Below are 144,179 nucleotides of genomic sequence, written 5' to 3'. Positions count from 1 at the left end.
GAAAATCAATAATGTCTTTGTTCCAATAGATTAACTCCATGGGTAGATCAGGAAGAGAATCTAATGGACAGCTTTTCTCCTGCTGTTCCCCCCTCGGTAAAATGATGCCGTTAGGCCAGAGAGAGGGGTTGGAGGAGACAGAAGGTTCGAAGGCTAAGAACATTGTCTACTGCAGGAACAAAGATCTGGAAATAAGGTCAGATTCTCCCTGACTCATCAAGTTGGTGGATAGATGGAGGTTGTCTGCCCTTCAAACTATCTTTGGCATTCAAATAAAAACCTTCAAAGATATCTGTCAGCAGCCCCCTTACCCTCAGACGAAGGCCCCCAGACACAGGATCTCACCCCTGGACAAGAGTTGATTGGAACCAGGCTGAGAGATTCTGTCCCCTGGAATTTAGTTAGGATCAAGCCACCTGTCGGTCTGTTAGGCATTTCGAACATGATGTGAAGGCAGGTTGGGTTAACGGTGCCTGTTTTGGCCACAGGCACAAAGAACCAGAGAGAGCCAGCCTTCAGGCAGAGAAGAGAAGAATGACAGGAGAGGAGAGGCCAAGTATCACAAACAAGAGAGCCACCTTACTCCCAACTTTCTAGGTTCTGGTCCTTGTTCTTTATGAAGCCAGCCCGAACTTCCTGTCCTTGGAACCCACGATAGCCCCGGTGTGGTCCTGGAAGATGCCCTCTCTCCACGTTTCCTGTTGCCAAAGTTAGTCCGAATGCATTTCCGCATTTCTGTTCTCTGTGCGTTAGTTTTCTGTGGCTGCTGCAACAAATTACCACAAAGTGGGTGGCTTAGTACAACAGAAATCTATTCTCACGGGCCTGGGAGCCGCCAGAAGGCCAAAATCAAGGTATCAGCAGGGCCGCATTCTCACCAAGCGTCTAGAGGAGAATCTTTGCTTCTCCCAGCTTCCAGTGGCTCCTGATATTCTTCGGCTTGTGGCTGCAGGCCTCCAACCTCTGCCTCCACCTTCCCATGGCCTTCTCCCCTTCTCCCTGTGTCTTCTCCCCTTCTGTTTCTCTTAAGGACAGTTGCCATTGGATTTAGGGCACACCTGTTTATTCCAGGATGAACTCATCCCAAGATCCTTAATTATATCTGCAAAGACCCTTTTTCCCAAATGTGGCCATATTTGTAGGCCCCTGGGGTTAGGGCTTGGACCTATCTTTCAGGAGGGCCACCATTCACCTCACTATACCTTGCAGCCCCATGAGCCCTAAGGTGAGTTTACCAGACATTCCTGACGAGCCTTGCAGAGTGTGAGTGACCAGCTGACGCGTGGCCCACAACACAAACTATTTGTAGAGGGTTATCGAGTGTTTATTATAGAGGACAGATGCATGAAGGAAAAGCCATTTACTTTTTGCGTGTGTAAAAAGTGTTTCATGGCATTTTGGTTTCTAATATTCTGGGATGGGATGGAGTTAAGCCTTGGTCCGTCACATCTGAAGTCACTGTCTTCTCTAGCCTCTTTTGGACTTTTATCAACGATGATAGAATTAAATGGTTACTGTAACGTATTGAGCACTCATTAGGCACCAGGCCCGGTACTCGGCTCTTTATGGGGAAATCACACTGAATCTTAACAACAGTGTTCTGAGGGTAGAATTGTTATCCCCAGGACTCATACCCAAGTGGGTCTGGCCCCGGGTCGATGTCTTTTCACCATTAGGATGACATTTTTGGTGATCTGACACATTTGAGGGCTGCAGACACGAGAAAGAGAGGATGAGCATCTACGCTGTGCCAAGCAGCATGTTTGGTGCTTCGCATTTGTTATCTCATTCGATCTTTCTAGCTCCTCTGTGAGACACGTGGTGCAGAAATTAGCAGAAGGCCGCTCACACTGGCCGGGGTTTCCCGTGGACGTAACCTGCCGAGTCAGTGGGACAAGATGTTCCCTGATGTTCCTACTTGTCGGGGCCAAGGGGGATCAGGCCCACTCATAATAACTTCAGGATATATGACTCAGGTAGACACCAGAAGGGCAGGTGTAAACATAAGGTCAAAAAGTACCTCCTGAATTAGAATCTCTTCTTGCTCGCAAAGCAGCTTAACATCACTTCCCAGGCCCTGGGCCTGGATGGGAACTTGCCCTCCAAGGGCAAGACCCAAAGACGAGGCTTCTCTTGGCCCATGTTTTGTCTTTGTAATTTCCCACCCCAACCCCAGGAAAGGATTTCCCTTCCAAAGCCTCACCCTAGTCTCCTAATCTCCCTCTTCCTCCTTACTGTCCATGGCTTCTTTCCTTTCTCTACCCCTCAGAGTTGAGGACACGCAGCTCAGGTAAAGATCGCAGCCAACCTTCCCCCAATTACTACTCTTCAATCAGTTCCACCCACATAGTCACCCAAGGCGGCCACCATGATGTCATCTGCAGCTACTTGAAGAGAGCCACCAGAGCCACCAGCCACTGAGTCCTATCTGCCTTTCTACACCCTCCGTGACTTCCTGTCTCCCCTAACCATCCCTGCCCTGGATCAGGTCCCCAGCATCTCCTTCCTGGGCTCAGGCAGGTCCCCCTGCCTCCATCAGCTCTTGATTTGATCTTGTCATTCTTTTGCTTCCGACTCTGCGACAGTCCCCCATTAACACACAGTAATGGTTTTCCAAATGTGTCTGGGGGGACCCCAGGTTGATGGGTGTTGGTGGAGTTTTAGTGAGCCCAGTAAATGAAATTCTGCCAGGGTTTTGAACAGATCTACAGGTGCAAGATTCCAACAGATGGAAATGAAACGATCACCTTTATTACCAGTAAAGCTACGTTGAAGGATATGGCTTAGCTCTGGGCCAAATAGCATGGCAACACTTCTCTGAATTAAACCACAGATGCCCTGAGCAGCACAAACATCTCTCCTTCTTGAGAAGTGATTTTTCTTTGAGAAGAGGGTTCTCTCGCACAGGGACAAAGGAGTATGAATTAATGTGCCGACCCCGAATTACACTCTTGTAAAAATTGTCAGGGAGCATTTCCCTAAGTGTGCCCGTGGAACGCTAATCTTGAAAAGAGATGATCTGGAAAGAAAGCATTCCATGGTCAAATGCCTTTAGAGAAATCTTCTTGTTCTCCATTGAGAATCAAGTCCACATGAGCATATTAGAGGTTTCCAGATCTGCAGTGAGGAAATCAGACTGATTTTGCTCATCAGAGGTTAGCCTACTGTTTCCCGAAATTATCTGATGAAAAAACCCCTTTAAGAGTGGTGACTCTTTTTATATTTCCATGTGAAAGAAACTCCAACAGAGTTTCTTTGCTGCTGGTCTCTCCCCCTTGGGAGGAGAAAGAGGTGACTTTCTGATTAAAGAATGGAGGGGGAGGGAGTGTAACTCAGGTCTTTCTCCCCTCTCTCCAAGTAGGGTTTTCCTAAGTGAACCTTTTTGTTCATTCTCGTGGCTTCTATCAGATTGTGGCTCTAAAGTCTTTTCTGAAACTTTGTGGTTTTGATAGTAGAATGAGCAGTTAGGAATGTTTCATTAAAAAGTTTATGGCAGAAATAGAGGGTATGAGAATTCTCAACTTCACAAACTGAGTGCAGTTTGTTCAAGCTTTATGTATGACCTCCGAACTTGGAAACAAAGAAGGCAATGTAAGGCCATTTGGAGTGGCTTCGCGGCTAAAAGAAATATGAAATCCTTGGAAGGGTCCTTTGCAAAGTAGAGATGTGTGGCACAGTTTCAAAGTAGAAGATTCCTAACCTCCATGTTACTTTGGAAATAAGTGCTGGTTTTGTTCATTAGAATACATGAATGGAGAATGAAATGTTGTGGCAGGAAACTGTTCTTGGTCAAAGACAAATTGGCTTCTCTTCTTTAAGAAAGGGATCTACCCTGGGCCCCCACCCCCATAAACCTTTGAGATAACCAAAGAACATGGGAGAAGAAAGATCTGCCTAGCTAAGCGATTTTATGGGAAGAGCCAGACACTCATCAGTCTAGAGTCTTAATTACTCTCACTCTGATGGGAATAACTATAAAAAAAGCACGTGATCTATACTGGGCAGGATTGATGTTCTCAGCCAGCTCATGAATTGTCTTCAGTCCAAAGGTATTTTGGTCTGAGACAGGAAATGAGACAGTAAGGGTAAAAACATCTGAAACACATGAAGATCTTCAACCTATTGATCCGAACGTATTAGAGGATGTAATGAACCCAAGTGTGGTTTGAAGAAAGTAGCTTTAGCACAAATGAGAAGAGAATTTCCTGGGGTTTGAATGAGCGTCTAGATCAATTCCTACAGAGTTCCAGGAAAAGAGGAGTTTTGACAACCATTGGTTTATTTGATCAATACATTCAGGCTCTCAAATGGATTTCTTTTAAATTTGCATGTATAAACTTGACAAGGCTGTTAATAAACCAATACTTGTCAATGAAACCAATAATTGTCAAAGCTCGTCTTTAGTTTGTATAAGAAAAACATGCCCACGTATGTACCTTTCAGGATTAATGGTTGTAAAATTGGAGGCTACCCTTTTACCCACAAGAGTTCACATATGCTAAATGTATGCAAATCATTCATTCAACACAACTTTGAATTCCTGTGTCTGGAGTCATAAAGACAGATAGGATAGAGTCCCTGCCCTCAAGAAGTACAGACTAGTTGGAATGACCAGCGTATCAGCAAATTAAAGGACTCTGTGGAATGACAGAACCAAGAACAGAAGTATGTACTAAAAACAGTGAGGCCCAAAGGAAGGGGTGTCAGAATGCCTGGGGAGGGGATAGAGAGTCTTTAAGAATAAGGGGGGAGTCTGGCAGGAAGGCAAGGGCATTCCATTATGAGAGAATGGCTTATGCAAAGGCCCTGAGGTATGAAGTCTTAGTATTCAGGGAACTGCCAATGGTTAGATATGATGAGTATAGGAACAGAGAGGGAAGATAAAGAACACGAAGGTGAAGAAATACAGGGAGTGCTCAGATCATTCACTCATTGATTCAGATAATATTACTGAGTACCTATTATGTATCTGGTAGATACTGTTTGTTACAACAATGAACGAGACAGAGATAGTTCTTGCATTCTAGTGGAAAACACAGAGAATAGATAAGTTAATAAACCACCTCAGAAAGTGATGAGTGTTTATGAAGGAAACAATCAGGGAGATCAGACAGAGTGATGGGGTCAGGGTCTTTGCAGCTTGGAAAGCATGGTCTTTCTTGGAAGACCATTTAGAGACAATGGCTTTTAAAGATTTAAAGGATGTTGGGGCGCCTGGGTGGCGCAGTCGGTTGGGCGTCCGACTTCAGCCAGGTCACGATCTCGCGGTCCCTGAGTTCGAGCCCTGCGTCGGGCTCTGGGCTGATGGCTCAGAGCCTGGATCCTGTTTCCGATTCTGTGTCTCCCTCTCTCTCTGCCCCTCCCCCGTTCATGCTCTGTCTCTCTCTGTCCCAAAAATAAATAAACGTTGAAAAAAAAATAAAAAAAAAATAAAGGATGTAAAGTACTCACAGAGGTGAGTACTGAGGACCAAATCTGGAGGTCCCTATAATTTAGAGGACAGAGAGAGGAAGAGGGGGCTGCAAAGAAAGCCAAGAATAAAGATTTAAGACATAAGTTGGGAGGCAAGTGAAATGAAATCCAAGGAGAAAAAGGAGTATTAAGAGACGATAATGTTCCACTACATTTATTCACTTTTCACTTGGTATTTTTAAAGCTTATTTATTTATTTTGAAAGAGAGGGAGATAGTGAGGGGGAGGAGAGAGAGAGAGAGGGAGGGGAGAGAGAGAGAGAGAGAGAGAGAGAGAGAGAGAGAGACAGACTGGAGGTATCATCCTTGGAAAGAGTGGAAAACAACAGGGGCGCCTGGGTGGCGCAGTCGGTTAAGCGTCCGACTTCAGCCAGGTCACGATCTTGCGGTCCGTGAGTTCGAGCCCCGCGTCAGGCTCTGGGCTGATGGCTCAGAGCCTGGAGCCTGTTTCCGATTCTGTGTCTCCCTCTCTCTCTGCCCCTCCCCCGTTCATGCTCTGTCTCTCTCTGTCCCAAAAATGAATAAACGTTGAAAAAAAAAATTAAAAAAAAAAAAAAAAGAGTGGAAAACAACAGAGGGTAGGGGTGCTGGAGTAAAAACATGGAACATCAACAAATGCATACATACCGGTTTATGAGATTCCTCCTGATTTCTACCCTCATTCAGCTCCCAGAACCCTGACATTCTGGTCTTACCTTCAAGGCAAGAGAATCAAAGGGCATTCTCTGAGGAATTTGACGTGTCCAAGAGGAAATGTCTAAAGAAACAACATAAGCAATTGCCCTAAGAATGGCTGACTCAGATCACCCTACAGCAAAGTTCAAATTCTAGAAGCCCACCCACATACTCAAAGGTCCCATCAGCTTTTTTGCCCACTTCTCTTAAACATGTGCCGACAACCAAGGATTACCTGACTGCTGAGAAAAAGCTTCAACATAAAACTAGAGCCTAAAACCAACCGTAAAAACACAACCTAGAGGAAACTATGAAGACAGAAGACAACTTCAAAAATGACCCTAACTCAGAGAGTGAGAAGATATTGCATCCGTGATACAAAAGCTGGATTCTGTTAAAATGGAGGAGGAGAAGCATTCAGAGAACACTGGAAAAAAAATCTCTGAGAAATTAAAAGCATCGAGTCAGAAATTTAAAACTCAGCAAAAGGATGGAAGATAAAGTTGAGAGACATTCCTAGGGAGAAGAAGTGAAAAGAATTGAAAACTTACAGAGAAAGGGGGAGAAAATTAGTAGACCAAACAAGGAGCTCCCATCTCTGAAAAACTCGGGTTCCACCAAGAAACTTAAAGGAAGGAAGCCATCATCTGAAGGATATGCTTTGGTTGAAAGCCTATGAGTACTGAGCACAAAGGTGAAATACACTCTTACTGAGACACATCAGTGTAACATTTGAGAACTCCAGGAACAAAGAGAAGATCCTGTGGGCTCTCAGGGGGCAAAAACAGGTCCCATGCAAAGAAACAGAATAAAGATAGCCTCAGACTTCACAACACCATAAGGCAGGGGAACAGTCTTCAAAATTCTGAAGAAAAAAATTATTTATCTACCCAGTCAAAATAGTAATCAAGGATAAGGACAAAATAGAGACATTTTCATATATGGAAGTTCTCAAAATTTTATCTCCCACAGTTACCGTGGAAGGGCCTAGAGAATGCGTTTCATCAAAATGAGGGAGGAGAGAAAGACACGAGAGATGAGAAAAAGAAGATCCAAAGTAGGAGAGAGGTGGAGGGAGTCCAAGAAGGTGATCAAGGAAGATCCTGGGTGACATGACTGCATATAGAGGATGCGTTCAGATCAGAGCGCATCAGAAGGCTCTGGGAGGGATACTTTCAAGATGATGTGAATGAAAGTACTGAGAGGCAGTGGCGAGAACCGGCAGAGAGATAACGGTTGAATTAGTATCACACTTAGAAGACTAAGGATATGGTAAAAACAGTTGCCTCCAATGAATATAAAAAGTTACACAAGAGGTGCCTGGGTGGCACCGTCGGTTGAGCGTCCGACTTCAGCTCAGGTCATGATCTCGCAGTTGACGAGTTCGAGCCCCGACTTCAGCTCAGGTCACGATGTCGCAGTTGACGAGTTCGAGCCCCGCGTCGGGCTTTGTGCTGACAGCTCAGAATGTGGAGCCTGCTTCTGATTCTGTCTCTCCCTCTCTCTCTCTGCCCCTCCCCCACTCCTGCTCTGTCTTTCTCTGTCTCAAAAATAAAGATAAACGTTAAAAAAAATGTTTTTAAGTTACGCACACAAAAAAGAAAAATACTTATATTATTACAGGAGTCGACTACAAACAATTGTATATGATCATAATAATATTAAAGCTGAATATTGACCTAACCCAAGTGGATTGTAATTTTAATGTGTGAATAGGACTGTGGGAGAAGAGTGAAATCTTCTACATGAAGACCCTAACAGATAGTGCCTAAAACTGAAAAAAAAAAAAAAAAACCACATAAAGTAGCAGTGCAAACACATTCTTAGAGAGATGGAAGTAAATACTAAAAGTATCAACACGCTAAGAATAGAAAAGAACTTCATTAGTCTGATAAAGGATGTCTACCAAAGACCCACAACTAATATCATACTTAATGAGGAAAGACTAAATGCTTTCCCCCTACAGTCAGGAAGAAGAAAAAGGTGTCTGCTCTTGCCAGGCCCATTCAACACTGTCCTAGATATTTCAGCCTAGCCAATTAGGTAACAAAAAGAAATAAAAGAAATTGAGATTAGAAAGTAAAAAGTAAAACCGTATCTACAGAGGACATGCTTGTGTACATAGAAAATAAGGAATCCACTAAAAAAAAAAAAACATTTGAATTAATGAACAAGTTCAGCAACTTGGACATAAGGTCAATATACAGAACTTAGTTGGATCTCTATACGCTAGCAATGAATAACTTAAAAACGAGATAAAGAAAACAATCTCATTTATAACAACACCAAAAGAATAAGATACTTAGGGGTAAACTGAACAAAAAAGTACAAGACAGCAACACTCAAAAGTACAAAGCTTTATTGAAAGAAATCAAAGAAAATCTAAATAAATGGGAAGACAAGCCATAAGAGACTCTTAAAAACAGAATAAACTGAGGGTTGATGGGGGATGGGAGGGAGGGGAGGGTGGGTGATGGGCACTGAGGAGGGCACCTGTTGGGATGAGCACTGGGTGTTGTATGGAAACCAATCTGACAATAAATTTCATATTAAAAATAAATAAATAAATAAATAAATAAATGGGAAGACAGCCCATCTCCATGGAACAATAGTTTTAACATTTTTAAGGTGGCAATTCTCCCAAAATTGATCTACAAACTCAATGCAATCCCTACCAAAATCCCAGTTGCTTTGGGGCAGAAAATTGACAAGTTGATCCTAAAATTCATACGAAAATGCAAGGGACGTGGAATGGCCAAAATGATCTTGAAAGAGATCAGTTGGAGAACTCATATCTTCTGATTTCAAAATCAGGAAAACTACAGTCAAGATAGCGTGGTACTTGCATAAGGATAGACATATAGATCAATGGACTAGAACTGAGTGTCCAGAAATAAACCCCCACATTTATGGTCAACTGACTTTTTTAAAAAGAATATGAGACAATTCAGTGGGCAAAGAACAGTCTTTTCAAAAAATAGTCTGGGACGACTGGATATCTGCATGCAAAAAAAATGAAGCTGCACCTTATGCAACTCACACCTTATGCAAAAATCAATTTGAGATGGATTATAGACCTAAATATAAGAGCTAAAACTATAAAATTCCTAGAAGAAAACATAGAAGTCAATCTTCATAACCGTGGGTGAGGCAGTGATTTTTTCGATATGACACCAAAAGCCCAAGCACCAAAGAAAACATGGATAAATAGGACTTCATCAGAATTTAAAACTTCTGTGCTTCAAAGGACACCATCAAGAAAGCAAAAAGATGGGTGCCTAGGTGGCTCAGTCGGTTGAGTGTCTGACTTCGACTCAGGTCATGATCTCACAGTTCGTGAGTTCAAGTCCTATGTTGGGCTCTGTGGTGACAGCTCAGAGCCTGGAACCTGCTTCAGATTCTGTGTTTCCCTCTCTCTCTGCCCCTCTCCCGCCTGTGCTCCCTCTCAAAAGTAAATAAACATTAAAGAAAAAAAAATTTTAAGTGAAAAGAAAACTCATGGAATGAGAGAAAATATTTGCAAATCATATATCTGGGAAAAGACTGGTATCCAGAATATATATATATAGAACTCCTATAACTTAATAAAAAAAAAAGACAAGTAGCCCAATTTAAAAATAGGCAAAAAAAAATTGTATTGACATTTCTCCAAAGAAGGTCATCATTATACATTAAGGAAATGCACATAAAAACCATAATGAGATACTACGTTATACCCATTAAAAGGGCTGAAATCAAGACAAGTAATAGTGAACAGGTAGAGAAATTGGAACCCTCATACACTGCTGTTGGGAATGTAAAAATGGAACAACTTCCTTAAAAGAGTCTAGCACTTCCTCAAAAGGTTAAACATAGAGCTACCGTATGACCCAGCTATTGGACTCATAGGCATATATCTAAGAGAAATGAAAACATATGTTCACACAAATGTTCATAGCAGCATTATTCATCATACCCAAAAGTGGAAATGATCTAAATGTCTAACAGCTGAACAATGCATTAAACAAACTGTATATCCATACAATGGAATGTTATTTGGCCATAAAAAAGAATGAAATACTGATACATGCTATAACTTAGATGAACCTTGAAGACATTATGCCAAATGCAGGAAGCCAGTAACAAAACACACACACACACACATTTTACATGAAATGCTCAGATTAAGCAAACAGAGACAGAAAGGGCTGAGTGGTTGCCTGGGGCAAAGGTGGGAGGAAATGGAGAGTGATTGCTAGTGGGTATGGGGTTTCTTTTCAGGATATTGAAATGTCCCAAAATTATATTATTGCTATGGTAACACAACTCTGAATACATTAAAAACTCATCAGCCGTACACTTTCAACAGGTGAATCTTAGAGTATGTGAAAAACATGGCAATAAAGCCATTAAAATCCCATTAAAGATACTGACAAAACATAAACATTCTGTAAATATCTTCACAGCACTACAACATGTTTCCCCATCTTACTACTCAAGGCTCTGTTAGTACTTTTTCAACTTGCAGTGACCTTGTACATTTCACTGGTCTTCAACAGTGAGATAAAATAAGTCAACATTCTGTAATCTGAGGGAAGACGTACTCCAGAGTTCAGTGGTCAGGTTTTACCTAATAGGAAAGGGTAGGTCAGCAAGTTTCACATCTTACAAGCTAACACTTTAACACGTGCTTAACTGCATCGTCATGACAAGACTTGTCTTTGTGGGGAAACTGAAGAGTAAGCAGAAGATGTTTAGCCAGGGGTCCTACTGAAGTTTTTTCTGCTAAGGTTGATTATTTGATTCTTCTGGATGTGAGGTGAAAGGGAGCAGAGAGCCAATATGCCGTGGTGGTCACCAGATCAGAATCTGGACATAGATGAACCTGGCTTGGAATACCGTCCCTGCCCCTTAGTAGCTGTGCGACCTTATGCAAGACGCTTAGCCTCTCTGTGCCTCCATTTCCTCCCTTGTAAAATGGGAATTCTATATTTACCTCTGTTTTTATTTGAAGGCTTATCCTATTGTAAGGTACCCAGTAACAGTACCATTATTTTATTTTATTTTATTTTATTTTATTTTAATTTAATTTATTTTATTTTATTTTATTTTAATTTATTTTATTTATTTATTTTTAAGTTTATTTTTTTAATGTTTATTTATTTTCAAGAGACACAGTATGGGGCAGGGGCAGAGAGTGAGAGAGATAGAGACAGACAGAATCGGAAGCAGGCTCCAGGCTCTGAGCTGTCAGCACAGAGCCCAATGCAGGGTTCAAACTCACAAGCTGTGAGATCATGACCTGAGCCACAGTCAGACACTCAACCGTCAGAGGCATCCAGGCACCCCTTTAAGTTTAATTTCTGAGAGAGAGAGAGAGAGAGAGAGAGGACGTGCGTAAGCATAGAAGGCGCAGACAGAGGGGGAGAGAGAGAATGCCAAGCAGGTTCCACGCTATCAGCACAGAGCCTGATGTGGGGTTTGATCCCCTGGGAACCATGAGATCATGACCTGAGCTGAAACCAAGAGTTGAATGCTTAACGAACTGAGCCACCGAGGCATCCCTTAGTACCTTTATTTTAAAAAGCTCTTAGTAGGCACTTACGAGCAATACTTCTTGGCAATTTTTTCCTGAATAATACAAAAAAAAAGTGTCATTTTTTTTGTAGATCAGCATCTTATCCATTCATTAGTTCTGTTTTATTCTGATGTGTTTATTATTATGTAGGCAAGAAAAAATTCTTCCTCTGCCCTTCAAGGTCTTCTTGCTGAACTGAGAATTAAATTTACATGAAACATTAACAGGAGAAAAAAAACCAGTTTTATTACAAGTGCACAGAAGTCCAATAATGAAATTGAGACATAAAGAAATGACTAAGACAGGCAGTTTTTCTGTTTTTTAGACAGATAATATATCTGTGAGAAATTGACAGGGCAAAAAACAAACAAAACACTTAACTTGGGGAACTTCAGTTAGTAAGGAACTTTAAGCAGAATTTGGGCTGAGGGAGTAAATTAGTAAACAGTAACAAGGTTTTTTTCTACAGCCTTCTCAGCTCTAAATTCCCTATCACTATTCCCTATTCCCTATCCCTGTTCCCTAGTCCCTATTCCCTATTCGCTATTCCCTATCCCATATCACCTTGTATGGGGAGGGTAACTTTCACATGAGAGATTTATTTCTCACTTTCAGAGGGACAGATGTGGGTCCGAGAGTCTTTCTTGCACAGACTGCCTCTTAATTTTTATTTAAAATAGTCAGCATGCCAAAGTGGCACATTTTGCGTCAGTCTGCCCTTGACTCCTCTAGTTACTTGGAAAAGTATTTGCCTGAAACTCAACTATCAATCAGGAAATAAAGAACTGAAACATTTGATTTCTAAGCATTTTGTTACTCAACTGTTAAGGCTGCACTACTATTTAGCAAGAGCATATAGAGTGCAGAGACAGATTGAGCATGCCTAAGAACCCCATTCTTCTCACGTGTGGCAGGTAGTAAAGGGTCAGTGTAGGCAAGAGGTGCTATACCTGTCCTTGGCTCAAAATTGCCTTCTAAGGCACCATTCATCCCAGGGATTCTTTGGTGGTTAAGCAAAGTCTTTGTTACAATGCAAATACCCCCCAAATGACCTATCAGTCAACCATCCAGGGAATTCCTTTCCATACTGCTCTTAGATCTGGACAGGAGAAGAAAGGTCACCGACCTAGAAGACCCCACATTATCACACACACACACACACACACACACACACACACACACACACTTAAAGAGCATACGTGTGCCTCTATCACTTGGAATCTGGTGCTCAACACAAGCCTATCACTACCTCTAATTCTAAATATCTACTCTTGGGACAAACACTGCTCAGGTCCCAGGGAAAAATTTTTTACATTTTTTGCCTTTGTCCTCAAAACAAAAGCTACTGGGTCTGAATGCCACAAAGGTCTGTAAGTGGCTGCTGCCGGCTTTAGAAATGGACACTGCTTCAGCATGTGGACAGGATTAAAATGGTATGAGCCTTCAGTAATAGAAAAGGCAAATTAATGAATTTGTCAATTTCTTCCTCTCAGCATGAATTAAGTAGATTTTTATATAGCACAGTGTCATTCCTCTTAATGGTGGGCATCTCTTTTTCTTTTGTTTGTGTCTTGTTTGCTGTCCCTAAACTACTCATGAATTAGCATAATCACAACAAAAGCACACATGGGCAGCTGAGAAACATACTATAATATTAATTTATATTACTCCTAATTTTTTTTTAATGTTTATTTTTGAGAGAGACCGAGAGACAGAGCACGACCAGGGAAGAGGCAAGAGAGGGAGACACAGAATCCAAAGCAGGCTCCAGGCTCTGAGCTGTCAGCACAGAACCTGATGCAGGGCTTGAACCCACAAACCGTGAGATCATGACCTGAGCCAAAATCGGACGCTTAACTGACTGAGCCACCCAGGCGCCCCTAATTTATATTAGTCTTAAATATATTTCTAAGTCTAGGCATAACATGAAAGAAGTGTGATAATGATTACTTACATCAGCAACTAAATTAGGAGAATAAATATTAGAATTGTGAATAGTTTTATTTTTGTAAAAATATTTATTAAGATTTTATTCCATTTTTGAAATTTCAAATAAAAACTGCGACTTTATTTAAACAATTTTATTTATAATTCTTTGTTATTATAATTTCTACTTTGCCTTTTAATGTTATTATGTTTGTGTTTTAAGAAATAAATTTTCTTGGGGCACCTGGGTGGCTCAGTCAGTGAAGTGTCCAACTCTTGGTTTCAGCACAGGTCATGATCTCACGGTTGGTGAGTTTCAGCCCCATGTCAAGCTCTCAGCTGACAGCGTGGAGCCTGCTTGGGATTCTCTCTCTCCCTCTCTCTCTGCCCCTCCCTCACGCACTCTGTCTCCCTCTCAAAATAAATAAACAAACAAACTTCAAAAAAAAAAAAGAAAGAAATTTTCTTTTAAAATATTCAATTCTGGGGTGCCTGGGAGGCTCGGTCAGTTAAGTGTCTGACTTTGGCCCAGGTCATGATCACGTGCAGTTTGTGAGTTTGAGCCCCACGTCGGGCTCTATACTGACGACTCCGTGTGGAGCCTGCTTTTGATTCTGTGTCTCCCTCTCTCTCTGCCCCTCCCCTACTTGTGCTCTGTCTCTCTCTCTCTCAAAAATAAATAAACAGTAAAAAAATTTTTAAATAAAAAATTATTCAATTCTTATTTTTACACTTATTTTCATTTACATTTTTAATGGAAATATATTCAAGTTTGATACTCTTGGAAAATAATGACGTGTTCTTTTTAATCCCTTAGATTATTATTATCAATGGCATATGAATTATGTGTATATTTTTTGATACAATTATTTATGTAACTAGTGATTTTTTTTCTGTCATGAAAACACAAAAATAGGTTTTACGGAATGTACGATAATCCATAAAATAGGGCTTTATTTTATCCCACGTCCAGATGTTTCTGGGCCTTCAAATAGCACATGAACAATATAATAAAATTCAGTTATCTTGATATTTTGCCAACTTTTAGTCATACAAAAGTTTTCCATTTTTTCCTATAGTTTTCCAATTTAAAAACAAATTGCCATTATGAGGCTCTATTTCTCCAGCAAGAGAAAGAAGAGAAATTCTATTTGACAGCATGATTTATAATCTTTAAACATGTAGACCATTTGTGCTCTAGCCCCGACCCCCAATATTTTAAGCTTCGGCAGCACTCGAATTCAGGACTCATCATCCCAAGCACCACCTCTCCGTTTCCTTCCCACCTTTGCTTGGTTATACAAACAACTCTTCTCTACCGGCCAACCCCACATTCACCTTCCTCCGAGGTTAGCCACCCCAACAGGAAAAAAGAATCTACTTTCTACAGTCTGTATATTCTTTGGAATTGGGCTCTATGGGCCTTGCTTAAATTCATGTCCACCCTTCCTAGAACAATCACTGTTGTCAAAGGGATTGGATGCTACTAATTGGCCAGGCGTGGGTCATGGGCCTGTTCTCGAGGCCAGAGGTTAAGAAGTGAGAACTCGAGGAAAAGAAACTAAAAGTGGGAGTTCCCCAAAGACAGGAGTGCTGGGCAGACACAAACAAAACCCCAAACAACATAATTGGCCTGTTATATCTGCCTGCCTGCCTGCCCACAAGCTTTGTAGGGGAAGTTGCATCGCTCTCGTGGTCAGAGCTGCCTAGACCAGACATCAGTCCCACAGCAGCCTGCACACAGGGAACCTAATCAGCTCTGAGGTGACTCAGCACAGCTGGCCAGCGGGGGCCCTTCACTCAGTGGCTGCAACGCGAAACAGTCAAACTTTCTCGTTTAGAAATACACATGCAAAAAAAGAAGGCCATTTTGCTCTCAGACTGAGATTGCCAATAACACTTAACGATTCGTCCAGGTTTCCATCTAGCTCATCCTACATCCCTGGGTATAAACAGGACTCCACACAGTGAACCGAGTTGGCTGGAGGAAAGCCAGGCCTGTCTTTCTGTCCTAAGAAATTTGCCCGCATTGATCAGTACGATCTGATGGCCCGGACCTTTCTTCCTCCGCCTTTTAAAGGGAAATTTTTCTGTCACTGAATTTCACACGGCCAAAAATGAGCCACTCTTCTGGCAAGGAACAATATGGCCAACATAAAGCTTCCCTCGTTGGAAGGGAATTTTAAACACTTTGGTAGGTGGCCAGGGGAGATTTAACCACAAGACTTTCTTGGGGGGAGAGGAAGCCAAAGTGAAAGCTCACACGCCTGCTGGTAGTCGGGCAGGCGTCTGGGTTCAAGTCCCTGCTGGAGTGCCGTGGCCAAGCTCCTCTCCACTTCTTTCTGGAAAGTGAAAAATTTCAAAATCATTCATTCATTCTACAAAGCTGTGTGACTGGAGCCAGAGGGAAGTGTGGCTGAAGAGTGAATCAGGTAGAAAGTAGAAGATGAGGGCTGGCAGGTAACAGGTCATTTGGAGCCTTGGACTTTGGCTTTACCTCGCACAAGGGAGGGAACTGTATTAGTTTCTTATGGCTGCTGTAACAAATTTCCATGGATTTATGTACCAAAACAGCACACATTTCTTGTACTAGAGTTCTGGAGGTCAAAACCTGACTTCCAGATGATCTCATTGGCCTGAAATTAAGCTGTTGGCAGGTCTGTGCTTCTTTCTGGAAACTCTAGGGGAGAACCTTTTTTTTTTTTTTTTTTTTTTTTTTTGGCTTTTCCAGCTTCTAGAGGCTGTCCACATTCCTTGCTCCTATTCCCCCTCCGCCTTCCAAGCCAGTAATGGTGGTGGGGTCTTTCTCATATCACAAGCCTTCAATTTCCCTTCTGCCTCCCTCTTCCACTTTGAAAAACTCTTGTGATTACGCTGGGCACAACTGGATAATCCAGAATAATCTCCCTATTTGAAGGTCAGCTGCTCAGCGATCTTAATTTCAGCTGCAACATGACTTCCTCTTTGCTACGTAACGCAACATACTCACAGGTTCTGGGGATTAGGACATGGACGTCTCGGGTGGGGGTTGTTATTCTGCCACCACTGGAAACACTCGTGGTTTTGAGCAGATGAGTGGCATGATCAGGCTTGGGCTTTACCGCAGTCACTTTGGCGTCGTTGTTTGCAGAGACAGTGGGTTGGCAAGTGGGAGAAAATACACAGGTTGCAGCTGCAAGAGGTTCAAAGATGGCAGAAGCAGAACAGGCCAGTTAAGAGATCACTCCAGGGGCACCTGGGTGGCTCCGTCGGTTAAGCGTCCGACTTGGGCTCAGGTCCTGATCTCATAGTTCGTGGGTTCGAGCCCCGCGTCGGGCTCTGTGCTGACAGGTCAGAGCCTGGAGCCTGTTTCAGATTCTGTGTCTCCCTCTCTCTCTCTCTCTCTACCCCTCCCCTGTTCATGCTCTGTCTCTGTCTCAAAAATAAAAAATGAACAGTAAAATAAAGAAAGAAAGAAAGAAAACAGAGATCACTCCAATAATCCAGGCCCCAGATGGTGCTTGAACCAGGATGGCAAATGTGGTAAGAAGTGGCTAAATTCCAGATATATTTTGAAAGCAGTACGAACGGATTTTGTTAACAGAGCACATGTATATGCAAGAGAAGGAAAGGTGTTGAGGATGACATAGGGCTTTTGGCCTGAGCCACTGGAGGAACGGAGGTGCCATTAGGGAAGATGGGGAGGACCGTCCAAGGAACCAGTGTGGACTGGACATCGGCTTAGTTTTATAGACAGTGAGTCGTTCCACACCCGAGTGGAGATCTCTGCTAAGCTGTTGGATACGTGGGTTTCCTAAAGGAGTTTGATGAGGAGGTCCGGATTGAATCAATACATCTGGAGGCATAAGCATATGGATAATATTTAAAGCTGTGGGGCTCATGAAATCACCTAAGGGATGAATGTAAACAGAAGGGAAGAGGGGAGGGTGCCCTGGGGCCCCAGCAGTCACAATGGTCTCCAAACACTGAATCTGGATCTAATGGCAGATCTCAAGGTCTTACCATCTTTGAACCTCTTGCGGCTGCAACCTGTGTATTTTCTCCCATGGTTACCTTTTCCTGTTTTGGCAGAGAAGCAAGGCCAACAGCTCTCATTGGCAAGGCTGGTTGGGAAATGTCATGTTTTTAAGCTGAACAACTTGCTGCTCTCAGACTCTTCATTTTACTTCTTGGTATTTATTTAAGTAATCTCTACACCCAGCGTGGGGTTCAAACTCATGACCCTGAGATCAAGAGTTGCATGCTTGGGGTGCATGGGCAGCCCAGTCGGTTGAGCGTCCAACTCTTGATTTCGGCTCAGGTCATGATCTCAGGATTGTGAGATCAAGCTCCATGCCAGGCTATACGCTGGGTGTGGAGTCTGCTTGAGATTCCCTCTCTTGTTCTCCCTCAACACCACCCCCCCTCTAAAAAAAAAAAAAAGAAAAAGAAAAGAAAGAAATGCTCTGACTTAGCCAGCCAGGTGCCCCTCAAATTCTTCTTTGAAATGAAAGGAGGGGGGCGCCTGGGTGGCTCAGTCGGTTGAGCGTCCGACTTCAGCCAGGTCACGATCTCGCGGTCCGTGAGTTCGAGCCCCGCGTCAGGCTCTGGGCTGATGGCTCAGAGCCTGGAGTCTGCTTCTGATTCTGTGTCTCCCTCTCTCTCTGCCCCTCCCCCGTCCATGCTCTGTCTCTCTCTGTCTCAAAAATAAATAAACATTAAAAAAAATTAAAAAAAAAAAAGAAATGAAAGGAGGAATGAATGGATATTAGAGGGGCAGCTAGCAGTGTCTGTTCCAAGGATCAGCATAAGGCAAGAACAGGGTGTTATGTGAGCAGACAGCAGGGGGCCCAATCTAGGCTAGAAAGAGGCAGAGAAACTCTCCTCGGAGGAATGTTTAAGTCTAGACTTGAGAGGCAGTGGTGGTCTGCAAAGAGAAGAGGGAGAGAGCTTCAGGTGGAAGAAATGGCATGTGCAAAGGCCGGGAGACAAGAGTCATAGTAAGGCTCAAGGAGGAATCACAAGAAGTGCAGAAAGCCTGGCACACAGCCATGAGCAGGGACACTGTTAGGGATGGAGTGGAATCTCAAAGCAAGGACTAAATCGAGACGGTCTTGAGGGACTGCACTCAGGAATTTAGCACTTTATCCAGAAGCCTATGGAGAGCTGTTGGAAAAATTTTAAGCAGGGAGGAGCTTCACTTGGCTTGGCTGCAGAGTGGTGAATGAAATGAGAGGAAAGTTGAAGGTGGGTAGACCAATTAGGAGGCAGTGGCAGGAATTTAGGTGAGAGATGACAGTGGTCCAGAGTGGAGAAGCATCAGGTGATAGAGAGGAGTGGAATGGCTTAGAGAACAATTCATGGGGGATATAAATGCTGATTAAGGCCTCATTTATCTCATAAGAATCTGATTATAAGTGATCTCTCCATTCTCTGGGTCAATGAGCTTGAGTAGCCTACAGTTTGCTCCTCCTGTATTACCTGTCTATTCATGGAACCCCCCCATATTCCACTCACTCAACTGTATAACCTCAGTTGTTTTTGAGTACTTCCTCATTTACATAATTTCCAACCAAATTCCATTTACTCTTCCTCTAAAATGTCTCTTAAAACCAACTTACTATGATTGCCTTAGTCTAGTCCCTGATCAACTCTTGCTTGGATTCAGACAAAAGGTCCTCATAAGTCTTGCTCTCCTTCAATACAAACCCTCTTGCAGTCTCTTAGCAGTTATGTCTTAAAAAGGACCATATTCACTCATCCATTATTCTATCCCTCCATCCCTCCATGCATCCCTCCCTCCATCCATCCCTCCATCCACCCCTCCCTCCCTCCATCCATCCATCCAATGAACATATTCCCTCATAGGTGCTTTGGGGGCCAGGGATACAGAAACAAAAAAGCTATGGTCTTTGCCCTTGAGAAGCTCACAAGTCGACTTCAATTCAGAGCAAATAACAGGGAATCTCAGAACATGGTGAGAAATGCTGTTTCCATGGTGACCTCCAAGTGCACTGAGGGCAATGGAGGAGCTCCTAACCAGATTTAGACAAGGTCAGGAGGGAAGGGGCATGAACAGCCAGGGAAAGCTTCCTGGTAGAGGTGACACTCCAGTCTAAAAAGAGTCCGAGTAAGAGTTATTCAGGCAATGGGCAGGTGGACCAACGGGTGTCAAGGTCAGAAGGAAAAGCATTCACTTACATATCCACAAATATTTACTGAGTAACTACTATGTGCGAGGCAAGAATGACAAAAATAAAGGAGCCCACAAATGGGATTTCATGTGGCTAATGAGCAGGGCCACAATTAGGGTGAGATGAGCGAGGCACTCCCCTGGGGCACAAAATTTAAGGAGGTGCCAAAAAACCCAATCATGGAGATAAATAACATTTAATACAACATCTAAAAGGTAAAAATTAACACGAAATCTACAATAAGAAAAATATCAAGATTTTAAATAAAGACAGGTTCTGACCGCGCCACCCCAAGAAATATTGGAGCCTAAGACAAAAGGAAAAATGTGAATCCCTGTATGTACATCTGTATGTATGTCGAATGGCTAATTTATCCTAGAACACTTAGTAGTTGAAGATAGGTTGAAAGTTTGGAAAGTAGGTACGTTAAAGTTCACATGAAGTCCAAATATTTCGTACCCCAAACAGAGTTTATCAAAATTTTACTTTCTGGGATTTAATGGCACCAAATTTATCAATAATATTTTTGAAATCTACTTCTGGAGTAATGAGGAAAAAGCTGAAGTGTAAGCAAAGGCCAGGTCACAAAGACCATGGTTTGCCTTCGTAATGAGTTTGGAGGGTCTCCTAAAGGAACGTGGCCCTATAATGCAAGGTGGTGGGTTAGACAGCTTGTCTAAATCTCTGCTCCTCCACTTATGAAGTTAGCGACCTTTGGCACGTTGTTTATCTGCAATTAAGTGTCTGTTTTCTCACCCTTAAACTGGAGATGATAGTACCTACCCCAAAGGGCAATTGAGAGAATGTAAATGCTTCCAAAGTGCTTAGCACAAGGCTTCCCATTTACAATGCTCTTGATGTATGCGAGACATTATTATAAATATGGCTGTGGGGAGCCATTGAAGAAATTTTAGCAATGAAGTGACAGGATCAGATTTGCACTGGAAAAGATCACTCTAGCAACAGTGTGAAGAATGGATATAGGAGGCAAGACAGGCAAAGTGACTAGGGAGGAGGTAACTGAAGAAGTAAAGTCATTGCAAGTGAAAGAGGGTCTGAAATAGACTCTGGTGATAGGGAGAGAGAAGTGGGGACACATTCGAGATGCAGTAAGGAATACAAAGAATGTGGGGGAGTGAGGGGGGCGAGCAAAGTTTGGATAGGTGGGTAGGGAACACAAAGGAAGAGCTGGCTTGAGAAGACTGGTTGTAAGGTGAAACAATTAGGATCAGACTCAACTAAATATAACAGAAAATCCAGGCTGCTATGGTAGCTCCAAGAAGCCATCAAGGACGCAGGCATGTATCTGCTTCGTCATCTTTAGCATATGGCTTCCATCATCAAGGTTACCTCAAGGTCCAAAATAACTGCTGGAGCTCCAAAAAATCTTGACAGCTGGAAGAAGGAACAAGAGGGGAGAGCAAAATGGTGTAGCTTACAGCTGAATCAATTCCCTTTGAGAGACTTTGGGAAGGTCCTACACAATCGTTCATACAGATCAGAAACCAGTCATGTGGACGCATCTAATTCAAGGGAGATAAGAGTCTTTTATTTAGGTGCATTGCCATTTGTGATAAAATGGGAGTTCTTTTGTTGAGGAAGAAGGGGAGAATGGACAGTGGGCAGGCCACCAGCAGTGTCTACCAGAAGGGGGACGTTCAGTTTTGGTCAAGCTTAGTTGAAGATGTCTTGAGACATCTTGAGAATAGGCAGGAGAGAAGTGTAGCTAGAGAGGTGTGAGTTGAAGGCTTTGGATCAAGGTCATCATCCAAGTAAAGGATGTGGAATAAAAAAAGAAGAGGGCCAACTAGAGAATTGTGGAATCAGAATTGTATGGGCGAGTGGGGGAGCCATAAAAACCAAATCCAAACAAACAGAGAAAGGGACACACAAGAAGTCATTTTAGTACTGTTGAGTTACTTGGGGTCCAACATGATGTAGAGATTTTTAGAGGTCAACCAGTAACACTCCTCCTCTTCCCTACCTGAGTTCTAAATCGACAAAGAATGAGCATTGGTAACAAGTAGATACCGGCGAGGGTGATGGAGAAAAATGCCCAGTTGCTTTGAGGGCCCAAACGAGAACAAAGACCATGAATTTATAGACACGGAGGGGAGGAAGTAGATAGCTGAACTGGCTTGGGTTTTGCAGGTAGAGATAATGGAAGGAAAGGGGAAGTGGTCTTGGCTTAAAAACCTTTGGAGACTTTACACACTGCAAAACAGAATCTAAACTTGCCTTGACATTCAAACCCTCCCTAATTCAGCCCAAGCCCACTTTACCATCTTATCTCCATTTCTCCTCCGGCCTCCTCGAGCCAAAGCTATTTATATCACCCTCCAGCCATCCTGGGTCTCAACTTCCCTAAATGGTTGGATTTCCAACTTCTGAGCTTTGGCCTCCTTCTAATTGAATGCCCTTCTAATCATCAAAATCCAACAAAAATTCCATTTTCCCCAAGAAGTTCCTCACCTTCCTCAGCCAACATTAAGTTTTCATCCCCTATTGGATTAGAATCATCCATCTATGCTCATTCTCAACCCTTTCCCCCATCCTTGGCCAAGTTGCTCCATACATCAGCAACCAGAAGCAGCAAGCTCCTTGGGCATAAATGATTAGGTTAGTCGAGCCCATCCTGGGTTTCTCTAACGGCAATCGAAATTGAAATCGTGGGTCACATTAGGCATCAGGAACATAGGACCCTCTGGACTTGTGTGCAGAGTTGGTGCCTTCTAAAGCTGCCCATGGCCTCAGCTGAACGTCTTGCAGCTGAGTCCCTGGAGATGAGCCAGTATCTTTAACATGAATCTAATTTCGGTTCAGTTAGCTTGAAGCAGTTTCTGTTCCTTGCGATCTACCGTCCCTACCCCTGGATAGTACGTCGCGTACTATCTCGTAACATCAGTTATGTAGGTGTGTGTCTGCCTCGCCCGGGCCTGGCAGCCCTGAGGGCAGGAACTCTGTCCTATTCCTGCCTGCAACGCACTGGATGCTGAACAAGTCATTGAACTTGAATTCTGACAGTTCACAAAATCCTGTGATGTATTATCTGCTGGACGATCATTCTAAATTCCTTCATGCTTTCCCCCCTTTTGTGATCCTTGTGTTATTTTAGACCATTTTTATCAAACTGGTTTTCATGCCACTCACAACTCTCCATATTCGCATGCTTTGCTTTTCTCATCCCATTTAGTGGTCACCAGAAAGGATTCAGACTTTAACAGCAAAAGTGGCCCATGCCTCTCTCTAGTTGGGGAGAACGCTGGTCTTATCAGCACCCCACCTTGCCGCAATCCCCTGCCTTTACCCACGAAATGGATACTTCCCTTAAAGGCTGTTGGGGCAGTTTAATTTCAATGATGTCATTTGAAACTCATTAAAAGGTCAGCAGGCAGGCTAAATGCAACTTCTTTGAAAATCATAGGTTTTCAGAGCTGGGGCCAAAGGTTCTTAGACTTTTTGAGTTTCTATGAACTAGGATTGATTTTTTTTTTTAATTTTTTTCAACGTTTTTTTTAAATTTATTTTTGGGACAGAGAGAGACAGAGCATGAACGGGGGAGGGGCAGAGAGAGAGGGAGACACAGAATCGGAAACAGGCTCCAGGCTCCGAGCCATCAGCCCAGAGCCTGACGCGGGGCTCGAACTCACGGACTGAGAGATCGTGACCTGGGTGAAGTCGGACGCTTAACCGATTGCGCCACCCAGGCGCCCCTGATTTTTTTTTTAAGGTTGCTGCATTTACATTCTTCTAAGGAATGCCATTACAAATAATAAGCTCCTATTAACACAACATCACCTCCTGCAAAGCAGGTACCTTAACATAGAACCTTCTAGCTTCAAATGGCAATAGTGCAGAGGTTAAGAAACCTTGTGTTGGCTGAATGACTTAGTGAAAGGCAAAAGAAACAAAGGTCCCAAGTTGGTGAACATCTGCAGGTTGCAACATGGAGTGGGGTGGCCAGGTGGGTTGTAATGGGGTCCGCCAGTCACGGGTTGGACACATTACCCCACAGGCCTGGATGGTATGGAGGGACAGAGCCTACACTTACAGACAGTTTGATTTTTTTTAATTAACAAATTGTTTTAGAGAGAAAGAGAGTGCGGGTGTGGGAGAGGGGCAAAGGGAGGGAGAGAGAATCTCAAGCAGGTTTCATGCTCAGTGTGGAGCTCTACCCGAGGCTTGATCCCACCACCCTGGGATCATGACCTAAGTCAAAATCAAAAGTCAGATGCTCAACCGACTGAGTCACCCAGGTGCCCCAGACATTTTAATTATTTTTTTTATATTAAATATAATTTATTGTCAAATTGGTTTCCATACAACACCCAGTGCTCATCCCAACAGGTGTCCTCCTCAATGCCCAGACATTTTGATTTTTAAATGGAATAAGGCATATAAGATGTTTAACACTGTGCCTGGCACAGTCAGTTGTCTAAAAATATTATTATTTATGATAATATAATGATGAAAAATTATTATAAGTGTTCAATAAATGGTAGCCATATTTATTTGTTTGTTTATTTTTGAGAGAGAGAGAGAGAGAGAGCACAAGGGCCAGAGAAAGGGAGAGAGAGAAAATCCCACAGGAGGCAGGGAGAGTGTGGAGCCTGAAGCGGTTCAAGCTCACCCTACGTGGGGCTCGAACTCATAAACCATGAGATCATGACCTGAGCCAAAGTCAGATGCTTCACCCGCCGAGCCACCCACGTGCCCCAAATGTTAGCCATTTTTGAAGGGGAAAAGCTTATCTCCCCAAAAGGTGTGCTGAGCTCACTCCTTCGTGGGTTTGGAGCATACCCCTCAGGGGACAAGTTTTGCTGGGGAACCCAGTGACTCTAATGGATTGAGAAGGTTCAGGATTCCCAGAGGTAATCGAAGGAGCGAGGAGGAGGTAGGAGGAGGGGAGAAGAGGGAGGAGCTGGTGCGATAGAGTGCGACACTGTGGACTAAGTCACTCCTAGAAGGATCACCAACTTTTCTTGGTGGGGGCGGCCAAGGAATACTTTAAGATGCAGAATGGGTCACGACACAGTTGGAGGATTCTGGATCTCAGTTAACGTATATGAGCTACTCCTTTGCTCCAACCCCACCGCCAGCTTCTGTGACATTCTTACAATAGGGCATGGGTTCTGAGTAAGGTTTTTAGTTGAAACTGAGGAAGGGCCCACGCTTGCCATTTGAGTTGAAACCATGTAGAACTGAGACGGCAGTGCAGAAGCAGAGGCTAGGAGTCAAAGGTGACCACGAGAAAAAAAGTCGCCCGAGTTCCCAGAAATCCTGGCAGGGCTTTGGACTTCCATAGGATGTGGAATATGGGGTTTAAGCCTGGCTTAAACCAGCAGCACCTGTCTTCCGTTCTCCCAGTAAAAGAGCCCTGCTGGTCTCACACCTGGGCATGACTAAGTAAGCTAGGCCTGGAGTTCGGTAGCTGCTCCAGCTGGGTCAAGATGGGGTGGAACTCTGGTTTTGTTCTAGAATCACCCAGATCCAAGACAGTCACTAGGCTGGATATCTTCCAGGGCTAGAGCGAGGCTGTGCCCTGGCCCTTAGGGCCACCCAGAGTCTTCCTGACTTTCAGGTATGGCATATCTGACCCCTGTAGGACTAGGGGGTAGAACTGTTGTGGTATCCATGTGGCTGGAGCCACATAAGCATTTACGATGTAAGGACCAAGCAGCCAGAGGACATATGGAGTGATACTGGTCCGGGTAACCTGGCTTCATTAACTCTATGGCTTTGGTCAAGATGCTACCTTGTGCAAAATTCCAAGTCTTTCCTGCCCCTCCTCCCCACCTCCCTCTTTCTGTGCAGCAGGTAACCAGTAAACCCCCTTACAACTCTAGTAGCAATTTGGTGGTCACGGTGACCGGGGGGTTAGGAATTAATTTTAGGCAAACCAGCCTCTACTGCGTGACCCTAGGCAACTTTCTTTGCCTCTCTGTGCCAGTGTTTGCGTCTGTAAAATGGATGGGTGCTAACAATAACTTCCTCTTGGAAGGGCTAAAGGCGCTAAAACGCACTAGGGCTTAACACACTGCAAGAGTTTGACAGTGAGCCACTATTCGTCTTCCGATCATCCGGCAAACTCCTCTCACTCATCATCCCTGCTCCTCCCGGCTCTTTTACTTCGTTCTCATTTGAATCTCGAACGTCCACCTTGCCGGTAAAGTTAGTTTGCATCTTACGCCGTTTTTTCTCCGTCCCTCCTTCCCAGGCCCACCCTTCGCAGACGCAGAGCGTCCGCTGGTCGCATTGACGGTCAGCGACGGCGGGCTCTGAAGCAGTTCAGTCTTCTGCTCGGCTTGGGAGGTCTCCGAACGGCCAGCTCAGATCCTCTGCGGCGCTGCCCTGCAGGGAAAGCCGCCGCCAGCCCATCTCTCAGGGGCGCGAGTGGAAGAACCACACTGCAGCAGAGGTAACAGGCAGGGACCGCGGCCAAAGAGCGGGGGAGGGGCTCGTCGGGAGGACGGAGATCGAGAACACGCCACGCCACCTACGCCCGGCCTCCTTATCCTTCAACGGGTGGCCCCAGGCATCCCCCCGGATCCCGTCCGCGGCTCCAGAAGTGACAGCCACGTGGCTCGAGGAGGAATGGAATGTTGGCCTGGGGGGGCGGGGCTGGAAGGGCGCCCGGGAGGTGAAGAGGGACCCGAGCACGCGCGCCCGGGCGCCGGCTGCCAGGCGACACCGCCGGGAGCGAGCACGCTCCTGACGACACGCGCCGTTCGGCCAATGAGCGCGGGCCGGAGGGAGTGCCGCGCCGCCCCCTCCGCCCCGCCGCCGCCGCGGCCGCCGCCGCCGCCACAGCAGCTGCCTCCGGGAGCGTTTGAGGAGTCGCGGGCCGCCGCAGGCTCGGGCGCCGCACCGCGCCGACCGGAGCCGCCGGACGAGGCCCGGGGAGCCGCTCGCGCCGACCCCGCCGCCCGATGTCCTCAAGATGGAGGCAGCGGGGGCGGCGACGTGAAGAGAGCGGCGCTGTGGGCGCGGGAGCGGGGGCCCGGGCGGCCCGGGCGGAGGCGGTGCCGGGATGGGGCTGCTGCTCATGATTCTGGCGTCGGCCGTGCTGGGCTCCTTCCTCACGCTCCTCACCCAGTTCTTGCTGCTGTACCGCAAGCAGCCCGAGCCGCCGCCGGACGAGGCGGCCCGCGCGGGCGACGGCTTCCGCTACCTCAAGCCGGTGCCGGGCCTGTCCCTGAGGGAGTACCTTTATGGCGGCGGCGGCGGGGCTGAGGAGCCCTCCGGCGGGCCCCCCGAGGGCGGCGCGACCCCGGCCCCCGAGACCCCCGCCCCGCCGACGCGGGAGACCTGCTACTTCCTCAACGCCACCATCCTGTTCCTGTTCCGGGAGCTGCGGGACACCGCGCTGGCCCGCCGCTGGGTCACCAAGAAGATCAAGGTGGAGTTCGAGGAGCTGCTGCAGACCAAGACGGCCGGGCGCCTGCTGGAGGGGCTGAGCCTGCGGGACGTGTTCCTGGGCGAGACCGTGCCCTTCATCAAGACCATCCGGCTCCTCCGGCCGGTGGTGCCCTCGGCCGGCGGAGAGCCGGACGGCCCCGAGGGGGAGGCGCTGCCCGCCACCTCCCCGGAGGAGCTGGCCTTCGAGGCGGAGGTGGAGTACAACGGCGGCTTCCACCTGGCCATCGACGTGGACTTGGTCTTCGGCAAGTCGGCCTACCTGTTCGTCAAGCTGTCCCGAGTGGTGGGGAGGCTGCGCTTCGTCTTCACTCGCGTGCCCTTCACCCACTGGTTCTTCTCCTTCGTGGAGGACCCGCTGATCGACTTCGAGGTGCGCTCCCAGTTTGAAGGGCGGCCTATGCCCCAGCTCACCTCCATCATCGTCAACCAGCTCAAGAAGATCATCAAGCGCAAGCACACTCTGCCGAGTTACAAGATCAGGTGAGAGGGAGGGGGTGGGGGAAGGACGCCCCGCAGCCAAGTGGGGGGGGGGAGGGGGAGGGGGGATGCCTAGCTGCCGGGGATCCGGGCCTGGGCGGGAGGCTGCCGCCTGCGTGGGAAGGGCAAGGGCAAGGGCTTATCCCCAGCTCCTGCTTTTCCGGGGAGCTCCCCGAGCCTGGCAGGACGGGACCCTAGACGAAGGCGAGTAGGGTGCACATCGCTTGCTCCCAGAGTGCAGGAATGTGAGCCAGAACCCTTTCCGCGTGTCCGTGGGCACTCAGGGTGCTGACGGCGTGGGCAGAAGCAGCATGTTGAAAGTGGAAGGGCAGTCCCCCTGATCCCCAGGAGGCGGCTTTGGGACTGTGGAGAAGCTGTTCCTTTTGTGGCTGCTGCATCGAGGCAGTTTTGCAGCATCACCTTGGCCACGTTGAGAAATTGTTCCTGGACACAAAGTACAGGCAAGAGAAGCGTGCCCATAGCCGGAGGCGCTCACATTTGGCAACTGCAGGCCACTTTTGCAATGGCGCTTTGGCAACTTTCAGGGCAGAGGTGTGGTATCTGCTGTAAAGGATTACTTTCCCGCAGCAACTCGAAAGCCAGTTGGGACCCAGTGCGTAGCGTAATTCGCCGCAGATGTGGCGTTAATGTCTTCTGCCCCTTTGCGGTGGGTTCCCTAACGCAGACCTAGACCCTGCGCCTCTTACGGCAGTTCCGGGCGCAAGTTTCTCAAACGGTACCCGGATCACCCTGCAAAAGGAATTTTAGTGATAGTGATTTTAACTTTTTGAAACTCTCCTGGATCTGGTGGCTTAATTTTACGTAGTATCCTGTTCTGATTAGATGGGCAAGGCGTTTTGTAGGGATAGGGGATTCATCTACTTTGGTCTGGTTTGTTGGAGCCGAAAGGGTCATACATGGCAATTCTGCATCAGCTGAATTTTTTTTATCTCGCTTTCTGTCCTCTGCTTTTCTGTTCATTAAAATGTTTGACTCTTGGATTTTGTCCTTTCTTAGAAAACTACGTCCATCTGGTACTTGCCTTACCCAGGGCCTTTTAGTGGAAGTTGCATATTTCTGGTTCACTGATTTTCTTCCACGATGTCAAGTAACAGCGACCCAGGGAATCCAGAGATATTTTATGTTTCGGTTTGATATGGATTATTGACTTGTGTATGTGGCAGATATACCTCACTAATTATGTTTTGTTTAGCCTTGTGGCACAGAGTGACAGCTTAAAACTGTTGACTGGCAGGAGAAATTTACTTTGTAATGGAAATATTTCCATAGATTTGCAGACGGTGGCGAACTGGATGTTCACTGTGTTTGATTTCCTATTCTGTGAAGTAGAACATACTTTATGAAACCGACTCTTTAACTCTGGAATGTAAGTGACTAAATTATAAATGAGTTCTAGTGTTTAGCCAGTGAGATGTTTATTTATAGCAGTGTGTTGCTAAGAAAGTCTTAAGAAAAAGTCACAGATTTTGGTATTCTGTCTCAACTTCAACTCTGATGGTTTTGGGGTAACTTTCAGATAATAAAATTTGGCTCAGTTATAATTTGGGGTTGTGTGCAGATTAGCCAGTGGCAATAAGGTTGGATATCATTTTGAGGTTTTGTTTTGTTTTGTTTTGTTTTGTTAATGTAGACTTGGAATGCAGTTAAATCTCAAGGAAATTATGAGTAGCATTATGGAGACATTAGTAGGGTTATTGCTTTGAAGACACTTTATCATCTGTATCATTGAATAGAATCACCATCTAAGGTACAGCAAAATTGCTTTCATTTACTGTATCTTACGGGATTTTTAAAAATATGGCATGTGTTTGGTTATATATGACAGTTCCAGTTTTAAACCTTACACGTTAAATGATCACCTCTAGAAATGTACACGTTTGTGCTCTTTACATCAGAAGGCATTTCAGGGGTCAGTCAGTAAATACTGCACAGAACAAATCTCGCACTGCAGATATTCGTTGTACACCTACTATGTGCTTATTATTGCTTAGTGTCAGGGCTTCAATACTGAGCAGCCTCAACTCTGGTGGAGCTTAAAGTTTAATGAGAACTGAATTAGCCATACTTACTATGACTTAACTAGAATGTGATCGGTGGGGGCTGGGGTTTGAAGTAACAAGGCAGCTGATTTTAGTTTAGTAAAAGAAAATAATAGAAGTGTGAGGATGAAAAGGGCTGCTTCAGAAAGTGTTAAGTTCTCTTGTCTGTGTAGCTCTTCTGCCAGAAGTATTTTAAACTACTGAGGTTGTGGAACGGATTCAAATTTCAGTTCAGAGAATGAATTAAAATACATTTAGGATGTATCACAGTTCTCATAACGAGAATTAAAGTAGCTAGTGTTTACCCTTTTATATGGTTGAGGGAGTGGTGCTCAAAGTAGTTAAACTTGCTTAAGGTCACACCGATGTCCTGTAGGGAAATCCAGCCCTGATAAAGCCAGAGCTGCCTTTTTTCCTTCAACTCTGTCATCTTGTTCTTAAGGTTTTGTGTTTTGTGTTTTTTTTTAAGTGTGCTATCAATATGACATGTGGAAGTACATTTACAAATTAACTGAGAACTCTGAGAAGAGTGTAACTACAGAGTTTTTTTCTTAAATTGGAATTTTTTTTTTTAAGTTTAATTTTGAGAGAGAGAGAGAGAGAGAGAGAGACAGAGACAACGCGTGCACATGCTGGTGGGGCAAACAAAGAGGGACAGTGAGAATCCCAAGCAGGCTCCTGGTGATCATGATCTGGGCTGAAATCAAGAGTCAGATGCTGACTGAGCCACCCAGGCACCCCTCTTAAATTGGACATTTGAGAGCAGATCCTTGAAGGGTTAAATCTTTGGGTGCTACCATACATAGTATTTCTATTTTAATCCATTTAAATGTTTAATCTATTTTGTTTCCAAATAGAAGGTCTATTTTATCCTTTAGAGCCATCTAATCTACTTAGAGCTAAAGCGGTAAAGAAAATTGTATGGGTCTTAGGGTCCGTTGGCACTTATATCATATTCATCCTTGACAACATTATAGTCACTTCTCCCCTCCTTTGTTTTCCCATTTCATGTTGCTGAAGTGAAGGTGGCCCATCAGGAATGCCAGTTCCTGATGTCTCAATCTAGAGATTCAAAGTTCAAATGGTTGCTTTCTAAGGATTGCTATGATTAACACTTCATTTTACCCAACTAACACAATTTGTAAAGCATTATAACATTTTTTAAGAAATGAGTTGTAAGATGTATACAGTTTCTACATATTATAATTCTAGTTTTACTGATACAATTCTAAATTCATTTCCCTCAAATGTTCATTTTTTCCTAAAATGTACACTTTAAAATAGTAAATTAAAGTAGTACTTTTTAAAAAATTAGTCTTCAGGAGAGAAAGATTGCCACTAATATTTTGGACTACATGGAGAATCCACCTTCAGTGTGCAATCTGAGTAATAGTCCGGGGGAGTTTAGAATTTGGGAGTCACATACTTGAGATTCTTCACGATGTTTTTGTTCCTAGAGTATCATTGCTGTGTCTTAGCACTAGTTGCATGTAGAAAGACCAGGTTCAGTTTGCAGGTACTTTTTATTCGACCTCACTGTATTTTTTTGTTTCCTAATTGCCAGTATCTAAAAACAGGAGATCTTGGGGGCACCTGGGTGGCTCAGTTGGTTAAGCTTCCAACTTTGGCCCAAGTCATGAGTTCGAGCCCCATGTTGGGCTCTCTGCTGTCCGCACAGCCAGCTTCGGATCCTCTGTCCCCCTCTCTCTCCCTCTTTCTGTCCCTCCCCCGCTCTCAAAAATAAATAAACATTGAATCAAAATCAAATAAAAATGGAATTCTGGGTTCTCTTAGGAAACATTGGAAGGAATGGCCTGCATTCCTTCTAGCAATAACAGGATGGAGAGGGAGGTCTAGTAGCAGCTGCAGGAAGTTCTTAGGCTTAGGTTTTAGTCCCCGCCTACTTAATGGTACTTGTCTGGCCCGGCATTGTATGAATTTGAGACCGTCCCTAAAGGGAGCAGTACTGTTCATAATCCGTGAAAATGGGAAGAGTTAATAGCTGGATAGTAAAAGGTGATTATTTTTACCCTTCTTTAAGCATTATTATCTTTCAAGGGACTTTCATTAAGCAATTTTATTTTACAAAAAGTATTGATATGTTGAATTAAAAAAATCATTCTGCCAGAAATTTTTTAAAAATCTCATGAAACATTTTCCGTTTCTGCAGTACAGTGATAGTAAGTACATAGTGGCTGCTTTTCACTTAAGTTTGGTGACTTTTTGCTTTAGTGTGAAATAAGTCGTTAACTATGTAAGCATATACTTCTCTGATTGACAAATAAGGGGATATCTACTTAATGAGATTTGAATTTAACGAATGCATATGGAACAGTTATTTGGGAGAAAACTTCACTCTTCAAGTTCATAGAATATCTTCTGAACGTGACTGTTTTTGTCCTAACTGTTCTGTTCTTTTATTCCTGAAAAGCATTCTGCTCTGTATTTGTGGAAATTTTTCAAATATTCCTATAGACTAGGGACCAAAAGACCGGGTGTGCTTAGTTAGGTAGAGCTTTTTAGCATGTTGATATTTACCTATATCTTCTCTAAATATACCATTAATTTCAGAGGACTAAATTAGGCTTGCTCTGAAAAGCCTCATACTCTGTAATGTGGTTTGTAATTGAATTCCTTTCTCTTTTGTCTTCTGAGATGATGAAGAAAAACATTTACTCTGATTGTTAATTATAGCATTTTCATTTTACTGATTATTTGAAGTAAACATGGCTTTGAGTTATGTCTTAAAATTTTTCAAAGTAAATTCACTGAAAGCTGTCAAAATCATTTGTAAGGTGTAATGTCCTATATTTACTCACTTTCTCTTTCATACTCTTTCTATATATGGACAACTTTTAAAAGGTGTCTTAGGCTAGAAAATACTTGAAAATACCCTCTAAAATCCTTAGTGATTATAGGAATCATAGTTTTACTTAATAACAGTTAGTAGGAATACAGTCTTTGATTCTTGGGGAAAGTACAGACAAGGACATTATTGTATCACTCTAGCTGTTCTGGAATAAGGATGTAGTAGCTAATTTTTTAATTGTGCTTTTTCTTTTATTGCTGCTCAGATGAATGTTTTTATATAAATAGAATTGAAGGACTATTGTCTTAGATAAATAAAATCATTTCTAAAATACTTATTTTCAGGGATGCCTGGGTGGCTCAGTCGGTTAAGTGTGTGACTTCAGCTCAGGTCATGATCTCGTGGTCCATGAGTTCGAGCCCTGCATGGTGCTCTGTGCTGACAGCTCAGAGCCTGGAGTCAGCTTTGGATTCTGTGTCTCCCTCCCTCTATGCCCCTCCCTCCCTCCCCCGCCCCTCAAAAATAAATAAACATTGGGGCGCCCAGGTGGCTCAGTTGGTTAAGCATCCGACTTTGGCTCAGGTCATGATCTCATGGTTCGTGGGTTCAAGCCCCACGTCAGGCTCTGTGCTGACAGCTTGGAGCCTGCTCTGGATTCTGTCTCCCTCTCTCTCTGCCCCATCCCCACTTGTGCTCTCTCAAAAATGAATAAACATTAAAAAATTTTTTTAACTATATAAACATTAAAAAAATTAAAATACTTATTTTCAATAACTGTTTCCTGAAGACTGTCATACCTAGCTAGTGTTGTGATAGGTATGGCGAAGGATAAAAATGGTTATAACATAGTTAGCTGGTTAGTCTTTCTGGAGAAAACAAAGAACAATGGAAGCTCAACATAATGGCATTTTGGATGTATTTGAAACCTTCAGTTTTGTGAGGAATAGGAAGAGGAGATCAGTATCTCTGCTGATGACTTTGGGCTGTGCAGTATTTTGTAACCTTAGGGTCCCTGGTACATGTAAGTATACTTCAGCTGATGCTGGTTTTACTTCTTGCAAGTTGGGTTTTCTTAAGCTTCTTTGAATTATTATGATCTGGGCACTTATAACTATTTAGATGGAAAATAATGTATTGATAAATTTTTGCTCTAGAAATTTGATTCACACATTGAAGGGAGAAGAGTAATGACGAGGAGACTGTTAGATTCTCATCAGTAACGTGCAGGTTTGCTGGTTGTCCAGGAAAACTCCAGTTTGTTCCTGGAAATAGCCAAAACAGATCATTATAAAGTAGATTGTATGGGAGGAGCATGCCTGCTGATCAGCACTTCATATTGACTTACAAGTACTACTAATGATTATCATATGAGGCAGGGGCAAGAATCATAAAATCAGTTTCCTAAACTATATGCCAGGCATTGTGTGGGTGGTTCAACATACTTGCTGCCTCACTTAATATTTAAAACTACTTTACGGGAGAGTTGAGTATCTCATTTTTAAAGATGTGGAAACTTGAGACTTAAGAGGGGGTTAGTGACTTTCTTGAAATCCTCAGGAAAAAGAAGAAAAAAGAAAAAGAAGTCTGGACTCCCAAAGCCCGTGCTGTGTTGTTTCGGCAGAGATCTCTAAAACAAGCTGGTATTAGGCCCATGAGTTAAGAATGGTTTTTACATTCTAAACTTTACATTTAAAGTTGTTCAGAGAACAATATGAAACAGACCATATGCACCCACAGATTCTAGAATATAAACTATCTGGCTCTTTATAAAAAAAAGTTTGCTCTAAACTCTTAAAAAAAGAAGAAACTAAAAAACAGGACAAAGGCTATGCTTTAAATGTCTACAGAAAAGGAGCAGATGTACATATATGTTGAAAGTACTTTTAAGCCTTTTTTTGAGGGTTTTATCTTTTTGGAAAGCTAATAAGAACTGTGGCTCCCTGCAGAAAAATATATACACAGATTTTTGTTTAATTTCGTGAAATTTATAGTCCCCTCCAAACCTGCCTGGAGTCCTTAGACTCCAGGTTGAGTAGTAAGTACAGACAGACAGGTACAACTTTGTTGCTGTAAGTATAACAAAACTAATGTGCTTAAATATTAAGCACTTTAATAATTTTGTTGGCCTTCTTAGAAGGTATACAGGATTCATATGGCTCAGACATTCCTAAAAAACCTCTATTCAAGAAAGTGTGACCAGTCTCTTTTTTTTTTTCTCCTCTTAGTAAAATTCCATACAGCAGGCTGAGCCTTTTTGAATCAGTTGTTCAGTAAGAATATCTGACATTTCAAGTTAGAGTTTCCACCACCAATACCATGTTTAGAAGTTAAATATTGCCCTTACATTTCTTCCTATCGTATTCTCCATTTTCTCAGAACAATGTCACCAGGAAACAAGTGCAGTTAAATCCCTTTGTTCTGTTTCTGGAGTCCTAGGACCTACCAGCGCTTTTAGCATGGTATCAGAGCACATCATACTTCACTGGAGAGTCATAAGGCAACTACCTAGTTATTAGTAGAAGTTTTACAGAAGTTTAGTTTGAAAATGTTCCTTGCCAGATTGCTAAGACTCGGATAAAACCACATACTTATTGTAGTTGTAGTAGGGAAGCAGGAGGTATAGGTGTTAATTACTTACCTTCAGATGAGTAGAAATGCAGGTGCTAAGTAGAGACTGCCACTACTATGGAATTATTTCATTCTTTTGGGTTGAGGCCAGAGAGAAGTACTTAGTTGTCTGTCTCAGTCCATAGAGCGTTGGGGATAATATGTACCTGACTTCACTCTCCCAAGCAAGAACCCTTGAACACAGGGCTTTCTCTTCCCTAGTTTCAGTTTTCATATCTGTAAAATGGAAACAAATAGTATCTATCTAATTGGAGATATTAAATGTCACATATAGGACACCTACTGAATAAACTCCGTATCTGGTTTAATAACTAAGTGAATACACGTTTATTGATTATCCTGTATCTGTCAGACATTTTACTAGAGATATGTCAGATATTTGCTAGGTGACACATTAAACTTGTTTCCGCTTTCAAAGGTATGTGTCGGTCTAACTCATTCACCACTTTACTTCACTCCTGGCCATGTCTCCAGTTCTGACCTTATCTTCTATAACTCTTCTTTCACTTAGTCTGTTCTGGCCTCCTGGCTGTCCTCACACTCCAAGCATGCGCCCATCACAAGGGCCTTCCTGGTTTTTCTTCAGGAATGTTTTTCCCACAGACAGCCGAAGAGCTCACAACATCATTTTTCTTGTCCCTGCCTAAATAGCGTCTTTTCACCATCCTATAGAAAAAAGCACGTTAGCCCTTTAAATGCAGAACTTTTTTGTGTGTGTACGAACTTACTGACGTGTGTGTGTGTGTGTGTGTGTGTGTGTGTGTGTGTAGATAGAAATTGCCCAGATCCTGAGAGTATGCTTGATAGATTTTCACAAAGTGACCTCAGCTATGTAACTGAAGTGCTGCAATTTTGAGTTCAGTCTAAAGAATTCTGTATCCTTTGAATTTCATAAACAGATGTACAAAACATTTTAACCTTTTTTTAAAAAATGGTGTAAGGTTGTCATTATAAACACAGTTAGGCTGCTAGTTTGTGACCTAAATTCTGATTGTAAAGTCAGTATTGAAGAGGAGCACCTCCTCCCTTTGCGCGCGCGCGCGCGCGCACACACACACACACACACACACACACACACACACACACACACCCCCCCCCCCCCCCCCCCCCAATACTACATCACACCACACATAACACAAATAATGCTGATGAAAATCTCCAGCAGTTCACAGTTCTGAGTTAAGGTCTGTTGGGCACCTTATGGTCACCAGCTCTATTTCCACACGCAAACAAAAACAAAACCTGCATGTGTTGGCAACCTTCTCTGACCCTCCAGAAGCTGTGGCTTTCAATTTCGTATTCTTAGGAAAGGTCAGTATAGATAAACTGTAGATGATCCTTTCCTTGGACTGATAAAGAAAAACAGAACTGATTTTCGCTGGTCTGGTGCATAATTTTTTCATGAAACCAGCAGACTGCTTTAGAACATGTATTTCTTTCTTCTTTAATCAGTACATTGGGTATTTATGCCCATGAATTCTTCGTGTATTGTCTGGAGAATGGAGGTGATGATATGGTGAGTAGAGTATTGAGATGTCTATGCTTTGGTTTGCATATCTTTGAGAAAAGAGCTAGAAAATGGCCCACTGCCCAGCATAATTAGTTCTTGTTGGCATGCACTTAAAAACAAGAATGCTATGATTAGCACAATAAAAATGTTTTGATTGAGTATTTTCCTTTGTATTAAGTACCTGTATGCGTACTTGGTTCACTGGCAAGGTACATGCCAGTGAAACAGGTATCTGTGACCTCAGATGTTTAGAAGCCATTTCTCATAGGATCAGCTCCCACATCCTTCCTAATTGTAATCTGCAATTGTAAGCGATTTTTGCTGTAAAATCTTAAATAGTGATAATGACATATTTTTATTTAGTAGCTGGCTATAAGAATCTATATTTGAAAAAATAACTGTGCTCTGTTCTTAGATACAGCTATTTCATTTAGGCATCAGTATCTACCAAATAGTGCCTCTGGTGTTTGTGTTATGTGCTTACTCTCCTTTTCACGCGATAGTATTTCATGTGTACTGGATTATGCTCATACTCATCACTAAGGATGATTGCGGTTGCTGACTACGCAGTCTCTGCTACCTTAGTTATTTGGTCAAGCAAGTGAATAATTCAGAGCTTTTAGTTCTGTGAAACTTGCTGTGGCTGAAGTAAGAGCCATTCTATTATAGCCAATTTCACTGTATGATAATCATTTTTATAATGCACTAAAAGCCTTATTTTGTTCTTACCATTAAGTATAATCTGTAAGATTTAGGACAGGTGATGTTTGGTCTATTCTAATATTTGGAAAGGTTATTAGTTCTCAGTATTTAACTTTGGGTTTTAGTCAGGACTCCATTGCAAACTTTTGACATAGGAAGAATTGAAATGTTTGTAGCAAACTGTGTGTCCTTCATTTACTAATACTGGAGTGGCAGATAGTACAGATTGAATTTAGTTCAGGTATTTTGAAATTAGTGAGGTATAAGGAGAAAATTCCTGACAGTCTTAGTCTGTAATAAAGCCCATGAATACAATTTATCTAAATTTTAAGCCATTTTTTAGTAAACTATTTTTTTTTAATATTTGAGTAAGTTACTCAAAATGTTTGGAATTCTTAATGGTATCAATTTAAGATTTGGACTCCATTATTCTGAGAATCATGCTAGTCAACAGCATTTATTAGACCACAGTCTGTGCTGTTAACTGTTGGGGTGTCTTGGGGATGCTCTGTGCTCTTACGGTTTCTCTGGAAAGTAGCTTAGCCTCTTTGCCCTGAAACAGTAGGATTAGATGACTGGGAATTACTTTTGTATTTCTGAAATTACTGTTGATTTGCTGATTTAGTGTATCCTTGGGTAAGTCTTGCAACGTGTTATTTTTAAGACTGTATGAAAATTAAAGTTTTTAAAATTTTTAGAAAAAATTATGTAATTATGAGGTGGCATTATTATTCACTTATCTGTTATTTCTGCAGAGGTCTCATGTCTGGATTTCTCTCAAATATACAGGTACAATTCTTAAAAATATTTACTAAGTTAAAGAAATATTTAATAAGTTCCAACTTGAGGTAAGAGAAGCAGAGATACAGATAATATTAAAACCATTTATACTTCAGAATATGCTTTGCTACTTTTATTTGGATAGAGAAAACTTAGGAGAAAGCTGGACAGTTATAACCTTAAAGCATTAACTTTCTCCTCGTTTCTCGTTTAGATCTTTTCCTCCATGTCTTGAATGGAGTTTTTGTCCGTTTGATGCATCTAACTGGCTTAAGAAGATCTGACCTCTGTATTATACACTTCATTTTTCATGTCTTTATCATAGTAGGGAGGTGATAATTTTGCTTTAAGATGTTTTCTCTTCCTCTATCCACTAGAGTTTAGAAGAGATTCAATTTACCCCATAAATGTGTGGTACCATCTTTGTCCAGGGCACCATACATTGCAAAGAGAATTAGTGGTAGGAGGGAATAAATAAAACACTCCTTCCTTAAATTTTTTTTTAATCCAGTAGTGAGAAACAGTGTACTTAAAGTAAGATAACAGGTTAGAACTTAGAATTGAAGAAGAATTGCCATGATAGCTGTTAACTTTTTCTGTTAACTTTTTAACTCTGTAGTTTTCTTTTTTCTTTTCTTAAGTGTATTTCTTTATTTGAGAGAGAGAGGAGAGTGTGAGCTGGTGAGGGGCAGAAAGAAAGGGAGAGAGAGTGAATCCCAAGCAAGCTCTGAGCTGACAGTGAAGGAGCCCAACATGGGTTTGAGCTCACGAACCGTGAGATCATGAGCTGAGCTGAAACCAAGAGTTGGACTCATAACTGACTGAGCCACCCAGGCGCCCCACTCAGTGAGTGGTATTCAAAGTGTGGTTTGAGGACCGCTTTGGATCTCCACGACCCTTACAGGAGGAGTCTACCATGTCAAAACGATTCTCATGGTAATACAGAAATGCTATTTGCCTTTTTCAGTGCCATTCTCTTACAAGGTACAGTGGTGTTTTCCAAGAGTTATATGATGTGTGAGGACATCATCACCCAGACAGTTGATGGAATGTGAGCTTGTGGATTCTTATGTTTAAAAGTGTTATTTTTAATTTCTAATGTGGTAGATGTCTATATAACCCATAAACAATGGGTCTTTGGAGTCCTTAATAATTTTTAAAATGTGTAGGGGTCCTGTGAACCAGGTATTTGAGAACTGCTGGTATAATCTCAAATGTGTTTATTTTTACCATTTATAAAGGAGGAACCTCTGTTGCCTCGCTTCTTGAGTCAGCTTGAATGAACATTTCAAACATACATTTTCATTTGATTTATAGTATTTACATCTTGGTGTTGTGAGGAGCACAGATTTGAGTGGATCTGTTGCAGTTATGATTGTACCATTGTGATCACCGACCGATCACAGAAAGCCACTTGAACTTCCTCATCCTTAATTTCTTCATCTATAAACTAAGACTTACAATGCCGTATGTTGTTATGAATCATGAGAATCACAGATGTATGTGAAGGTATTATATAATTTATAGACATGCTAGAAACCAATAAAATAGTAATTTTTATATTCTCTTACTCTAAAGTGTGTGTTGGGGGAGCTGGCAGAGAGGAGTGGGGATTTGAATTTGAGGACAGCTCTTCTCATGGTTCTGCCTCCCCCCCCCAGCTTTGTGAAAGCTGAGGATTTCAATTTCATTCATCACAGGCTATGGTAAGGGACCCTCACTTTGTGAGTTGCGATGAACACAAAAGCATACGAGATTTATCAGACGTGGTCAAGAGGATGGCTTTGGTTCCCTGAGCGACTCCTCTCATTTGATACTTTGTCTCTCTGGTGCATAGGATATCGGTTAACATTGACTCACCTTTGAGTCACCACCTATTGAGTTCTCTTGTGAGGGACCTGTGGCCTCTGTCACCACTCTTTTTGTTCAGTGTATATGTAAAACTACATCAGAGAGTTGTGAAGCATTTTAGGTCTTGATTCTTCTATGCAGAATTAGGAGTTTGGGATAAAAGTGAACATTTTGTATGAAGTGGAGGGTATATAGATCCTCGGGGGGAAGTTTTGATAACTGGGTTTGTTGTCCTTGTTAGTTTCGTAACTGTTCACCACTACTTTTTTCTCCTTGGGAGTACAGGAATTGCGATCCTTTTCCAAAGTGTAGGTTTGTCAGCGTGGTGCACATGCAGGAATTCCATAAATGGAACAATTCTCCATAGGTTTCCTTAAGTCGGTGTCTGACTATATTCAGTTCTCATATGTGCTTTAGTTATATAAGTTATGAAGTTTAATGATGCAGAGGTAGAAAGGGAACACCCAGGGTAGGGAGGCCCTACTGGCTATTGTTAATTTGTTTCCCTGCGTTTGCAAGTTGGTATCCTCTCAAAGAGCACAATTTTTAAAAAACCAACTGGTATCACGACTGAAGTCATGGCCATGTGGAATCTAAAATCCAAGGAAGACAAACAGCTGTGACTTTGAACATCAGACTTGGTGAACGCACACTCCCGAAATGGTTCTTTGTGGAAGGGAAGGAGTTGGCCCTGTGTTAAGTCTCTAGGAGATCAGCCTTAAAATAGATAAATAGAAAATTTGATAGGAAGTATTTCTAGAGCCCCTCACTGTGCCTACTGCTTTATGTGAACTTTCTCATCTCATCCTTAAAATAACCTTATTAAGATAGGTAATAATTATTATCTTACTTTTGCAGATGAAGAAACTGAGGCTTTGAGAGTTGAAGTAGTTTGTCCAAGGTCTTAAAGCTAGTAAATGTAAGAACCAAAATTCAAAACCAAGCACCGGCTCTAAAACCTGTGTGCCTAACACTGCTTTAAACTGCCTCGTCAAAAAGAAGCTGAGGAGTGAGGGATGAACAATGCTTTTTATTATTTCACGTAGTCCTTGTAACAGCTCTGAGGTAGGTATAATTATTATCCTTTTTCATATGAGGGAACTGAGGCTTAAAGTCACACTGTGCTCAAGGTTATATTACTGGGAAGTGGCAGAACAGAATCCCAAGCCAAGCTGTTCAAGCTCCAGAGTCTGCTCCTGACCCTGTTCTCCAATAGCTGTCGCGTATGTTTCTTTCCTTCAGGCAGCTGGCGATTTAGTTGGGAGGAGGGGGTGGTGTGAGGGAGAACCAGAGAGAAACAGACATGTAAACAGGGTGATTAGGGGCATAATAGAAGCGTGTAGAAAGTGCTTTTGGAACACAGGCGAGGAAGCAACAGCAGGTGGAGCCTGCCCTTTACAGAGAGGAGGTGAGTGGTGGAAAGGGGCTCACTACGCAGGACTACCTCGGGAATCACAGCGCTTAGCAGGCAGTCTCTCGGGAGTCGGTGTGCGAATGGCCTTTGATGTAGTATCGATTGAATTGTCCAAGTAAAATTGGAACTTTGAAATGTAGGTATAGAAAAGTACGAGTATTTTGAGCCACACGTGCTTTGTTTTCCCTCTAGCTTACATGGAGTTTTGTGTTAGTGTGCCATAGTTTGCACAATAATGCGCACCAGGGAAGTTACGGGCAGCTGAGGTTTTGTGATACTTAAATGGTCATTTTTTAAAGGAATACTGTGCTACCTCTGAAGAAGGGTAAGTAGAGAAACGTTTTGAAGATGATCACCCCTGCTTTATCTAGTTTATATATTTGGTTTAGGAGAATTTAAAGCACACTTAGGTGTTCTAGTTCCTAATGCAAGAGAGCCAAGACCGTCAGACTGAAAGGCAAAAAACACTCAATTCCCAGTTGCCTCTTGAGAACTGCTCGTTCTACTCTCTTCCTTAGGCAGGGTGTAGTGTTGTTTATATTCCCAAGCCTGAAACAAGACTGTGGTCTTTTGAGTCTGTAAGCACATTGGTGGAAAGGGATGAGATGACGTTTGGGCTGACCAGTAAAGGATAGTTTATCTTTAGACACGGGTGATGGGATGGAGGTATGGTTTGGTGGAAGAAATAGCAGAAGGAACTGAATCAGGACGTTGGATGGTATCTTTAAGGATTCCCTGAGGAAGCCAGTTTGACGAGACTTGAGCATGGAGAAGGAAGAAAACCAGGCTTTGTGTGCCTCTTACATTGGGAGCCCCACTATTTCACGTGTGAACTCTCTAAGTCTTTGTAATTGTCCTATGAAGTAGCTTTTTACTTAAAGAAGCAGAAGGCTTTCGTTTTGGATTTAAAAATACTTTTTTTAAAGAAGAGGAAACCTGACTTCAGAAATCCTAGCCTTGTAAGTCACTAGTGAAAACCTAAACCAGGCCAATGGGGAACACCGAACAAGAGTGGAAGAGACATCTCACCAGTACATAGAAGGGAATGGAGGTGGAACGGATGGGTGTCGCGAGAAGGGAAAGAGTAAAAGGTAACATCAGGTTTCCAAGTGTCTATGAAGTCGGTGGTGCCAGTAAGAGAAAACAGGAGAGAAGGTGCCAGTTTCAAGAAAGGGTGTCTAATTTACTTTTAGGCATCAATATATAGAACTTATAGAAGCAGTGCGAACAAATGATGTCGCTAAACAAAGTATAGAAGAGAAAGGAGAAAGAAGAGAGAACTGAAATTGTTTTAGTATACTGAACAGACCTCTTCTAATTCTTCATTAGGGAAGATTTAAAACTTATTCAGAAGTTAAGAGAGTAGTTCAGTAAACCCCCATAGTTTGTAGCAGACAGTCATTAACCTATGGCCACTTTGGGGCATCACTGCTCTCCCCTGATTATTTTGAAAAAAATCTCTTGGAGTTGGCCTTGCATGATTCTTATTTTTGTGTTTCTTTTCATGACACCTTCCCTCCTTGACAAAGCCTCGTCCAACCTCTACCTGAGTATTTCTAGAGATAGAAGGTATGCAGTGCATCGAGATAGCTGTGCCTTTTTTTTTTTTTTTTTTTTTTTTACTAGCTCTAATTGTTAGGAAGTTTTCCCTTTTATTGAGTTGAAGACTTGAGCAGATTTATTACTTTGGCAAAGACACAGAGCTCATGTTGAAGTCAAGAGTAGATTTAGACCTCAGACTATTTTTATATTGGGTTTGTAGTAAACCCTTTTTCTCTAAAGATCACAGTGTTTGCAAACAGTTTTATTGCTGCCATGTGACAGAGATGTCACCAGCTGGCATTCAGGGTGCTTATAGAGCATTCTTGAAGAAACATCTTAGAGAAAAAACATATTTTAGACATTAAAAAAGATTCGGATCCACATATGAGAAGAAGGCTTGGCTTCTCTTGTAGGTGTAAAATTTAAATACTGTATATTTTTAAAATGTTACCAAAGTAATGTACATTTTTAAATTAAACATGTTTTTTTTAACTTTTACTAAAATACAACTCACCACTTAAAATGTGCACTATTATAAAATTCATTTCAATGCATTTTTACAAAGTGAACAGAACAGCATTCAGAACAAGCAATAGAATATTACCAGCAACCAGGAAGTCCCTTGAATGCCACCCAGTCACTACCCTCCCCTCTCTCAGCGTAGCTCTCTTGACTTCTGTCACCATTGCTTTTGGGTTGGTTTTCTTTCTTTCTTTTTTTTTTTTTACACCTGTTTTTGAACTTTATATAAATTGAGCCATGCTGGGTGCACTCATCGTTTTTCTAGCTTCTTTATTTAGCGCAACAGTATGTTTGTGAAATTAATCCATGTTACTGTGCACGGATGTAGTTTGTTCATTATACTTGCTGTGGAGTATTCCACTGTGTGATTGTACTCAGTTTATCCCTTCTACTCGTGAGGGACCATTGGATAGCCCTGTTATGAATATTCTTATACATGTCTTGTGGTGACTGTGCACATTTCTGTTGGATGTATCTTGGAGTAGGTTTGCTGGGTCATGGGTTATGCATCTGTTCAGGTTTAGTAAATATTGCCACAGAGTTTTCAAAGTAGTTACGATAGTCTACACTAGCAGTTTCACATCTTCAACATTTGGTATTGTCTTTTCATTTTAGTTAAAGTACATAATTTATTAAAACAATTTTTTTTTATTTTGTATTTATTTTTGAGACACAGAGAGACAGAACATAAGCAGGGGAGAGGCAGAGAGAGAGGGAGACACAGAATCCAAAGCAGGCTCCAGGCTCTGAGCTGTCAGCACAGAGCCCGACGCGGGGCTCGAGCCCACAAACCAGGAGATCATGACCTGAGCCGAAGTCGGACGCTTAACCGACAGAGCCACCCAGGCGCCCCAAGTTAATGTACATAATTTAAAAATCAAATAAAAAAATCACATGTGACAGGACTTAGTATGAAAGTCAGCAGTCACTTCCCTAAATCCTCTACTTTCCTAACAGAAGTCAGACTCTTCAGAATCAATCATTTGTAACTGTTTCTTTAACAAGTGTTAAGAGGTGCTGATTAAGAACACAGATTTGGGAGCCTGACTGCTTTGATTCTTATCTTGATTCTTACTGCTTACTAGCTGTATAACTTCTGTGTCTCCGTTTCCTCATCTACAAAATGAGAATTCATTACATCTCATAGAATTATTAAGAATTAATCATTGTAATGCTTGTTATACAGTAAGCACTTGGTAAAGTTAGCTATGCTAATTAGTCATGGCGTTACCTCTTTATTGCTCAGCAATGTCCCGTTGCTGTTCTTGATTTAACAACGTCAGACACTGTCTGTTGATTGACTTCCTTCTGAGGTAGGTGAGGATTTAGCTAGGTGATGGCCTCTTGCGTCTTCCCTTCTGCCTTTTCCTGATTTAGCTATATCACTGTTTGCAGTTCATGCATTGAACTGCATCCTTATTTGTACATAATCAATAACATTTGTGTTCTGTTCAGAGTTCTCTTCCTTGACCGGTCTATGTATTTACGTTGTTACTACGTCTGCATAATTTTTCTTTATTGTAGAGCTACCTAATATGCAGCTTTATGTTTCCTTCTCTGTATTCCAATTTCAAAATCTTTGTGCCATTCAAAACAATATGTCCCTACAGTCAAGTTTGAATTTTTTTTTTTTTTTTTACCTAATTGCCTTAACCAAATTTTCAAGATTTAACTAAAAAATTAACCTCTCCCTTCTCATTCCTTCTGCCTATCTTATTCATTCCCCTTATTTCCTAGAGATCTTCTCGGAGCCTTCATCACCCATTTCAAACCAGGCTTGTCTCTTGGCTTGCCACACACCTGTCATCTGGGTTTAGGAGATCGTTGCTTTCTGGACTTGGATCGACTCTTTTCTGGATCGCTTCTTTCTTGGTTTATGCCCTCATTTTGCTGGCATTTATTTTCATGTAACTTTTTAATAAAGGATGCAGTCTCCAGCAGTCTCTCTGTTTTCTTCTGTACCTGTTTCCTCATCTGTGTGAAATGCAGAAATGATTTGCAGACTGTGCTTCCCCATGTTACTTTGTGGATCAAGCACAGTAATATACGTGAAACCGTGAGCCGGGTCCTTGCCGGGTACCTTCAGGCCAGGTTTAGTGTGTTATTCCAGCAGAAAACTGGGTGGTGATCAGATCAACCTCAGGGACTACAGATCAGGCTCTGGAGTTAACATTTGCATTCTGTTGTGGACTGAATTGTTTCCCCCAGAATTGGTATGTTGAAGCCCTAACCCTCAGCGCAGCGGTATTTGAGGTGGGGCCCTTAAGGAGGTAATTAAGGTCCTTAAGTGAGGTCATAAGGATGGAACTCTAATCCAGTAGGACCAGTGTCTTTATAAGAAAAGGAATGAACATCAGGAGTGTGTGTGCAGAGAGAAAAGCCATGAGAGATTACAGCAAGAAGGTGCTTGTCTGCAAGCCAAGGAGAGAGGCTCACTAGAAACCAAACCTCCTGTCGCCTTAGTGGTGGACTTCAGCCTCCAGAACTAGGAGAAAATACATTTCTGTTTTTAAGCCACCCAGCGTGTGGTATTCTGTTTGGGCAGCCCTAGCAGGCTAATGCCGGTTTTGCCTTCAGTGTGTAGGATGTATGAGGCCTCTACGACTGTTGCTTTATGTACAGTGTGCTAATGCCTTGTTTGGGGGCTGTTGTAAGTATTAGGTGAACAAATAAATGCTTTGAGTCAGTACCTGATATAGTGACTATTCAATAAATCTTTGTTTTTCATAAGCCTTAAAAGTGGCTCTAAGTTTTTTTTAACAGAGGTGTGTCGTTTATGGTTTTATTTCTTATTTAAACACCAAACATTTACATATCAAAGCAATGACAAAAGAAATTATTTCTGGGTAAACTGGGTTGGGATTTTTCTTTTTCTTTTTTCTTTTTTTAATTTTTTGTTTTATGTTTGTTCATTTTTGAAAGACAGAGACAGAGCACAAGCAGGGGTGGGGCGGAGAGAGAGGGGGACACAGAATCCAAAGCAGGCTCCAGGCTCCGAGCTGTCAGCACAAAGCCCAACACGGGGCTCGAACTCACAAACCACGAGATCATGACCTGAGCCAAAGTCGGACATTCAACCGACTGAGCCACCCAGGCGCCTCCTGGGTTGGGATTTTTCTTAACAGCTTTATTCAGATATAATTCATATTCCATAAACTTATGTTTTTAAAGCTTCCATTCCAGTGACTTTTAGTATATTCACAGATATGTACGACCATCACCACAGTCCATTTTAGAAGTTTTATCACCACAAAAAAGAAAACCCCGTACCCTTCAGCTATCCTTCTCCTAACCCCCCCTACCACCCCAACCCTAAATATGAATGTACGTTCTGCCTCTATAGATTTCCCTATTCTGGATTTTTATATGAATGGAATCCTATAATTTGGGGCTTTGGGGCTTACTGGCTGCCTCTGTTATTTCTTTGTTTTTTCCATTCCCCTCTTCCTTTCCTCCTCTCTTCTCTCTTTCCCTTCCTTTGGCACTCCCATTACGTGTGTTGGTGTGCTTAATGGTCTCCTAGATTTCTCTAAGACTCAGTTCATTGTTTGTTGTTATTTTTCCTGGCTGTTCTTTGGCTTGTGTAACTTCTGTTGCTCTCTCTTCAAATTCATTAAGTCTTTTCTTCTGTCAGTTCATATTTATGGTTGAGAACCCTTTTGGTGGTGAAATCTTTTTCTTTTTCTTTCTTTTTTTTCTTTTCCTTTTTTTTTCTTTTTTTTCTTTTAGTGAGAGAGCAAGAATCTCAAGCAGGCTCCATGCTGTAGGGTTCCATCCCACAGCCCTTGGTTGGGATCATGACCAGAGCCAAAATCAAGAGTCAGATGCTCGACCAACTAGGCCACCCGGGTTAAGTGTGTTATTCCAGCAGAAAACTGGGTGGTAATCAAGTCAACCTCAGGGGCTACAGACCAGGCTCTGCAGTTACATTTCAGGTGCCCTGAAATTTTTTATTTCCATTTTTAGTTTTCAACCCCAGAATTCCCACTTGGTTCTTTTTTTAATGTAACTCCTATATTTTTTATTGATAGTCTCTATTTGGTGTGACATTGTGATAATACCTCCCTTTACTGCTTTAATCATGCTGTTAAAAATGTCTTGTGAACGTATTTCTAATGGCTCTTTTGAAGTCTTTTTCTGTTCAGTCCAGCACCTGGTCATTCTTCCTGGCGGTTTGTGTTGCCTGTTCTGCTTCAGGGGTCATGCTTTCTCGATTCTTTGCAAGCTTCACAATTTTGGTTGGAAATCAGATATTTAGATAATCTATTGTAGCAGCTTTGAGCACGGTCCCCCTCTCCCAGGGCTTATTGTTTATTTGTTTTTTAGTGATTGCCTGGGTTCTTTTAGTGCCATCTACCCCTCACCCTGCCGTTTTCAACAGTGCCCCGGGGGCACATATTGTTCCACCAACGAATCCAGTCGCATTGTGGCTTCTTTCAAGGAATAATTTTTGAGGTCAGCGTTTGGTACTTGTTCTGACCTCAGGAGAGATCCTCCCCCCGTCTTATTTCCTGTGACCAGGGCAGCCTTTATTTAGGCTGCATCTTCGTTAAATCCGTGAATCTCCCGGCTGCCTTTCGTCACCACCTCCCTCGTTCTTCAGAGCACACGTAGGGTTTGAGCTTCTCCATATTCTTTGGTGTATGAAGTTAGCGCCTCGGGAAGAGGTTAGGAGCTTTTTTAAAGCCCGCCTTTCCCTTTCCTACCCCTTAGCAAAATCTTTTGAGCCAGGGCACTGGCGCTGGGGCTGGGGACAACGGCCGGCTTCTCCCTGAGTGAGTGCCACTCCCACTCCAGAAGCTGGGTGCGAGGGGGCTCAGGGGTGGCAGCAGCCTGTCCCCTCTGGGCACAGAACCGTTGTGTCCTGGGGCAGAGCGAGGACGATGAGGGCTCCGGTGCGCTCCGTGCCCAGGGTGAAGTCTCCGGCCCACAGATCGGGGCCTTTCAAGGAAGGGAGCTCCCATCTCTCGACTGGCCTGGCGCTTAGCCTCAATGCTGGGCAGCGGGGGGCTGGATGAGAAACACTGCCGCCCTCCTCTGTCTCTCTCTGTCTCTGTCTCTGTCTCTCCCCCCGGGAGAAAGGCCTCAGGAGTGGAGGTGAGACCACCATGTGCCCAGGTGCAAGCGGTCTGGAGGTCTGGAGACGAATCTCTTCCTTGCTCAGCCTGCTTGGGGGGGGGGGGGGGGGTGGCCCGTCTTGGTTTAGACACCACACACTCTCACTTTTCTTAACCAAATTTTCTAGTCAAGAAAATTGACGAATAGAAGTTCTTCCCTTTGCTGTTTACCATTAGGGCCATTTCCGAGGCTTGAAGTGTTTTGTTTCTGTGTCTATGTTAATGACTTGCATCAGTTTTATTGCAGAGTGGGTCAGTGGATCTCTTTTGCTGTCATTTTATTTTTTTAATTTAATTAATGTAATGTTTGAGAGAGAGCGTGTGTGTGCACACAAGCAGGGAAGGGGCAGAAGGAGAGGGAGAGAGAATCTTAAGCAGGCTCTGGTGGGGGCAGGGGTGGGGGGTGGGCTTGATCTCATGACTGACGCAGAGTGAGATCACCACCTGACTCAAAATCTAGAGGCCTATGCTTAACCGACTGAGTCACCCAGGCACCCCCCCACCCCCACCCCCACCCCCACCCGTGCTGTCATCTTAGAAGTTGATCTTTCTGGGTTGGTTTTTTAAGGCTTCTACAGGAGGAAGTACAGGTAGCTTGTTCAGGGAACTTGAGTGAGAAAACAGTGACATGTTTGATAGGCTAACAGAAGAAAGGCTAATGAATCCTGAGGAAGGATAGTGCGGTTGGATGGGAAGACAAAACTAAGGGGTAGAAGTAGCCTGCTTTGCTGTTTGGATTTCTTTATTGGTTTGAGATACTTAAAGGCTTAGACTTCAAATTTTTGAAAACAGTGTCCTTAGAGGATGCAAATGTGTGGATTCTGTTTATTAGCTTGGTGAACAAATAGCTTTATCCCAGTGTTTAGTGTATTATTTTTATTGTTTTTTTTTTTTCCAACGTTTTTTATTTATTTTTGGGACAGAGAGAGACAGAGCATGAACGGGGGAGGGGCAGAGAGAGAGGGAGACACAGAATCGGAAACAGGCTCCAGGCTCTGAGCCATCAGCCCAGAGCCTGACGCGGGGCTCGAACTCCCGGACCGCGAGATCGTGACCTGGCTGAAGTCGGACGCTTAACCGACTGCGCCACCCAGGCGCCCCTAGTGTATTATTTTTAAATGGAATACATTTTTTCTGATTTTAATGTCCTTTTGTGCATAAACACTTTTAGCAAATGCTGCTAGAAGCATTAATAAACCAAATTAGATTTTATTCCATAGAACATTGAAGTCACACACCTGTGGGAAAATATTCTTGCTGAATTGTAAGTTTATACATGACAAGAAAAGTTGATTCGTAGAGCAGCTTTGATTTAGCTGCATTATTATATTCAAAGTTGGTTGTGTATATAGTATAGTGATCTTCGTAATGTTTCACAGAGTGACAGTCACATGTTCTACAGGAGCCATGAGGTTTGTGTGTTAAAAGCACTCAGCTACAACATTGTATTAGCATGATGAATTTAGTTCCTAATTTTTTTTTTTCCTTTCAAAAATTTGGTGCGAGTTTGAACCAAATGACTTCAAATGCAAATTAAGGAGCTGAAGAGGACTTTCTGTTTCCCATCTAGTTCAGAAGCAGGAGAAAAACTCAGGACATTGTTTGTGTTTCTGTCTGTCCCTAAAAAGATTTTCCTTTAATCCTTTTCACGGGGAAACCATAAAACAGTGTTTCTCCCCCTATGTCAATATCTTCCCGTATGAACTATAGTAGGCTATTATTTTCTAAACGTTTATTTCATTTTTAGCATTGGATTTTTATAAACAAGCTCAACACATACTTGAGTCCTGATGGTGTGCATGAAGGGTACAAACAGTCGTGAGCGTGTCACATTTGAGATTTCAAAGCATAAATGCACAGCAGTTTAAGTGACTGCAAAATAAAGAGTGAAAGCAGCGCGTGTGCTCTGCTGTGATCTAGGACCTAAAGCCGATTATGGAAAGTGTTTAGGATTTGTCTAGGCTTGCAGAAGTAGGGAAAACATCCAGTTGGTTCGAAAGACCTGAGAGCTGGAATATGCATGGTATCTTCTGGGTACTTGAGGCGACTGCACTTCCTAGAAAGGATGGTTTCTAATAGCGAAAAATGCCACTGGGAAAATAAATTGTGGTGGACCCTGAATGTGAGAAACCAAGGACTTTTGACTGTCTTTTTTGTGTGAGGTTAATGAGAAGCACTGAAGTTTGAAGCAGACAAATGCTGGGTCCAGTAACAGTGTATAAGGGGCATTGAAAACTATACGCTCCCGAGCCCAATTTTCTCTCATTTTCTTTGTCCTTTGCTTTAATGGAGGAGTATGAATTGTGTTTCAAATTAAAGATTTTAAAGGCTACAGTTCATAACTCAGCACAAGCTTCTCCGTGAAAACCAAAGTGTTAAACAATAAGCACATAGGACAAGCCTGAATTATTCATAGGTAACCGAAGTGTTATGTAATTTGGGCTTTGATGGAATCATGCTGGCTTGAATCCTGGTACTGCCACCCACCATGTGACATTGAACAAATCCTTTAACCTGTGAGGCTCGCTGTTCTCATCTGGGGAGGGAAGCTAGTCTATCAGCCCTCTCAGTATTGTGAGCTTGGAAAGCTTTAGCACACTGTCTGGCAAATAGTAAACGATTCTGATGCTATCCTTGCCGTCACTGATTGTTGTTGATGTCGTTGTGATGAGTAATCATTATCATGTGCTAATTACTATCAATTGTATTGTTTCCATGAAAAATGCATTCTGAATTTTGATCTTGTACTGTAGGGACACTCTTCCATCTAGTCCAGAAAGAATCGTTCTCCTGGCCCACCCAAGTTTTAGGGCCTAATGGGGATCTTCAGGTTTTCTCGTTCTTTTTTCTAAGTGTCCTGCCTTGTCACCGAGAGCATGCCAAAAACCCAGGGGGGGGGGGGGGGTCTGGGTGCCACAGAGAAGGTACCATCTGCTGCCAGTTGAGTGTGGTAAGCTTTGGATTTATGGGGCACGTGCAGTTTAGGTTTTCGTTTTGTGTTGTTTTCCTACAGATAGGTTTTGTTATTATGCGTTAAGCTGTGGTGTTTCTTGTTCAAAAATTTAGACTTATCTTTGCTTTTCTCAGGTTTAAGCCGTTTTTTCCATTCCAAACCTTGCAAGGATTTGAAGAAGATGAAGAAGAACATATCCATATACAACAGTGGGCACTTACCGAAGGCCGTCTCAAAGTTACATTGTTAGAATGTAGCAGGTATGTTCTTTGTTCCCTCATTGCTACATTATGGGAAAGTGCGTGAAAATTTATGCAAGCACATTTGTGTTTAAGTGCGGTGAAAATTTATGCAAGCACATTTGTGTTTGTTCCCCCATTGTGTTCATTTATGTATGAACTGTAATTCTTTGACCATGAGTTTCATAAAACTAGTCCTTTCCGGCTTGCAAAAAATTTAAACCATATTTTAGAAAGTATTCTAATGGAGAGGATCATTTATTCTTCAGTAAACTTTAGATGCTTGATGCTCTGTTGGCATATTTCTAACTTCCTATTGGAGAGTTGTTATATGTATAACATATATAGTAAATGTTACATAGTATAACATTTTTGAGATTTGTTTGTGATCATTGGAAATACCCTGAAAAGTTGCAAAACCAGACTTAGAAACCCCTGTGATTCTTAAAATTTTAGAGCTGAAAGGCATCTCACAAATAATCTTGCCCAGCCTCCTTTTTTACTTTCCCAGACCCATAAGTCTTAGCTATGTTCATATCCTGCTTAAACTACTTACTACGCTAACATCCTTACTTTTTTCCTCATGCTGGTTACCCGTGTAACCACCAGAATGAGCTTTTTAAAATGCAAATCTTCCTGTCACTTTACTTCAAATTGTTTAAGGGCTTCCCTGTTACTCTTAGAATATAGACGCAAATCCTTGCTATGGCCCACGTGCCCCTCTTGCCTCTCTAGCTTCTTTTTCCTCCCAGCCCCTCACTCCTAGCGCCTCAGCCACATAGGCCTTTCTCAGGAAGGAGTTTGGCAAATGTTTTCTCTCAAGGGCCACATAGTGAATAGTTTAGGCTTTATGATTCACGTGGTCTGTGTGGCATCTACTCAGCTCGGCCTTGTAATATGAAAGAAATCTTAGATAACAGGTAAACAGATGGACGTGGTATGGCTGTGTCTCCATAAAAGTCTACATAGGAATTTCATAATTTTTGTGTATCATGACCTACTCCTCTTTGGATTTTTTTTTTTCCAATCATTTAAAAATGTAAAAACCGTTGGTAGTTTATAGGTAACACAAAAACAAGCAGGGGGCTGGATTTGGCCCATGGATCATAGTTCACTATTCCCTGCCATAGATATTTTAAAGAACCAAGCTTCTTGTGTTCACAGCCCACTCTAGTCCAGGCCGATGGCCTTACCCCATGTTCTGCTCCCGGAAACCAGTCTTCCTTGCTGCATTTCTGTGACACTTGTTTGTACTACTTATTGGGTACTTATCACTTCTATTTTTATTTCCAGCCCATAATAAAAACAAGTGCCTGAGTACACAGTTCTGTTTTGTACCCAGTGTATTTGTGTCCTTGCTGATAGGTTAATTTTTAATATACTAGTAGTATGCTAAACTTTGTTTTTTTTTTACCTTGGAATGATTCAGTATTGTACATCATTATGTCAGAAAGTCTGGCTGCAGAGGATTTTTTTTCATCATAGAAGGACTAAATATGCTGTAGATTTTATGAAAGGGACTGCATCGTGTGGTAAAATGACACGTACATAAAAACACAGCTCTGCACAAGTCTGAGTTTTAAGTGGCTAAACTAATATGGTATGGTAAGCGTGAATATTAAATACCTAATTAAGATTTGGGCTGCTTCTAACATCTGGAAGGACATTTTTCAAGTGGTCTGTGTCTAAGGAAGTTTTGTCCTGATGTTCCTTTTTTTCTTTCAGTGAATTTTCTTGTACATTTACATTTCTTATAGATTCAGAATCATAACATTGGATTACTTTTTCCAAAATAATCACAGCAACTTTCAAACATTTGAAGAGCAGTTTTGGACAAAATTTTGTGCTTCTCCTGTATCTGCCTACTCATCTACCCATCCCCAGACCTGCAAAGATAGCCTTGAAGAAGATTTATTATTCATTTATTCAACATACATTTGTTTAATATGATGTAGATGAGGTGTAATAAAGAGATACTGTGCTAGGAATTTTTATGTATATATTTATTTTTAAAGTTTATTTGTTTTGAGAGAGACAGTGCAAGCCAAGGAGGGGCAGAGAGAGTCCTGTAAATTCTCTTTTTTAATGTTTTTATTGTTGAGAGAGAGAGAGGGCAACGCGCCTGCGTGCGGGGGTTGGGCAGGAGAGAGAGAGAGAATCCCTGACACGGGATTCGAACTCACAAACCAGGAGATTAAGACCTGAGCTGAAGTCAGGAGCCTGATACTTAACTGACTGAGCCACGCTGGCACCCCTGAATTTTATTACTTTAAAAGTTTTAGGTCTCACACTGTAAAGGGAAGTTCTTTTCAAATTATCTGAAATATAGTTTTGAATTTCCCAGGTAAAACGTTGGGGGCAGAAACACAACTTTGTAAAAATTGGTTCTAACACTTTTTGTCAGAGTTTAAAAAAAAAAGTCATTCTGAATTTTTTTTGCACTAACGCTGACTTTCAAAGCACAGATGAACTAAATTGCTGTATCCGTAGCACTATTGGAAGACTAAATTATTTCCAATTAGTGTTGCAGTCATATTACGATGTTTTTTAGGTTTATAATTTATTTTATAAATTCCATCTTAAAGGATTTGAGATATTTTGCAAACAAAATATAGGCCCATGTGCATTTAAATAGAAGATAAATTATATCTAAAACAACTGTATAGAGAAGAAAAGCTCAGGTTTCCGGCAGCAAAGGAAACTTGATGGACTACTTAGCTCTTATTTCGTGGTACACTGTGCGTGGTTTTTGGGGGAAAAGAAATTCTGGCACTCAAGTCTAGAGGGATTTGTCATATACGTCTTTGTGTTAAGACAATGATGTAATGGATACATTTTCTTTTCTTTGGCTGGTTTTATCAACCAGTTAGTCACGTTTTAAACAAACTAAGATTATAGTTGGTGAAGGCAAAACTATGAAGTTTTGTTGTGTGAGAGCTCTGTACTCCAAAGTAGTATATTTAGGATAACCTGTCCCTAATTATAGATCGAAGGAGATTCTAATTAAGGTCAGTTCTTCACTGAGTCACACTGAGTCTGTGTTTTGTCAGCAGCTTCTGAAGTGTTGTTTTGGTTTACTGGGTTCCAAAAATACATCATTTAAAATTTTTTCAAGTGTTAACACAAAGAAAACCACAGCAGTTGACATTCTGCTCTATACCAAGAGTCTTCCCTTATTTCCCAATTAACTATTACCAGCATGGATTCATGGATTCCTGTTTCTTTCTTTACTGTCCTTCATTATTTTGGTGCTTAAATTGTCCTCTGTGGCCTCTAGGAGCCCCTCAGACTGACTGCTGTATGCTGCCTATAGCATAATCCTGTCTTTTTTCTTCTTCCTCTTCTTTTCTTTTTTAAGGCCTTTATCACTTTGTGGTATAACAGCTCTGCTAGGTTCATTTTGTTTCTTCTCTGTCACAGTCCTGGAATCAGCTGTTTTTCCAAAGAGCCCTAGTTTCCTTTAGTAGAAAATGATAACTAAAAAATCAAGATCTGGGTGTTGGATGTATTCATTGCTACTCATATATAACCAGAAGCCCCTTTAGCAGACAGTTAGGAAATACATGTGTGTGTAGACACTTACACGTATATAATACATACAACACATACGTAATTTAGAAGTCATGAATTCACCCAGTTCTAGTACTTCCAATTCCAGTTCATTCTCACAGGGCTTTCCTTGCATTAGTTCTTACCCCTTTCGTATTTTTGTCCCTTGAGCCCTGGCTCCCAATAACATCAACAATTTACTCATTTGCTTAATTCTTTAATACATCTGAGATAGTTTCAGAATTGCTTTGTCCGTACAAAAAGAGAAAGCATACTTACGAAAAAGAATTCAGGATTTATTTGCAGTTCTCCCCTACTTTACCCAAGATTAAGGGCATCTGGTCAAGTACTGTATTCATAAATTAGGTTAGTTTTCCCCCTTCAATGTGTTATGTTATTCATTTGAAATATGGTTGGGCTTATTTTGTTGTTGTTGTTTGCTTTCGGTTTCAGTCTCCCTCCCTCACACCGCTGCCTTTGCATCCTTATTGATTCTCATTTTAATACGTATAGCATTCACATGCTTCCAAAATTCAAAACTATACAAAAACATATACAGATAGTCCTTACTCAGCATGGAACTGTGTTAACCAAAACCTTGCATATCAGAACAGTGGAAAGTGGGGACACTGTTCTCACATGCAGTAACTCAAAGTAAGGACTGCCTGTGTGTATAGTCATTCAGATCTTCTGTATCTTTCCTGATTTTTTTGGTCTAGTTCTATCAATTACTGAGTGAAAAGTGTATTTAAATTTTCAACCATGACTATGAATTTCTCTCTTTTTTCTAGTTTCATTATTGGATGCATATGTCTTCTTGATATATTGACCCTTTTACCATTGTGAAGGGCCCCTTTTTGTCTCACAGTATTTCTTGTCTTGATACTTACTTTGTTTAATATTGATAAACCTGCTACAGTTTTCTTATGTTTATTGTTTGCATGGTTTCTGGTTTTTTCTATAATCTTTTACTTTAAGTTTTTTTGTGTCTTTATATTTAAATATATATTACAGACAGTTCTTTTATGTGTAGTCTGACCATCTCTGCCTTTTCTTTGGAGTATTTAGTTCATTTATGCTTAATGTAATAAGTTGTATTTCGGTCTGTCATTTTGTCCTTTAGTTTTTCTCTCATCTGTTGGTTTGGTTTGTTTCTTTTGGTTTTTTGTTTTTTGGCTTTTTTTTTCTCCTCTGCCCCTTCTTTCTATTTTTCCTGTTTTATGAATCACATATTTTTAGAATTTAGACTTGATGTAGACCTTCAATTGTCAAACAACACAGTATCTATAGAAAGCACAATAAAGTGAAGCATTATTATGAAAGGAGATATGCTTGTATTAGGGGAGGCAGCTTCAAGGTGACATTTTGATGTCCATGTTGTATAGTAAAATGTTTAGTTCTTCTGTAGAGAAGGCTGTTAACATTATGGAATTTGAAATTCAGTCTGTTTGAGAAGTTACAACCACAAAGTATTTCTAGCTTGCATTGATTGTCAATCTTTTCATTTAGGTTAGTATTGTTTGATTCTGTTCACTTGGTTATTTTTTACTCTAGTGTTAACTGGTTTTTGTTTGTTTTAATTTTTAAATATTTGAGAGAGAAAGAGCATGTGAGTGGGGAAGGGGCAGAGAGACAGAGACAAAATCTGAAGTAGGCTCCAGGGTCTGAACTGCCAGCTGTCAGCACAGAGCCTGATGTGGGGCTCGAACTCATGAGCAGTGAGATCATGACCTGAGCCACCCAGGTACGCCAAGTGTTAAAACTGTTTTTTGTTTTTTGTTTTTTTAAAATCTTTCTAGGGCGGGTGGGTGGCTCAGTCAGTTAAGCTTCCTACTTTGGCTCAGGTCATGATCTCATGGTTTGTGGATTCGAGCCTCGTGTCAGGCTCTGTGCTGACAGCTCAGAGTCTGGAGCCTGCTTTGGATTCTCTCTCTCTCTCTCTCTCTCTCTCTCTCTCTCTCTCTCTCTCTGCCTCTGCCCCACTCATGCTCTCTCTTTCTCTCTCTCAAAATAAAGATTCTCTCTTAAAAAAAAATCTTTCTGAAACAAATAAAGCTAAGTGTTAACTTTATTTCCTGAGTAGTTGATAAATGGATGTTGTTATATTATCTGCATTTACTTGTTTGACATTTTATCTCTTTTAAAAAGGGAAAATGTGTAGCTAAATTTGAAGATACTTTTTGGAACATGACTCTGCAAATACTTATATTATTAATAGCATTTATTATCTGTAATATATATAGTAGGCACTTTGCATTCATTATTTCCAACTCTCGGATATCTTTACAGGAGTACTATTATTCTATCTACTTTCTAGATGATTAAGATCTATAGGTTACTTGTCCATCACATCCTGGCTAGAATTGGAATCTAAGTTTGTCTGACTCCAAAATCCCTCATTCTTTCTATTTTCTTCATAACTTAAAAAAAAAAAAATCTTACCAAGGAAAACTGGTTCTGAAATTCTTCATGTTATGTTAGAAGTATACAAAGTTTGGATTTGAGGGCAAGTCATTATTTTTTAAATGTTACCTTTTCAAGAAGATGGTGGGACAGAATTGTGTACTAATAATGAAGTATCATTTAGATGAAGGCTGAAATCTTTTCCTTCATGGGAGGAGAGATCAGAAGAAATTAGCTCAAATATGAGAATTTAAATTTGTGTAAGTGGCTGTTGAAAAATGGAAAGAATTTCTTGGAACTGTTGCTGAATATGATTCCTAGAGGTCTTTAAAGCCGTATACGTCTGTAACTATAAAGGACTGTGAATTTGACATAACCCCACCAAATGAATCCGATTCCTATAGAGATCTTGAGACTATCCCTGTATTTATTAGCTGCTAACATTCCTCTAGGGAGAAAAGAAAAAAAATCGTAGTTTCTGTACATTTCTCTAGGGTAGAGTTAAATAATCCTCCCTATAATTAGGTTGCTTTTAACTAGAAGCAGACTTTCCAGAAGATTCCAGATTTGGAATTTATCTGTCCTGTGTTTCTTTTCTTCCCCCACCTCCTCTTCCCTAAGGTTATTGTGTCAGAAAATAGTACTGTTTCTTTTGTAACTGTATATATTTGCTGCTGTTTCATACAGCAAACATAGCTATTTTATTTCCTCTGATGTCTGAATTATAAAGGAATTTAAGAAAATTAAATAGGAACTAGCTGACCTAAAACCGAAACTCTGGTTTCAAAGGCCAAACTCCAGAATGTTTTAAATGTGATGTTGGCTGTGCTCTTTACTTATATATGATACCGTCAACAAAACTGAAGTGAACTGTAAAATGAACTGTGGTCAGAAAACAGAATTCAAAAGAAGATCATGTCTTTGAATTTTCCCTCTCTTTGTACCATTATGCCATAACTGTCAATCACTGCTTCTAGTGTTTTTTTATTTATAGAAAAACATTTTCCCCCTTTTTTCTGTCAAAATTTCTTGAATTCATTAATCTCACATTTATGTGGCCCAGACTTTCACTCGCTGTGTGATCTCGGGTAAATTACCCAACTTCTCTGTGCCTCAGTTTTTTAATCTGTAAATTAGGGTAATAATAGTGCCTGTTTCATAGAGTAATTGTGAAAACGGAGTGAAATAATAAATGTAGAAGCTTTTAGCCCTGCCCGGCAGTAATCGTTGGCTGCCACCACTGCTCCCAGTTCTTCTGTCGCTGCTGCCTTCACTTTGTGTCCACACTGCGGTGAATACAGAAAAGTGGGAAGTCCAGTGCCCGAACTCTTGAAACTTGAAATGTAGGTGGGGCTAGCAGACAAATACATAAACAAGCCAACTGCACAAGGCTGTCTTACTTGAAAGGAGGCTTAGCGAATAAGTACTATAGAAATTTAGTGCAAGGAGAAAGTATTTTGGAGCTGAAAGTGCTATGGAAAACTTCGTGGATAAGAGGTGTGTCTTCCAAGATGGGCAGACAGACCGGTGGTGGATTTGAGTAGCAGCTAATATGATAATGTAGGCAGTTAGAAAAAGAGCCAATACGACAAAAGTGAGAATTTGTATTTTCAGGACCTGAGTGAAATACAGATGTTTACGTGAAAAATCAGAGCCAGATTCGCTAGCAGAGTAAGTCCAAGGTAGTTATCCTTTAATCAGAGGGCAGTTACGGAAGGTGTCTGAAAGTGACATTAAGAAGTGCTGTGTTAAGAAGATTGCTGTTTATAAGGCAGATTGCAGAGAGAAAGAGGGAGGTTGAAGCCCCAGAGACTAAGTAGTGTTCTAGGTTAAAGGTGATGAGGTACACACTTGAAAGATCTGTATCTGTAGGGACAGAAAGAAAAGCACAAATAGAGTAACTAGGACAGGGTTTCTTGAGTGGCTGAATATGTGGATTCAGGCGGGGGAGGCAAAGGACTGTTAAGGATTATGGTATCATTGACTTTGATTTGGTCATCGAGTATTGATTATTTTTTGGACATCGGAGGTTATAAACAACAAGACATAGCTTCTGCCTTTCAGGACAAGTGGGAGTAATCGATGTGTTTGTTTCAGAGCGTGATGAATGTGACTTTATATATCTTTAGCAGTAGGGCATGGTTAGATTTCCCTGTAGAAAAGTGTCCTGTAAACTTGGAGTTGTAGAAGCAAAACAGGAGAAGAACAAGGACTAGACATTAGATTTGGAAGTCTTTGTCACAGACAGGAGAGTTGAGTTCTAAGTAGGATGGTTTTGTGGGGAAGTGAGGAGGTAGTAAAGGCAGGTAAGCACATATAGGAGGAGGTCAGCTAAGTTTGATTCTTTTCACAACCTGTGAGTTGATATTTGACTCCCTATCAGTGCAAGACTCTTTTCAAATTAAGCTTAATCATTTAAAAAAAAATGGGGGGGGGGGTGCCTGGGTGGCTCAGTCAGTTAAGCGTCTGACTTCAGCTCAGGTCATGATCTCATGGTTTATGAGTTCGAGCCCCACATCAGGCTCTGTGCTGACAGCTCAGAGCCTGGAGCCTGCTGCAGATCCTGTGTCTCCCTTGCTCTCTGCCCCCCCCCCCTCTCTCTCTCTCTCAAAACTGAATCAACGGTAAAATAAAAAAAATTTTTGTTTGTTTTTCACTTTTGCTGTAAAAATGAGGTTCTTACAGAAGGGTGATTAGGAATTACTTTTCTTTTGGTCTTGAGTGCTGTAAATTCTCTTTTTCGATAGGTGGTGTTTGTGTTTATATTTAACGTGAGGTTGCAGTATACCTTTGCCTTTAAAAAAAAAAATAAACATTTTGAACTTGGAAAGAGCTTTCATAGAGCTAATAATAGTTCTTTCAGGGGACAGAGGGGTCTAAAGGCAGTTTCCTTTGCCATTTTGTTCAGCAATATGGACTCTTCCTTCCCCCTTTCCAAGTAGTATAGTAAAAAGTTTTTGTGCCGTTTATTCCTTATTCAGCATCTATTGAGTGTTCATTTGACTGAAAATATGTATTAGCCAGTGATTGTTACTACTTATTTCTGGTGATTATGTAATTTGAATGGAAAGCCTTTGTTTAACTCAAGATTGAATTGTATATGCATAGGGGTGTAGAATGAAAATTGTTTTAGTGTTTTTTAAATGTTCTGCTTAAACGAAAGCAAATGCTTTCTACATTCACCTAACTTGGCTGGTACTTGTGTTTCCAGTAATTTCCAGGAAAATTTCCAGGATTTCTAGGAAATCCTTCCTGGCATTGCTCCAGAAATTTACAAGTTTTTCCAAATCTCAAGAGATACCAGTCAAGAAATCAGGAAAATGGGGGAAAACGTTAAGCTTAACATTCAACATAGAGTCATTACAGATTGAAGGAATCCAGATTACACATCACAAGCAGGCACAGGCAACACTGACGTAGGAACTGTGTCCTGGGGACCAGATACGGAGCTTTAGAGAGGAAACATCATGGTCTAAGCAGGCAGTCTTGGGTGTAGCTTTTGCCTTGTCTTGTAACTGGGAGTGTTCTTGCAAACAAATGTTAATAAATTTGTGTACATACTATACTTTATACAAACTGTAAGAAATAATATCTTTTTTGTTTCAAGAAATAACAAGTTTTCTAAACAAAATAAATCCTTAAATTGACAGTATGACATGTGTTCTGTTAACTTTTCTGGGAGAAACTAAAGTTACTTTGTTAGAGTACTTATGTTTGCCGGCTTTTTCCAATATTTGAATATTGACCATAGGCTACAGTTCTTTGTAAAGTGCTTTAATGGAATAAGACGTGAATGTAGGATGCTCTGACACAGAATCAGAAATTGATCTAAAATCAGGATTAATAAAAGCTGTATCCGTTTCAATGGCAAAACCAGATTCTGGGCAATCAAACTATTTCCATTGTTAGAAAGTTATCTGAAGCAAAATGTACCCTAACATCCAACCTGAAAGTGTTTTTGGAAGTACTTTTAACAGTTGGACCAGTTGACAGCAATGCAAAATGAAAGTTTTCTGTGCCTGGAGTATTTGTCACAAATCAAAGATCAAGGTTATCAGGGCAATTTGGGGTGCCTGAGTGGCTCAGTCAGTTAAGCATCCAGTTCTTGATCTCAGCTCAGGGTGTGATCTGGCAGTTTGTGAGTTCGAGCCTCACAGCAGGCTCTGCACTGACAGCATGGCTGGAGCCTGCCTCCTGCTTTCTCTTTCCTTCTCTCTCCCTCAAAATAAGTGAATGAATGAATGAATGAATGAATGAATGAATGAATGAATACCTTAAAAAAAAAAACATTGTCAGGGCAGTTAATGCTTTGTGTACCTTCAAATGTCATTGTTAAGAAAAACTATTAAATGTTAAATATTTGTGGTATTTCAGTATTTGGAATGATTTTCATTTGGAATATATTTTGTTTCAAGGTACCCTTTTAATATTTTCTGTTCTTGAATATCAGGTAAAAATCATGCTTACATTTTATTGAAATACGTAATCTTGTCACAACATATTGACTCATAGTAATGATAAACCAAGTATTTATTACATCTTTTTGAAACAAATGTGTAAAACTTTTAGTGTAACCCTACTGATTTACTATCGTTATGATCACGCGTTATTCTTTTTTTCTTTAATCAGTTTTATTAAGACATAATTCACATACCATACGATCCATCCATGCAGGGTGTACGATTTGTTGTGTTCTAGTACATTCACAGGGTTGTGCAACCGTCATCATGATCCATGATCCGATTTTAGAATATTTTTGTCCCTCCTACAGAAACCCCATACACAGTAGGAGCCAGTCCCTGTTCCCCACTAGTCCTCCTCCCCCAGCCCCAAGTAACCACTAATTTACTTTGTCTCTTCATTTGCCTACTCCAAACATTCCATATAAATGTGGAATCATGCAGTATATGGTCTTTTGTGACTGGCTTCGTTCACGTAGCATCTTTTCAAGGTTCATGCATATCGGAGCATGTATCATTACTTAATTTCCTCTTATTGCCAAATAATATTTCATTGTGTGTATATGCCACGTTTTATTTACCTCTCCTTAGTTGATGGGCCTGAAGGGTTGTTTTCATGGTTTGATTATTATGAATGATGCTGCTGTGAACATACATGTTAAGTTTTTGTGTGAATGTCTGATTTCATTTCCCAGGAATGGAATTATTGGGTCATATGTTAACTTTTTAAGGAGTTGACGAACTGTTTTTCAAAGTGGCTGCACCATTTTACATTCCCTCCAGCAAAGTATAAAGATTCATTTCTCTACATCCTCACCAGTATTTGTTGTCTCCTTTTTTTATTAGCCATCTATGAGTGCGAAGTGGCATTTCTCCGTGGCTATGATTTGCATTTCCCTGGTGGCTAATGCGGTCGAGCCTATTTTCATGTGCTTATTGGCTCTTTGCATATCTTGTTTGGAGAAATGTCCAATTTTAAATTGGGTTATACTAGACCCATATGAGATACACAGTTTGCAGATATTTTCTCCCATTCTGTGAACTGTCTTCTCACTTACTTGGTCATGTCCTTTGAAGTACAAAAATTTTAATATCATTGAAGTCCCATTTATCTTTTTTTTTTTTTTTTTTGGTGCTTGTGCTTTTGCTGTCCCATCTTAAGAAACCATTGTCCAAATCAAGGTCACAAAGATGTGTTTTTATGTTTTCTTCTCTTACATTTAAGTCCGTAACTCATTTTGAATTAATACGTTTTGTGTTATTTTTTTTAAATGTTAAAAAGGTGTTATGAAAAACATAAAAATAGGAAAAAAGTTCTATGCTTTCAGGGATGGATTCTGAGAATTGCTTTATCATTCCCGAATCCTGAAGATTAGTATCTTTTGGGAATTTGGGAGCATTAGCTGGTGCATAAGCCTTCTCTGCGTGACCAGAAAGGCCCATAGGTAGTTGACTCTTTTGAACAGATGGTGGCAGCAGAGCTGCTTTTTATAAACTCAGTATTTTATAATTATGAATCTTCGTGATGTTTTTGGCAGTAGGTTGTTAAGCACCATTAAATATCCTTTTAAGATTAAAAACTATTTAAGTGTAGAGATTTCTTTTCCCATGAGTGTATTTGGACTTTTTAGTTTATGAAGCCGGTTTGTGAGGTATGGACATGATTTGCTCAAAGTCTCCAGCCTTAGGACACAATTTTCTCCTATTACTCTAATGTGGGTTTTTTGTAAGTTAATTGAAAAAAAAATTTTTAATCTTATTTTTCACACACACACACACACACACACACACACACACACACACACACACACCACACAGAATCCGAATCAGGCTCCAGGCTCTGAGTTGTCAGCACAGAGCCCAACCCGGGGCTCGAACTCACGAGCTGTGAGATCATGACCTGAACTGAGGTCGGATGCTTAACTCACTGAGCCACCCAGGTGCCCCTTTTTAAAGTTTATTTTAAGAGAGAGCACGTGCATGCACATGCACGCATAAGCAGGGCAGGTGTGGAGGTGGGGAGTGGGGGAGAGAAATAGAAAGATAGGGAGGGAGAGAGAATGAATCCCAAGCAGGCTCCGCACTGCCAGCTCAGAGCCTGATGCAGGGCTCGATCTCACGACTGTGAGATCATGACCTGAGGCGAAATCAAGAGTCAGACACTCAACCAACTGAGTGCCCATCTAATGTGTTTTATCTACTTTTAAAAATGATTATCTCACTTCTACCCCCATGATCTTTGTGTGGACATAAAGTAACAGAGTAGCAGTCAAATGTTGATTAATTCTAAAGCTATTCTGAAGCTTACTCCTGAAACACATTGGCAGACTTATGTTCTGCTTTAGAAGATAGGTACTATGGAAGCTAGACATCTGGGTAATATTTTTTTCCTTTAGTGGTAAAACTGCTTTATGTCATCTCAAGATTGGACCTGAGATTTCCTTTTTAGATCTGAATATTAAACAGTAAAATTAGGCGATTCCCTTATTCCTTGACAATTATTTTCAAGTTAATAGAAATAGCAAACACATCATTGAACACTTACTGTTTGCTAGGTGCTGTACTGAATGCTTTGGCATGCGTTGTCTTCTTTTGTTCTCATGACAGCTTTAAGTGGTATTATTTTTGCCCTGAATTTTTCAGAGAAAGCGACGGGTTTTGAGAACGTAAATAATTTGCCTAAAGTCATGTTAGTAGACGGAGAAGTGTGTGGGTATGTTCATAAGCAACTATGTTGTACTATTTTATGTGTGTGTCATTTTTACAGAGGTGGTATCGTACTGTATGAGTCACTCCCTAACTTGTTTTTTAAATTCAACGGTCAGATTTGAAGGTCTGTAGCTTCTGCTACTATGTATAGATGTCTGGTCAGTTTGTTCACCTTGTGAATATCTGCGATTTTTCTATTTGATCTAGCTGCTGAGAAAAGCTTGTCCTGAATTTCACCTAGTTTTAGCTTTACTTCCCTTTTCCACTAGAGGGTGTGCTAAGTGTTTGACTTAATTTTTTTTTTCTGTTACCAAAATTATAAGTAGTAATGGAGTAACTTGCTACTTCTTGGTATAATCAGAAAGAAAATTTTGTCTCCTAGAACTGGTGTAATAGTCTCCTTGTTTTATTTGTATCCTGCAGGTTACTCATTTTTGGATCCTATGACAGAGAGGCAAATATTCACTGTACGCTGGAGTTGAGCAGTGGTGTTTGGGAAGAAAAACAGAGGAGTTCTATTAAGACGGTAAAGTGGATTTGCATAGTTTTACATCTTCATAAAGTTTGTGTTTTCTAAGTATGCTTTTAATGATGTTTCTCTGTCCCTAGAGTTATGTTTGGTTATGTGCAAATAAGTATGAACAGCTCGTACTTGTCTTGTTGCAGTACACACCGGTGATAAAATGAATCACATCAAACTGTAGCACTCAGATCACTTGCTTGCATAAGAAACCTAGGCTGATTTTACTTCTAGAACCTTCAAATTGTTTCACAGGGATGGAATTAGAATAATTCTAAGCCTCTTAGCAGTAAATTTAGAGCATTCTTTCATTCAATAGATGCTCTACTAGGCACTGTGTGCTGAGGAAACAGTTCAAATTAAGAAAAGACCCTGTTTTGTGGTGCTAATATGGAGTAGAGGTTTGGCAGGATGGTTAGAAGAGGGGAGAGGTGAACTACGTGTTTAGGAAGGAGGTAGAAATGACAATAAATGGGTAGACCGAAGACATGAACAAGGTAATTTCCAGAGATGGACAGATACTATGAAGAAAATGGGGTTGTGACAAAGGAGATTCTTTAGGGAAAACCTCTAAAAAGATGACACTGACACAGGATGTTCATCCATTCAGATAGAATTTCGGGTAAACAGTGAATAATTTTTGTTGTTGTTAAAAGTATTCCCCCAGTTTTTATATGCTAAATCTGACAACCCGACACTGGAGATGGGGCCCGAAGCATGAAGAGGAGCAAGCCACGTGGAGTTTGGGGGTTGAGGGAGTGGAAGGCATTTCCAGCAAAGGGAACAGCCAGTGTGTGAAGGCAGGTGGAACACGCTTGGTGTGTGTGAGGACAGAAGCCAGTGTCTCTGGAGCGTGGTACGTGAGGTAAAGAGTCATGCGTCATCTTGTAAGGAGTTTGAATTTCCTTATTTGTGGTGGGAGAGTTTTCAGATGACAAGTGACGTGATCTTGTGTACATTTTGTACAAAATGTTCTGCTTGTGTAGACCAAGGATTGGAGGAGGATAAGAGTGCACCTAAAGAGAGATCCGTTCGGAGGTGTTTAGGGAAGTGATGTTTACTTTAACCAGGTGGTAGCTGAGGAGATAGAAGAGAGTGGAGTTGATATACTTCTGGTGCATGAAGGACTTAGAGTTCTGGTTTGTTTTTTTATTAAAAAAAAAGTTACCTAAATTGCAAGACTGAAAAGGCTTTTAAAATATTTTAAATGTTAGAATTAAAGATAAACAAAAATAGTGCTTTACTCTCAACACGTTTTAATTGGACGTGTTAGATTCTTTGGGTTCTTAAATGAATAAAAATTGTCACTAGTTATTGGTTAATTTGTTTCTAAAATGAGTTGGTATTTTCTGATATTCTGAATAGCAGTTTTAATAGCAATTATTATGTGCTGCTTGCAATTTGCATAAATCTAGTCTATTAAAGATTTAGAGCATTTATCAAAATGTTGTCTACAGAATTTCTTTATTAAGCCCCTGAAGTTACTCAATGGAAACAGAATTCCAGAATGTTATGGCTGTAATCGGGCCAGGGTTGTTGGGGCGGGCGCGTCCCTTCCCTAAGGGAACCACAGCCTTTATTTACGTTTTTTTTTTTTAAGCAGTTTATTTAATTTACTAAGCATATATTGAAATATTATGGGCTTGGTAATAATAAAATTCCAAGAGTGCTGCTTGAAACCCCAAACCTCTCTGGAATTACTTTTAGTGTTTTGAAAGCCAAGATCCATTTAGCACATCAATAGTTTTTTGCAGGAATAAATTATAGTTCTGTTCTTTAAAGGTGTGCGTATATATTTAGTTGTTTCTATTAAATTTAACTTTTGGTGGCAATATAGACAATCCTGTGATTATTTTTTGTAGCCAGTATTTGGGAAAACTATTTCTCTACTACGTCTTCATTATGGTGAAGAAATACTTTTGAACTATGCTACCTAACTTTTATAACAGTAGTAATGGGTTTTGGTTTTCCTAGAATAATGTTATTCTTTGTAGCATTTTAAAAAATAGTCACAGTTCTCAATTTTTTAAATAGATCTATAAGCATATTTTCATGCTCTTGAAGAATGTGGCTTTCAGTGGTAATGTGATATTCTTTGGACATTCTTTTGACCTTAAATTGTTTCTCATTTCTTTCTGTAATAACTGTTGAGAATGTCCTTACATAAAAATTGAGTAGTATGAAATCCTTTTGGAATAACTAGAGTGATTTTGGTCAGGGTGGGAAAATAGGGAGGAGTAAATCTGGAAGAGGAGGATGGGCCACAGAGTGTGAATTTATGAAAGTGGTAGGGAGCTATTGAAGATTCTGAGCCTGGGAATTACATGGTCAAAATAGTGGTTTTGAAGAAAGTCTCCCATTTCTTTGATGGTTGTTCATACCCTAGCTTTCTTCTAAGTTACATCTCAAACAATGTGAAGCAACTCCTCAGAGGAATGAAATAACCAGTTCTGAATTACATGAATACATGGAAAAGCATTATTGTTTTACACAGGTATGAAATGGTCATAATTTGCCATTGCTGTTGGCATTTTCAGTTTCCTTTATTATATTTGCAAAGATATGAGATTAGACATCTTTAATATTTTACAGCAAAGGTTAATGAGACTTTAATCTTGAGTTATAATTTTAGGTCTCTATATATGTCATAGGTAGTTTTGGAGAAAGAATTGCAGGTTACTAATTACATCTGGTGTTGAAAGTGTCAGCAGCAGTTAAGTGTCTCCAGGCATTACATTACATATGTCTGAATTTAATAACTCTGGGGAGGAGAATTTATTGTGTTCTTCATAAAACATTGCAGAAATAGGATTAGATAATTGGCAATATATTGCAAATTGGGATAGAGAAAAGAATATCAGTAAAAAATAAGTATGTGAAAGTATTTGATGAGTTTGGAAGCTATTTTTGTATAAGTACAGTTTTCAGGTTTAAATTAGTTAAAAAAAATTTTTTTAACATTTATTCATTATTTTTGAGAGACAGAGACAACGAGAGCAAGGGAAGGACGGAGAGAGAGGGAGACACAAAATCCCAAGCAGGCTCCAGGCTCCGAGCCGTCAGCACAGAGCCTGACGCGGAGCTTGAACTCAACGAACCGTGAGGTCATGACCTGAGCCGAAGTCAGACGCTTAACCAATTGAGCCACCCACGTACCCCTAAATTCGTTTTTTAAATGTTGAAATGGGTTCAGTGAAGTGATCCAGTAGTTTGAGTGAAAATGTAGAAAGAAAGGAAAACTAATTCTTTCCATATTTTAAACGTGTCTGTGAGTCTTTAAAGCATTATATGTACCTTATCATGTTGCTGATAGTGGCAGATCATTAATAATAATGCTACACGAATTCTTTAGATTTGTGGTGTTTGCACAAGTGTTGGGAGGTACAGATGAACAGTTTTAATGTGTTAGCTGCAAGTATTAGCGAAAGCAAATGAATACTGGCTTAAGCAAGAACAAGACTTGCCTCGTGTGCCAGGCTGTAAGAACAGAGCCCAGCTCTTACCTGGCTTCCTCCCCCATCAGGCTTAGCGTGGGATTTTTGCCCTCATGGCTGTAAGATGTCTAGTGCACCCCTAGGGATCCACCCTTCAAGGAAAAGGGTGAGGCCTAAAGCCTGCCGAAGGTACGGATCAGCCACGTTTTGCCCTTTTTAAATGCTTTCCTGGAAGCTCCTCCCAAGGACTTCCACTTAAATCTCATTGCTAGAACTGAGTCACGTGTTGTCCCCAGCAGCAGGGAAGTATGGCCAATCATTGTTTTTTAGACTTTTAGAAGTAGAAGTCCAGAGTAAAGGGTTATGAATGTATTTTATGTGCCCAGTCCATAGTCTTACCATAAAAAAATATTCACATCTGTCTGAGGACTTTTTTTTTAAGGGAGTTTTTCTTATATTGGGATAGAAGTGCATAATTAAAAAGAATATGGGTTTCTTCCTGTTTTGATAGGGGCAGGGAATTAGAAAAGAATCTTCTGGGTCCCTGAAGGTACAATAGGATGGACAGAAGAGAGATATTGGAATGGTCACGTGTTCAGCATAAATAGAAGCACTTCATGTCTTACATGGCTCAGTATGCAGGTAACAGGGAACTGCGGTTGAAGGCATTAGGAGATGTCATGATATTTTAGATCTGCCTGAAAAATAAGAAGTAAGAAGTCCCTAAAGAGCATTCAGCTGACAGTTGGGGAGAATCCGTAAATGATCATTTGGAACTCTTAATCACAGTGAGTATGTTCCCTTCGGAGCAATGTGGTGTCAACGGGCAGCTTGTATTAGGTGGCTGCTGTGAGGAGGGCCTTAGACCGGGTCAGCCACACCCCAGGTTATGAAAGAGGATTTCGCCTCCTAGATTCTAGGCTTTATCTCTCTGTTTGACTTGGGTGGTACCTTTCCTCTGCTCCACTGCTACTTCCCAATCAAAACCTCATTTTTTTAAAGGATCTGATTTTGAAAGATCGGTCATATCAGGTCCCCTCAATTTTCTTTTTAAACCCACCCTTATAATTAAAGAGACATTTGAGGAAATGATTCCTGCTTTCAAAAAACTGTCAGTCTAAGAAAGGAGACATAGGAACCAAATATGTAACATGAGTCTATGAAATACATTTCTCATACACAAAGAGCCAAAGCTTTTTGCCTGTAGGATCTATACTTGTTGCATTAAATCCCACTGCCCCTAACAAGAACTGAACCGGGTGGTAGTCTAATAACTAGAGGACAGTTTGGGAGTGGCGGTAGTGGAATCAGTTTAGAACAGAGAAGGAGAGCTCTGAAACTGTAGGGAGATGGCATTTGAATGAAAGGACTTTCCTAATAAGATCAGCCATGCTTAGTTGCTGCCTAAGAACTGAACCTGACTCAGAGGCAATCTCTTTTAGAGCCCAGTGAGTCTCCTTATACTTGCAGAGTAAAGGTTAGGGCAACTGAATACAGGAAACACATGGTGGAAGGCAGGTAATCAGTCAGAAGAAAGTGTGATAATATATAAGGAACTCATTCCCTAGAGACAGGGATTAGATTAGAGTCTAATATTACAATGCTAAACAAGCATATAGAAGAAATGGAAACAGTAAATGCATTTCAACTTTCAGAAATTATTTATTTGTTTATTTATTTATTTATTTATTTTGAGAGAGACAGCACAAGTGAGGGAGGGGTGGAGAGAGAGAGAGAAGAAGAAGGAGGAGGAGGAAGAAGAGGAGGAGAGAGAGAATCCCAAGCAGGCTCCATGCTGCCAGTGCAGAGCCCGATGCAGGGCTTGAACACAGGAACTGTGAGATCCTGACCTGTAAGCCAAAACCAAGAGTCGGATGTGTAACCAACCAACTGAGCCACCCAGGGGACCCTTCAGAATTTTTTTGATGAAGAGCCATACAGAAGGTTCCCATATAATTTTATTAGTAGGAGAATATTTTGTCACAGAGCTGCCTTATGAGTAGGGATGACCAGGTGTAATACCCTGAATGGTTGAGTCCAGAACTTATGGTCAGTTTTCACCAATGATCTGAAACCGCGCTATCCAACAGAAATGTACACCATTTAGGTGATTTTAAATTTTCTTATAGCCACATTTTAAAAAGTAAATATAGGGGCACGTGGGTGGCTCTGTTGGTTAAGGGTCCAACTTCAACTCAGGTCATGATTTCATGGTTTGTGAGTTCAAGCCCTGCATTGGGCCCTATGCTGACAGTGCAGAGCCTACTTGGGATTCTCTCTCCCTCCCTCCCTCCCTCCCTCCCCTATCTCTCTCTGCCCCTCCCCCATTTGCATGCATGCTTTCTCTCTAAATAAATAAATAAACGTGAACTTAATTTTAGTAATGTTTTATTTTATCCCATGTCCCCAAAATATTATTTCAACATATGATCAACATAAAAAAAAATGAGGGTTTTTTTGTTTTAATTTAAAAGTATTTGAAATCTGGTGCATATTTTATAATTACAGCACATCACAATTCAGCCTAACCACACTTCAAGTGTCCAGTAGCCACGGATAGCTAGTGTCTACCACATTGGACAGCACAGACCAAGAAGAAGGACGTACGATGTAATACTGAGATTTGCGTATGGCACTAGACTTTTCTAAGATGCTCCAAGCTAAGAGGAACAAAGTGAAGAAAAAGCTCTTAGGACATTTACATAAGAAAGAATTCCAAACTATGCCTAAAATATATGAGATCTAGGATCCTTAAAGAAATACGTATGTCTTTGTGCCTCCAAAACAAATTCAGCCTTTCATAAGACTGGGTGTCACGAAATCAGGACACTTATTTAAAAACCATGAAATTCTCATAGAATTAATTATTTGCACATTTCTGGTTTCTATAATATAAGAAATCTATGAGAGCTAGATAATGTGGGGCGAAAGAAGCAAAATTAATATGGCAGAGCCATAGATAAATGAATGGGAAAAAGTGTTCTTCAGCTGAAAATACAAAGGTGGGTAAACAATTAATAGAAGCATGTAAATACAAACAGTAAGCAGTAGGATGATTGACAGATATACTGAGTAAGGAACTAGGTCTGTGGGGCAGTGAAGATAAATCTGTGTCCCTGATGATGATCAGGTGATATAAGTGCTAAAAGAAAGATACTTAAAAGGTCTTTGACCGTTCTGCACACCACACTTGCCGGTAGACTTCACAGGGACACAAAGATGCTGTATTCTTTTTATGCTGTGTGTACTGCACGTAGTAGAATCCCTGGTACGTTCCAGTTGTTCAGTGTCCTAGGAGGGCGAGGGTAGGGTGAGTGACCATTCTGAAATACAAATCTGATCCTTCAGTTGCCTCCTTGATGTGCCCCCCAAAATAGTCTCTGGTCTGGCCTCTATCTCCAGTCTTCCCTTCTCCTCTCCATCCAGCTCTAGCCGTGCTGCCCACCTTTCACTCCTTCACACTTGCCATTCTCCGTCTACCGCACAGCCTTTGAACATGTGCACGCTTCCGCCAACACCTTTTCCACGTGTACACCTGTGCCTGTCCCCATTCTTCAGATCTCTGTGGCAGCCCTTAGCTTATTGGGGCCTTTCCCTACACCGCGTCGTGACAGGGCTGACCGCTGCTGGCAGTATTTCGAAGGCCTTAGTGTCCATTGACTCTCAGCTGGGTTTGACCAATGGGAAGCTCTGATGGGAGATGGGAGTAGACTGGGGAAGCCACGGTATTCTTCCTCTTCCCGTCTGCCTTGGACAACAGACATGTTTGGCAAGCTGCTGTCTCTCCTCCAGGGCTCCGTGCTCCTCCTAGGACAGCACCGTTATGTTTCCTGCTTATGTGGGGGGTCCTAGCTGCTGGCATCTACTAATACCACTTCCTCCCTCTGTCCTTCCAGCCAAAGGTTGGTAGTGACTTGTGACTTTTGCTAGTATCGCAGTCCCTTGACTGTCTCCTGTTTGGCTTTTGGTTCTGTCACTGAGTAGCCATTGCCCTGTTGTGAAGTCCCTCTGTTTCGAATACTTAGGTGTTTTCTGTTTCCTTTTCAGACCCTGACTGATCTATCAGTCAGTCGTCATTCCTCAGGAAAGAAACGTAGCCTAATGAGCCTGAAAGTCCTTGGGAATATTTCTCATAGTTGGGAACTGATACTTATATTGTATGATCATTTGATTGGTGTTATCTCTGCCAGGATCTTTCTTTACAGCAGACAACATGATTGTTTTTGCTTACAGCATTGCCATTTAGTGGAGTATTCAGTAAATGTTTCTGCGAATACTGAAGATGACTGACCAGCCATGAGAGCCTCCATTTACCCCCAACCCTTTCTCTAGATTCTAGGTTTCAGCATGACTTAGTCACAAAGTCGTTGTGTTGAGTTTACTGCTCAACATTCCTTCTGGGAAAAGCCTGGTTTTTACAGTGAGGGTTTTAGTTTACAAATATGGTACATAATGGTATAACGGTATTATTTAAAACATTAAAAGGACCTCTTACTCTATGTATACAGTTCAGTGTAGCATAGATAAAATGACTGTGTGATCTAAAATTTTACTTGCCTTACTTCCCTTTTGGTTTTGGAGAGCTTCAGAAGTCTTGCTGAATGATAGCTATCCAGATCTATCCACAATTTGTTGAATATATATAGAAAAAGTAAAAAATGAGTTCTGTAAAGAAGTGATTTCAAGTAAGAATATCTGAGACAGACAAATTTGTAAACACATTAGGCTAGAAGCTTCAGAGTTGGCATTTTGGTGTGTTTGCTTAAGGCCAGATGCCTTGCAGATAGCAATTTGGTGTTCCTATTTAACCATTTGCCATTTACAATCTTAATCTTATCAAAAGGAAGAAAAAGATTAAAGCAAATGAAGCTTTTTTGAAAATGCCAGTTTTTATGAAAACTCTGGTTTAGTTCAGTTTGATAGCATTTATGAATACAGTAGGGACTCCGTGGAATTTTAACCATATGTAATGTTCTATAATTTGGCTTCTTAAGTAAACTACCGGCCTTTGAAGCTTTAGTAGTAAATCCTATGTGGCATTTCCACTCTTAAAGTTCATCTCGGTTAAAAATGAGGGATGCGGTTCCCTGTCTCATATTTTCTTAGTGTGTTTAATATGATTGTGAAATGGTGTGAAAAGAGTAGGAACTTGGGTTGCAATATAGAAATATCAACTCTCCAAATGAATGCAAGGCACTGCGTGAATATGAAAAAGAAGCTGAATATGAGGTGTAAGCAGTGAGAGTTTGGTCTTTTCCTTCAAGGAAGATAAGCAGTGAGGAAATGAGACAACAGTTTGGTGAGCATGAGTATTACTATTAGCATTTGAATGCTCTGAGGGCGTTTCAGAGCAAAATACTAGGAGGTTCCACTGGAGGGGAGATAGCGTTCTTCTAGGACAACCAAGAAAGAATTGGAGGTGACATTTGAGCCAAGCCTCCCAGGTACATGTAGTATTTCAAGATGGTAGGGAGGGCATTTCAAGGTGGAGGACATGGGGTAAACCCAGACAAAGAATGCGTGTTGCCCAGGTTGACCAAAGAATATGGTAGTGTAGGTAGATTATACAAGACAGTAAAAGGGTTGGACCGTATTACAGAAGTGCTTTAAATACCAGACTAAGAAGTTTGGTTCTTACTGTGTAAGACAGCAGGAGTTACGGAAGCTTTTCGAACGAAAGTGGTCTCATTGGAATCTTGCTTTAAGGCAGTCTTGGCTCTGAATTTGAGTCTTGGTTGGGTCACTTACTGGCAGCATGATCTTAGTCAAAGTCCCGAAACCCATCTCATCCACAAGTACTTTTTTCCTCTATAAAAGGGACTGAGAGTGCTTCACATGGTTGTAGGAGGGGTAAAGGAAATTCTCTGTAGTGAGATGTCTAGTTTAGTACCTGGCATATAGTATACAGTAAATAATTGCTTTACTAAATCTGGCAGCAAATGGGTAAGTCCAGGATGATCTGACAAAGAAAGATGAGAAATAGTAGAGAGGAGGGGTGATGAAAGTCTGACCAGAATAGTGGCAATAAAAATGGAAAAGAGAATCAATGTGGCTTGGATACCACCGGAAGTAAGGGGTTTTTGGAGAGGGAGGGAGGAAGCCATAAAGACTGGAGCCTTGAGGAGGAAGAGAGAGAAGATCTCATTGAAGTCCAGAGTTTATCAAAGGTCAGTCTAGAGATGGAATTTTTGTCATGTGCCACTTTGATCTACCGTTTGTTCTTTTTATATTTTCAGTGCTGTCACTTAAGGGTTTAACATCTAGTAAGTTGAACACTTTATTTGGAATTGTTTTTAGAGGTCTCTCTTTTTCTTTCTCTTTCTCTTTCTTTTCTTTGTTTTTTTTGTTTTTTGTGTGTGTGTGTTTTTGTGTTTGTTTTTGTTTTTGTTTTTGAGAGAGTGAATGTGAGCCAGGGGAGGGGCAAAGGGAGAGGGAGAGAGAGAATCTTAAGCAGGCTTCATGGCCAGCACAGAGCCCGACGCAGGGCTTGATCTCACAACTATAAGATCTTGACCTGAGCTGAAATCGAGAGTTGGACACTTAATGAACTAAACCACCCAGGCGCCCCTGGATCTCTTTTTCAAATAGGATAAAGAGAACCAGAATCATTTCACACAAAATAGTATGAATCTAAATATTTTTTGGAATAGCTTTTGAGAACAAGTTAAGAAAATAATGAAACTGAAACATTGTTTTTGAAGTCTGTTCCTAGGGACCCTCCAGTCTACTGTGATCCAAATAAAACTGATTGATTCAGTCCATACCTTGTCATGAACTAAAGCATCCTGTTCAAGGCACAGTAGCACCTCCCCATAGAAACCCACTTAGCCAACTAGCTCATTTCCTGAGTCATATACCCAGATACGGGATGCAGAACAAAGAAATAAACAATTAGGAAAGTGTTGGGTGTTACCAGAGATCCTGCATAGTATACATTTCCCTGCCCACACATGTCCAGTCTGGTGGTAGTTAAGAGCAGTAACAAGAGCTGAGCCATTTCTTGTGTCAGTCATTTTAAGACCCTATATGCAGAACCATTTAATTCTCATAGCCACTCCATGAGAATAGGCACCATCATCTCCATTTCATATATGAGGAAACACAGAGAAAGTAGCTTACTGAGATCCCCCAGTTTGCAAGTGGTAAAGATAGTGTGCAGACCCAGGCACTGTGACCCCAGAACTGCTACTCTTAATTACTGCATCATCCCCGCCGGTGGTGGGTGCAGATCGGAGTTCTTTTCACTCTAGTTCTGTGCCTGTGGAACAAGTTCATTCATCTCTAAAAGAGGTAATAGTAACAGTATAAGGGTAAAATACCCGTAAAACACTTGGCACATAATAACTATAATAGCAACTGTTATTGAATTTGACCTAAATGCCACCTGCTTTGCTGCTATAATTTTAGTGCTGATATTTTATATATCCTTTTAAATCCTTCATGTAATAAGATGAGGACATAGCTCATGAGGGATGAGGGAATAGCTTCTTCAGTGATGGCATAGCATCTGTTTGTTTAAGACTTAAGGGCCCAGGGGCGCCTGGGTGGCGCAGTCGGTTAAGCGTCCGACTTCAGCCAGGTCACGATCTCGCGGTCCGTGAGTTCCAGCCCCGCGTCAGGCTCTGGGCTGATGGCTCAGAGCCTGGAGCCTGTTTCCGATTCTGTGTCTCCCTCTCTCTCTGCCCCTCCCCCGTTCATGCTCTGTCTCTCTCTGTCCCAAAAATAAATAAACGTTGAAACAAAATTTAAAAAAAAAAAAAAAAAAAAAAAAAAAAAAAAGACTTAAGGGCCCAGTAGTGACTTTTTAAGAATATCAGCCAGTTGAGGGCGACAGGGTGGCTCAGTCGGTTAAGCTTCTGATTCTTGGTTTCAGCTCGGGTCTTGATCTCGAGGTGTGTGAGTTTGAGCCCCATATCGGGCTCTGGCTGACGGCACAGAGCCTGCTTGGGATTCTCTCTCCCTCTCTCTTGCCCTCCACTGCTTGTGTTCTGTCTCTCTCTGTCTCTCAAAAATAAACAAACATCAGGGGCACCTGGGTGGCTCAGTCGGTTAAGCATCCAACTTCAACTCAGGTCGTGATCTTGCAGTTTGTGGGTTTGAGCCCCGTATCAGGCTCTGCCGACAGCTCAGAGCCTAGAGCCTGCTTCGGATTCTGTCTCCCTCTCTCTCTGCCCCTTCCCCACTCGTGTTCTCTCTCTCTCTCTCTCTCTCTCTCTCTCTCTCTCTCTCTGTCTCTCTCAAAAATAAATAAATGTTAAAAAGGAAGTTTTTTAGGGGGCGTCTGGGTGGCTCAGTCGGTTAAGCATCTGACTTCGGCTCAGGTCATGATCTCACAGTTTGTGAGTTTGAGCCCTGTGTCGGGCTCTGTGCTGACAGCTCAGAGCCTAGAGCCTGCTTTGGATTCTGTGTCTCCCTCTCTCTCTGCCCCTCCCCCACTGTGCTCTGTCTCTATCAAAAATAAATGTAAAAAAAATTAAAAACGTTTTTTAATAAAAATATTTTAAAAAAAAGAAAAAAGAACTTCTTAGGACTAAAGAGTGTGAATGTCATAGCATAGAAAAAAGCCTAGATAGTCTGTAATTAATAATATAGTTTTAGAACATTTAAGGAGTAGTAGTGTAGGGGACTAAACTGAGATCTCTAGCACTCGCTTTTGTATTTTACTATAAATGTGAAGTTCTGTCATTTACTAATTGAAGATACTTTAAAAATGGATAGGCTGAAAGTCAAACTAGGTTGAAATTTTTATCTTACACGGGCCCAGGGGAAAGGACATCAATGACCACACTTAACTCCTATGTCCTATGAAGTCAGTCTTTTTAATATTTCCATAAGGTGCTGTGTATTTCTCCGCATAAATACTGAGCATGACTGGTTCAAAGTGGCTTTGGGACAGCTGTGTTTCTCATTTGTAAGCATGTTAATTTACACTGATATTGAATCATACTAGACAAATAGGTGGTTATATTTGAAAGTTGCTTATATATAAACAGTATGCTCTATACTAGAAGAGATAAGAATGTTTTATTAATCATTGTAAATAAGACTACTTCTGGGTAATTCATTATATTTCTCTAAAGGTTATCAAGTGACTCGTAGCATATGGACAGATGGCTCATTTTCTAAATGAATGATGTGTGAATGATCTTTCATTCATATATAGTATAAACTGATCAACACTGAGAATGTCACATAAGCCTAAGTGGGAAACTGTGGAGCATAAGGAAGTGTAGGTGTCATGAAGTAGAATTTTAATTTCTGTGTGATACACTCATTTGTGAAATTTGAGGAAATGCATATTTAACAATAAAGTCAGCAGTTTCCATAAGATAAAAGTGGTATGTTTGGAAATTGGTAGGAGCTATATATTTTTGCCCCTATAAGAAGACATTCAGAAAGCTATAAAGAAAACTGCAAAAATCAACCATAATCCCACCACCTAGGGAGACTGCTGTTAACTTTTTAGGAGAACTTTATCGAGGCGCATGGGTGGCTCAGCCGGTTGAATGGCCAGTTTTGGCTCAGGTCATGATCTCCCATTTCGTGAGTTTGAGCCCCACATGGGGCTCACCGCTGTCAGTGCAGAGCCCGCTTCCACATCCTCTGTCCCCCTCTCTGCCCCTCCCTCTAGCTCTCTCTCTCAAAAATAAGTAAACATTAAGGAAAAAAAAAAACTTTTATAAACACAAACACACACTGTATTCACAGGTTATGTCTGTGGTATTTCTTTTTTAAGAATAAAAGGAGATCACGTGTTTTATAACCTGCCTTCTTTTCTACTTAACAGTATACTGAGAGCCAATTTTTATTTCCATATACGTGTGTAACTGTTTTTATTTCTGCATGATACTGCACTGTGTGCCAAAATTTATTTAGCCAATTGCTTATTGATGAACATGTAGACTTTTCCAGTTTTTTTTATGTTGTAAAGAAGTCTGTAATGTCTCTGCAAGTATATTCACACACACCCATTCTTTTAAGTTTATTTATTTTTGAGAGAGAGAGAGTGCAGGCCGGAAGGGGGCAGGGAGAGAGAGAGACAGAATCCCGAGTAGGCTCCATGCTATCAGCACAGAGCCCAACATGGGGCTCCAGCTCAAACCCTGAGATCATGACCTGAGCCGAGATCAAGAGTTAGACCCTTAACCAACTGAGCCACCCAGCACCCCTCCAGTAAAACCTCTTTAAAAACAGTCCACAGAACTGGAGAGTGTGATGCTAAGTGAAATAAGCCATACAGAGAAAGACAGATACCATATGTTTTCACTCTTCTGTGGATCCTGAGAAACTTAACAGAAACCCATGGGGGAGGGGAAGGGAAAAAAAAAAAAAAAAGGTTAGAGTAGGAGAGAGCCAAAGCATAAGAGACTCTTAAAAACTGAGAACAAACTGAGGGTTGATGGGGGGTGGGAGGGAGGGGAGGGTGGGTGATGGGTATTGAGGAGGGCACCTTTTGGGATGAGCACTGGGTGTTGTATGGAAACCAATTTGACAATAAATTTCATATATTGAAGAAAAAAAAAAACAGTCCACAGGTTGCAGTTTGCTGAACCCTAATCTAAATAATTCTTTGGTCAGAGACTGCAAAAGTAAAAGGCACATATTTCAAAAATTGCATTCCAGCCAGAATAAAGTCCTTAGATAATAGTATTTTATCAATGTTAATTTTCTGACTTTGGTAATCATGCTGTGGTTTCAATAAAATGTGCTTATTAGGAAATACATTTAGGGAGTAGGGAGTAAAGGAGGCACTATGTGTGCAACTTACTTTCAGATGGTTCAAAAAAAATATGCAGAGAGAGGGAGAACCAAATGTGGCAAAATGTTAACAGTTGGGAAGTCTGGATTCAGGATAAAATGGAAACCCTTTGTCCTATTTTTGCATCTTTACCATAGGTTTGAAATTTCAAGATAAAAGGGTAAAAAAAAAAAGTCTCTGAGACTCTAATAGTCCCTTAGTAAGATGTAAATTCCACCCCCACCCCCCACCCCCCTTGCAGAAGTACAGTGATAGCTTATGAAGCTGAGGGTTGACTTGGTGATTCAGAATCAGAGCTATTTGGCAAAGAAAGTTAAAAGGGTAACAGTGTTCCATTCTGTTGCTTCCATAATAACCTCAGACTTTTCAGAGGTTTTTATTTTACTGGAGTGGTTGTATAAAATGTAAATTCGTTTTGAATCAAAACATTCATTAATGGAGACTTCAGTCAGATTTAAAAGAGAAAAGAAACCTAAGTGTTTTGCAAGGTAGTCATTTGGATGTTATTACTTTCCTAACAGCCTTTGAACGTAGGCAGAAGATCATTTTTTCATTTTTGTTCCTTAGATCTCTTTGGTCAGTTGTATTTGTATGATGGACTTTACTGTTTCAGCGTATTTCTAGATCTTTGTTGTCTTTTAGATGAGATGACCAAAGGATGCCGTCCTGATTTATCGTCTCGTTGCTTTAGAGACCAGGTGATCAGAGAGGTGGCCAAGCTGGCTTTCTGTTTTGAAGATTGAGGGGCCTCACTTACAGTTTTGCTCCAGAAAAGAGTCTTCCTCTTCCACCTGAGGAGAGATCATGGAAGTGCCTGGATTGTGCTAGTCCTTTATTCCTGTAGTTTCATTTAATTTTGACCACAACCGGTGTGGTAGATACTGGTATCCCCTTTATGCACTTAAGACCCACCGAGGCTAAATCAGTTGTCTGAGCTCACAGAACTAGTAAACGTTAGAGCCGAAGTTCAAACCCAATGCTGCCACATTCTGTGCTGAGCATGTTGTACAGAAGTTGCCCTCGCAAACAGCTCAGTGACTTAATATAAAAGTTGTTCTGGTTTTAAAAATCTTGACCTTTCGATTGTAATTCAGAGTTTAGGGATAATTCTTCAATAATCCTAACCGTCTGGGTCCCTGAAACGCAGAATTCAATTGCCAAGCCCCCAGAGCAAGCCACGTAAAAGTGATCTATACAATGGCCTGTCAAAAATGGGGATTTTTAGTCACCCTCTGAGAATCTTAGCATGGAGAGTTGGGGCTACTCTGACCAAAGCATCTGTAGTATAGTCTCAAACACGGTGACTTTAAATTTTGTAAACTCCAGTGGCTTTCTGACAGAAATTATTGCTGCATTAGTAGAAGAGTTTCTGACGACAATTTTTAAAATTTAAATAATCCCGGAATATCTAGGGTATTCAGTTGGCGTAAACAAATAATTCTACTTTCAGGCATGTAATTTCAAAAACTTCAGTGTATAAGCTAATTGTTTTTAGCATCTCTGTACTTGTTATTCTAATTCTATCCCTGCTTAGGATGTGTACCCAAGAGGGTACACGAGGGCCCTTCAAGAAGAATCGTGCACTTTCTGGGGTAATAGGAATGAGGAAGCCAGGCCAAACCGTACGCGGTGGCAGGAGAAAGCTGGTCAAATCTCCGTAACCTGTGAGGAAGTGGGGGAAGCCAGAGAGCTGGCCTGGTGCAGAAAAGGTGTAGACAGAGGAAGACAGGGTAGGGGTGTTGACAGAAATGTGGAGTATCCCACATAAGCTGTGCTGTGGAGGCCCTGAGCCAGTCTGCGGAAACTCACAGTCGAAAGAGTGTATGTCTTCCATTTTTAAAAAATGTGGGCAGCGAAACCACTACAGATCAACGCAGCAGCAGTAGAGTGCGGCAGTGAGTAAAAAATGCCCTTCCAAAGAGCGTTTCATGATGGGAACTGCACTGTGTAGACGGCTCCTTCTTCAAAGGCTTCCTCTTGTAGAGTCAGATGCCCTTTGTCCCCTAGCTGTCTCCCATCGCCATGCTTCTCAAAAAAGAAGGCTCCTGTAGGAAGCCCTTCTGTTGTTTCAGACCATCACCGCCCGAAGCGGGCCACTTCTGCTCTGGCCACCTGAACAGAGCCATATTGAGTCGAGTGTCCCTTCGTTGTTAAACCCTGTGGTCCTGGGTCCTCGGTGGACCTTACCCACTGCACGGGAAGGGGAAGGAAGGGAGACACGGGCAGTAAGTTTCAGTCCGCCCGGATAGGTGGGGAGGAAGTAGTCCACGGAGCTTTCCCGCCGGGGTCGTGGCCCTGCAGCCGGGCGAGCAGCACCGCGAGGCTGAGCCAGCCTGGAGACTTGCAGCTAACACTTGTGTTGCCCACCTCAGACCTGTTTCTGTCCTTCTCACCACGTTGTCCATCATACGTAGGCATCCTCTTTCACAGCCACCCGTTATGGCGCCAGTTGCTCACCTCCACGGCGGATTTCTCTGAGAAAAGCAAGAACTGTACGATTTTATTTTTAGAGCCTCAGTCTTCATTTAGCAACTTACGAAGTGCATCTTTCTCCGCATTCACATTTTGGTTAGGTAAATAAAACGTATCCATGGGAGAATTCTATTTTCAGACTCCTTCAGACTCCGTCGGCCATTTTATGGCCTTGGGTTTTAGGTTTAGAGTACTTGAGCTTTGGAGATTTGGATCATCTACATCAGTGACCTATAAAAAGGCACACCACTTACTGAATGGTTTACAAATATATGATCTTTATGAAACTTTTTTTGTGAATGGTCTGTTTTACAGCAAATAAACATTGAAGCAATTTGAAACATTTTTAAACATTTGACTTTTTAGATTTTTTTTTTTTTTTTACAGGAAAAAACCTTCCTCTTTGGGCTGGTATTCGTGAAACTGGGTGTTTTTTTAAGGGGTTTGAATGGATCAATGTGGATTAAATATTATTCATATTCAAGACTGCAGTCACATTATAGTATTAAGTAGTTCATCCAAATGCTCCTTAAACCATAGTTTACGCTTGTTAACTTTGAGTATCTTGGGCATAAAATTGGTGGTCGAATTGATATTATGCCTCTTTCTTTTGAAAGGTCTTTTAGTTGAATGAACCAAGATTCCTTCCCTCTTTACATAGACTGAACTTGTCAAAGAACTGGAATACTAAACTTTCGTTTCTTCAAACATGCTTGCTAGCTTGCACCTCCTCCCTTCAGACCCGCTGCTCTCCTTGTTAGATACATTCATTGCCTCCAGTCCTGACCCGGCCTGATAAACTACTAATCCTGCAAGTGTCAAATTAAATTTTTTAGGAGTGCCTTCCTTGCTCTCTAAATGTCAGTTAAGTGATTCCTGTTAAATCACACATGTATGATGGTAATTATTTGTTCATACCTACCTATTCTGTTTCCTTGAGGCCAGGGAAGCTCATCTGTGTTGTTCAGGGCTGTACGTCTAGGCCAGGTGCCTAAGCATTTGAATGAGTAAGTGAATCAGTTGGTACGTTTCTTCCCATTACCTTTCTTTCTCAGTAGCTTTGCTATAGGTTTTGTTAAATGTGGTTTTTTTTTAGGTCAACATCGATTTTTCTGGAAATGTTACTTGCATTTCATCTTGCAAAGAGGAGTTACAGAATACACCAATGTGAAGACCATTAGCATCTTTTAAAATTGTAATATGAGAAGAATTCTGATAGAAAAGGTATTGGTTACATTATGGATCAGGAAGACTGAGAATGGTCATTTGCATTTAAAAGCCTGCTGACAGAAGTTTCATTACGTACTGGCGTTGTGTCCATATGTGTGCACATTGTCGTGTCATTTCTCCCATCCCTGCCCCGCTTGCTACTCTACTAAAAAAGCTGGGAAATAGTTCCTACAATGTCTTTTTCGGAAATTTATTTGCTGAAAGAATACCCAAAAGTATACCTGGTCACAGTAAATTAGGGTCTTTCACTTAGAGATCCTTTCTTGTATTTCTGTTTTTGGGGGGTTTTTTGTTTTATTTTTTGGGGGTTTTTTTGCTCAATGTTGAAAGCTTGTGTAGGAGAGAACAGTTTGTAAACGAGCTATATTGATATGTTATTAAAATATATCTTCTTCTTAGCTATTGTATGAAATTATGTGCATGTTAGGAAGGGATTAAAAAATCAATATGTTGTTTTCCCCTCAGGTGAAAATACAGCATCCCAGTTGGGTCCAAGAAAGGCTAGAAGGATGTCAGAGTATGAAAGCTCTTAAAGGCTATCTTGGTGTTTTTACTAAATTGCTCTCCACAAGATAGATGCACATACAGCTAGCATTTTTTAACCTGTGTCTTGACATTATTGGTAAAGTTAAATGCAGGCTCTCTGCAATCTTGTGTGTATTGACTTGTGATTCAGCTCATGTAATTGCTCTTTGGTTAGTATGCATCAGCAGTTCTTGACAGTTGATACACTTATTTTTGTATATAATTCAGAAAATATGAGAAATAATATCTCTACTCCAGATGAAATCTACTTTTTTGGTTTTAACAAAATTCAGGCCGATTGACACAGGCTAAGCCACAGAGAAAACACGATTTCCTACTTTTATGATGTATTTGTAGCTTTCCAGGTTAATAGATACAGCACTTTGAGTTTAATGAGATACTGTCTATGATAGTCTCTAACACAGTGCCTGGGAAGCTAGAACTGGTTTGGAACCGATGCCTACTACAACTAGCTGAAGCAAAAAAGAGGTACTTGTTCTGGGGATACCGTGGTGTTGCATGGGTGACATAGGCAGGTGTGAGGGCCACTGTTCGTGGTTTTGTGGGTTAAGCCCTGCTTAGATTTTAGCAGGAGAGCAGCTCTGCCTTAGAGACAAATTGGAACCAGAAACTAAACCACTGTCAGACTTCCCTCTCCCTCTCCCTCTCCCTCCCTCCCTCCCTCCCTCCCTCCCTCTCTCCCTCTCTTCCTCCCTCTCCCTCTCTCTCTCAAAATAAATAAACATTAAAAAACTTAAAAAAAGAAAAACTTCCCTTCAACTGAGCATTAAATAATTTGTAAACAAATGGATAGATGAATTTAAGAGCTAATCCTAGAAGCCATACTTAACATAAATTCTACATTTAAAGTGAGAGCTGTGTTGTTGAAAAAAAAAAAAAAAACCAGGTAAAAAGTCTATACAAGACAGAAAATGGGATAATGCTCAGCTTTACAATAAACAATATTTATATTGTTATAATAATTGTAAATACCACTAATTTTTAGCTTTTACAATCAAACTTGATAGCTTAATTATAGTTTGAAAATTAATATAATAGCTATTCAATTTTGATGGTAGAGTTTTAGAAGGTAGAAGGTGTAAAGAGGAGAGGTGAGGAGAAAGATAGAAGTCTTAGTATCAGAAAGATGAAATAAATAGAAGTATACTGATTAAAATTATAAAGAAGTTACATAGAACTAAAAATGATGTAACACTACTATAATTTGGGGAAAGGAATATGGGGCTGCATCCTTGTCTGTTACAGGAAGAAGTCAGCAGATTGTCTAAAATTTGATACATTAGGAAATAATGATGTGTTATCTAGAGAACAAAAAGTAATCCCTAAACAACTAAAAGAGTTGGAAGGTGGTTGCTGTGGTGTGGGAGTGAGGGGCTTGGAAAGAGAGGACTGTTGCATTTTGGTAGAAGTTATTTTGTGTGTTTGATTTTTTTAACCATATGCATGTATTTGATAAAAATTAAAAGTTTATTCATATTCTTTTTTGATATAACAGTACATAAAACTAAAATTTGGGTTACTTTTTTTTTTTAATGTTTATTTTTGAGAGAGAGAGAGAGAGACCATGAGTGGGGAAGGGGCAGAGAGACAGAGGGAGACACAGAATCTGAAGCAGGCTCCAGGCTCTGAGCTGTCAGCACAGAACCTGACTCAGGGCTCGAACTCATCATGACCTGAGCCGAAGTTGGACGCCTAACCAACTGAGCCACCCAGGCGCCCGAGTTACATTTTTAAGTGTTTTTTTTTTTTCCAGACACATTTTGTTCTTGCTTCTTACATTTATGTCTGGTTTAATCTTGTATCTACAATGTAGTATTTCCAGCTATCTGTACTTAAGAGTCAGTATTCATTTGATTGACGTAAGTTAAATGGAAAAACTATCTAAATGTTGCTCTCCTTCCTGATTGACTTTAGGACCATCTATATTCATCCCAAGTTGTTCCTATTAAATTTACTAAATTGGAAAACTAAGGGCTATCCGAATGAATTACCAGTAATCTAATAATATCTTTAAAAAGAGATATAAGTATCTTAAGACAAAAATGGTATATTGGTGGGGCGCCTGGGTGGCGCAGTCGGTTAAGCGTCCGACTTCAGCCAGGTCACGATCTTGCGGTCCGTGAGTTCGAGCCCCGCGTCGGGCTCTGGGCTGATGGCTCAGAGCCTGGAGCCTGTTTCTGATTCTGTTGTCTCCCTCTCTCTCTGCCCCTCCCCCGTTCATGCTCTGTCTCTTTCTGTCCCCAAAATAAATAAACGTTGAAAAAAAAAAAATGGTATATTGGTTTTATTCGTTTTTGCTTTATTTTTAATAGCTTTATTAAGGTGTACTTTAAATGCAGTAAATTCACCAGGTATACAGTTGGTGAATTTTGGTCATTGTATGCAGTCATATAACCTCCACCCTAATCAAGATGTAGAATATCCCCATTACCTTGAAAATTTTATTTGTGCTACTGTAGGCCCTCAGTCTGCAGTCTCCAGTCCCCGACAAGTACTAATCTGCTTTCTGTCACTATACTTTTGCCTTCCCTAGAATTTCATACAAATTGAATCATAAGAGCATATGGTTTTTTGGGGTTTGACTCCTTTCACTCCACATCTTTGAGATTTATCTATGTCATGTGTGCTGTATGTAGTAAGCCTTGAAATCAGAGAGTGTACAACCTGCATCCTTGTTCTATTTAAGGACGGGTTTGGTTGATTTAGGTTCTTTACCTCTCTTTGACTTTGCCTTTCCAAAGGCCTGTAGAGATTTCCATTTGAATCTGTAGATAAATTTGGGAAGAGTTGGCATCTTAACAGTAATGAGTTTTCCAGTTTGTGAATGTGGTATCTTTCTCCATTTATTTTGGCCTTCTTTAATTTTCCTTTGCAATGTTTTATAGTTTTTAGTATACAAGTCCTGCACACCTTTCATTAAATTTAACCCTAAATATTTTTTATGCTGTTGTAAACAAATTTGGCCTATTTTTTTTTTATTTTCTAATTGTTTGTTACTAATAGACACTCATTTGTCTTTTCTATATTGACATTGTAGTCTGTGACCTAATTTCACTTACTAGTTCTAATAGTTGTTTTGTAGATTTCTTGGGATTACTCATGTATAAGATCATGTTATCTGCAAATAAAGACCATTTCTTTCTTCTTTCCAATCTTTATGCCTTTCCTTATGTTATCACCTTGCCTGTATCCTCTGGTATAATACAAGCAGAAATCCTTCTTTGTTCCTGATCTTAGGTAGAAAACCTTCAGTATTATGTTACTTGCAGATTTTTGTAGGTACCCACAATCAGGTTTAAGAGTTCCCTTGCTTTTCTAGTTCAGGACTTTTATCATGAGTGGATGTTGGGGGGTTTTTATTGGTTTGTGTTGTTGTTTTTTTTTTGGTTTTTTTTTGGTTTTTTTTTGTTTTATTATTTATAAATAATCCTGTTGAATTATTTATATGGTTTTCTCCTTTGTTTTCTTAATATGTTAAATTATATTGGTTGATTCCTGGCTGTTTAAATCAACCTTAAGTTCCATGTTAAGAACAAAGAGTAAATCACAAAAAAAAAAAAAAAAATACACATTCCAAGTGATAGTTTTTAAAATTTACAGTTCTCAGACTCATACAATTTAGTTTCTTGCCCATTTGGTACTGTTAACTTTCTGATATTAGGAAAAAAAAATTACATTGTAAGCTTTAGCTTCGGCACTCTGTATATTAAAAATATATTTATGTTTGTGGATTTGAAAGAATGCATTCTTAAGGGCTTAAGTGAAAAAACACTATTAACATTATAAGGTAATCATTTATTATATCATAAGGCAAAAATTGGTTGGACAAATGTTTTTTGGAGATTCTAATACATACGTTTTTTGGAAGGGTTGTTTTTTGTTTGTAAACCTTTAGATAATCAAAAACTTCATTTCCCAGTTCTTGAGGATAATGTGATTAAGATTCTCCTTAATCTAAAAGCAACTCCGCAAAATCTGTTAACATCCATATTAAAAAACAATTTCCAGGGCGCCTGGGTGGCTCAGTCGGTTGAGCGTCCGACTTCAGCCAGGTCACGGTCTCGTGGTCCGTGAGTTCGAGCCCCGCGTCAGGCTCTGGGCTGATGGCTCAGAGCCTGGAGCCTGTTTCCGATTCTGTGTCTCCCTCTCTCTCTGCCCCTCCCCCATTCATGCTCTGTCTCTCTCTGTCTCAAAAATAAACATTAAAAAATTAAAAAAAAAAAAAAAAAAAAAAAACAATTTCCAGGGACACCTGGGTGGCTCAATTGGTTAAGTGTCCAGCTTCGGCTCAGGTCAGGATCTCACGGTTCATGAGTTTCAGGAGTTCAAGCCGTGCAGAGGGCTGTCCTCTGTTAGCACAGAACCTGCCCCGGATCCTCTATCCTCCTCTGTCTCTGCCCCTCCCCTGCTTGCACTCACTCTCTCAAAAATAAACAAACAAACCAAAAAACCCAAACAGTTCCAGTAAGGTCTCTCTTATTGGCCAACACCATTAGGTAGGAGAATTAAATTTCTAGCTTTTAAGTGGAATTTATTTATTAAAGCAATACAGACAGTGTTATATTTGGTTATCAGCAGGTTATTTGGCAAAGACCCTCATGAGATAACTTGAAGACCAGAACTGAGAAACACAGGCTAAATAACAATACAATTAGACTGATCTGTAATTTATTTAATAAACACAGATTGAATTCTTGTCATCTTGAAAGGATGCGGCATTCAATTTTTTTTTTTTAAATCAGTAATTTGAATGAGGATAGATAACATGTGGTGTTGTCTTTTTAGTTCACAGATAATGTGAATCTGGGACACACTGATAAATTGGGTGACATTTGTTTAGAAAACAAAATGATCTTGATGAGTTAGAAAAGGATATCTCATTAATAAGATACGTCTTAATAAAACAAATGTAAACTCTTTTCTTTTGCCCTCCCAAAGATAATTTAACAATACATCATAAAAACATCTAATGACATAGAAGATATTTCCCATTATGTTTCACAACAAGATTTAGAGGCGCCTGGCTGGCTCAGTTGGTGGAGCATATGACTCTTGATCTCAGGGTCATCAGTTCGAGCCCCACACTGGGTATGGAGCCTACTTTAAAAAAAATTTTAAAAACACAAGATTTAGAGTTACATTCACAACGGGATCTCAATTTTTTATTAAGATTGAGTACAACATAGGTAGCAGTTCTGGATGGTATCGTTAAGTGTGGGTTAATGTTTTCTCACTCCCCTTCCGTGAGCTCATTGACTGTTTTCATTTTTTTCTCTTTATCAAAGGTTGAATTAATAAAGGGGAATTTACAGAGTGTCGGACTTACGCTTCGTCTTGTCCAGTCAACTGACGGGTATGCTGGGCATGTCATAATTGAGACTGTGGCCCCAAACTCACCTGCTGCACTCGCAGACCTTCAACGGGGAGACCGACTCATTGCTATTGGAGGTAACTGTGCTGATATGCAACACACTTTACATTCACAGAGAAATTAGGAAATGTGGGAGTTTTCCCTATCTTCATTCTATGAGCCTGTTACTTTTATATTGGAAAGAGAAGGACTTTATTCATAAAAATCTGAAGGGAGCACATATGACATTTTAGTCCTAATTAGACATTTTAGTCCTAGTGTATAAATCTTTAAAAGACTTCATCTTTAGACCACTCATCTGTAAACTTCTCTAATTTTCCTTTCTTTCCCACCTTCTACTCCTCTAACGTTTATTGAATGTGAAAGAAAGGGCGGGTCAACAATTACTTCTGTATCGTCTCCACCTTAACTACTGTAGGGCTAAGACTGACAGTATTAGCACTATGACCCTCATCACTTAGGACTAGATAATGAACAGGAGAGAGACTAATAGTCCTTGTCCAAGAGGGCACACTTGAACTATCCTATGGCCCCATTTTGATGGCTCTATATTGTCCCTGATGGGCCAGCCATGGCCAGCCATTTGTTAATGTGCTGTCATTAGAGTACAGCCTAAATCACTATTGCTGGTGGAAGAATGTGTCACCTGCATGCCTTCCTGTCAGTTGGACTGGTCACTGCATAAACTCTGTTGATAGGCAGATTATTTGGGTATTTATATAATACACATTTATGAATAAGTAGTAGGACTCACTGTACAGACCAACGGGGAAAAAGTCCAAACCTTTTCCGACCTTCGTAGTACCTCTCCCCTACCGCCGCCCCATTCGAGGCTTGCCAAGAGATTTCTTAAACACGTGGTTGGTCACAGCCGAGCTTCTAAAGACAATGTGGTATCTTTCTCTGACAGCTAAGATAATAAACAAGGTAGATCGGTTCCTAAAGCAAGTTTTTCTTAGTTACATGTCAACAAAACTCTGCCTTTGATTCAAATCCACCATGACAGTAAAATAATGAAAATCATTTAGTTGCACACCTAGAAGCCCAACTAAGTCAGTGTTTTCACATGGAGATCCTCTGATCGTGTCATAAATAGCACTTCTCAACCTTCTTGTGTATTCCAGTCACCCAGACATGGTGTTAAAATACGGATTCTGCTTCAGTGGACCTGGAGGGGGCCCCAAGATTCTGCATTTCTGACAAGTGCCCAGATGCCACTGCTGGGTCATCGGCACTTAGGATAGCAAAGCCATAAAACAGACCTCCTCTGTTAAATAGTTGTTTAACAGAAACATAGCAGCTTATTCTCCCTCAGCTAAAAACTGTAATTCAGTATAATTTTTTTATATCCACACATAGTTGTTCTGGTTTTACCTACAGGATATCTATTTTTTTCCTCTGTGTCCTTTTATGAAAGGTTTTCAGTTACATACGTAGTAAATATTATCAAAAATAAATAAATCCAAGCAATATAAATGTATACAGAGTGAAAAATAGAGGTCACCCTTTATAGCTAACATTTGTAAAAACAAAATATTTACTGAGGTAAGGGGCAGGTATAATACACATTTATGGTTTATAGTGATACTTTGCTTATATGGGTATATAATTTTTTTAAATATTTAGTAATGGGATTGGCGTAGTTGAAATAAGATTGGCAAAATGCTTATTATATTTGAAGTATGATGGAGTTCATTTTTCTTGTTTCTCTGTTTTTCTTTTTTCTCTGCTTTTGTGTATATTTGAAACATAGCAAAAGAAAAGGAATCCAGATTTGGCCAATTAGTCCTGGAAGAACAGTGGTTGTCTCCACAAAGGTCCCGGTGGTTGGGGCGGAGATGAGGGCAGGTGTTAAGTCACAAAGAACAAGTTTAGATTGAAGTTTTCCCTACTGCAGCTCACCAGGTGGACCTGTGTTTCATTTCCGACTACGATTTTGCTGGCGCGTAGTGTGGTTAGAGGGAAAGAGCAGCCTGGAAGAATCATGAAGAGCCACATTAGAAAGCTTTGGGTTTCAGTGGATGAGTTCACATGCTAAAGATTTTTGAGCCAAAGCTTTAGGAAAACTGGGGAGCACTGTGTTTGGTGACTAAGACAGGGAAGGTCTGTGGGGTGCAAATTGGGTTAATGGGGAGGCTGGCAGCTTGATTCCCATAAGACAGGAGAATGAGAAGGTCATAGAGGGCTTTTATGCTGCAGTTGTCGTGTCAATCAACATCCAGGTGCTGATCTCCAGAAGTAGTGAGGGATGTAGGACTAGAGTGAAGAAGAGGGGAGAGCAACCCGAGAAACCGCTGAGGTGAACGTGATCCAGGAAGACAGCGAGAAGGAAGGGAACTGCGTCAGACGAAACCATGAGGACGTTTGCGCACAAGGAGCAGATACAGGTGGAGAAAAAGAAAGCAGAGATGGTCAGAACCGAATTGGGAAAACCAAGAAAAAGGTTTTGTTTTTTTAATGTTTATTTTTGAGGGAGAGACAGAACACGAGTTGGGGGAGGAGCAGAGAGGGAGGGAGACACAGAACCCGAAGCAGGCTCCGGGCTCAGAGCTGTCAGCACAGAGCCCGATGCGGGGCCCGAACCCACCAGCCGTGAGATCATGACCTGAGCCACCCAGGCGCCCCAAAAAAAGTTTTAAAGGAGAAGGAAAAGAAAACTACGAGCCAGGACAGCTGCTGGAGCAAAGTTCTGAAGGAGATGGGGAGTAGGGTCCAGAGTGCAAGTCTGATCCGTCCTCACAGATGGCTTCTTAGTAAAAATGGGAGCGAGAAAACGTGGCTGCTTGTTGATCTCTTCAGGAAATAAGGAGAGGTCACCTACCAAATAAAAGATCTTGGCGGGGGGCTCGGGGGGGCTGGCTGGTGCTAGGGAGATGGAGCTGGCAAGCTGGCTCAGAACACCAGGTGACAGAAGAGGAAAGGGGCAGGGCAAAAGAATCCGAAATCTTGATGTGAACCTCAGTGAACTCTTGAGACTAGTACTGGGGAGAAGAGCAAGTGGTGTCAGGAGACCAGCTGAATCAGGAGAGCAAAGGAGAAATGACTGGGCCTGGAAGTCACCTCAAAACATTCAGTTAGCAGACAGGATCGTAAGAGGTGGGAAATAGGAGATTGTGCGTAGGGATTAACTGCAAGTGAAAGACCGCTGTGTGGAAGATTCCAAGTGATAACCAGGTCTAAAGCATGGTCTTGCCTGGGCAGCTGAGGTAGGAGAGGATCTAGGTTGAGGAACTCTGTGGTCAGGTTGTTAGATGGGGTGATGTTACTCTGATGTATTTAGGGTGGCCCTCAGACCTTTGGAAAGCAAAGACCCCTTCTCCCCTTTTCTAAGCCCTACAGAAAGGGGTAGCTTGGATGAGTACCGTTTGGGGCAGGGTGGGAAGAGGGCGGGAAACAGAGAGCCTTAAAGATAACCTAGATGAGAAGACTAGAGAAGCTACTAGCTTTGATTGTCTCAGGGATGGGACAGTATGGTTGCAAAATAGAGGCAAAAGGGAGATTTTTCACTCTAAGTCTTTCTATACCTTTTGAATTCCAAACTGTTACTGCGGCACCTGTTAGAACATAATAAAAGGAAAATTTAAGCTCATGCTATTGATGCAGATAGTAACCAGCTTGTTTAACTTTAAAGCAATTTGTGCCTTCCCTGTTCTTTCTGGTCCTGACAAAAAGCTTAGTTTGATGGGTGGGGTTAATAAAAATATGTGAAAGGGCCCGCTGTTCATGATAAAGTATTTTTGCTAAATTTACTTCAAGCATTGGTCTCAGAATTTGATCGTGCGGCACAATTACGTATTGCTTTTCCATAATCCTGAACTGATGGCAGTTCGATTCAGCAGAGTTAGGTGATTTTCCTTGCAGTAATTTACATATTTTCCCTTTTAAAATCTTTCGACAGGTGTGAAAATCACCTCTACCCTGCAAGTGTTGAAGCTGATCAAGCAGGCCGGCGACCGGGTCCTGGTGTATTACGAAAGGCCCGTCGGCCAGAGCGGCCAGGGCACGGCCCTGCAGGATCATTTCGGACAGCTGGAGGAACACTTCCTGTCGGCCTCATGCCCACCGAACTATGAGGAGGAGACACCTGCCTTGGCAGCGGATGCTGAGAACAGAGATTTGGACTCTGAATTTGAAGACCTGGCAGGTGATGTCCGAGCACAAACTGAGCTCAAAGATGAGGCACCGTCATTAAGTCACAGTCCCAAACGTACTCCAACAACACTTTCTGTTAAACCCCTTGGAACGATATCACCGGTTTTAAACCGTAAATTAGCTGTAGGAAGTCATCCTCCCCCACCAAAACCTCCATGCAAAGAAGGAAATAAACCCTCAGCCCTAAAAGCTTCTGAGGTAACAGACCCGACGCAAGTGTCAAAACCCACCCAAGGATCCACTTTCAAACCACCCGTCCCACCACGACCACAGGTGAAAGTTCCTTTGCCTTCTGCCGACGCCCCGAGTCAGACAGAACCAGATGTGCCCACTGAAAAGCCAGAAAAGGTGCTGCCGCCTCCTCCTGCAGATAAACCTGCTGAGAAGCAAGCAAAAACTACAGATCACACGGAAGACGCGGCTGCATCGAAGCAGTTTTTAGCAAAGCAAGACGTGGTGCGAGATTTTCCATCAGAAAGTTCCTGCCCTCCCAAGGACAGTTCAGATGACCCCCAGACATGGGAATCGTCAGAAATCCCTTACCGAAATAAGCTAGGAAAATGGACCAGAAGCAGAGCAACCTGTCTCTTTGACATAGAAGCCTGCCACAGGTACTTAAACGTTGCCCTGTGGTGCAGGGATCCCTTCAAGTTAGGGGGTCTTATCTGTCTGGGGCACGTTAGCTTGAAACTTGAAGACGTGGCTCTAGGATGTCTGGCGACATCAAACATGGAATACTTTTCAAAGTTCCGACTGGAAGCCCCCTCACCTAAGGCGATGGTCACGAGAACCGCCCTGCGCAGTCTGAGTGTGCAGAAGGGATTCAATGACAAATTTTGCTTTGGTGACATTACTATTCACTTCAAATACTTGAAAGAAGGAGAGCCAGACCACCCTGTAGTCCCTAACTTAGAGAAAGAGAAAGACCTCCATTTGATCGAAGAGGTTCCTGCCCTACCCAAAGAGGAGCATCTCGTTGGACAGATGGGCTTGACAGAAAACAAACATAGTTTCCAGGATACTCAGTTCCAGAACCCAACTTGGTGTGATTACTGTAAGAAAAAAGTGTGGACTAAAGCTGCCTCCCAGTGTATGTTCTGTGCTTACGTCTGCCATAAAAAATGTCAGGAAAAGTGTCTAGCCGAGACTCCTCTCTGCGGAGCAGCTGATAGGCGGATAGACCGGACCCTGAAAAACCTCAGGCTGGAAGGACAGGAAAGCTTCTTAGGCCTGCCTCCTCGTGTCGATGCTGAAGCTAGCAAGTCAGTCAACAAAACAACGGGTTTGACAAGACATATTATCAATACGAGCTCCCGTTTGCTAAATCTGCGCCAGGTCTCTAAAACTCGCCTTTCCGAACCAGGGACTGAGCTGGTGGAGCCTTCACCAAAACACACACCCAACACGTCCGACAACGAAGGCAGCGACACAGAGGTGTGTGGCCCGAACAGTCCTTCTAAACGGGGAAACAACACAGGAATAAAGTTGGTGAGAAAGGAGGGTGGTCTGGACGACAGCGTTTTCATTGCAGTTAAAGAAATCGGCCGCGATCTGTACAGGGGTTTGCCTACGGAGGAGAGGATCCAGAAACTTGAGTTCATGCTGGATAAACTGCAGAATGAAATTGACCAGGAGCTGGAACACAATAATTCCCTTGTTAGAGAAGAAAAGGAAACAGCCGATACAAGGAAAAAATCACTGCTTTCTGCCGCTCTGGCGAAATCAGGTGAAAGACTACAAGCCCTGACACTTCTCATGATCCACTACAGAGCAGGCATTGAAGATCTGGAATCTTTAGAAAGTCTGTCTTTAGACCAGCCCTCCAAAAAAATAAGCAAGTACACAGATGATACAGAAGAAGATCTTGATAATGAAATAACCCAGCTGATCGACTCCCAGCCATTCAGCAGCATATCAGAGGGCTTGTTTGGCCCATCCGAGTCTGTTTAACAGACAGCCCGCTTAAATACTCTCAAGTGATTGGGGAAAAGTCGCATCTAAAGTACCACAGATAAACCACGTTTTAAACCCTCTTACAAAGCACTTCGGCCCACTGCTCCACAGTCATTTGCTTGCGTAGGAACAAGAGTGAAAAAGGTGGTTTTCCAGCGAAAACATGACCAGCTCACTAAAATGGTTGTTTCGGATTGCATTTATAGCTATGCTTTTTTGGGTTTATACTGGGAATTTATTTTTACTAATTTATTTTTAACTTTTTCTAATTATGTAATTATGTAAGCTAACTTTTCATGTTTATGTATGTGTGATGTCTCGTGTTATTTTTCTTCATCTTAGTTTCTGAATTAGTGTTATGTAGGATACTGTCCAAATTCTTGAACTGTTTTCATTTCCATCACGGTTCTAACGAGTTTGCTGCCCAGATTGACAACGGCAATCACTGAGGGAACAGGTTTTGAATCTTTGTGTTAGGAGGTTTATCATCTCCACTTGCTCAAGATTTTTGTTGTTTTGGGGCTTGGGGGGCGGGGGGGGGGGTTGTTTTTGCCAAATGTAACAAAAGCCGATGCTGTGGCTTTAAGTCAGTTACACTGATTTAGTATTAAAAAAAGAAAAAAAGAAAAAACAATTACATATATTGCTTGCTTTCTATCCTGTGAATTTTTTTCTAGTTTTTGTGCAGTTTTAGTGAGAATATAGTTATTAATTTGAAGAGGTTGCATTGCAAAACAAAATGTAATAGGGAATAAAGAATGCAGTTGGGCAAGAATTTTTTAGACAAGATCACTAAACAGTAACTGGTAGGATTTTGAAATCTAATCTTTTAAAAGGTTGATTGATGCTTTCTCCTTTTAAATGGAAGTTCTGAACATTTATGATTTTTTTTTCCATCTTTAGTTCTCCCATGGGAAATAAAGCATGTCAAGGATGAAGTTTCAGAGGCCTGTTCTTAAAATGACCGTGTTGATAACTGACTTTGGCTGTTTTGTTTTAGAAACCTTTTCGTGCGGGAGGATGTTGTGAAGGAGAGGAATCATGCAAGATAGATTTATTTATCGCTTCTCTGACCTGCTGCAGGTTAAAGGAGTAGTGATTCCTCCAGGTGCTTCTGCAGTGCTGTCTTCATTTAAAAAATGAAAACAAAAGTTAACAGTACAGTACATAGGACTTGGGGTCAGTTCTCTGATGACAAGGATCTATTTGGATACTCGGTCCGTCGTGTAGACCCCAGTAACGCGTGGCCACTATCGGTTATACCATAGAAGTTCTGGCCTTTTGTAGGTCTATTTTCCTTCTGTAGGGAACTACTCTGATAATTGATCCATAGTAGAAACTGGCATGATAATTTTGAATCTAGATGGGACAGTTTTGATGGCATAGTAAATTAGTAAGGGTTCTGGTCCAGGTCCCCAGCCTAGGACTCCAGATGAAAGTTTAAGTTCAAACTCTTCCAGTGGCCACGAGTGAACTAAGCACAAGAGTGTTCTGTGCCAGTCTCCCCCGCTCCGAAGTAGGAACCGACAATACTAACTACCTCACAGGATCATCGTGAGGAGAACAGAACGGCAAAAGTGCTCCGAACAGTAAAAAGCTATTCAAAAAGAGTACGACTCTTACGGAGCACAGAAACATGTTTGAGGGTAGAAAAGTCATTCCACTTTTAGAATCAATGGCCAGTTCTCCTTCTTGCTGTTTTTTATGAAGTGAAATATTAGGAAACACGTTTATTGGCCAAGTTTATAGAACAAAAGTCTGTGTATCCCGTTTTGTTTAGTTAAGCATGCTTGCATTTTAAACGAACGCTGCTGTAGAAGTCTTTATACACCAACTTCTCTGAAAGCTAAAAATGGTTCTGTAACATATGCTTGAAACAGTGTGCCCAACGTAATAACCAACTTTTATCTTATAAAGAAATAACTTACCGGTGATAATCTGGAAGGTCAGTGTCTGTAAGTGGCTGGTGTTGATGGACGGATGACACCACAGAAGCTTTAGTGACAGCCAGGCATGCTGCTGAAGCTGGTGCGTTTGAAAAGAGCTGCAGGAATAACGCAAAATCTTGGTTTCCTAAAAATCTGTTTCAAAAGTATTTAACTCTGTAGAACCACAATTACGAAAAGCTCGGTAATGCTGCTGATTATATTTGTAAAATCTACCTTTACTGTAGTGCAATATTTTTATATCTACTGAGGTAGTGGCATCACGGCTGTACTGGAGTGCAGGGGAGGGGGGGGTCACTACAAGCAGCCTAGGGGTAGTGAGGGGTAAGGCTTCTGAAATAATTGTATTCTATTACATTCCTGATGTAATCTTGCTGCCATGCTATGTTATCAATAGCTAAAAATAATAAAAAGAACTACCACAGAAAACAAGAATATCTTCATTTGCTAACCTCTGAACGAGGGGATTGGCTACATCTCTCTGGAATCATCGCCGGGTAGAATTCGGCCACGCAAACAATGTCTTCCAAGTCCTCTCTTGCTGAACAAAATTGCTAGTTTGAAATCAGCCTAAAAGCATTAAGTTCCGGTGTTTTGGTTTTTTTTTTTTTCTTAACCCTATTAGGAATTAGACTGTTTTCTGCATTTCTGATATTTAGACGGAGGATTAGGTTAGACAAGCTGAACAACATGTTAGCATTATTTGGGAATCAGAATTATGCTGTGAATTATAGTTTCATCAGATGTACTTGTTCACAGCAGTCAGGAAAACAATCAAACCTTAGAAATGCAGGGATAACTTACTGGGCTTTTCCACAAGGATATTATGTGACTACAGATTTCAGTTGAAAGCAAATTTTGTTTCCAAAGCCAAAAAGTAGGGTTTCAGACTAACCTGGAGTGAAATTTACCTGATGCCTGTAAGCAGAGAAGAATAGTTCCTAATTAGGTATTCACAGTCAAGACAATACCTTAAAGTGTATTTTATTCCAGCGATAATGTCTGGTTTATAAAGAAATACAAACAGGCACAGTAGTGTTCAGAAGATTTATTAAGGAAACGAGCTAAAACAGGCACATACACTTAGCAGTCGAAAGAACTGAATATTCTTTGCTACCTCATTAGTGGTTTTGTATCTGTTTGCCAGGTACAAACATGACCCACCTCTGCTCAAAAAAATAAAACGTTCAGGGAGCTGTATGTTCTTTGTTCTGATACACACATTAAAAGAAGAAAAAAAAAGCGTCACTTCATAGTCTTCTAACCCCAGGATATCCGTCCTATAAAAGACCTTGCAATTTTACCCCCTCAGATACAATGGATACCTTTGCTTGCTAAAACAGTTTTTGAAAAACTCCCGTCTCTTTTGTCTTCTCTCTGGAGATCAACAGTGGGCATGCCTCTGCCAGTCATTCTTGAAGAGACTGAAGCCTTAGAGGCAAGACTAAAATTGGAATAAAGCATTGTGGTCAGGGAGAGCCACAAACCCGTAGCACGTTCCCCAAGGGGGTCTCCCCTGTGGGAGAAAACAATCCCGCGGTTTTAGGTTCGCCATAGGAGAGCGCTTCCCCATCCATCTTTTTACAGAGTCACAGATTTAAGTTGCCCAAGGCAAGTTTGTGAAGTTCATTTGCTTCCATCGCTGCCCTTGAAAACCAGATTTCAAATCATTCAAAACCCCACAGAAAAGCTTCCTAAAGCAAATGGAAACCGGATTAGCTACTTCTAGAGAATTACAAGGTTGAGGTTGAGGAGGAGTCCTCATTCTCAAGTTCTTGGCTCCTTGTCCAAGTTAACAGAAACACAGTATTAGCTTAACAAAGAACAGACATTAGGTAATTTCTGATTACAGAGCTACAGAGTTCACAAGTATTTGCGACATTCTACACTATCTGCGCACTCCAATCACATCTACAAAACCTGATGTCAACTGACGATACTATTAACACAGTTATTTGCTGTTGAAAAGGCACATCAATGTCGTCATGCTTAGAAAAACCACGTTGCACAGCACTAGACACGAGAATACATACGCCTTTCTAGATGTTTGGGGTTTTTCTGTCTTTGAAAGGGGATGTGTCCTGACCATTTTTTTTTTTTAACCTGTTTTCCCTAATGTGATTCAAGATTTCTTTCCTCCATCTTCCTTTAAAATTTGTCGACTTGAACAACTTTCAGAAGTCTAAAAAATAATAGTTACAGTTGAAAATTTAACAGATACCTAGAAAACACTTGGATGGCCTCTTAACAGGTCAAAGGTACGTGGTCTGATTTTTTCACATCATAGCAGCGATTAGCCTTTTAAGTGTCTAAAACTTGAATGAGACGTTAATATAGCGATCCTGCTTAATCTTGTCTGTATAAGGGATCTCTAGCCTCACTTTTCTTTCATCCAGTAAGACAATCCAGTATATATCTTAAAGGGAAAGCTAGTTCTACAACTATACTTTGGGTGCTTTTCTCCGCTTTTGGACTATTTTCTAGTTTTCTCCTTCTGGCTCTAGTGCCAAATTACCAAATTACGTGACTTGTAAACGTGTAATTTGAAACCATCTGTTTCCAGGTAGATGGTTACACAGAAAACTAATGCCAGCTACGATTTATGGGTAAGTCCATAAGATGACGGACCCAAGTTCCTGTCCTCTGCATTTGAGGTAACTAGCTTTTAACTCATAAATATGTTGATAGTAATTGCAAGTTAACCACACGCAGCGTCACTACATAATATGCTGTCTTACTTGATTCTGTTTTTCAGACTTCCTTCTGGTTTCTCAGTGTTGGAAGGGTCTCGGAGATAATGTGTGCTTTAATTTTAAACACCCATTACCAATATTCAGAAAAAATATACGATTCTTTTGCCCAAGTGTTTATGAATGTAAGTTTTTTAAAAATTATATTTGATTTGGATTCAAATATTTATAGATTTACACTATATTTCGTCAAAATATATTGTATAATATTGAATAAAATCATACATAAAATAAAGTTTTCAACACTATTTATACAAACCCCTAGAAAAGCTGCTTTTTCTTTATAAGGCTGTTGGCAATCGATCACAACCACGGAGAAGAATGAATAACCTTTGGTTGTTTGGCTTTCGCCAGGGACGATGGTGCGACTAAGTTCTGGAGGAGTCATTTCACTGGTAACACTGTTTTGTACAAATAAATACTTTGACGACTTTTGAGGATCTCAGTCACTTTCAGATTCTTCATCCTCACCTATCGGATATGACTGGATGTTATTCTGGGTGTACATCTTTGTCTTAATGGGGCAGTTGTGATCCATGAGAATAGCCTGAAAGACAGCAGAGTGCACATACGGTGATCTTGTTTCACAAAGATGGTTTCAACCTACCATTTTTGAGGATCACTAGTTTGAAGGCTGTAGGTGGCACCACCCCGTGGGAACCAGTCCTTAGGTGCAACTGCCAGGTTGCCTGGCCCGGAAGCTGCGGGGTTGGACGCTCCAGGAGGATCCCAGGCAACAGGAGAGACTGCAGAAGTGGTTTCCGCCTGGGCCACGGGCACCCTAAAGCCATGCAGCAAGGGCTTATGCGGGTTACGTTTAGGAAGAGTTGTTTTTTTTTTTTTTTTAATGTTTCTTTTTCAGAGAAAGAGACAGCATGAGTGGGGGAGGGGCTGAGAGAGAGGGAGACACGGAATCCAAAGCAGGTTCCAGGCCCTCAGCTGTCAGCACAGAGCCCGAGGCGGGGCTCGAACTCCTAGACCGCGAGATCATGACCTGAGCCGAAGCTCTATGCTTAACCGACTGAGCCACCCGGGTGCCCCCCTTTAGGAATTCTATTTGGAATCTCGGAATTGGGGGGATGCTGGAGTCACACGGCGCCACTGTTCACTGTGGCAACACCCTTAATCGGCACACTCTGTCCTTAACGAGGCAAACTCCCACGCTGGAAGTGTACCTCCACTGTGTATGTATGTGGATCTGGTTCTGATTACAGCCATCTTCGCAGGCTGCCCTTCCGGTATTTTCAGACCACAGCCACGGTCCCTTAGATTTCCCTGCACTAGACATCACAGGGCCCGTACGTTTTCATAAATGGTATTTCCAGAGCACCCCTCCTCCAAATCCTAGAGGTCTTCCTCTTGTCCAAATAAATGTAGGATTTAAAAAAAAAAAAAATTCCTCTGATGCCCATAAAAATCTTATGCCTTCTCACTGTCACTAAAAATGTAAAAACAGCCCACTGATCCTCAATCGATAAACCCATGCAGTCATTATTCTCTTGAAAGTGTGCAGACCAAGCATGTAGTCTGAGAAGACAGCCGTCCCTTATCGGACCGGGACCACGCTAAGCATTCCTGCCACAACACCGCAGCTCCACGAGAGCCCCACCTGGTAGGCGGGTAACCCTGTGCGGGCACAGAGATCAAAGAACGTGACCAGGGATGCACCGCTGGGAGGGGACAGATGCGTGCCAGGCAGCCTTATGCCTCGGTCTACTCTCGCAGGGCTCCGGGGCGGAGGCAGAAAAGGGCCAGAGCACAGCAAGGGGACGCTGCGTGCAACTGAAGGAGATGGTCCCCCATCAGGTGTGTTTTCTGGACTTCTCTTCCAAGTAAATAATTCCCCCAAGACCTTGTTGTGCGGTGTGAAAATCTACATGGAAACATTTCTCTGTTGATATGAGCCCACTGAAACCTATCTTTGTGTTTGTCCACTACTCCCCGCCCCCCACCCCCCAGGTCCCGCTCTACACATTTGAGACCTTCTGTAACTCCCCTCAGTGCTACCCCGTGTATCATTTCCTGAGAGAATCTACAGTGATCTGCCTGGGTGACATGTTAAGATAAAGGACTTCCGTGACCCTATAAGTCAGGCCGCCAGCTCAAACTGTCAGCTGCAAAATTTAACACTGTTTTTATACTTTTTGCCAAGTGAACTGATACGTGTATTTAATAAAGAGCTCAAAGTCTAAAACTAAGTAACTGAGGCAACAGACATGGTACCCCAGGACCATTCTCCCAGCGTTTAACCCCCAAAGAGCACATCTCATCTCCCCAGGTTAGTGATCCTCAAAGAAATATTGAGAATCACCAGGCGGCGAGGGGAAGGGAGAGTTAAACATGAAATTCCAGTCGGGTCCCTAACCCTTCGTGACAATGGTGTCGACACGCTAGGAGAAGCACTGTCTCAGCGATGCGGCATCATCTAGAACTACAGAGGGCCCTACGGCTGACGACAGCTCGCTGGGCACCTGCTTGCATGCCCCCAAGGTCCTATACCAGCAGGTCAGTGACCTTACTGCATAGGAAGGGCAAGTCCCACAGCGCTCACAGGGGAAACGCTTGCTGTGGATGAAGTGCTCAGGGAAAGCTGTACAAGAGACGCGATACCAGCTGAACCTCGAAGGGCGGAAAGGGCGTGCACAGCAAAGGAGCTGGACGTGAGCACAGCATAGATCATCTACTAAATGAGACACTATGTAAAACAGGGACGCTAAGGAAGCCGGCCTGGCCACCACAGAGGTCCGATGATGAGGTACACACAGCGAGATGTTAATTAGAAGGCCCACCCGGCACCAGACTGCGGGGCCTTGAATGCCAGGCAAGGGACCTTGACCTCTGGCCCACAGGCAGTAAGACAGCCTTGGGACGGATGGCCATCGTTGGACCCTCTTCATAACCACCTTCTCTCTCTTGGTTCAACCATCATTAGACCTGACTCTGCATATATGCAGACTTAAGGACCCCCGAAACCTAACGCTGGGCACGACTGTATGGCAGTTCTATTTTTATAATAACGTCTACATGACCAAAGAAGCCAGGCAGCATACGTAGTATTCCCAAAGGGCCAGGAAGAGAGAGGCGTGAACAGGATGCAGCTGGTAAGTCAAGTGCATGGGGGGCCACGCTCTCCGTGCCACTGCTGGGCAACAGAGGCGTGTCTGACTCCGGACTGAAAAGAGAAAGGAGGAAGTTCTTTGAACTCAGAGCAGAGCCCAGTCACTGAGAGCTGAACCCCAGCCCCTGCCAGATGCCTGGTTTCTTATCAGACACAGAGTGAGGATCTCCAAAGTGTTTAAGCCTTGTTGGACTAAATGAAGTATATAAATGAAGCAAATACACAGCTGGAATATTGAGACAATAAAAGCTGAACAGTAAGCCCTCCAGGCTTCGAGATTTTGAGAGCTACCAGGCCTGAATGCTAGAAAGTTTTATTTACTGTATCTTAAAAAAAAAAAAAAAATGGTGAGGGTTTTGCACATCAACTACATAAATGCCCCACAGAGGGACCCATTTCTATAAATAGATGATAATATTCAGGTCCTCGCCTGGCCCCTGCATTCAGAAAACAGGGTGGCTGGAAGGACCCTGGGACAATGAGGAGAAAGCCCGGAGCCACCCAGGAAAAGCAAGCTGCAATCCCAAACCCCTACTTTCCTGTCTGGGCCACCACTAGAAACTTCAAGAGTAAGTTGTAAGAAATGTGCCCTATCTTTAAAAATAATTCTTTAACCTGCAAAAAATATCCATTCCAGCACACAGCCATCCTCAACTGGGTATTCTGAGAATCACGGGCTGCATGTCACTGTCGTAGAACTAGAACACAGTTGTCCTCAAACGGCAGAGTGGAATTTCTTATACTTGCAGAGGAACAACAAAAAAACAAAAAACAAAGCAAAAAAAGCCAGAAGTCGAGGATACCAAACGGAAGAAAAACTCAAGCGCTCTCACGCTAGTTCACGACTGTGTGATTTGGGACCCATGAAAACAGCTTTAGATCTTTCAATATAAAATAGCTGAAGGCTATTCAGAAGGCCGCCTAATGAAAGAATGATTTGCTCAGGCTTATATGCCTTATTCTGGCTGCCCGCCTGCCTTTGGTAACTGCTGATCCTGAACGCCCGCACTTGTCGGTATTGGATTCTCTCAAGTGAGCAATAATCAATTCTGTCTCCTCCCTGGCACACTGCTGTCCCGGCCTCACTCCCCCTTATCATTAGGTGTCTTCCTGCCCCGCTTGCTCAGGGAATAGGCAGCTGCTGTTGGCCACCCTCAAATGTTACCATTACGCGAGTCAAATGGAATCCAATGTGATGCCTTCAATTATGGGCATCAGTGACGGGCAGCGAGATGCACATTTTCTCAGGTTTTTAATGATTCATCTTGCTAGGCACTTATTACGGATTTTTGACATTTGGCAGCGAAAGTGCCTTTCGGGAAGCCTACAATTTTTGCTGCCTTGCCTTTCAAGATTGTCTCTTCCGCTCCCTTCGGCATTTCGCTTTTTAAATGAACGAAAGCGCTGATTTAACACGAGGGAAGAGAAGGGGTGCTGAGGTCGGCCTTCTGCCAGTCATCACGTGGACTCCAGGGCAGCAGCTGGCCCAGGGGGGTTGTCCCCCTCTACCCCCCATCCCCTGACCTCACTTATTTCTTCTAACACCTCAGATAAGCCACCACGCTGACGCCGACACACGGCACAGGGGCCACTAACGTCTGCTGCTTGGCTAAGGAAGCCCATTCAGCAGTTCAGAGGTCTCAGGAGCAAAAGGAAGCTCTCGCCTCACAGGAGGGAGAAAGGGGGGACACCAGGGGGCCTCTGGGCGGACAGTAAATCAGGGCGTTAGGCAGAAGCAGGAAAGCAGCATGAGGTGGTGCTGGAAATAGCAACGCACTTATCGAGCATCCACTGTGTACTAAGCACAGGGCTAGCACTCTGGGATTCTTGGCTGAATCCTTACGACAACCCAGTAAGGGAGATGCTATCCTGTCCCCACATGACAGTGTGGCTCCAAGGCCGCCACTAGCCCTTCATTACTTCCCAAGAATCTTATTAAACAGTCTCCTGGGTGAAAGAACTTGTAGGCGATTTTGTCTTTGTGTTTTTTGGTCCAAAAAGGGTTGGGAGTAACCCCCTTTTCTGACCCCGATTTGGGCAAGCTACCATGCGGGGCTCAGGCGAGGAGACGGGTAGGATGAACAGTAAAGTGCTACGGTTGCTCAGAAGTGGGGCCATGTAAGCAAGAGGAAGGAAAGAAGAGGTGATTTCCGTCGGAATATTTCCACACCTTCCACTCCTCTTCTTTCAAATGGGTCATGAGTGATACCAAATTATCCAGTTAAATCCTATATAATAAAGGGCACACGATAGAGTGATCAGTGCTGAATATACTCTTTCTGAAAATATTTTCAAAATATATTGAACAAATTAATGAATCCAAAGAACACCCCAGACAAATAAAGGCTGCACGTAACCTAACTTTAGAGTCTGTGTCTGTTTTTAGACCCACTCTTTGGGGAAAATCGTAACAGGGAAGTTCAAGAAATGCCAAAGCGTCAGACCCATTTCCGTTCAACCGTCAGAAAGAACTTCTGATGTGCCCCCAAGAGAACATCACAAGTGAACCTCATATCCACTCATCACAAGAACACCATCTCCCCTCGCCTCCGTTATCTCCTTCATTCTTAACGTAACCTGCCACTCTCATCCTGCTAGACGAGGGTCTGCCACCACGGGAGGTTTTAAAACCCAGCAACACCACCACCAGGGATGAACGCTCATCAGGTTAAAACGACTAATGCATTCTGAAATTCAAGTTTAGAACCAGTAAGTTCTAAACACTTTATCCTCGATACCATATCATTGAGTTATGATTCTGGTTATGAAACTGTGAATTTAAAGGTTGCACATGCTCACGTGTGCCCAAAGGTACATATACGATAGTTTCCCAAAACGCTCTGTTACCTACACCAAAACCATCTCCAGAATCCTACGCAGTAAGAACGAAAACACTATTAATGAAAGCCGTAAGGCTTAGGAGAAAAGCAAACGGCACCCAAAATGGCTCATCTCAGGACTCGGTGCAGGAAGCAACAAAAGTTATGTTCAAGATTTTCAAGAACTAAAGGCAATTACATTTAACTACTCCATGTCTGGTTGACAAAAGAGCTATACAGACTGCTAATCTATGTACCAAAACATCACCTCATTCTTCACATTTATAAACATAATGTTTGATACAGTAAAAGAAGCATGGCCTATGCGGTATAAACGCCAAAGGAACTCTGACCCTTTATGTTTGGGGAGTTCTGCCCCAAAGGAGCAGAAATATACTTTCTAACTGAGCCATGAAGGAACCATCCAGAAGACCATGCCAACATGATCAAGAAACACTAGAGTTGCGTCCTAAAATTCTCTTACCATTTTTTCTTCCTTGGCAGGTGGACTTCGAAGGAAAAAGCAGAGAGGAGCAAAAAGAATATCAATTATTCCAATAATCGTCATGAGCCACGGAAATCCGATCGCCTTTGCGATAGCCCCACCAGCCGAAGGACCTTTCAGGAAACAGAGAAGGAGATAAAGCTCTCTCCAGATGCCTCCCAGACAGAAAGACACCAAAGTTTAAACAGTTTCCGGTCGGCATTATCATGCATCAAGACAAAAGCTTGTTTTGAAAGGTCAGGGTCCTTCCTTACCTATAGCATATCCCATACAGAAGGCCACGTCCGCAATGGCATACACGCTCCCGTAGACAGACACGTGCCGCAGGTCTACCAGGTAGCCCATGATGGGCATCATTGAGGAGTCCACCATTCCTGTGGACGGGCAGGGAACACGGTCTATAGAAAACCGACGTAGCCCAAAAATGCGGCGAGTATCAGTGTCCTGACCCCCCACCCCGCCAGCGGCTCCCCTCTGTCATCACCCCCTGTGAGTCTCAAGGCAGGCTCCCCAAGGCATACCCTTCACTGAAGACAGACTGCAGGTCACTGGGGCGGGACTGAAACCCAGGCCACCTGTGCCTGTTCTCCCGCTGGCCCCACCTGGCCCCCACCGTCGGAAGGGCCCACCTTCCTTCCAGCAGAGGGCACCCCGTCCTCTGGTGACTCACAGACCAGGCTTCACATCCAGTGGGGTGCTGGCTACTGGCTGTGTGGCCCCTCGCCTTCCTCCAGCTGGTGCTCTCCAGATTAACTCTCTCCGGGTTCCACAGCCCCTCACCTTCCCCCAGGGGGCACACCTACAAGCCTCACACACTCCCCTCCCCATCTACACCTCAGCCTCACACTCGGACTATGAGAATAAGTTGGAAAGTATCAGGGAAGATGGGAAGGAATCAGAACACGAGGGCGTCTGAGGGGTCACCGTGCCCTGCTCAGAGAACAGACTGAAAGAGGTCCGCCAACCCGGGGGCTTAAACAAACAATCACCACCACTAAGGCCGGGATCAGAATCTCCTAGCTTGTGAACAGTCAGGGACAGGCAGAATAAACAAAGAGTAAAGGAAAAAAGCATGTGTGTTCAGAGTCCTGGGCTCACGTCCCTGGCGGGATGGGCACGGCCATTCCTCATCTAGCTGAACACTGGTTTCCCCATCCATAAAATGGGGCTGATAACAGTCAGCTAAAATGAGACCCCATCTGTGGGCACCACCAGCAGACCGGTCAAACATCCATTCCCTCACCTCCACCTACTACTAGAGGCTGGAAGAGGAGGGACGTTCCTTCATTCAATCGGTATTTGTTGATCACCTAATATGTGCCGCGTGCTGGGGACGGGGACGGGGTGAACAAACTGGACAGAAGAGGTGGACGGGCCCCCAAGAGCTCAAAAATGAATTCCAGTTTTCACTGAAGCCATGAGGTGCTGTGGGAGGGCAAACCTAACCCGCCCGGGGAGTCCCCAAAGGCTCCCTTCTGTCTTTTCCACTGCACCACTCAAAGCTTCAGTTCATGCCTTTGGCAATTGTGACAGATTTAGCCCTTACTTTTATGATGACCAATCTGTATATTATAAATGAGAAACAAAAGGTATCCTATTTGTGCAAAATATTAACAAGATTGTTTCCAGCATTCATGGTTCTTCACATCCAAAGACCCCGTCCCCTTTGCCGGTGAAAATTCCCGCAGCACGGGTGGCCGTCGATACACCAGGCCACCTTTTCTGTACCAGACCTTATAAAAAATATACGTGAAGTCTCTGTCCCCCGGGTTCTCATCTGTGCACAGATCTGAGCCCAAACAAAGGTACTCCGAGTGAGGGGGTTCTCTTGTTTGCCCAAGGGCAGCAACAGAGTATCCGTTTGCTTCTGTAAATAGCAGGGTTTATACAAATACTGGCTTTCAGAAAATAAAGGACTAGTATGTGAAAGCAGGTATCTATCTGTAGACAACTGACAGGCAGTACTTGAGTTTGGCAGCCCACAGCCTCCTCCCGAGCTCTAGAAATTTTAGGTTGAGGAACGATAGATAGTCTGCCCCAATAAGAGGAAATCTTTCTGACTCATGGGGAAAAGAAAGTTCTACAGGTGACTTACCAATTGCAAAACCAACTCCAAAGTTAGGAGCTATGAGTCCGTAAATGTTTTTTGCGAAAGGAATCTGTAAGAGGAAATACCCGTCACGCTAAAATCATGACATCCAACGTACAGCTTCTGGGAAAAGCCTAAAGATGGGTCTTCTCTGGCCTGGTTTGCGTGTTCCCTTCTGAAGTAGGAACTAGGGGGAAGGAGAAGGATGGGGTCTGGGGAGAACTGGGTCCTCCAAGATCTCAGAAGTCGAACCTGAAATGGGTTTTGTGACCACCAAGAACAGCCTCGTTAACTGCTGTATTTAAGACCAGCCCGGACCACGCTCCATTCCCGACAAGGCCCAGAAGGCCTCACTTGGGGGTAGATACCGGCTGTTGGTAGAAGATGTGTTGTTCTAGAAAAAAAAATCTTGCTACTGTTTCAGGCTAGTCGGCTCAAAGTGTTTAAAGACACTGTAATATTGACGATGATGGGGGGTTGGGGAAGTGAAATATAACTATGCAACCAACCGTCCTAAATAACCTGCAGCTGACCTAGAATGTAAATGTATCCCTTGGAGAACCTTGTCCAATATGTTTAAGAGGATAAAAAATTGGAGGAAAATTGAAAATGTAATAAAACCAAATACTGGGGCGCCCGGGTGGCTCAGTCAGTTACGCGACCGGCTCTGCATTTCGGCTCAGGTCATGATGTCCCTGGTTTGTGGGTTCGAGCTCCACGTCAGGCTCTGTGCTGACAGTGTGGAGCCTGCTTGGGATTCTCTCTCTCTTCCTCTCTCTCTCTCTCTCTCCACCCCTCCCCCTGCTTAGGTGCACTTTCTCTCTCAAAACAAAAAACATGGAAAACATAAAAATAAAAATAAAAATAAAAATAAAAATAAAAATAAAAAACAGACAACAAACTTCACTCTGCTCTAAAATGCTTCCTGGTGATTCTTGCCCAAAGCGAAAGTTTTCTTTCGAGACCACTACCACTTGTCAAGGAAGGTCTTTTACTCACACATAAAATGCTGATTCCAACAATTATCATTCCCAGAAGAGCACATAGCCACCTATCAAAAGAACAAAAAAGCACCTTCCATAAACGACCGCTCCCATTCCCACCCCCCACCCCTGCCAAGTTTTCAACAGAAATCAGGACAATTACTGATGAAAACTCAGGTAGAAACAGCCAGAATTGGCTTAAAAGAACGACATTACACTTATGAAAACTCAGGCAGCAACACCCAGAACTGGCTTAAAAGAACGACGTCATACTTACGAAAACTCAGGTCGAAACACCCAGAACTGGCTTAACACAACGACATTATTCCGACAGAGCGAGAGCATCTTACCTCCCCATTTTGTGTGCGAGCATCCCAAAAATATTGGTTCCAAGGAGATAAGAGATACTAGCCGGCAAGAAAGCAATGCCTGGAAATTTATGGAAAGGACACCTTATCAGTACTGATATCAGTCAAGTGTTAGAAAAAGTAATAATTGTCAGACATCACAATGGCGATTAGAGCGGATGAAAGAAGGCCTGAGGCCTGCACCCAGGCAGCTAATATCCGGCGGCTGACGGAGCCAGACGGGACCCCACGCGGCTTCTCCGTCCTCACAAAGCTGCCAGACGCTCCAGAAAGGAGATGCGTCCCTCTATCAACAGCTTCATCTTGCCTCCGTGTCTGCCTGGTGGCGGCTTCACCCACGGACGCACACGGGCAGCTTCCGCCGCGGGAGCCCGGCCACTGTGCTCCCACACGTGCGGTGAGCGGCGGTGGCACCGCCCCCGTCCTCACCCCTTCGTCACTTTGCCACAGGAGACACGGGCATTGAGAAAAACCAGGGAATGTGAAGAGAAGGACAAAGAAAAAGTTAACGTCACCCCAAAGTCCATCGCTCGGGTACTGAGCACGGTGACTCCCGCTCCGTAATCTTACACACACGAGTTTACAGGCACACAGATACACGGGTGCGTGCAGGATTCGGGTTTTTTAAGAACAAAACAAGACGTGGGATTATACTCTTGTGCTGCAGTTCCACATCCTTTTTATTTTTTTTAATGTTTATTTATGCATTTTGAGAGAGCGCGAGCAGAGGAGGGGCAGAGAGAGAGAGAATCCCTAGCAGGCTCTGCACTGTCAGCACAGAGCCCAAGGTGGGGCTCGAACTCACGAACCAAGAGATCGTGACCTGAGCAGAAACCAAGAGTCGGGTGCTTAACCGATTGAGCTACCCAGGCGCCCCTCCATCCTGCTTCTTTGTTAGCTTTATGAACATCTTGCCAGGCCTAAAAAAAATGAACGTCTACGCGGTCATTTTTTGTGTGTGTGGCCAAGTCACGCGACTGACGTTTTCACGTCTAAGGTTCAATGCTCTCCCGGGGACTTGGCGTCCCCGGCCAAGCCTGTGCCAACATCTGGCTGCTGGTGGCAGTGGTTGCTTTGGAAGGAGTCTCTGTGTTGAACAGAAAGCCCGACGCGAGTCAGACCAGCCTGGCCGCTAGGGATCTGTCCACACCAGCTCCGTGTGGTCCCCATCTGTTATCAGGACAATAGGATGGTCTCCTCCCAAAAGATGGCGTTTCAAACTACTACTGCTTTCAGCGTTTTTCCTGAACTCAGTTACACCAGATTTGATTCTAAGCCTCGCCCACAAATGGCGAACGCCGCTTCGTTCTCAGTCACACAGCCACACACGAGCTAGACGTGCCCAGAAGGTTAAACGCCACCAGCTGGGATGCACTGTGCTCAAAATGCACGGGGCCCAGGGCCTTTCTCGGCCCCACGGCTCAGCAGCGCACGCACGCACACGTGTGACCTTGCCTCTTCAGGGATGCAGTGGCCCTTCCCTGCACCTCCATAGGCACTAATGCAAGCCACCAAACTCTCCAGAGAGGCTGAGCCTTCCAGCACAGTAGCGACTTCAAAATGATTAGGTCCAGGAGCTAAATCCAAAACCAAGCCACTCCAGGCTTGGTGATCTGGGAAACAGTAACAAAGAGCAATCTCATTTCATGTTCCAGGAAACCATTTCTGTCACGCTTGGCAATATCGGCGGCCAAATAATCACGGGATGTAATTGGATTCAGCGAACGTTACTGATAGCACGGGTCTGGCTCAGGGCGAAGTCACTGACCACAGTGTGGCTCTGGCCACGACGAGAGCTTCAAAGGAAGGAGCCAGACGATGTCTGAGCTGGAACGTGGCTACGCTGGGGACGGAACAAAGGTACATATGCCATGCTCTGGGGACCCAGAAGCCTCCAAAGCAGCTGGCGATTAGGCCTAACCTTGCACGCCAGGTAGTAGGCTTAGTGTGGAGACGTTAAGAAGTCACGAGGGCCTTTGTGTCAGGATGAGTCGGGTAAACGAACGAAGAAAGCAAAGGAAAAGGTAAATAACAGCACGGGCACCATGATAAAGAGACACCAACATCGGGCCTCAGTGTCGGGGAAACAGAAGGGAAGTGGCCGGGGAGGGCCCAGACCCCATCTAAAGAGGCGACTGCTGCTCTGGAAGACTGAGGTCCCAGACTGGAAGATCCAATTTTTCCAGGAGAGATTGAACTCTAGATTCTTACAGGAAGTCTCCTGAGCTTTTCAAATGCTGGCAACTAATTTTTACGAACATAAAGTGCTCGCAGATTGACACCATACTATTCAACCAAAACCTACCTACGCGCGGAACTCAGTCCACGGACTGAGGGCCCCCTGCTGTAAACCGGGGCCCAAGGAAGTGGACTGTGAACAAGCCAGCCAGGGGCCCCATTTCGGGTCAATCCTGACGCCGGGAGCAAGGCACGGGATGATGCATCTCTGAAGGCACAGCTTCAAAGCAGGGTCGCCAACATGCTCCGGGGGGGGGGGGGGGGGGGGGGGGCAGGGAGCCACAGATGAACTCCATCGTCCTGACCCACGAGGGGGGTGCTGAGCTCACGCGTGAGACCTGGGAGTGGGTGCACCCCTCCCCCCCCCCGTTTTCCACAGATGGCAAAACAGCCTCAGGCCGCAAACTCCAGTTTCCAGATCCTCAAGCAAAAAGCACTGGGGGTAAGCCATGAAACAAGAGGTTCGTTTCAGCTCGAAACACACCGGCTGAGGCTCCAGGCGGTCCCCGTGACCTCACGGGGCCCAAAATGCAGCGCATCTCATAGGAAGGCTCTGAGGAACAGACGGCAAATGGCCCTCCCTGTCCGATCCCTCTGCCCTGTCCTCCGCGAGAGCTCCACCTTCCTTGTACCTGACCCTGGCCGGCTGGCCTTCCCCACATCGGTGAGCTCCTGGTGGGCAGGGACCCCTTCATCTGTTTCCACAGCCCAGCTCCGTGGCGGCCCAGGGGAGGCGCTCAGAACACGGCCGACCGCTTAGAGGAGAGGGTCCCGTGCGAGGACATTCGCTTCCCACGACCGACAGGCTGCCCTGTACCTTGAAGGCAGGCACCGTGTGTCCAGCCGCCGGCCTCCCGGGGGTAAAAGCCTGCACTGTGGTCTGGAGCCGGAGTCCTCCTCCTTTCTGGAGCTTCCAAACTGGGGGCAGGGCCACGTGCTCTTTGGACCTCCGGCTCTAAGCTCCCGATCGCCGTTGCGACACGGCTTCAGCATCCCCCGCGCCGCCGGGGCCCCCGTTGCATCACGCAACCCACAGAACCAGCTCTGGGAACTCGGCCCTCGGTGCGCCCCTCACGGCACCCCGCCTGGCGACTCAACAGGAGACCGTCTAGCTGTGCTCAGGGACCCAGTGCCCTCCCAGACAGCTCTTTAAAGATGGCTCCAACTAGGGGCGAGTGTCCTAACGCCAGGCCCCGAGCTTCCCATCACTTCCACCCACTGGTCCTGGGGTGCATCCTGGAGCCAAGAGGAACTGCCTTCGACCTCTGCCCCCGGCTGGCCACCACAGCAAGAAAATGCAGCCGACCCTCTCCTTGGCTTCCCCAGTGAAACCCCACCGGGGCTCCGGTGGCTCCCAGGGACTGGCCATCTCCTGCCACTCCTCCGTCCAAGTTCAAGCCACTTCTCCACCTTGAAACACGGTGCGCAGAATCGCCCCGGCCCAGCTCCGTGCCGGTACACAGCACCTGAGCGCTCGCGGCTCCAGGAAGGGAAGAGGGACCGAGTGCATCACGGGGCCGGCCCCTGCTCTGCACCCCGAGAGCCCCAGTTCACACAGCCCTCACAGGGCTCGTAGTGCACCGGCCTGTGCCCCCACCAGGGCCCTGCCTCGTCTCCACGGGCGTCTTCAACCCTACGGCCCGACCCCACATTCTCGCCGGAGGGATTCCTTCATGTCCCTTCAGAACTTCGTTGGTACCTGTGGGGGGATCTTTTTGAACTGTCATCAACTGGGCAACTTTGTCCCTCCAAAGCCTGTATCACCTGCAAAGGCAACAAGAAGTCTGTGTCGGCCCTTTCCTGACTCAAAGAGAGAAGTGTGGACGGGCCGGGCCGCACACAGTGCCTGGGGCCGCACACAGTGCCTGGGGCCACACGTGTGAGTGAGCCTGTCCTTCTGCTGGGCCGCTGCTCTCCCTGCGGGGTGCCTGCACCCCCCTCAGTCACCTCTGCATGTACCACAAAGTTCACCCACGGGGATCGTCTGCCCACCCCCGCGCTTTCATGGTAAGCCTGGCTTTGACCACAGGCTCGACGGGCTCGAGAGGGAGAGGCTCAAACCACAACGGAGCTTGCAAGGAGCCAATGCTGGACCTGCAGCCCCGGAAGTGACTGTAGGAAGGAGTCCTTGGACTTCTCCCGAGCCCTTCCTGATGTCCCCAAGGGCTCCGTCTGGAACCAGGATGGGGCAATAGTCCCAGTTTGCCCTATGCCAAGGGAGGCTCAAGTGGCTGAAGTCCTCACATCCTGGAGCCACAGCATGCTGGCAATCATCCTGCCCTTGGGTACCCAGCCAGGCTGGCACAGGACATGCCCCAAGGTCATGGCTGCCTGGGAGCAGAGTGAGTGCATCATGGGGCCAGCCCCTGCTCTGCACCCCGAGAGCCCCAGTTCACACAGCCCTCACAGGGCTCGCAGTGCACCGACCTGTGCCCCCACCAGGGCCCTGCCTCGTCTCCACGGGCATCTTCAACCCTACGGCCCGAGCACGAGAGTATCCTAGCCTCCATCCCACACTGCACCACCACGTCTCCTTAAAGAGCCAGAAGAAAGAGTTTGGCTCCACTCTTCTCTGGGGCCCATTCCTTAGAGCTTAAGTTTCCCCTTGGGGCCTGTAGGCGTCACCAGGAACAGGGTCACTGAGCCTCCGGGTGCTGGGGCAGGGTGCGGGGGGCAGGGGGTGTCATTTGACCCAGACTTGACGTAAAGGGAGACGCCAGGGCTCACACGGCCACCCTCTGGAACACGGGTGGGCTCCCATCTACCTCCTCCAAAACTCATGGCCAGACACGCGGCGTTCAACAAGAGCAATCACGGGCCGCCCACGCGGCTGCTTAAGACGGTTTTGCTTTGGCTTCAAATCTTACGGTCTTTCTCCAGAAGTAACAAGGGAAGCAGAAGGGCGGGAGGGAGCCCACACACGACCCTGCAGCACAGCAGGGGCCCCAGCTGCCCCGGGGCCTCCTGTGGAGGACGGCCGTGCCCCGTGCTGGCGCTGGGTCCTCACTTCCACCCTCGGTCCTCGCACCCCGTCGCCCACGGCGCCCCCCTCACGAGGCTCAGAGGGGGGCCTGCGGGGCTCCGGGGAGGCGGGCCCCCAGCTGCAGAGCCCACACGGGAGCGGTGCTCCCCTCACACGTGCTGTGCTCCCCTCACGCTGGGGGCGATACGGCAAAGCAGGTACAGATACGGGACTCTCTTGACGAAACACGAGCCCATCTCTGAGACCGGAAGGAAATGACCTCACGGTGGACAGGTGCAGCGAGCCGAGGGGCTGGTGACCATCTGGCCTGGGAGATAAGCCCCACAGAGGATCCTGATGAAATCTAGAAGGCCCGCAGCCTGCTATCTAACCCGGAAGGCCCAGGCCGCTGAGGGCCTTTCAGGACTTTATAAAGAAAGCCTCAGGCCGTGTCTGGAGAGGGAGCGGGCAGGTGAGCGGAGGTGCCCTGCACACGGCCAAGGACGCATTCAGTCGGGAAGATAAGTCAGTCGGGCGGGAAAGAGCACTTGTAAAGGGACGCAGGAGCTCCACGGACTCGGTGCCCCAGGGCCACGGCGCCTCCCGAAGACACGCGGGAGGCCCAAAGCACCGCAGAGGAAGGCATCATGATGCGAACAGCAGCAGCAAGACCTGAGAAGCGTCTCCCCATCTTCTGCAAAACTGCGATTAACTGGGGGTCAGGAGAGGGGCTTCCCTCTGCGAAGTGGGGTGCCCGCTCTGGGAGTTTGGAGTCCTTGCGTGGCCTCCACCGCCAAGGGGTTCAGAGCCGAGTTTCTGCTTAAAGACTAGCCTTTCAGTTCTGCGCCCACGCTTTTTCCTCCTTCACCGAAGGACTCTTGTTGCTTGGGGCTTGGTTTTGGTTTGGTGACATAATTTATGTACCATAACGTCCCCCCCTTTTGAAGCACACAGTTCAGTGGCTTATCCTAGAGTCACAGGGTGGTACAACCGTGGGCATTATCGGATTCCAAAACACTGTCTTCACCCCAGAGAGAAACCCCACACCCACTATCAGTCCCTCCCCATCCTGCCCCGCCCCAAGCAATTTGGGACTTTTTACTGAAGGATCATTTGATGAAAGAACACGGATCAGTGGCGAATCTGTGCAGAGCCCATAAGGACTGGGGTAGGGACAAGTCTGAACCAGGAAGCAGCATGTGACAGGACCCCCGCTGCAGAGGGAAGAGAAGGTGGCCTAAGGGAAGGTTTTAGGCACTAAAAAAACGGCAGCTTCATTCAGAACGGAGAGTCTCCACCCAAAGTGGCAATTTGTAAGCTGAAAGAACTCTGCAAAGAAAATAAATCCCCAGGAAGGATAATCAATAAACTCTTTCTTTAAGAGGTGTGCGTGCAGGGACTAGCCTTGCAGATATTAAAAATGTTCTCAAGCTCCAGTAATCAAATAGGAGGGTATCGGCGCGGGAATGCGTGCCGACAAGTGGAACAGAAGGAAGAATCCAGAAACAGGCTCAAGAACACACAGCTGTTTCAAGTATGACAAAGGTGAGAAAATTCAGGCGGACTCCTAGGGGCAACTGGCCGGTCATACGGCAAACGGTAACACCAGACCTGTGTCACACACCGCATACCTAAACTAAGTCCGTGTAAATCCAAGTTTCATGTGAAAAACAAATCCTAAGTTAGGGGGAAACATGCATGAAAAAAATAATAGCATGGGAAAGGTCTCATCTGAGCTTCAGATGAAATGACAAAGACATGAAGGGTCAAGGGGCTAACCCTTGGCATCTTAAATGATCCGAGTGGCGAAGAGAAGAGAAGAGAAGAGAAGAGAAGAGAAGAGAAGAGAAGAGAAGAGAAGGAAGGAAGGAAGGAAAGAAAGAAAGAAAGAAAGAAAGAAAGAAAGAAAGAAAGAAAAAGAAAGAGAAAGAAAGAAAAGAAAAACAAAAGTCCACCTATAAAGTCAAAAGACAATACAACAAAGGCAATATTTGTGAAACATCTGATAAAGGAATGATGTCAATATACAAAGAACAATTAAAATCAATTAGAAGACAAACCTCTCCACATAAAAAATGGGCAAAGTATGTTATTCATTGACTTCATAAGAAATCCACAGTAAAGGAAATAGACATGGCTAATATATGAAAAGATGCTCAATTGCATTCAAAAAGCTTGTAAAAATAAATCAAAATGAGAGTCCCCCGCCCACCCCTTTCTCACATATGCAGCTGGGGAAAGACTGAGAATACTGGTGTTAGTGCAAGGTTACCAAACATCGAACACCCACTGCACTTTCAGGAATTTTCCCTACAGATACATTTCCGAACATGAACAGGAATACAGGTAAGAATACTCTGCCGCACTATGGTTTTTAATTGGCAAAAACTGGAACTAACCCAAATGCCCAACCAAAGGAACCGGTTGAAAATTTATGGCCTAACTTTACAATAGAAAAATCCAACCATTAAAATGAACAATGGGCTTCCAGTTAACAGGGCAGGTAAATCGATAGGTTTTCTTGTCCCATTTTCTATCCCATTTGCCATTCCCATCCCAAAGTCCGTTCAAATTTTAGTAAAGGAAGCCCCATGCTCTCTCCTCTATGCCCAAGGCCAGACAAAATGAGATAGGAGAAAATGCAGTCAGAGAGGGAAGCAGCAGCAGAGGGACAGCAGTGATGGACACGACAGAGAACACTGGAATCTTCCATCTGCACACGGAGCAGCCAAAAAGAAGCAACAACCTTTTGTGCCTCAAAACACAGGACACTCCGGAACTGAAGGCTCCGAGTACTGTGAATGTAAGGCTGAGGCGGTCAACTGGAAAGAGGGTTGAAAGGTTGTTTTAAGAGCAGTTGGACCCCCCCCCAGGGCACCTGGGCGGCTCAGTCGGTTAAGCGTCATCGGCTCAGGCCTCCATCTCAAGGTTCGTGACATCTCACAGTTTGTGAATTCAAGTCCCACATCAGGTTCTCTGCTGTCAGTGCGGAGCCAGTTTCAGATCCTCTGCCCCCACCTCTCTCTGCCCCTCGCCTGCTTGTGCTCTTTCAAAAATAAACAAACATTAAAAAAAAAAAAAAAAGACCAGTTGGACCCCCAGCCCTCTCTCTCACACACTCACCCTCTCAGGAGACAGTTTCTTTAGAGAAAGAAGACGAAAATGGCCCAGGGACCCCAGGCAACATGGAGATCAGGGATTACATAAGACGATGAAATGGGGAGTGAATGGAAGTCTTCCTATCAAGTGGTAAGAGGTTGTAATTTCAACAACCTTTCCACACACACACACAAAACCACTCAGAGTGAATATGAAAGGGCTCTTGAAATTTAATATATGATGACACCGATTATAACAATTCAATAGACAGTTTAGACAATGAAGATGAAGAAATCAATGGGAAGAAGAAAAGGCAAAGTAAGAAATTACAAGCATGAAACACCAAGGGTCCAATACCGAACCAATAAAAGTAACAGTAAAACAGATAAAATGGAGTAGGGGAGAGGATGAATTAAAGAAATAATACAAAATGGTTTCCCAGAAGTAAAAGAAACAGCTTCCCAGATGAACAGACTAACCAAGAAAGTTCCCAGTACAGAAGAAAACAGACCCCACTGCAAAAAACGTCACGGACACTCATACCCAGAGAGGAAGAGATCCTTCTAGCTCCTACAGAGGACGGGGAATGAGAAGGACACTGGCCTCCTCAATAGCAACCCTGGAGGCTAGAGCACAATGGGACAGTTGTCTCAAAACTGAAGAAAAGGGGCACCTGGGTGGCCCAGTCAGTTAAGTGTCCAACTTTGGTTCAGGGTTCATGGGTTCGAGCCCCACGCTGTCCTCTGTGCTGACAGCTTGGAGCGTGGAGCCTGCTTTGGATTCTGTGTCTCCCTCTCTCTGCTCCTCCCCCACTCATGCTCTCTCTCTCAAAAATAAGCACAAAAAACTGAAGGAAAATAATTTCCAACCAAGAATTATATACCCAAGTAGACTAAGTCAACCAAACATGAGAATAAAGATGTCTGCAGATATGTAGGATCTCAGAGAACTTTATCTACCGTGCACCAACTCTCAGGAAGAAGCTAGAGGATGTGTTCCATCATAATGATAGAGTAAACCAAGAGAAAGGAATATAGAAGGGAAGGATACAAGAAACAGTAGAGAAGCAAAGACGCCCAGATATTGGAAGAGGAAAGTCCTAGGATGACCTAGTGAACAAATCTAGACTGGAGCAAGACAGAGTAATGTAGGACAAATACCCATAAACAAGCAAAAACACAAATAGGTTAGGTTTGCTGATGTACTTGGTCGTATTTACAGGGCCTCTCACTTTGCCAGAGAGTTTGAGAATACACTCAGAAATGCTACATGGAAAGCTAAGAAAATGGAAAGAGATGGCAATGATTAACTCCAGGAAAAACAAAAGTTTGTATGAAGAAATAATCATAAAGCCCTAGATAGTTCATCTTTGAACAATTTTTACATAGTCACAATAAAGCCAACACTGAGTGCCAAACTGACCAACAAATATAACTGTTCTAGGAAAACAGAAATTGAGAAAACAGGTAAGTTGGTTGTTTGATATTTTCAGGTGTAATAACAGCATTAAATCTTCATCTACTACGTTAGGGAGCTGGTAGTATCAGAAATGGGGGAATTTAAAAAACAGGAGTTACACATATTATTTAGAGACATAAATTAGCAGAAGAAACAACTAAAAGAGTTGAAGTAATTAAATCTGAGAAAGGGGGTTAGAGATGGGGAGGCATGGGGCAAAGACTTCTGGCTTTTTCATTATAATTCTAATAATGCTATTTAACTTAAACATTAAGTACATGTGTAACTCTGAAAAAATCTAATTAATTTTGAAAATTAAATCTACCCATTCTGACACGGAAACATGGCCCAACCAGAGTTCACACAATGATATAAATGGCAATGTTCCATTCGGGTTGGGTTTTTAAGCATCTCACACATGGTGATAAATGCAGAACCATCTGGAAAGAGACACAAAACTGTTAACAATGACTATTACAGGGGACTGGCCTGGAAGGAAAAAGATGAACATGAGATTTTAAAATTTACTTCTTTGATCTGTGTACTTTGGTTTTTTTTAAAAATAATCAAGTATGTATTGCTTTCTAAGTCAAAAATATTTTTTAAAGTAATCCTCTTACGTACTGTTTGTTGTCAGCCTGTTTCACATAAATCTTACTGCTACCCACGTACGTTTACTATAACTACTAACGTCTAGTTCAGAAACACGGGCAGACACTGAATGTATTTTGCGTCTTGTTTCTGCCCAGGTCTCATGCCTCTTTGCTAATTCTGATTTAAAAACCTGGAGCTGAAAAAGGCCCCAGAGCTCACTGCTACCCTAAGCACGGACCCCATTCAGTATCAAACAGAAACAATCACTTTATCATCCTGGCACCTGCAGCTTGTCAGGGCTACAACGACAGGACCCACCCCGAGGGCAAAAGTTCTAGAATCAGAAGCACCCACACCAGTCCTCACCCAGCTGCCACTTGCGGGAACACATGGTCTCCATCATCCAGATGGGCAGGGCTGGCTCCAGCATGGCAATCCCCATGTTTGCAAAGCAGATGGACCCTTTAAGGGAGGAAGAGGGTTAGTGGGCTTCTGTTTTGGGTCTTGAGTGTCCCCTACCTACTATTTCCAAACACAGTTAAACGCCACATGCCCACAGCCAGAACAATCCACTGAGATACCCAGAACATCTACTTCTGTAAGGAAAAGATAATTAAAAATAAATAAAAGATAAATAAGGAAAAGATTTTAAAAAAAAAGGAATAGTGAGGAGGCTGGATTTATTACTACTGTCATCATCATTTTTATCATGAAAGAATATTAAATAGATTAAATACTAATTAAAATTAAACATGAAGTTTAAACAAAGTATTAATTTTTTTTTTCCAAATAGCACCCCAGAGTCATAAAGGAATTGGAGGGAGACTCGGAGGTCATTAGGTTAACCGTCCCAACTTACTAATGAAGAAGGACTTCTAATTTATTAACGAAGGATCTTGCCTGAGGCCACCCAGCCACGTGGGCCACTTCCAGACCACACACAGACTCCAGCAACTGGAGGTTTCTGCACCTAAGTTTTACTGTGCGAGGAATACAGACATTTCTAAAGATGCCCTGGGATGCCCCCAAATCTGGTGCGTTCGGCACAGACGTGCCGTTGAGGGATTTTTTTTTAATCAACTATACACATATGCTATCTTTGCAAATATCCACTATCTGTTAGCCAGAACCCTTTGTCGATGTAGAACCATCGGGGAAAAGATGCACAGAGCCGTTCCCCACCGTGCTGGGAGCTTCCTGTGCTGTGTCCCCATGAACCTCTCATTTGCTAGAATCCTGATTCAAAGAACACTGTGTAGTGTAATTAAGGTGCTCACGTAATGCAGAAAGGTTTTTTTTCATGCTTTGGGACGTGACAGGTGGAAGAGAGAGAGGATACTGAAATGGTCCCCTCACCCTCCCGCTGTTTTCCTGGATTCGCTGTTTCTCTCTTTCCCATCTATTAATTAGGGCCAAATTGGCGCGGTCGTTCTCTCCCCTACAACCCAGGGCCCATAACTCTGAACCCCTCCTTGTCTACCTCTCACACAGCAAACTGATACCCCTGCTCTAAATCCCAGCAAGCAGGGACAGCCTCCAGACCTTCAAAGCCCACCGACCCTAAGCTGTTTCCCCAGCCCTGCCTTCACTTTCCCATGCAAACCCCACTAAAGGCTCTGGCCTAGGCCTTCCCCTGGCCCTTTTCTCCCCCACACCCCCCACAAAACCTGGCGCTTCCCTACGTGGCCCTGATTGGCACAGTATGCCTCCTTTCCTCAGGAAAACGTAAGAAATACAATCTTCTTTCAACATCCCAGACCTCTGTCACCACTCGGTCATCCTCATCGGTTAAAATCCTGCCAGAAAAAATAAGACGCCGCCCGGCCCCCGGCTCCCCGAGTCGAGGCTGCTGGAAGTGTGGTAGCCTGTCATTCAATGCTGGGTATCTTTCCTCCCTGAGTCGGGGTGGGACAGTGAGGGTCAAAGAAAGCCTGAGGCAGGGGGCAGGGGGTGGCGGGAGGCAGAGAGCCCCGCTCTCCCCACACACCTCCTCACCCCACCCCAGACAGCCCGGGCTCCATGGGCATCTGGGCTCTGGAACCATCCCTGCATCTCGATGGGGGCACAGAGAGGTGCCCTGCATTAGGAGGGGTGCAGAGCCACGAGGTTTACCAGCAGGCATGATGGTGGGGGTCTAGACCAGGGTTATACGGGCACCCCCCACCCCAATCCAGCAGCAGAAGGTTTAAACAAAGCCAGCCTGGCGTTTGAAAAAGGCTAACCTGGAATGCTCTTAGATAGGGCATGCATCCTGTTCACCCAGACTCCCCCAGCCCTACCAGTGTCCATGACCACCGCTTAGACAAATAAACCCTAACTGGGTCTGATGCCACACTTCAGGGCTGCCGTCTCCTGGCCTGTCCCCAAGGGCCTCTGCTGACCGGCGTCCGGGCCCAGGCAATGTAAGGTTGGTCCCCTGTGAGGCAGGCCAAGGCCTGTGCCCCTGAGGCAGACGGTCCTGGGTGAACCGTCTCTTGCATCAATGAGGCCCACTATCCTTCCGACCAGTCACAGGACTCCAGGGCTTCCTTTGAGCCCATCGAGGCCAAGAACCCAAACACGGGACCTTCTGTAGCCAAAGGGGGTTTCCCGACTGGCCTCCCTGCTGCACGGCGTGCCCTCTGCGCAAGAAGGGACTTGTCCCCTGGGCCCTCTGGGGGCTCCGCTGTCAGCCTCTATTCATACCTGCCTGGTGAATCAGACTGCCCACCGACGGTGCCCACAGTGAGGCCAGAGACTCCTTCCGGAGGTTCAAGGCCAAACAGTGATGGCCGCTGACACAAACAAACCTCTGTGACGGGGCATCTCCGTGACCCAGACATCTTTGCCCCAAATGAAAACCAGCAAAGGAACTTGGCTGAGGGTCAGAAATTAACAATGGAAGAAAGCTATTCCTTGTGACGTGGATGTAACCTCTTTGCCTTTCACATTTCACGTCGTGACGTTTCCAGCAGCCAAGTGAACCCTGGTTCTCGCCATCCACCCCTCCCCACCACCCTTTGGCTGAGAAGAACCAGGGAGACTGGGGGGGGAAGCCCCACCTGCGGCAATGAGGATGTAGGGGTCCTTCAGCAGGGTGGTCAGCGGCGTCCCCTTCTGGCTCTGTCAACAAAAATCAGGGGTTAACAAAGTTGATGTGACCATCGCAGCGCCCTCCTTCCCCGGGGGGCTTACCTCTGGCTGCACCCGGGACGGCTGGAGCACAAAAAGCTGAATAGCTACGACAGAGGGAGAAAAAGGATAAAAACGTGTGGCTCCAAGCACCTACTGACATGGGTCACCCGACACGGGTCACGACCAGCGAGATCACGGCAGAGGTGCCCGCGTGGACTCACCTCCATCCAAGAGCACCAAGGCGGCCAGCACCAGGAACGGAGCCGTCTTCCCCACAAACTCGTAGAGCACGCTCCCGAAGGGGGGGCCCACTGCAAGGAAGAGGAAGAGGGGCTGGTGCCAGGCCCCGCGACTGATGTCCCCCCCCCCCACCGTAACCATCCGTTTGTTTCTCGAGTTTGTACTTTGTTCCAACACCTACTTGGGGTGACCGCCCTACATTCTTTCCAGTAGTTTCAAGTTGTCCTGGGGACTTCCTCCAAGCTGGTTTACACCCAAGACACGGGCAAGAGTATAGTAGGGTCACCCCCAGAGTAAAGACCAGAGAGAAGCCAGACCCAGGCCACACACGGCTGTGCTGCTTACGGAGCACAGGGACATGGGTCCGCGGGGACTGGGCTCCTAATAAACCAGCACAGCGGAACTTTGGGCTCCCAAATGAAGGCCGGAAATGTGACCGAGAAGGGAGAGGACCCAACGCTCCTCTCAGGGAGGCTAGGTGTCCCCTGGCCGGGGGTGTCAGCCAGGGCAGGTGAGGAAAGCGGACTTGGAAGGTGGGAAGTCCTCAGGTGGGATGGTAACTCAGAGGATGTGAGAGAGGAAGGATCTGGGCAGACCATCCCATTCCTTCGTCTTACATCTGGACCCAGGGTCACCCAGCAGGTTGAGAGGCAGATGCAGAGCAGGGAAGCCCACATCCTCCTGGGTCAGAAAGGTCCCACCGGTTTTCCAAGGCTCCATGAAAGTAGGGAATGAAAATGGGGACAGCTGGGGGAGTCTGTCAACACGAGCAGACCCAGAGTGCTCAGGGAGCACTGTCGCCCTCCGATGCCTGCCAGCCCCTCCCCACAGGCTGCCTCCAGGTGCCCCCTGCCCACCTAGGACCCCCATGGCCAGGCCTCCCAGGGCGATGCCCATGGCGTTGCCTCTCTCTTCGTCATCCGTGTACACGCTGGCCAGCATGCCCATGCCTAAACAGGAAAAGAAACGTTCAATAGCGAAGCTCTCAAGGGAGCACAAAAAAAGAATAACCTGTGACTCGCCTGCCCTCTCGGGCCCAGACTTGTGATCTCCCAAACCCGTCAGATTCACAGAAAGGTAAGACCAAGCAGAACCCAAAGGAAAAAAGCAGTGCCCTTCCTAAGAACCCCTCCCCAGGCACCACGACTGACACCTCGATTCCCCACATTCTTCCAGCTAATTCTACAAGGGGCTGGCCAGCCAGGGCAAGGCTGGCGGCCTCCTCAACGGACTGACACCCCCCAGGGAACGGCTGCCTCAGGTATTTGCACACCTACCAGCTACAGACGAGCAGGAGGACCCGATGCCCTGCAGCGACCTGGCGATCAGCAGGAAGGCGTAGCTGCTGGAGAAGGCGAACACTGCCAAGGGACGGGCCCGGCCACGCATCAGTGCCAGCCTGGTGCCGTGGCCGCCCTGCTCACGTGGGCCCTCGGAAGCCATCCCTTACCCCGACGGCGCATCTCCACGCTAACCACACCGTGCTTCTGTACCACCGACAGCTCTATCACCCCCCCCCCACCCTTCTGCAACCTTTACCAACGCACAAACCCCCCACCCCGGGGCTGTGTCCTCAATTCCCCGTGTGTGGTCCTCAGAGCCCACCCCATGACCCCCAGGCCGAAGGCAAACATCAGACACTTACTAATGGTGGACACGAACATGATGCAGAATCCCGCAAACATTGGAATTGGGTAGCCAATTCTGCAAAACAGAACCACGGGGAGCATTTGGTGACGGCTTTGTATTTTTTTAAGGCTTTAGGCGGAGCCTCTCCTGCCTACCCTTTGGGGTCAGGCGGATAAGGGCTTGGTAGACTTTTCTCAAAATTCGTGGACTCGGGGCTTCCTGTGTGACCTTTTTGTGTTTGACTGTCTTGGAGCAACGTGAAGCCATTCAAGCACTGCCACTCTGCACAGAGGTTTCTCTGGGATAAATGTTAACACAGTATTGGCAAGTAATCCAGAACACGTCTAAAATACACAGTCCCCGTTTCCATCTTTTTTTTTTTTTTTTTTTTTAAATCTCTCATTACGGTCTTTGCTAGTGCTTCTCCAAAGGGACAAAGGCAATCAAATGATTCTGGTAAAAGGTCATCAAATGATTCAAATGGCAGCAGGGACGATGACACTATATCGGAGAGCATCAGGGCGCAAGGAAGTCTTCAAGTCTGTCTTCACTCTGACCCCAACGAGGCCAGCCTAGAAAAATGGGCCTTGCGGCCAGCGCAAAAATTCAACATCGCAACCGCTCTGAAAGAGCCGCTGTGCGTACAGGGCTCGGCCATCAGGTGGACGGGGTTGGTGGGGAGACCCTGGCCTTCTGGGCGTCGTACCCCTGGCCGGACACATAAGCCAAGCAAGCCTCCCTCAGCCCCATGGAGAGACCACTGGCCACCTCCCAGCACCGGAGTGAGGGAACAGGGAGATGTGGATGATAAACTGCTACCGGGCACCTGGGACACAGAAGGTGCTTCAGAAACTGTTTCCTCCCTTCCCTCTGCTCTTCCTTCTTTCCTCTCTGTTCCCGCACAATAAGCGGGCTGCTTGGCTCCTGACGTACAGATGGGACAGGAGAGCGAAGGCGGCCTCCTGGCCCCTAGGACCCTGGGAGGGAGGGGGCTGACACCGGCTGAGTTACTGCCTTCCAGCTGGTGCGTGTCAACCCAGAGCAGCCCAGAGCCTCTCCAGGCTTCATTTTCCTCCAGCCCTAGACCCTGTGGGTCACAGAAGGAACCAAATGAGGACCAAGGAAGTCTTGAGTCCCAGTCACTCAGCCTGGAAGGGCTCTTGCATTCCAGGCTCAACTGAAAAATCACGGAGACAATACCTTCTTTTAAAATCGCACTGGGGGCGCCTGGGCGGCTCAGTTGGTTAAGCGTCCGACTCTTGGTTTCAGCTCAGGTCGTGACCTCAAGGTTCGTGAGATCAAGCCCCACATCAGGCTCTACACTGACAGCACGGAGCCTGCTTGGGATTCTCTTTCTTCCCTTCCCCTGCTCAGGCGCTCACACGCTCTCTCTCTCTCTCAAATAAACTTTAAAAATGTTTTTCAAAAAATAAAGTTACATTCAACTCTCCAAGTACTTACACCCTTCAGCTCAATGATTTTGGTAAGGGCAGATGACCACCTCCCCACTTTACAGATGAGAAAACTGAGGCACAAAAAAGGGACTTGTCAAATGTCCTAGGGCTAATTTCATTTGCGGTCACCCTGTACAGTCCGGGGCTCTTTCCTACACACTTCACCACCCCTCCCCAGTAGGACGAATACGGCTTTAAATAGAACCTTTCTAAAAGATCCTAGTCCTACTCTTTTAAACTGCTTCTTGCCCTTCAGAAACTAAGTAGCAAAAATACAAGTAGCAAATGGAAATCATGTCAGATTCCCAGACAGCTCTCCCTTCACAATCCCGAGCATAAATTCCCCCACAATGACCTGAGGTGAACTTGTAATTCACCAGTCCGGGCTCAGAGCCCATCAGGCAAACCAGGAAAGATACCAGGGTTGAACTGCAGTTCAGATCGCCTTCAAACGGTAGCTTCTCTAATCTGGACTAACCTGCAGCCGACTGGTCTGTGCTCTTTATTCGGTCGGGCAAAAGAACCCCATTCACAACACCACATCCTCCACAGCACTACCAGAGGCTGAACAAAGAAACTTCCAGGCGACTCAGTGAGGAGAACCCACGAGCAGTTTATTCTTCTCCACAGCTCCTGCACATCTTGGGGGTGAGGGTGGGGGACTGGAATATGGCAATATTTGTAGCGGCCCTGGAATAAAAGGCTTCTCACCCCCTTTCAACATACTACTTGGAAAACAGTATTTTGTCAAAGCTGTTGGAATACCAGTGAAACTATGCTCAGTCTGCAGCCTGATCAACCGGCCAAGGTCACCTGGCAGGACACATCTGGAGTAGCTTCCTCTTACCAGGAGACTCTGGTATTCCCCAAGACCATAAGTAGGGGGTTAGCGAGCGGGTCACTTGTGATTCCCACCGCAGCTCCGTGAGATCGTGGCATTATCCCCATTTTTTGGATGGCTACAATGAGGGCTAGGAAACTTATGTAACGTGCCCCCGATTCAGGGTAATGGGCACATCTTGAGTGCCTAGGGTGTGCCGGCTCCTGCCAGCACACGCTTTGGTGGGGATGCCCGTTACAGGAGCACAGGCTCCCCACCCAGTGAGAATGGATGGTCCACGTTTCATTTAACACCAGCTGGCTCTGTACCCACAGAGACAGGTGCTTACATAGGATTCTTTCCACCAAGCCTAGGTGCTGTGTTTTCTTTAAAAACACCGCAGCTGGGACGCCTGGGTGGCTCAGTGGGTTAAGCGTCCGACTTCGGCTCAGGTCATGATCTCACGGTTCATGAGTTCAAGCCCCACGTCAGGCTCTGTGCTGACCGCTCAGAGCCCGGAGCCTGCTTTGGATTCTGTGTCTCCCTCTCTCTCTGACCCTCCCCTGCTCATGCTCTGTCTCTGTCTCAAAAATAAATAAACGTTAAAAAAAATTTAATAAAATAAAAATAAAAAATAAATAAAAACACCACAGCTACTGTTGTGGGGGGGGGGGCGGATTTTAATAAAGCATGTATGGAATAACCAAATGGCAAACTCAAAGGCTGGCCAGTCCAAACCCTCATGCTGGATGAGAGAGCAGAGGTTCAGAGATCCAGTGGTTCAGCCACGGTCGCAGCGCAAGCTGACCGCTGTGCATACCGCCGGAAGCACCTTTCCCCGGGGCTCAGCCTCAAGGCAAGACGGTGCAACAGGCAGATCCCGGACTCCCCCACCCTCGAATTCTTCTGGCTCCCTGAACACCCACCTCCGAAGGAAAGTTGTCTAATGCCCCAGGGTCCCTGAGAGATGGGCAGATCACCAGCGCCCTTCCTCTTTCCCCACGATGTCTCCTAAGTGGACAGAGACTCAGCTGACATTAGTCATAAACATCTGAGTCAGCCTCTCGTCCCCGTGCTAAGCAGAGCTAGATCTGAGGCAGCAAACCTTTAACGAAATATCCCGTTACTATCCCCTTATGCGTCATCCCAGCCCACGGTCATCCTCGATAGAGCATCAGGGAGCAGTTAATCTAATTGGAATAAGACAAAAAGTCAGGTATCGAATCCCTAGACAAAAGTGCCAAGCGATAAAAGTCATGATCATTATATACACCTACACACCAGTGGAGAAACTCCATATTCCCTAAATCGTCACCGAAAATCAATACTTTTGTCTTTAATAATTAGTTTATCTTTGCCATAGAGCCTACTGCAAAGCTCCATTCTCAGGCCTGTTAAAACCCAGGCTCCCTCTGCCCTGGGAAAGGACAACAGCAAGGACACAAAGTGGGGGATCCAGAAGGGACGAGAGGAGGCATCTCCCTTCTTGATTACCTTCTAAAAGGCGGTACAGGAGGTGAACGTTAGTAAATGGAATGATTCCTGTGCTAAGACGTACCAGGAAGCGGACTGTCGTTCGTAAGTAAAACAACATTCTTAGGTTTAGTCCTTAGGTCTGTCTTTTTCAGCTATTAGGTGCAGGCAGGGAGTTACGTGAGCCATGAACTTCTTACTTCCGTGGGTAGGACCCCCGTTCCCTGACACAGGGAACAAGTTGGGGGGTGGGGGGGCGGCTCTGCTCCCGTTAGAAACACCTGATTCCACTGGCTGCTTCTCTGAGCTGGAGAAGCCAAGATATCCTAACAACACCATCCTAACAACATCTAGGATGGGAGAGCCCTTTCCAGAAGGGCTGGTTTCCCCGTCCACGGAGAAACTGAAAAGGTCACTGCTCATTCCCACAAAGCTCACTTCAGACCAACTGGCTGAGGCTAAAGAAAAAAAAAAAAAAAAAACCATTACACCGAACGTTCTGTAGAGACTTCATGCCCTGTGGCTTCCTTCTTGTCATTCAGATGTTAGCTAAGATTTGTGACGAGAAATAACGGGCTCTCAAATATACTAGGTAACTATGGAAATAAATTAAGCCACTGATGCTGGCTTGATAAAAAGCAGACCACTGAGACAATGACGAGCTAAGGAGGAAGCCGAGGGAGCTGTCCCCCAGCACCCGCGGTTAACTCTTTCCCCAGCCCTGGGGCCAGCGCGTCCGGAATAGCTTTTGGTTCTCAAAAGGCAACTACTGTAGAAGCCCCATGTTAAACAAGTGGAGACCACAGGGCCACGTTCTTAGGCAGGTTTACGGAGAGAGACGCCAAGGTGCTTTTAATATCGTTGACCTGCCTGAATCCCTGCCTAGGTCTGCATACCCCTGAAATCCACTCGCGGGGCAGACGGTAAGAGATCTCTTAACACACAGCGGCAATCGTGAAATGAGTAGACCGGAATTATAAAATAAGTCACACAAGCCTCTAAATAAAGTAATTAATTAAATAAAAATCAAGTCAACCAAGGCACCTGCAGGCTTTGCAAAGTGTGTTGTTGGGTATGGGATTGCTACACTTGCCAAAATCAAGTTGGCTCCGTCTCTGGTCACGTGTTTTAGAGCAAAACCACGGTACCGGAGACCAAGTGAAATCAAGAATTGCCTGTGTCCATACGGGCAGCCCAATGAACACCCAAAACATTTCTCACGGATTGTCATTTCTTACTTGCAGGGTTTGGCACGAGAGCTCTTACCCAGTATGTCAAACAACAGACCGGCAGCTTGCTTCTCATGCAACAGCCTCTTGACCACGAATAGGAGGGTCCGGGCTGGGACGCACGTGATGAGGGGGTCCCGCTTGCAGCACGAGGCTCTAGAGAGGAGTGGCCTTCAGCCGAGCCTCTCGGTAGCTCCCCCAGTCTTTGGGGATGTCTTTTCCCCTCTGTCAGAAGCGCTGCAGAGGGTGGCAAGCTGGGCGAGATCATACCAGGGGCTGGAAAAAGATATTTTTCTGGGGCTGGAGACATGAGGGAGGGGCCCCGTCCAAAAAAACCAGGCTGGTCTGTTTCTAAACTCCCTGCCTGCTGATTCAAAGTAGCAATCAACTATTTGGGCTTCCACTAGCTCCGCCTGGTACAATCAGAGAGAGCCCAAACGGATACAAGAAGAACAGATTTTTGACTTGCACTGTTGATTCTGAGTAGCTCAATGTCAAAACTACAACACTTAAGCAGGTGGAAAGAATAGGAAGGAAGGAAGTCACCCAGACAGAGTGAGTCTGGACACTGGCTTTAGTCCTGCTGTCTGTCGCCAGGGGCAGTCCCTTTCTCTTCCCATGCGGCAAACTCCTCCGCCTAGAAGGTGGCAGGACTGGCCCCAAAGCCCTCACTCAGCCTCCTCTTCAGGCTCTGATGCCCCGTCTTTTTAACTCCTTCTTTAATCAGAAACACATTAACCAACTGTAAAGTGCTGTTTTAAAATTTTTTTTTTTTAACGTTTATTTATTTTTGGGACAGAGAGAGACAGAGCATGAACGGGGGAGGGGCAGAGAGAGAGGGAGACACAGAATCGGAAACAGGCTCCAGGCTGTGAGCCATCAGCCCAGAGCCCGACGCGGGGCTCGAACTCCCGGACCGCGAGATCGTGACCTGGCTGAAGTCGGACGCTTAACCGACTGCGCCACCCAGGCGCCCCAAAGTGCTGTTTTAAAAACACTTGTTTGCAACGCCGAAAATGTGAGTCACACACATCTCGTTCATCATTGAAGATGCGATTGGCACAAATTACATCAAAAGACTATTTGCGGCGGCTCAGAAGGGCAAGTTCTGTAAAGGAAAGCGGGATGCATCGCTCCCCTGAGCAGAGCTGCCGAGAGCCCAGACTGCTGCAAGTCCCCTAAATCCATGTCTACTGGGCTTGGAAAATACACAAATCATGATCATTGTGAAGGAACAACAGAATTCATGCTACAACACCAATGTGACAATTCGTCTGCATTTCCACATTACAAGGCAGTGCCACAGGAGGGATTTTAAATCTGCCGGGTAGCGGCGGGGAACCAGGTAGGGATTAAAATTTTGCTCTAGCTCAATTGCAAAGTGGACTACCCATCATAAGAATAGAATTGGGGCGCCTGGGTGGCTCAGTCAGTTGACGGTCTGACTCTTGATTTTGGCTCGGGTCATGATCCCAGGGTCATGAGACAGAGCCCCACACTTGGGCTCCGCACTGAGCGTGGAACCTGCTTAAAATTCTCTCTCTTTCCGTCTCCCTCTGCTCCTCTCCCCATCTCATGCTCTGGGGCACCTGGGTGGCTCAGTCGGTTGAGCGTCCGACTTCGGCTCGGGTCATGATCTCACGATTCCTGGGTTCGAGCCCCGCGTCGGGCTCTGTGCTGACAGCTCGGAGCCTGGAGCCTGCTTCTGATTCTGTGTCTCCTGCTCCCTCTGCCCCTCCCCCGCTCACACTTTGTCTCGCTGTTTCTCAAAAATAAATAAATGTAAAAAAAATTTTTTTTAAATTAAAAAAATAAAAAAAACAAGAATAAACTGAATTTCACAGATCACAAAACAAAATTAGGTTTCTCTTGGAATTCTTTTTTTTTTTTTAAGCCCGAAACAGGGGTCTTGGGTAGCTACAACATCAAAGCATTTGGAATATTTAATAGGCAAACAGTCTCACCGGCTTTAAACAAGCTTCTTCCCCATGGCATAAGCAAAGCATTAAGAACAAGAATAGGGTTTTTAAAAAAGCTTTTCACATTTGCATTTGGAAGACTGGAACACACCATTTCGGCTGAGTTTCTAAGTACTGCATTACACCGTACAGCTAAGAATATTCGTGCCCAAGTGATTGGCAAGACATTATGACAGTCGTGTCCTCAATTTTCCCCATATAGGATTTGAGCTGTTTGCTCTCTGAGAATACAAAACCCGGAGACATTTTCTGTAATTACACCAGATGCATGTTAAAGAAGCACTCTTAAGGTCTGAGGAAAGAAAGAAAAACAACCCCACGACTACCAAGGTCTGTTTGGTTTTCCTGCCGAAGAACAGAGGGAAACGGCACCTGGCGGACAGTGTTTCTGGGTGGCCTTGCAGAGCACCTGTCCTTGCGAGGCGGATTTGCCTAGCGTGTTTTATGTGGCAAATTCATACTATTGCTGGACACAGGAGGGCTGGACACAGCTTGGCACTGTTCAAATTTATTCAATGGCACTACCCAGTCCAGAGAAACAAACTGCGGAAGCTTAAAACGTGCTTCCCTCCAAATGGCCGTGAGTATGTGACCAGCACCCTGTGTGTGTGTCCGAGGGCGGCTTGTGCCGGGGCGGGAGGGGGGGGGGGGCGCGGGGGAGGTCAGAGCTGTCTAAGCCTCTGCACCACCGCAGACCTCCTCTGCCCCGCCCCAGAGCTGGCCCCTGCTCTCCCAAGAGCGCCGTGCTTGCTTTAACGCTCTGTTGTTACAATCTCGAAACACTTTGTATCTGAACAAAGAGCCCCGCAGATTGCGGAGCTGGGCCCGCACGCCCTAATCCAGGCCAAAGAAACGTAGGGATGGCCCTGATCCCAGCTTGCACAGGTTGACCTACTGAAAACCGTGCTTGGTTCACGGACTCCAACGTGGCTTTGGAACCTCTAGTGGCTCTCAAGTGCACCCCCCATCCCCCCCCACACACACCAACAAAACCCCCTCCTCTCTCTGCCTGGCACTCAGGGCCTCTTATAGCCTTGCCCGGCCCCGTCCCCACTTGCCCCGCCTTCCTTATTCAGCCCACCCTTCTACGTTCTCTTTTCCGGCTATAATCTTGGTCTCTGCTCATGCGTCTGGGCCTGGTTCACAAGTAGGATTCCAGGCACTCCCCTCTCTACTGTTTCTTGGTTTGTTTGCATTGCTGCCTTTCAGGCTACAACGTTTATATGGCAGTCTGCCCCCACCACTCATACTGTACCAGCTCTTCGCAGCTGACACCTTCAGGGATTGCCCTCTCCCTTTCTCTGCAAGTGCCCTGCCCTGTGCTTTCCAGCCCCTGCCGTACCAGGCAGAGCTAGGCCAGCTGGGCTGCGGAAGGATACTTGCCGGATGGCCACCGACAGTGGAGACGGGAACAATTATTCAAGAGGAGGCGGGTCCCCCCCCCAAAACATCCAGAGCATCCAGATGAAAATAAAGCTAGTTTGGGCGTTATCTGGGGGCATTAGCGGCTGGTTTGACTGATCCAGAAAACAGGCTCGATACGCTCCTCTTTGTGCGTGTGGACACAGCTGAGTAACCGGCAAGGGGGCTCATTACATGCTGTGGCCTCGGCGTGAGCTTAGGGGTCCATGTTTGCAGCAGGATTACTGGTCTTCCCCCCTCTCTCCCCGGCCGTCTTGACCCTTCCCCACACCAGCACTAAAGCAAACCACCTTGGCTTTCTAGAAGGAAGCGGACGGCCAGAGGAAGAAGAAAACACAAAGGCCGGTGACACACAGAGCCCAACGATGATGCCACGGCGGCTGCAGAGTCAGTTCCTGCCGCCCAAGGGCAAGGCTGACAAATGTACTAACGCGACACAGCATTTGGACAGAATCAACGTGCTCCCACCCGGGGAGGGCCTCTTTATTCTGTTTTAGTATTTCCTTACTTTCTGAGCAGGAGTGGGGGGGGCAACAAAAAAGGCTGAACACGTGGGAAATCACGATGAAGGAAAGAAACCCCAAAGAAGGAGATCGGGTTTCCCCCAGCTCGCCCACCACTGGTTTTCGGCACGCTGATAAATGAAGGAGAAACAGAATCCCAAAGAGCAATGACCTGGGAAGGACGTGAATAGAAGCCTCCTTGGCCAAAATAACGGAACCTACCTGTTGGTCAACAGTCCTATGAAGGGGTTGGTGAGGAGCTGGATGGTGGCCTTAGAGGCAAACAGCAGACCAACTTGAACGTTTTCATTCAGGAGGTCTTTGTTTTCGCTGGGACAGTCAGAAGGCGCGGCGGACGTGTTCGTCACCGTGTGCTGGGTGCTGGCCGCAGGCGGTGGTCCCCGCTGTAGCTCTCCGGTGCTATTCCCGGTGACCATGGTGGTGTTGTCGTAATAAGAGAAGATGTTCTGGAAGCGGCCCGAGGTAGACGCCGTGAGCACTGGCTTGGCGGTCTGGACTTCTGAGGCATTTTTCTCGTGATTAATGCTGTACAAGTAACTCGGGATGATAGGAACTGGGGACAAAAGCAGAATAAGAAGGTCAGGACTGCACGGAAACCACCTGTCATCAGGACAAACGACAGCAAAACTACAGTCGCGTCAAATGCCAAACGAGGCCCAGAGAGGTCTGCCCCTGCGACGACACCCCTGCCTGGACCCCGGGATAATCTCACAGCGCTGAGCTCTGGCCAGAGAGAGCAGAGCCCCGGGAGGCTGGGAGCGCTCCGTCTGCCCTCAGGGCCGGTGACTGTGCAGAAGTGACCTGCCCCGGATTCTTGTCCTTTGTGGGGTTTCTCATTACAGGGCTCCCTTACAGGAATATTTTAGGAAAGGAAAATGTGGTCTGAATTCTGCTCGGGGCCGACCTGGGATCAACGAGAGCTCCTCAGGGAGGGACTCAGACCTTCAAACGAATGAATCGAGGAAACAGAAACCTAAATTTCATTATGTGTCTCAGGGAAAAATAAACCCACAGGAGAAGGAACGATTTGGAGATTCTGCGACAGGCCCACTTCATCTTTCTGTTACCTGAGTGGGAGTCTGCGATTTTTCGGCCAACCCGGAAGATGTAGAAATTCCGGAGACTTCCACCCAGGCAAAGAAAAACGGATGTTAAAGCACCTGTGGGCACCTGCTGACAGAGCACTCAACACAAAGAAGAAGCGAGGCTGTTCTGAAGTCAGATGAGCCCTATCACTCTGATAATCCCGATAATCCTGCAGGTGGGAACCCATGAGAGGAGGGAAATAACCCACCCGGAGAATACAAACTAAAAAAAGAATTACTCATTAAAACTGCGGGCATTTAATTTTTTTTTTTTAACATTTATTCATTTATGAGAGACAGAGACCACAAGCAGGGTAGGGGCAGAGAGAGAGGGAGACACAGAATCCCAAGCAGTCTCCAGGCTCCAGCTGTCAGCACAGAGCCTGACGTGGGGGCTTGAACTCATAAACCATGAGATCATGACCTGAGCTGAAGTCAGATGTTTAACCGACTGAGCCACCCAGGCACCCCTAAAACTGTGGGCATTTTTAAGGAAAAGCATACCAAATGCTTTGCTGTTAAGAGGGCTAATTAAGAGACCTGGATTTTAATTCGCCTCTCAAAAATCCATTACAGGAAAAAGACTAAAACCAACACGGTTCAAACTGTTCTGGAAAAGGTCCTACAATGTTTCCATCTCGAGCCATGCACCGATACAATATATTTAAATGTCACTTCCTTTTTTCCGGGGAGAGAGATTGACTTGCTCCTTTAAATGTTAAGCCAAACTGTCAGCCCACCTTGCTGGTTAGCATAGTAACTATTGTAACGTGATCTGGAACCCTGGGAATTGCCAGTTCGTAGTAGAAATCTTTTTCATCGCGGTCAAAGCAGGCTGGGGGCGGGAAGCAGGAAATTATCAGGAGGAAACACAAGTTCTGGGTCTTAACAGATGTCACATTTTTTTGACCTGACCACCAGGAAAACGAAGCCACAAAACGCGGCTGCGAGTCGCCTAGCGCGGCAGACTCGGGGGTGGAAGGGGATGCATTTTTTTTTTTTTTTTTTTTTTTTTTTTTTTGCAAAGCGTGTTCTGCAACTTTCGCGGGGGGCGCGCTCGGGTAGGTGGAGCCCCCAGGGAAGGGGCACCCGGGGAGCGGGGCCGGGCCGGCCGGTGCGAACGTACCCACGACCGTGAGCAGCATGTTGTCCAGCAGCAGCGCGAGGAACACGATGAACAGGATGAGCTTCCGTGAGTGGCGGCTCTCCAGCAGCCGGCGGAGCAGCGCCAGCTCGCTCAGGGCCATGGCTCCGAGGCCGGGCTGCGGGCGCGGCGCGCGGTGAGGGGCCGCGGCGGGTGCCGGGGACTCCCAGCGCCCGCAACGCCCCGACCTCAGCGGGGCGGAAGGAACGGTCCCGGGGCCGCGCGCACGGGCGTCCCAGCCTCGGTTCACCTGCGGCGGGCGCGTTCTCGGGGGCACCTGCGCTCCGGATCCTGGCCGCCCGCGAGCGGCGTCGGGGCCCCCCCAACCCGGGGCCGGCGGGGGGCGGTCCCGCTCTCCGCCGCCCTCGAGGTCCCACTCCTGCCACCGAGCGCTCCGAAGGCGCCGCGGGCCCCCGCGCCCCGTGCGTCCTGCGCCCCGGCGCCCCCCGGCCGCCCCGGAGACGGAGACCCTCCCGCCCCTGGGGTTCTTCCCCGCCCTCCGCCGGCCCCCGCTGTCCCCGCACCGGGTCCCGCGTTACCTCGGGGTCGCCTGCCCTGCTCCGTGGGCTCCGTCCGTCCTCTCGGCTCCGGGTAGCGGTCTCCACCCCAACGCCCCGCGCCGCCGCCGCTCGCTTTAGCCGGTCCGGCTCTGACGTCACGGCCGACGGGGGTGGGAGGGCGTCACCTTCCAGCCCCGGCCTCAGCCCCCCGCCCGGACCAGCGCCGGCCTACCCGGCTCTCCGCCCCGACCGACGGCGCCCCATCCGGCTCCACCGACGGTGCCCCATCCGGAGCCGCCGGGGGGGGGGGGGGGGGGGGGGGGGGGGGAGGGGAAGGAGGGGGGCGCCAAGGGAAGAAGTCAGGGCCCCCACAGCGGGACGTTAAGAGTCCTGGGGTTAAGGTCAGCGGCCAAGATGAGGAGTCGGGGATGAGTGCTTTCACCTGGTCCCAGGTAGGGGCTGACTGCAGCTGCTCTTTGAGCCTCGTGCCCCTGAGCTTGGCCGTGAGGACCTGAAGGCTGATGGATGAGAGTGCCAGGGAAGGGGGTCAGAGGGTGTTGGGAGCCAGGGACAGATCTCTGGGAGGGAAGCCACTCAGCACCCCGTGGCTCCCGCGCTCGCCCACCCCTGGAGCAGGATGCAGGTTGTCACCGTGAGCCTTTGGGTACCCTCGAGTAGGAGATGTGGAAACAGGGAGAAAGGGGACACCTCTCAGTGTCACCGCTCCCCACCCCACCCCCAGTGGGAGGATGTGAAGACCCCAGGCCGTGGAGCCTAGGACTCAGGAAGTAGGAGCAGCAGACCTGGGCCTCTGGGGCCACCAGGAGTATGTCACCCTGGACAGAGGACACTAGAGACCAGGAAAGTGCGAGGCCTTTCAGTAAAAGGACTGAGGAGGCAGCTGGCCCAGACCCTGTGTGCTGCAGTCCTCTACTGTGCACGGTGCCCACGGAGTCTGGTCAAGACAGGCACGGTGCCTGCTGGGGGGTGATGGGCAGCTGTAATCCTCACTTGCCAGGGGTAAGAACCCACCTTTGAGAAACAAACAGATGTCCCCCTGACGTAGCTGGACCTTTGGAGGTCCTCCTAGGGGGTGGGAGGAACCGGAGCCGTTTCCCTGGAAAGCCACTTCGAATCGATGTTACCCTGCTGCGGCCTCCTAGCAGCGGAGCCCGGCCTTGTTTTATTAATCTTGGCTTCTTGTCAGCTGGAGGCTGCTCACAGCAGAGGGTGATGAGTGGTGCTCCCCGCCCTCTCCCCTCCTCCCTTCGGCGCGCCCCCCATGCTTCCCACTGCTGCCCCTGATGTGTGAGAAAGATGGTTGGATAAGTAAGTAGGTCAGTAACATGGGGACTCCGGGATGTCCCAGGATGTGTCACCTTAAATATTAAACAGAGAGAGAAGGAAAACCACTTAGGAGGAGAGAGCAGATGGCAGGGAGCCGCGGAGATGGCTGTGAAGGCTATCACGCTCATGGAGTATCACACTCAGGAAAGCGCCTGGAGTTTCAGAGCCCAGAGAATCTGAGGTGTCACGGTTAAGGGCCCTTACAAGGATGCCCGGCTCCCATTCTGCTACTTCCCTGATAGGTGGCCTTGGGCAAGTTATTTATCTTCTCTGTGCCTCGGTTTCCTCATCTTTAAAATGGGGACACTAACTGGGCCGGGTGCAGGGGTGTGGTGAAGATTAAATGGGAATCCCTGAACGCAGGACCCCGCACAAAGGGAGAGCTTGGTGCGTCTGCCATTCATGCATCCGATAAGTATTTATTGAGCACTTACTACGTGCCAGGCACTATGGTTGATGCTGGGGAGACAGTAATGGTGTAAGCGAGGAAAATCGCTGTTCTGGGGGTGCCTGTACCTTCCGCTGGCAGTGTCGTCCACACAGGCGAACACAGGAGGGCACACCGACTCCGGCCCAGCTGGCTGGAGGCATCTGGCACTGGGGAAAATGCTACTGTCTCTGTTTCCTCCCTTCGATCTCGGCCACCACACCTGCAATACCAGTCTCCAAACTTTTGTGGATACCCACGAAAGAATCCTCTAAAAATATGTATGCCCCACCACATATCTGAGTTGGAATCTAAAATGTTTTTTTTTTAATAAATTTAAATGGTTTGGGTTATATTGTATATATTGACCTTATAAACCGTCGTAACTCTCATTTAAATGTACCAGATGGAAGGGGCGCCTGGGTGGTTCGGTCGGTCTAGCGTCCGACTTCGGCTCAGGTCACGGTCTCATGCACAGTTCGTGGGTTTGAGCCCCACCTCGGGCCCTGGGCTGACAGCTCAGAGCCTGGAGCCTGCTTGGATTCTGCTTCAGATTTTATGTCTCCCTCTCTCTCTCCCCTCCCCTGCTCGTGTTCTCTTTGTCTCTCAAAAATAAACAAACATTAGGGGCGCCTGGGTGGCGCAGTCGGTTAAGCGTCCGACTTCAGCCAGGTCACGATCTCGCGGTCCGGGAGTTCGAGCCCCGCGTCGGGCTCTGGGCTGATGGCTCAGAGCCTGGAGCCTGTTTCCGATTCTGTGTCTCCCTCTCTCTCTGCCCCTCCCCCGTTCATGCTCTGTCTCTCTCTGTCCCAAAAATAAATAAACGTTGAAAAAAAAATTTAAAAAAAAATAAACAAACATTAAACAAAATTAAATGTACCCGATAAAGCATAAATGGTACACGGATGCAAAAACCACCTTTTATACTTAAAAATACACGGGGCGCCTGGGTGGCGCAGTTGGTTAAGCGTCTGACTTCAGCCAGGTCACGATCTCGCAGTCTGTGAGTTCGAGCCCCACGTCAGGCTCTGGGCTGATGGCTCAGAGCCTGGAGCCTGTTTCCGATTCTGTGTCTCCCTCTCTCTCTGCCCCTCCCCCGTTCGTGCTCTGTCTCTCTCTGCCCCAAAAGTAAATAAACGTTGAAAAAAAAAATTTAAAAATACAATGAAGTTTCCTTCAACAGTCAAAAAATTTACATTATATTCTTTATGCCTTCAAATATTTCATTCCTTTTCAACAGACTTTTCTCCAACTGTAATGATTTTATCACTTAACGTCTTAATTCACTACCTTGTCTATTAAATGAACTGTAACAAATTATGAGTATGCATTAGCTTTAAAAAATTTGCGGGGGGGGGGCGCCTGGGTCGCTCAGTCAGTTGAGTGTCAGACTCTTGATTTCAGCTCAGATCATGATCCCAGGGTCATGGGATCGAGCCCTGCATCAGGCTGGGGGCTGAGCACGGAGCCTGCTTAAGATTCGCCCTCTCTCTCTCCCTCTCTCTCTCTCCCCTTCTGCCTCTCTCCCCTGCTCGCATGCACTCTCAAATTTAAAAAAGTTTAAAAATATTTTTATGGCCATAAGTTTCTAATTTTTCAAATCGCCTTTAATATCATGTTATTATAACAATCATTATTAGTATATAAATGATGAAGGCATCATGCACATATGAATTTTGGTAATTATTAAACATAATAAGGAAAAATGTAATCCAAATGCATGACTGAGTGAGATGGTTGAGTGGGGGTTTTTGGAGCCTTTGATAAAACAGACACTAACATTGCTTCCGGATGGACATTCTTACGCCGCAGGACAATGTAATACAGTAAGGTGGTAAGAATCAGGTGGGGTGAGAGGTGAGCCAGCGGGAGACAGGAGACGGTTGAAAGAGGAGGTGATAAAGGAGTACCCTCCTGCCTCCACCTGGGTCCGTCTCAGCCTGATCGTGTAAATTGAGGGTCTCCCATGACTCAGGAAGCCTTCATATATACCCAGTGTCCTGGCATTCCAGGTCGAAGATCCAGCCTTGGAAGTGCAATCTGTTCTGGGTCTTTGGGACTCCACAACCTTCTCTTAAATCACTTAGCACCTGGCTTCCCCTTCAGCCACACTGGTTCCTCTCAGTGCTTCTCTGCCTCAGGGCCTTTGCACTGTTCCCTGTGCCTGGGAAGTTCTTCCTCTTCTTCCCCTAGTTATCTCCTCAAACTTCATTATCGGCCCTAATGTCACTTCCTAGGAAAAGCTCTCCTTTCGTGGACCCCACCTCCACCAACAGACAGTTCCTTCTCTGTTAAGCCCTCACGGAACTGTTACCTCCTCCAGAACTTGTCTATCCATGAGGAACAATATTCCCATAAGTACGATCAATGATCTCTGTCTCTCCAAGTATCCGGACAAGGGACATTCTTTGCTCATCACTGAGATTCCCAAATCTCATTAAATATCTGTAAAGAGGATGTGCACGGAGCAGGCAGGGTTCCCTTCTGATGCAGAGCCATGGGAACCAGAGAGAAATCACCTTTGCCAGAAGGGGAAGGTTCTGTTCCCCCATCCCAACCTCTCCCCTCCGCCCCCCACAGGCTACTCCTTGAGGAGCAGGCTCTGAGAAAGCCCCCTAGTAACACATTTGTTCTCCCCAGGGAACTCAGACTGGTGTGTTCGGTCACAGAGCCTCCTGCCTCCACCTGCTCCCACCCTTTTCAAACATAGGGGGTAGGAAGGTACAAAGGTTGACTTTTTTTCAGCGAATTTCAATATTTAGGAATGATAAGGCATGAATGATAGGGAGCTGCTAGGAACATAGCAGCTATTGGAAAGAGGCATCATTTGAGATAAACTAGCCTGAATCTAAGCTATCGATGACATCCTGGCTGGGTCACTTTTACAAGTTCTATGACTCTGGGTATTTACTAAATCCCTTGTGCCTTATTTCTCATCTGTCCCTCAAGCATGATAAAAGGTCCCCCTCCCAGAATTGTTGTGGGGACTCAGGGAGATGAGGCTTGCACAGCAGACGTTCACGCTCATTAAATGTTCTCTGGTATGGGGGCGCCTGGGTGGCACAGTCGGTTGAGCATCCGACTTCAGCTCAGGTCACGATCTCGCGGTCCGTGGGTTCGAGCCCCGCGTCAGTCTCTGGGCTGATGGCTCGGAGCCTGGAGCCTGTTTCCAATTCTGTGTCTCCCTCTCTCTCTGCCCCTCCCCCGTTCATGCTCTGTCTCTCTCTGTCCCAAAAATAAATAAACGTTGAAAAAAAATTTTTAAAAAAATGTTCTCTGGTATGGGACGCAGACCCGTGAAAAGATGCCCAACGTCACTCATCATCAGGGAATGCAAAGCAAAACCACAATGAGATGTCACCTCACACCTGTCAGGACGGCTAAACTCAAAAACCACGAGAAACAACAGGTGTTGGCGAGGAGGTGGAGGAAAAGGACCCTCTTGAACTTTGGGTGGGAATGCAAGCTGGTGCAGCCAATGTAGAAGACAGGATGGAGGTGCCTCAAAAAGTTAAAACTAGAACCACCCCATGATCCAGGAATTGCACCACTGGGTAATAACCCCCCAAATTCAAAAATAATACTTCAAGGGGATACATGCACCCCTATGTTTCTGGCAGCATAATTTATAATAGCCAAATTATGGAAGCAGCCCAAGTGTCAACTGACTGGTGAATAGATAAAGAAGGGTGGTGTGTGTGTGTGTGTGTGTGTGTGTGTAGGAATATTACTCAGCCATAAAAAAGAACGAGATCTGGCCATTTTGCAATGACATGGATGGAGCTAGAGAGCGTAATGCCAAGCAAAATAAGTCCGAGAAAAACAAATACCATGTGATTTCACTTATATGCGGAATTTAAGGAGCAAAACAAATGAGCAAAGGGAAAAAAAGAGAAGGAAGGAGAGAAGCAAACGAAGAAACAAACTCTTTACTATAGAGAACAAACTGATGGTTACAGGTCGAAGGGGGGTGGATTAAATAGGATATGGGGACTAAGGAGCGCACTTGTGATGAGGACCGGGTAATGTATAGAAGTGTTGAATATTGGACACCCGAACCTAAATATAACACTGTTAACTATACTGAAATTAAAATGAAATGAAATTTTTAAAAGGTGTTCTCTGGCATTGGAAAAGTGCCCGTGCTGAATAAAGACATGGAAGGGATAGGTGGTCCGTGGGGAAAGTTCTCAGGTACTCCCACAAGGAGAGAACTTGGAATTAAGGAAAACAAACATCTCCTGGGCATTAAACTGTGAAAGGCAAATACTGGTCAGAGCAGAAATGAACAAAGGCACCCCGAAGAGACACAATGGTCCCGAAGCTAGCAAAACCTGATGTCCTCGTTAACACACGGGTAGAGGTAGGAGATGGTGTACCCAGTGGAGAGCCGGGCACAGGGTGGAACAGGCAGTTCATAGAAGGGGAAGCCCAAATGGCTACCACACTCATGAGGAGACACTCAGGCACAGCGGTGATCAGAGGAATGCCGATCAATCAAACAGCACAGTGAGAAACAGCCCAACACCCATCAACCTGGCAGCAATTAGGAAGGTGGTAACTGCCATTTGTGGGTGAAGATGTGAGGAAACGGGGATTCTTACCTTGGGGGTAGGGTGGGGACCGTACAGCCCTTCTGGAGGACGATCAGGACCGCTTGGTGGAATTAAGTCGGCGTGCACCCTCTGATCCAACAACGTGTCTCCCTGTCTGTGTCTCGGGGAAATCCCTGAAGGGGCAAGATCAGGGCTACTCGTCGCAGTGTCGTCTGCAGCAATGCGCAGCTGGAGGCAATCCTGGTTTCTATCGCTAGGGACTAAATAAGTGAAATGGGGGACAAGTACCACGTAGCCATCAGAGGCGGCATACAGGATTACCAGCATGTCCGCACCGAAGTCACAAAGGCTTGAGTCCTGAAGGAGGAGAGGGCAGAGAAGAGCAAGTTTGTTGACATGACTCCGTGCTGGCTCATCAAAAGTGCAGGAACATCACTGCATATTTTGGGGCTGCGTTCCCATTCAAGGCTATGCAGGGGGCGTGGGTGCCTTTCGGGGGAGGGGGGGGCCGGCGTGGGGACCAGGGATGAGGTGGGAAAGTGGAAAGAAGTAGAAATAAACCCAGAAAGGGGCCTGGCAAGGACCAATGACCACAGTGTGCACAGAACTGAGACAGATGATCAGTCCTCTGTGCACACGTTCCTTTCCGTGGATGCCTGGAAAAGACAAAGGCTTTCAGTGCAGGGATGGCTGTCCTGAGAACATGGGCCACGTGTGGACCACATGTGGACCTGGCCTCCCAGGGACGGTCAGGGCTGTGCTCTGTCTCAAGCCCGACTGAAGGGACACCCAGATCTTCGGGAAAGAATGAAGAGCTTTGGGAAAGGTGAATTAAAATAGCTGGCTAAATGCAAACGACTCACCTTTTCCCTTTAGAAACATTTAACTGTTGGGGCGCCTGGGTGGCGCAGTCGGTTAAGCTTC

General features: G+C 44.3%; 2 protein-coding genes and 1 long non-coding RNA gene across 4 annotated transcripts; 2 read left to right on the top strand and 1 right to left on the bottom strand.

The window, feature by feature from the left end:
• Nucleotides 1–26,572: 26,572 nt before the first annotated feature.
• On the top strand, nt 26,573–95,893 carry PDZD8 (PDZ domain containing 8). Its single transcript, XM_047825173.1, has 5 exons — nt 26,573–27,701; nt 51,721–51,846; nt 65,370–65,472; nt 89,193–89,355; nt 93,177–95,893. The coding sequence occupies exons 1-5, from the start codon at nt 26,833–26,835 to the stop codon at nt 95,378–95,380; spliced, it is 3,465 nt and encodes a 1,154-aa protein (XP_047681129.1). The 5' UTR covers nt 26,573–26,832; the 3' UTR covers nt 95,381–95,893.
• Nucleotides 95,894–95,912: 19 nt separating this feature from the next.
• On the top strand, nt 95,913–100,513 carry LOC125147847 (uncharacterized). The gene is made up of 2 exons (XR_007145317.1): nt 95,913–100,204; nt 100,368–100,513. It is a non-coding gene; the product is annotated as an uncharacterized LOC125147847 (long non-coding RNA).
• Nucleotides 100,507–137,025, bottom strand: SLC18A2 (solute carrier family 18 member A2). Of its 2 annotated transcripts, none has more exons than XM_047825174.1 (16): nt 136,965–137,025; nt 136,408–136,543; nt 134,398–134,749; nt 125,312–125,370; nt 124,944–125,027; nt 124,524–124,616; nt 123,648–123,737; nt 123,487–123,530; nt 123,354–123,414; nt 120,679–120,774; nt 109,944–110,022; nt 109,610–109,661; nt 108,617–108,680; nt 106,776–106,895; nt 106,501–106,634; nt 100,507–100,626 (listed from the first exon to the last, which is right to left on the bottom strand). In XM_047825174.1, the coding sequence occupies exons 2-16, from the start codon at nt 136,526–136,528 to the stop codon at nt 100,522–100,524; spliced, it is 1,554 nt and encodes a 517-aa protein (XP_047681130.1). In that variant the 5' UTR covers nt 136,529–136,543; nt 136,965–137,025; the 3' UTR covers nt 100,507–100,521. The 2 variants fall into 2 exon arrangements, with proteins under 2 accessions (XP_047681130.1, XP_047681131.1); XM_047825175.1 differs by having other exon boundaries at nt 106,501–106,525.
• Between the last annotated feature and the right edge of the window lie 7,154 nt (nt 137,026–144,179).

Source organism: Prionailurus viverrinus, chromosome D2 (genome assembly GCF_022837055.1).
Source record: "Prionailurus viverrinus isolate Anna chromosome D2, UM_Priviv_1.0, whole genome shotgun sequence".
NCBI lineage: Eukaryota > Metazoa > Chordata > Mammalia > Carnivora > Felidae > Prionailurus > Prionailurus viverrinus.
Note: the sequence above shows the minus strand (reverse complement) of the source record. Positions and strands in the feature narration are given on the sequence as shown.

Coding starts and splice junctions, on each gene's coding strand:
- PDZD8 (XM_047825173.1), top strand. CDS start 26,833: ATGGGGCTGCTGCTCATGATTCTGGCGTCGGCCGTGCTGGGCTCCTTC. Junction 51,847..65,369: donor ACATTGTTAGAATGTAGCAG/GTATGTTCTTTG, acceptor TGTATCCTGCAG/GTTACTCATTTTTGGATCCT. Junction 89,356..93,176: donor CCGACTCATTGCTATTGGAG/GTAACTGTGCTG, acceptor ATCTTTCGACAG/GTGTGAAAATCACCTCTACC.
- SLC18A2 (XM_047825174.1), bottom strand. CDS start 136,528: ATGGCCCTGAGCGAGCTGGCGCTGCTCCGCCGGCTGCTGGAGAGCCGC. Junction 134,750..136,407: donor CATGCTGCTCACGGTCGTGG/GTACGTTCGCAC, acceptor TTTTGTCCCCAG/TTCCTATCATCCCGAGTTAC. Junction 108,681..109,609: donor TTGGAATCAGCATTTTATGT/GTGAGTAAAAGA, acceptor TTCCTCTTACAG/ATTCCTTTCGCAAAAAACAT.